The 102,500-nt window shown below is 39.6% G+C and overlaps 1 protein-coding gene across 1 annotated transcript; it reads right to left on the bottom strand.

Annotated features, from left to right (window-relative positions):
- Positions 1–16,767: 16,767 nt before the first annotated feature.
- Positions 16,768–95,644, bottom strand: LOC132386025 (vacuolar protein sorting-associated protein 26B-like). Its single transcript, XM_059958307.1, has 6 exons — positions 95,201–95,644; positions 85,893–86,049; positions 70,750–70,914; positions 58,037–58,212; positions 27,558–27,700; positions 16,768–17,897 (listed from the first exon to the last, which is right to left on the bottom strand). The coding sequence occupies exons 1-6, from the start codon at positions 95,421–95,423 to the stop codon at positions 17,760–17,762; spliced, it is 1,002 nt and encodes a 333-aa protein (XP_059814290.1). The 5' UTR covers positions 95,424–95,644; the 3' UTR covers positions 16,768–17,759.
- Between the last annotated feature and the right edge of the window lie 6,856 nt (positions 95,645–102,500).

Below are 102,500 nucleotides of genomic sequence, written 5' to 3' on the forward strand. Positions count from 1 at the left end.
ACACACACACACAGACACACACACACACACACACACACAAACAAACACACACTCACACATACACGCTTACACACAGCAACACACACACTAGACCGCATCCATGCTCAGGCACACACACACACTCACACACTCAAACACCCACAGTCACCAACAGACACACACACACACTCACACACACAGACACATACAACACACCACATACATGCTCAGGCACACACACACACACACTCGCAAACACAAACACATACACACAGACACTCACAGAAAAACCAAAACATACACACGCACACACACTCACACAAACACAGCACCACATACATGCTCAGACTCACACACACACACGCACACACTGAATTCACTTGTGTTTCATGTGTTCCTGTACATGCTATGTATGTTTGTTTCCCTGAGTGTGTAGGTAACGTTGGCATATGTGCCTGAAAGTGTATGTCTTGTCTATGTGTGCCTCTGTGTGTTCATCTCTGCATGTATATGGTGTGTGTGTGTGTGTGTGTGTGTGTGTGTGTGTGTGTGCGTGTGTGTGTGTGTTTGTACCTGAGTCTGTATGTGGTGGGCATGCATGTGCCTTATTCTGTATATGTGGTGTGTATGTGTATCTGAGTGTGAACGTGTCATGTTTGTGTGCATGCCTGTGTGTCTACATGTTTTGTGTTGGTATGTGTGTGTACGTGTTTGTGTGTGTTACTGTATGTGGTATGCATGCGTGTCACTGAGTGTGTAGATGTGGTGTACATGTGTGCTTCAGTGATTTCATTTCATTTTATCTAATTGTGTACATCATCAGAGTGTATGTGCCTGAGTGTATACATTGTGTACGTGTGTGTCCCCATGTTTGAACGTGGCATCTGTGTGAGTGTGTGTGAGTGTGTTGTGGTGAGTGTGTAGGTGGTGTATGTGTGTGTGTGTGTGTGTGTGTGTGTGTGTGTGTGTGTGTGTGTGTGTGTGTGTGCCTCAATATGTAGATGTTGTGTGTGTTTGTGTGCCTGATGGTGTACGTGGCATCCTGAAAGTGCCTGAGTGTGCACGTTTTATGTCCATGTGTGCCTGAGTGTGTACATGTTATGTGTCTATCTGTGTACATGATGTGTGTGTACCTGCCTGAGTCCATATGTTGTGTACATGCATGTGCCCGTGTTTGGACGTGGTATCTGTATGAGTGTGTGATTATGGGTGTGTTCATGGTGAGTGTATGTTTGAGTATGATTGGGTATGTGGTATGTGTTTGTGTGTCTGAGTGTGGATGTAGTGGGTTCGTGAGTGAGCCTAATTATGTAATTGTTCTGCTCGTTTGTGTGCCTGAGTGTTTAGGTCAGGCATGGGCAAACTACGGCCCGGGGGCCATATGCTTTTTAATCCGGCCCGTAGAACTTGATGAAATTATATTAATAAACCTTGTTAACGTTTTTTCCCCACAATTCTGGCGTTTTCCCAATAGATGACGCACTCTATATACATTCATCTTTGTTGAGGTGCAGCGTATTACTCCACATTTGCACTTTACTCTTTGTTCGGCTCGACCTATTTGTGTGAACAGCGTCATGAACATCAACAAAGCCAGCCACAGATCCAAGTGAACTGACCAACACCTCAGATCCATCCTGAGAATCGCCACAACAAAACTAAATCCAGACTTTGATGCGCTGGCTAAAAAGGGAGACCAACAACACTGTTCCCACTGAAATTAAAAATAAGTTTCTTCATTGTGTTATGTAAAAAATGCATTTGAAAATATTTTTTTCAATAAGCCTTACATGTTACATGTCATTTCTGTTAAGTGATGGACATGAGTAGTGGGCAGGTGCAAGTACGTTCTCAAAATAAAAAAATGCGCTCCAGATCAAATAAGGCGCTCCGCATACTGGCACGCTGTCACTGTTCTGTCATTGTGCTGGTCATTGTTGAGTTTTGGTACAGGGGACAATTGAATAAGAAGGAGCAGGACCTGCATCTCCTACCGTTTTTGAAATAAAGACAGTCAGGAGGAGAGTGATGATGATAATATCTTGAAGGATAACAGAATTTTCAGTGCTTTAAAATAATAACTGTTACTATTAAAAAAAGCTGTATTTTATTCATTTAATTTTCAGTTTTAAAAATCATTTCAATAAATAGCTAAATACCATGGGACTTCAAAGACAGATATTTTGTTGTAATGCATTTGTTCATTTTCAATTGAAATTAAAGCACATGTTTTCTACATATCCCATGATATTTTATTTTCTCTTATGAGGTGTATTACCAAAACACCCCGTCCATCTGCTCCTGGTCCGGCCCCAATGTCAAATTTTAGAACCCTTTGTGGCCCACAAGTCAAAAAGTTTGCCCACCCCTGGTTTAGGTGGTGTGCGTAAATGTGTCTGAGAGTGTATGGCATGTATCTATGTGTACCTCTATGTCTACATCTTGTATCTATGTGTGTCTGAGTGTGTACATGTTGTGTGTGTGTGTGTGTGTGTGTGTGTGTGTGTGTGTGTGTAAGAGTAATTATGTGGTTTGTGTGTATGTGCCTGTGTGTACAAGGAGTGTGTATGATTGATTAGATAGGTAGGTGTGTACAGTGTTATGCATGGGCCAGAGTATGTACATGGTCTGTGTGTGAGCTTGCCTGTGTCTACCTTGTGTGCATAAATATGGCTGAGTGAGTGCCTGAGAGTGCACGTGGTGTGTGTGTGTGTGTGTGTGTGTGTGTGTGTGTGTGTGTGTGTGTGTGTGTGTGTGTGTGTGTGTGTGTGCGTGTGTGTGTGTGAGTGAGTGAGAGAGAGAGAGGGAGACTGTGTATACATGTGTGTGTCGTACGTGCTGTGCATGTGTGTCTTCAGTGTGATTGTGTTGTGTGTCCGTGCGTGTGTATACATGTTGTGTGTGTACCTGAGTATGTATGTTGTGTGCATATGTGTGCCTGAGTGTGTATATGTGGTGTATATGTGTGCACATTGTGTGTGTGTGTGTGTGTGTCTGAGTGTGTACATTGTGTGTGCATGCGTGTGTGCCTGAATATGTATGTGGTGTGCTTCTGTGTGATGAGTGTATAAGTGTTGTGTGTTTGTCTCTAAGTGTGCACGATATTGTGCATGTGAATGTAGGTGTTGTGCATGTGTGTGGCTGACTATCTATGTTGTGTGCATGCGTGTGCCTGTGTGTGGTTACATGGGGGGTCTCTGTGCCAGAGTGTGTCATGGTGTGTGCACGTCTGTGTGACTGTATGCGCTATGCATGCATGTCACTGAGACTGTATATGTGGTGTACGAGTGTGCCACTGATTTTGTGTTATGTGTCTAACTGTGTACACGTTGAGAGTGTATGTGCCTGAGTGTATACGTTGAGTTTGTGTGTGTTCCTGTGTTTGAACGTGGCATCAGTGTGAGTGTGTGTGTGTGCGTGTTGTGGTGAGTGTGAAGGTGGTGTGTGTGTGTGTGCCTGGGTTTGTCTATGTTGTTTGTGTGTGCCTGATTATGTAGATGCTGTGCTTGTTTGTGCCTGATTGTGTACGTGGCATGTGTGAACGTGCCTGAGTGTGCACGTCTTATGTCCATGTGTGCCTGAGTGTGTACATGTTGCATGTCACTGAGTGTGTTTATGTTGTTCATGTGTGTGCCTCAGTGTGTTCATGTTATGTTTCTAGCTTTGTACATGATGTGTACGTGCCTGAGTCTGTACGTTGTGATGTACATGTGCCCATGTTTGGACGTGGTGTCTGTATGAGTGTGTGTGAGTGTGCATTGTTCGTGGTGTGTGTGTGTGTGCGTGAGTATGATTCGGTAAGTGCTGTTTGAGTGTGTGTGTCTGAGTGTGGACGTGGTGAGTTCACGAGTGAGCCAAATTATGTAATTTTTCTGCACGTTTGTGAGCCTGAGTGTGTAGGTGATGTGTGCAAATGTGTCTGAGAGTGTATGGCATGTATCTATGTGTACCTCTAAGTGTATATCTTGTATCTATGTGTGTCTGAGTGTGTATATGTTGTGTGTGTGTGTGTGTATGAGTAAGTATGCGGTTTGTGTGCATGTGCCTGTGTGTGTATATGTTGTATTCTTTGTGTCCGTGTGTACAAGGAGTGTATGTGATTGCCTGGTTAAGTAGGTGTGTACAGTGTTATGCGTGGGCCAGAGTATGTACATGGTCTGTGTGTGTGCTTGCCTGTGTCTACCTGGTGTGAATACATATGGCTGAGTGAGTACATGGTTTGTGTTTGCCTGAGAGTGCATGTGGTGTGTGTGTGTTTGTGTGAGAGAGACTAAGTGTATACATGTTGTGTTTGTTGTACGTGGTGTGCATGTGTGTCTTCACTGTTGTGTGTCTGTGCATGCGTGTATACATGTTGTGTGTTTAACTGAGTATGCATGTTGTCTGCATACGTGTGCCTGAGGGTGTATATGTGGTGTATACGTGTGCACATTGTGTGTGTGTGGGTGTGTGTGTGTGTGTATATGTGTGAGCGTGAGTGTGTGTGTGTGTGTGTGTGTGTGTGTGTGTGTTGTTGAGTGTGTATATGTTTGAGTGTTTGGTTTGTGCGTATGTGCCTAAATGTCTACCTATTACGTTTTTGTCCCTTAGTATGTACATGATATGTGTGTGTGCCTGAGTGTGTACGTGGTGTGTGCGTCTGTGTGTGTGACTGAGTGCATACCTTTTGTGTGTATGGTTCTGCCCCAGTATGATAGTTTGTGTGTTTGTGCCTGAGGGAACACGTATTGTTCATGTACACCTGAGTGTGTTTACATGGTGTATATGTGTCCATGATTATGCACGTTGTGTTTGTCATTGAGTGTGAATATGAGTGTCTGTGTGTGTGTGTGCCTGAGTGTGTTGGTGTTGTGTGCCTGAATGTCTACCTGGTGTACATGATGTTTTTCTGTTTCTCTCTGTGTGTGTGTGTGTGTGTGTGTGTGTGTGTGTGTGTGTGTGTGTATGTGTGTGTGTGTATGTGTGTGTGTGTTGTTGAGTGTGTATATGTTTGAGTGTTTGGTTTGTGTGTATGTGCCTAAATGTCTGCCTATTATGTTTTTGTCCCTTAGTATGTACATGATATGTGTGTGTGCCTGAGTGTGTACGTGGTGTGTGCATCTGTGTGTGTGACTGAGTGCATACCTTTTGTGTGTATGGTTCTGCCTCAGTATGATAGTTTGTGTGTTTGTGCCTGAGGGAACACGTATTGTTCATGTACACCTGAGTGTGTTTACATGGTGTATATGTGTCCATGATTATGCACGTTGTGTTTGTTATTGAGTGTGAATATGAGTGTCTGTGTGTGTGTGTGCCTGAGTGTGTTGGTGTTGTGTGCCTGAATGTCTACCTGGTGTACATGATGTTTTTCTGTTTCTCTGTGTGTGTGTGTGTGTGTGTGTGTGTGTGTGTGTGTGTGTGTGTGTGTGTGTGTGTGTGTGTGTGTGTGTGTGTGTATGTGTGTGTGTGTATGTGTGTGTGTGTTGTTGAGTGTGTATATGTTTGAGTGTTTGGTTTGTGTGTATGTGCCTAAATGTCTGCCTATTACGTTTTTGTCCCTTAGTATGTACATGATATGTGTGTGTGCCTGAGTGTGTACGTGGTGTGTGCATCTGTGTGTGTGACTGAGTGCATACCTTTTGTGTGTATGGTTCTGCCTCAGTATGATAGTTTGTGTGTTTGTGCCTGAGGGAACACGTATTGTTCATGTACACCTGAGTGTGTTTACATGGTGTATATGTGTCCATGATTATGCACGTTGTGTTTGTTATTGAGTGTGAATATGAGTGTCTGTGTGTGTGTGTGCCTGAGTGTGTTGGTGTTGTGTGCCTGAATGTCTACCTGGTGTACATGATGTTTTTCTGTTTCTGTGTGTGTGCATGTGTGTGTGTGTGTGTGTGTGTGTGTGTGTGTGTGTGTGGTCTGTGTGTGTGTGTGTGTGTGTGTGTGTGTGTGTGTGTGTGTGTGTGAGTGTGTGTGTGTGTGGCTGAGTCTGTAAATGTTGAACGTGTTTATGTGCCTGATAGTGTATGTGGCATGTGTGAATGTGTCTGAGAGAGTACGTCTTGTGTCTCTGTGTGCCCAAGTGTGTACATGTTGTGCATGTGTGTGGCTGAGTAAATACGTGGTTTTCTTGCGTATCCCTGAGTGTGCATGTGTGTGTGTGTGTGTGTGTGTGTGTGTGTGTGTGTGTGTGTGTGTGTGTGTGTGTGTGTGTGTGTGTGTGTGTGGGGACGTTGTGTGTGTGCTTGAGCCTGAGTGTATACGTGGTTTACATGTGTGTGGCAAATTGTGTATGCTTTCTGTTTGTGTGCCAGTGTATAAAATTGTTTTGTATGTGAATTCTGAGAGTGTATGTGGCCCATATACTTGGAAATATTATACCTTCTGTTGTATCTGATGATCAGACAGGATTTATTAAAACTCAATATAGTGTGTATGTGTGCCTGATGTGGACGGTGTATTCATGTGTGTGCCTGGATATGTACATGTTGTGCATGTTTGTGTGCCTGAGTGTGTAGGTAACGTGTGTGAATGTGCCTGAGAGTGTACGTCTTGTGTCTATGTGTGCCTCTGTGTGTACATTTGTTTTTTACATGGTGTGTATGTGTGCCTGAGTCTGTATGTGGTGAGTGCGTGTACCTATGTGTATACGTGGTGTGTATGTGTGTGTGTGAGTGACTATGTTCTGTGTGTGTGCATTGTGTGTGTTTGTGTTTGTGTGTGTGTGTGTGTGTGTGTGTGTGTGTGTGCGTGTTTGTGGTGTGTGTGTGTGTGTGTGTGTGTGTGTTTGTATTGTGTGTGCCTGAGTATGTAGGTGGTGTGCATCTGTGTGATGAGTGTATAAGTGTTGTGTGTTTGTCTCTAAGTGTGCATGATATTGTGCATGTGAATACCTCAGTATGTACATATTTTGTGTCTAAGTGTATAGGTGTTCTGTATGTGTGCCTGACTATGCATGTTTTGTGCGTGCGTGTGCCTGTGTGTGGTTATGTGGTGGGTGTTTGTGCCTGAGTGTGTTAATGGTCTGTATGTGTTTGCCAAGTATGTTCATGGTGTGCGTTCATGTGCCTGGGTTTGTACCTGATGTGTTTGTTGGCCTGCACAGGTATGTGGTGTGTGTGTGTGTACCTGTGTACATGGTGTGTGTGTGTCTGAATGCCTGAGTCTGCATGTGGTGAGCACGCATGTGCCTTATTGTGTATATGTGGTGTGTATGTGTATCTGAGTGAGAACGTGTGGTGTCTGTGTGCATGCCTGTGTGATTTTGTGTCTGAGTCTGTAAATTTGTGTTTGTGTCTGAGCATGCTTATGTGTATGTGGCATGCATGAAAGTGTATGTCTTGTGTCTATTTGTGCCTGAGTATTTTTGGGTTGTGCATGTGTGTTCCTGAGTAAATACGTGGTTTTCTTGCATCTCCCTGAGTGTGCATATGTGGTGTGTGTGTGTGTGCCTGTATTTGTACGTGGTATGTGTGTACATTTGTGTGTGTTTGTGAGTGTGTGTGAGTCTGTTTGTGATGTCCATTTGTGCCTGACTGTGTACTTGGTGAGTGTTTCTGCGTCTGAGTGTGTACATGGCATATGTGTGTCTGTGTGTGTGTGTGTATGTGTGCCTGATGTGGACGTGGTGTATTCATGTGTGTGCCTGGATATGTACATACTGTGCATGCTTGTGTGCATGAGTGTGTAGGTAACATGTGGAAATGTGCCTGAGAGTGTACGTCTTGTGTCTATGTGTGCCTCTATGTGTACATGGTGTGTATGTGTGCCTGAATCTGTTCGTGATGTGAATGTGTGTGCCTGTGTGTATATGTGGAGTGTATGTGTGCCTTAGTGAGCATTTTCTGTATGCATGTGTGTGTGTATACGTGGTGTATGTGGCACATGCTTTTGTGTGTCTGTTCTTGGGTGTGTGTGTGTGTATGTGGAGTGCATATGTGTGTTTGTGTGTACATTGTGTATGCATGTGTGTATGCCTGTATGTGGTGTGCATCTGTGTGATGAGTATACAAGTGTGTGTTTGTCTCTAAGTGTGCACAATATTGTGCATGTGAATACCTAAGTATGTGCATGTCTAAGTGTGTAGCTGTTGTGCAAGTGTGTGGCTGACTATCTATGTTGTGTGCATGCATATGCCTGTGTGGTTACATGGTGGATGTCTGTGCCTGAATGTGTAAATGGTTGCATGTGTTTGTCGAGTATGTACATGGTGTGCGTGCATGTGTGTGTGTGTACCTGGTGAGTTCGTTGGCCTGCATAGGCATTGGTGTGCCAGTGTGTGTGTGCCTACCTGTTTGTGTACATGGTGTGCATGTGTGTGTGAGTGCCTGTCTGTATGTAGGTGGTGGGCATACATGTGCCATATTGTGCATACGTGATGTGTATGTGTATCTGTGTGAACGTGTGGTGTATGTGTGCATGCCTGTGTGTCTACATGTGTTGTGTTGGTGTGTGTGTGTACGTGTTTTATGTGTCTGTTCTTGTGTGTGCCTGAGTATGTACGTGGTGTGCATCTGTGCATGAGTGTATACATGTTGTGTTTAACTGAGTATGTATGTTATGTGCATACATGTGCCTGTGTGTATATGTGTACACATTGTGTATGTGCCTAAATGTCCACCTAGTACATTTTTGTGCCTTAGTATGTACATGATACGTGTGTGTGCCTGAGTGTGTACGTGGTGTGTGCATCTTCATGTGTGACTGAGTGTATACCTTTTGTGTAAATGGTTCTGTGCATATGTGTGCCAGTGTGATGGTTTGTGTATTTGTGCGTGAGGGTATACGTGTTGTCCGTGTGCACCTGACTGTGTTTACATGGTGTATAAGTGTCCATGATTATGCACGTTGTGTTTATCATTGAGTTTGAATATGAGTGTCAGTGTTATGTGCCTGAATATCTACCTGGTGTACATGATGTTTTTGTGTTTGTGTGTGTGTGTGCGTGTGTTCGTGGTGAGTGTATGTGTGAGTATGATTGGGTACATAGTGTGTGTGTGTGTATGTGTGTCTGTGTGTGGACATGGTGAGTTCGATAGTGAGACTAATTATGTAATTGTTCTGCACGTTTGTGTGCCTGAGTGTGTAAGTGGTGTTCACAAATGTGCCTGAGAGTGTATGGCATGTATCTATGTGTACCTCTATGTCTACATCTTATATCTATTTGTGTATGAGTGTGTATATGTTGTGCGTGTGTGTATGCGGTTTGTGTGCATGTGCCTGTGTGTGTATATGTTGTATTGTTTGTGCCTGTGTGTACAAGGAGTGTGTGTGATTGCCTGGTTAGGTAGGTGTGTACAGTGTTATGCGTGGGCCAGAGTATGTACATGGTCAGTGTGTGTGCTTGCCTGTGTCTACCTGGTGTGCATGCATATGCCTGAGTAAGTAAATGATTTGTGTGTTTGCGTGAGAGAGAGACTAAGTGTATACATGTTTTTGTTTGTCGTACATGGTGTGCATGTGTGTCTTCACTGTGTTCGTGTTGTGTGTCTGTGCGTGAGTGTATACATGTGTGTCTGTGCATGAGTGTATACATGTTGTGTCTGTGTGACTGAGTGTATACCTTTTGTGTAAATGGTTCTGTGCATATGTGTGTCAGTGTGATGGTTTGTGTACTTGTGCGTGAGGGTATACGTGTTGTCCCTGTGCATCTGAGTGTGTTTACATGGTGTATATGTGTCCATGATTATGCATGTTATGCTTGTTGAGAGTGAATATGAGAGTCTGTGTGTGTGTGTGCCTGAGTGTGTTGGTGTTGTGTGCTTGAATGTCTACCTGGTGTACATGATGTTTTTGTGTTTCTGTGTTTTTTTATGAGTATGTAAATGTTGAGCATGTTTATGTGCCTGATAGTGATTGTGGCATTCATGAATGTGTCCGAGAGTGTACGTTTTGAGTCTATGTGTCCCCGAGTGTTTACTTGTTGTGCATGTGTGTGCCTGAGTAAATATGTGGATTTCTTGCATCTCCCTGAGTGTGCATATGTGGATTGTGTGTATGTGCCTGCGTTTGTATGTGGTATGTGTGTGCATATGTGTGTGTGTATGTGTGTGACATCACAAATGTGATGTCCATTTATGCCTGTGTACTTGGTGTGTGTTTCTGCATCTGAGTGTGTACGTGGCATGTGTGTGAATGTGTGTGTGTGTATGTGTGTGTGAATGTGTGTGTTGCTCTGGATTTCCAGCATCTGCTGAACCTCTTGTGTTTACTCCTCTCCACAGATGCTGCCTGACCTGCTGAGTTTCTCCAGTATTTTGTGTGTGTGTGTGTGTGTGTGTGCCTGAGTGTGGACATTGTGTATGTTCTTGACCCTGTTGATCATAAAGGACTCCTTCCATCCTGCGCACGGACTGTTTGAACTGCTTCCGTCTGGTAGGCGCTTCAGATCCCTCCAGACTAAGACTAATAGGCACTGGAGAAGTTTTTTCCCTACTGCAGTCACTTTGCTGAACAGTTAACTGCCGGTTAACTGTCTGCTAACTATTACTTGGGTTGCACTACCTGTATGTATAATCTATACTTCCATTTATATTTATCATTATTATTGTTATGAGCAGAGAGACAATATCTGCCGGAAGTAAATTCCTTGTATGTGCACAGGTACTTGGTTATTAATGTCTGATTCTGATTGCATACGTGGTTTACATGTGCGGCAAGTTGTGGATATGTTTTCTGTTTCTGTGCTGTTGTATAAACATGGTTTGTATGTGAATGCTTAGTGTGTAGATGGCCCATATACTCAAAAATATTATACCTTCTATAATATCAGATGATCAGACAGGAATTATTAAAATTCAATATAAAGTGTATTTCTGCCTGATGTAGACGTGGTTTATTCGTGTGTGTGCCTGGATATGTACACTATATAGAAACACTCACACACACTACACACACGTTTGTGTGCCTGTGTGTGTAGATAAAGTGTGCACATGAGCCTGAGAGTATTCGTCTTGGGTCTATGTGTGCCTCTGTGTATACATGGTGTGTATGTGTGCTTGAGTCTGTATGTGGTGTGAGTGCGTCTGCATGTGTGTTTACGTGGTGTGTATGTGTTCCTGAGTGAGTACATTCTGTGTATGTGTGTGTGTGTATGTGGTGTGTGTGTGCGCACACTTTTGTATGTCTGTTCTTGAGTGTGTATGTGGTGTGCATGTCTGTGTCTTGAGAGTGTACATTGTGTGTGTGTGTGAGTGTTTCTCTGGATTTCCAGCATCTGCTGAATCTGTTGTGTTTTCTCCTCTCCATAGATGCTGCCTGACCTGCTGAGTTTCTCCAGTATTTTGTGTGTGTGTGTGTATATATGTGTGAGTGTGTGTGTGCCTGAGTGTATACGTGGTTTACGTGTGTGGCGGATTGTGTATGTGTTTTCTGTTCGTGTGCCGTTGTATAAACATGTTTTGTATGTGAATGCTGAGTGTGTAGGTGGCCCATATACTCGAAAATATTATACCTTCAATAATATCTGATGATCAGACAGGAATTATTAAAAATCAATATAGTGTGTATGTGTGCCTGATGTGGATGTAGTGTATTCGTGTGTATGCCTGGGTATGTTCATGCTATGCATGTTTGTGTGCCTGAGAGTGTAGGTGGCATGTGCAAATGTGACTGAGAGTGTATGTCTTCTGTCTATGTGTGCCTCTCTGTGAACATCTCTGTGTATACATGGCATGTATGTGTGCCTGAGTCTGTATGTGGTGTGAGTGCCTGTGCCTGTGTATACGTGGTGTGTATGTGTGCCTGAGTGAATATGTTCTGTGTGTGTGTACGTGGTGTGTGTGTGCACATGCTTTTGTGTGTCTGTTCTTTGGTGTGTATGTGTGTCAGAGTTTATAAGTTTGTCTCTAAGTGTGCACGATGTGTATGTGAGTACCTCAGTATGTACATGTTTTGTGTCTGAGTGTGTAGGTTTTGTGCATGTGAGTGTCTGACTATGCATGTTGTGTGCGTGCATGTTCGTGTCTGGTTACGTGGTGGGTGTCTGTGCCTGTGTGTGTAAATGCTGCGTATGTGTTTGCTGAGTATGTACATGGTGTGCGTGCATGTGCCTGAGTGTGTACCTGGTGTGTTCGTTGGCCTGCATAGGTATGCGGTGTGCAAGTGTGTGTACCTGTCTGTGTATGTGGAGTGTGTGTGTGTGAGAGTGCCTGAGTCTGTATGTGGTGGGCATGCATGTGTCTTATTGTGTATATGTGGTGTGTATTTGTACCTGAGTGTGAACGTGTAGTGTGTGTGTGCATGCCCATGTGTCTACATGTGTTGTGTTGGTGTGTGTGACTCTATGCGTTATGTATGTGTGTCACTGAGTGTGTATATGTGGTGTACGTGTGTGCCTCAGTGATTTCATGCTATGTGTCTAACTGTGTACATGATGAGATGTGCATGAGATGTACATGATGTGCCTGTCTATACGTTGTGTATGTGCGTGTGTCTGTGTTTGAACATGGCATCTGTGTGAGTGTGTGTGTGTGTTCGTGGTGAGTGAGAAGATGATGTGTGTGTGCAGCTGGGTTTGTCTATGTTGTGTGTGTGTGCCTGAATATGTAGATGTTGTGCGTGTTTGTGTGCCTGAGTGTGTACATGGCATGCGGAACTGTGCCTGAGTGTGTACATGGCATGTGGGACTATGCCTGAGTGTGTACGTATTCTGTCCATGTGTGCCTAAGTGCGTACGTGTTGCATGTCACTGAGTGTGTATATGTGGTTCACATGTGTGCCTCGGTGTGTTTGGATTATGTGTCTAGCTGTGTATATGATGAGTGTGTACGTGCTTGAGTCTATATGTTGTGTACATGTGTGTGCCCGTGTTTGGATGTGGCATTTGTGTGTGTGTGTGTTCATGGTGTGTGTCTGAGTAAAATTGGGTACGTGGTGTGTGTGTGTCTGAGTGTGAAGGTGGTGTGTATGTGTGTGTGCTTGAGTGTGGACGTGGTGTGTTTGTGACTGTGCCTAATTATGTAATTGTTCTGAATGTTTGTGTCCCTGAGTGTGTAGGTGGTGTGCGCGAATGTGCCTGAGAATTTATGGCATGTATCTATGTGTACGTCTGTGTGTACATCTTGTATCTATGTGTGTCTGAGTGTGTACATGTTGTGCGTGTGTGTGTATGAGTAAGTATGTGGTTTGTGTGCATGCGTCCGTGTGTGTATATGTTGTATTGTTTGTGCCTGTGTGTACAAGGAGTGTGTGTTATTGCCTGGTTATGTAGGTGTGTACGGTGTTGTGCATGGGCCAGAGTATGTACATGGTCTGTGTGTGAGCTTGCCTGTGTCTACCAGGTGTGCATACATATGCCTGAGTGAGTACATGGTTTGTGTGTTTGCCTGAGAGTGCATGTGGTATGTGTGTGTGAGAGAGAGTGAGAGACTGAGTGTATACGTGTTGTGTGTGTCGTATGTGGTGTGCATGTGTGTCTTCAGTCTGTTCATGTTGTGTATCTGTGCCTGAATGTATACATGTGTGTGTGTGTGTTTGAGTGTGTATGTGTATTGAGTGTTTGGTGTGTGAGTGTATCCACGGTGTGTGTGTGTGTGTGTGTGTGTGTGCCTGAATGTCTACCTAGTAATTTTTTGTGCCTTAGTATGTACATGATACGTGTGTGTGCCTAAGGGTGTATGTGGTGTGTGTGACCGAGTGTATACCTGTCATGTGTATGGTCTTTTGCATATATGTGCCTCACTGTGTTGGTTTGTGTGTTTGTGCCTGAGGGTATACGTGTTGTTCGTGTGCATCTGAGTGTGTTTACCTTATGTATATGTGTCCATGATTATGCACGCTGTGTTTGTGTCTGTGTGTGTTGTGTGCCTGAATGTCTACGTGGTGTACGTGATGTTTTTGTGTTTCTGTGTGTGTGTGTATATGAGGTTTATGTGTGCTTGAGTTTGTATGTGGTGTCCGTTTGTTACTGAGTCTGAACTTGGTGTGTGTTTCTGCATCACAGTGTGTCCGTGATGTGTGTGTGTGTGTGTGTGTGTGTGTGTGTGTGAGAGACTGAGTCTGTAAATGTTGAGCGTGTTTATGTGCCTGATAGTGTATGTGGAATGCGTGAATGTGTCTGACTGTATGTCTTGTGTCTATGTGTGCCCAAGTGTGTATGTGTTGTGCATGTGTGTGCCTGAGTAAATACATGGTTTTCTTGCATCTCCGAGTGCCCATATGTGGTGTGTGTGTATGTGCCTGTGTTAGTATGTGGTATGTGTGCGCATTTGTGTGTGTGTGTGATGTCCATTTGTACCTGACTGTGTACTTGGTCTGCATCTGAGTGTGTACGTGGCATATGTGTGTGAATGTGTGTGTGTTTGTGTGTGAATGTGTGTGTTGCTCTGGATTTCCAACATCTGCTGAATCAGCTGAGAAGATGTTGCTTGACCTGCTGAGTCCCTCCAGTATTTTGTGTATGAGTGTGTCTGTGCCCGAGTGTGGACGTTGTGTGTGTGCTTGAGCCTGAGTGTATACATGGTTTACATGTGTGTGGCAGATTGTATATATGTTTTCTGTTTGTGTGCCAGAATATAAGCATGTTTTGTATGCTGAATGCTGAGTGTGTAGGTGGCCCATATAGTCGAAAAGATTATACCTTCTATAATATCTGATTATCAGACAGGAATTATTAAAAATCAATATTCCCATTTTAATATATGGCAACTGTTAAATGTTCTCCAAGGAAATATCCGAATGTGTGATTTCTCTAGATGTGGAGAATGCTTTTGATCGAGTTGAATGGAATTACCTATTTAAAACCTTAGAAAAATATAGTTTTGGGCCCAGTTTTATTCATGAGATTAAATTACTTTATTTATCTACTTTGCTCATGTTCTTGCTAATTTTCAGATTTAAACCAATTAAACTCCAATGTGGAACCAGACAAGGATGTCTGTTGAGTCCTTTACTTTTTGATTTGGTGTTATCACCTTTAGCAATTGCCTCTCGAGAATCTAAAGATATCACAGGTATCTTAAGGAAAGGTACTATTCATAAAGTTTCACTATATGCTGCAGACCTATGGCTTTTCATATCTAACATTGCTACTTCTTTACCCTCTATGTTTCGTTTACCGACTAATGTTAGTCAGTTTTCAGGATATAAATTGAATTTACATAACAGCGGATTGTTTCCTTTAAACAATTTGATATTAACCTATATTAACCTTTCTTTTGAAATAGTAAGGAAACAATTTACATACTTGTGTGTAACAATCACTAATATCTATTCAAATAATTTTTTTTTACCTTAATGAATAATGTGACAAAGACACTTTCTAATTGGTCATCTCCCTCTTTAAAGAATCATTGATTGGCCCAATTTATTCTATTAAAATGAATATTTTACCTAAACATATTCTTCTTTCAAGCTGTACCTGTTTTTATTAGCAAGTCTTTTTTCGATTCTCTAGATTTGATTCTTTCTTTCTTTATATAGAAGAACAGAAAACCCTGATTAAATAAAGCCCACCTTCAAAAAAGCAAAAAGAATGGTGGCCTTGCTTTACCTAATTTTAGGTTATATGATTGGGCAACTAACATATAAAATCTTATGTTCTGGTTATATTACATTAATCGTGAGGATTGTCCAATATGGGTCATTTTGTTAGCTAATTCTGTTACAAAATTTTCTATTATTTCTCTTTTTGGATCCTCTCTTCCTTTATTTGTAAATAAATTAATTAACTGACAGTTTGGTGGTTAAACACACTTTGAGGATCTGGCTGCAGTTTAGAAAACATTTTAGTTTATTGAGATTCTCTCTTTCCAGTCCTATTTTCCTATTTTTTCTTAATTTTTTTTAAACCATCTATGACTGATCTGTTTTACAGAGACTGGGATACATTAGGCATTAAACAATTTCAGTATCTGTTTGTTGGAGGGATTCTTTCTTCTTCTGAGCAGCTTTCAGTGAAATATAACCTATCAAATGCCCACTTAATCTCTACAGAATAGAGATTTTTAAAAATCTAAACTACATACATTTCCTAGTAGCCCAGATAAGAACATAATAGATGTAATTTTTAATTAGAGACCCTTTGAAAATGGCTCAATATCTTATATTTATGGTCTGTTGTTGGGATTGAGAATGGATCCTTTAGATAAAATTAAAAAAGATTGGGAAAAGGATCTACAGACTTCAGATGAGACCTGGAGGATTATTTCCAAAATGGTTAATTCTTCATCATTATGTGCTCGTCATTCCGTTCTACAATTTAGAGTAGCACTTAGGGCTCATATGTCTAAAGACAAGCTCTCTCATTATATTGCAAATATATCTCCTTACTGTAACAGTTGTATTAATGGAGAGGCTTCATTAATCCATATGTTTTGGTCACGTTCGAGCCTTGAAAAATATTGAATTCCAAACTTTGTCTGTAATTTAAAGTTAATTTTAAGCCCAATACTTTGACTGCCTTATTTGGTATTGTTGAGGAAAGAGCTATAATTTTGGAGCCTTCTCAATCATGGGTATTGGCTTTTATTTCTCTTATAGCTAGGAGGGTGATTCCTCTCCCCCTCACAAATGTCAATGGTTATGTGATATTATGTCATGTTTAAATCCAGAGAGGATTCATTGGTCAATTTCTGATTCTAACCAAGATTTTCAAATGTTATGGGGACCTTTTCTGAACTATTTTAAAAATCTTTGAATTGTTACTATAATATAGATCTAGGCTATTATTATAAAACTATATGATAAAGTAGTCTTTTCTCCCCTCTTTTTTATACCAACCACCTTTGTCTTGATGGGGGGGGGGGGTTTAGATTTTTGAAATAATATAATTAATCATACTATTGTATTTCATCATACAATTTATTTTATTTGATTGATCATCATTATGGGATACCACTGACTGTATCAGTGTGATTTATATACAGTGCATTTTGAGCTATCTTATTTTGATTTACAATAAGTATCTTTATGAATTTTGTATTTGTGTATATGAAACAATAAAAAAATATTGGAAGAAGAATTATATATATATACTCACAAATCAGCAAACCTGGAAAAACAAACATGACTCAATAACACTGGAAGTTGAGAATTCAACCTAATTTTAAGAACAAGTTGATCTCTTCTGATTGCCTGGAAAGTATTTGGGAATTTCTATTAGCTAAACACTAGGATCTTTTAGGAGCAGGCAGCCTTATGCAGCACATATACCAAGACACTAAGAAACTATGTAAAGGTAGACAACGAAGTCTTACAGTTAAGGACCAGATCCTTTGATTCATGCAAATCATCTAGGTATATCAATCCCATATAGGAACAATAATATTTTATATAATGTTAATGGGAATATTCAAATATTTCTCAGATAAAACCAAATAATTTTAGACAAAAGAGTCAATGCCTGAATTTTCTGAGACAAAATACAGGTAAGTAGGGTCAACACTAATAAGCAATCAGTGTAGGATTGATGCAATGCCTAAAATATTATCAAAGGAAATTTACTGATTTTCCACATAGCATAGCTGATAAAGCAAAGCTGCATTCAAGGGTATTCAATAGTAGATGGAAACCAATGTACCTGAGAAAAAAATCAGATTAGTGATAGTGGGACTCAGATTCTAAGCTTTGCTTGCATTTGTATGCTTCAGCAAATATCTTTAAAGCAACACAAAAATTGCTTTAAACTGATATTAAAACACAGAGGTAAATACTTAAATTTCAATCCTATTTTTCCTGTCCAAAAGATGTCTTCTGAAAGGGAATTGAATCAACTTTGAATACTCATTTCTTTCCATCGATAAATTTTTCTGCAGCTTATATTGCTAATCTAGATAACAGCATGGAGGCAGAGACGTGAACTAGTTATCTGCATTTTGATTTGAAATTAAAGGTTTGTCTTCAGCACTTGCTGACCCTTCATAGCGCTGTGATGCAATAACGGCCTGGTGGGACATACTCTTTCGAACTATATCTCCTTTTCGCCACAAAGTAATTTCCTGTAGGAAAAAAGTGTGAAGACACATTAAGACACACAAGTAGACTTACAGCAACATAATTTCATGTTTTTTAAAAAAGAAATTGGAGAATATTGACACCACAATGAAATATGGTTAAAAAATAGAGCAACTTATACTTAGAAGTCAAAGGAATAAACTGTGAGGCAATATGCAGTGGACTGAATGACTTAACTAACTGGATTAATTTTCCTGCCATTTTGAAAGAACCAGATTTTATAAAGTATTCTCCAAAATTTCTGCAACTTCATAAAGCATTGCCTAATAGTAAAATACATTTTTCAATATTACCAATGTTAAATTCACCAGACTTGTTGTTCTATAAATTTCCTTACTGAAAAGAATACCTTTTGGTGGTTTCCTTACAGAATATTTCACAGAATCTAGTTCCAGCACATCATGCCTGGTTCTCAAGGACTGTTCTACATATAATTCAGCGGAGTGGCACACTGATCCTAGAAGGTATGCAAACCTAATTGCTGATATGCTCCTTTAAAGTTTTATTGCAGGTATACTTAAACCCTTAATGGAATAATTGAGAGAAGTTATTCCCTTTGGTTCAAGAACCTGAAGGTTGAGGGGTAATATCTGTTCCTGAGCCTGGTGGTGTGGGGCCTGAGGCTCCTGTATCTTCTTTTAGAAGGTAGCAGAAAGAAGAGAGTGTGTCCTGGATGATGAGGTCCCTGATGAAAGGCTGCTTTCGTAATGATAATCTTTCGTAGAGATGCGCTCAATTGTTGTATTTACTGTATTGTTTAGGTAATAACAAGAAGGAAAAATAGTCTGTACATGCTCAAACAATGAATGCTGGACAGAAAACTTCTGGGTTTTCCCGATCCGTGGTTGGTTGAATCCGCGCATGCAGACTCTGTGGATAAGGAGGGCCGACTGTACTTCACAGTTAAAGATGTCTTGTAGGGCATTGTGTATCCCCGTCCAATAGTTTCTGATAACAGGGCAGTCCCAAAAAATATGATAATCACTTGCATTTTGATTTCCACAATTTCTCCAGTAAACAGGGAGGTTACTATCATAATGGGATTTCTGAGAGGGTGTAATAAAATATCTTATCAAGTTTTTCCATCCAAACTCCATATTATTGTCCATTCTTCCTCAGATATAATTATCCCTCCTTCCTTCTCCCATTTTGTTTTAATGTATGAAGTCAAAAGTGTTTTAAGATTTGACAAACACTTATATATGCTTGAAATGATTCTACTACCATTATCTGAATTAAATGCTTTTCTAAATAGTTCTATCAAGCATGTTATTATTGGCAAATAATGTGAAAGTAAATCCAAAAGGTTTCTACAGTTATATTAAAAGCAAGAGGATAGTGAGGGAGAAAATTGGTCCCTTAGAGAATCAGGGTGGTCAGCTATGTGTGGAGCCGAGGGAGATGGGAGAGATTTTGAACGATTTCTTCTCTTCGGTATTCACTAAGGAGAAGGATATTGAATTGTGTAAGCTGTGGGAAACAAGTAAGGAAGTTATGGAACCTATGACAATTAAAGAAGTGGAAGTACTGGCGCTTTTAAGAAATTTAAAAGTGGATAAATCTCCGGGTCCTGACAGGATATTCCCCAGGACCTTGAGGGAAGCTTGTGTAGAGATAGCAGGAGCTCTGACGGAGATCTTTCAGATGTCATTAGAAACGGGGATTGTGCCAGAGGATTGGCGTATTGCTCATGTGGTTCCATTGTTTAAAAAGGGTTCTAGAAGTAAGCCTAGCAAAGACCTGTCAGTTTGACATCAGTAGTGGGTAAATTAATGTAAAGTATTCTTAGAGATAGTATTTATAATTATCTGGATAGACAGATTAGGAGTAGCCAGCATGGATTTGTGCGTGGAAGGTCATGTTTGACAAACCTTATTGAATTTTTTGAAGAAGTTACGAGGAATGTTGACGAGGGTAAGGCAGTGGAGGTAGTCTATATGGACTTCAGCAAGGCCTTTGACAAAGTTCCACATGGAAGGTTAGTTAAGAAGGTTCAGTCGTTAGGTATTAATGCTGGAGTAATAAAATGGATTCAACAGTGGCTAGATGGGAGATGCCAGAGAGTAGTGGCGGATAATTGTTTATTGGGATGGAGACCGGTGACTAGCAGGGTGCCTCAGGGATCTGTTTTGGGCCCAATGTTGTTTGTAATATACATAAATGATCTGGACGATGGGGTGGTAAATTGGATTAGTAAGTATGCCGATGATACTAAGGTAGGAGGTGTTGTGGATAATGGGTTTTCAAAGCTTGCAGGGAGATTTATGCTGGTTAGAAGAATGGGCTGAACGTTGGCAGATGGAGTTTAATGCTGAGAAGTGTGAGGTTCTACATTTTGGCAGGAATAATCCAAATAGAACATACAGGGTAAATGGTAGGGCATTGAGGAATGCAGTGGAACAGAGAGATCTAGGAATAACAGTGCATAGTTCCCTGAAGGTGGAGTCTCATGTAGATAGTGTGGTGAAGAAGGCTTTTGGAACGCTGGCCTTTATAAATCAGAGCATTGAGTACAGAAGTTTGGATGTCATGTTAAAATTGTACAAGGCAGTGGTAAGGCCAAATTTGGAATATTGTGTACAGTTCTGGTCACCGAATTATAGGAAAGATATCAATAAATTAGAGAGAGTGCAGAGACGATTTACTAGGATGTTACCTGGGTTTCAGCACTTAAATTACAGAGAAAAGTTGAACAAGTTAGGTCTCTATTCATTGGAGCGTAGAAGGTTGAGGGGGGATTTGACCGAGGTATTTAAAATTTTGAGAGGGATAGATAGAGTTGACGTGAATAGGCTGTTTCCATTGAGAGTAGGGGGGATTCAAACGAGAGGACATGATTTGAGAGTTAGGGGGCAAAAAAAGGGAAACACGAGGGGGTACTTCTTTACTCAGAGAGTGATAGCTGTGTGGAATGAGCTTCCTGTAGAAGTAGTAGAGGCTAATTCAGTTGTGTCATTTAAGGTAAAATTGGATAGGTATATGGACAGGAAAGGAGTGGAGGGTTATGGGCTGAGTACGGGTAGGTGGGACTAGGTGAGATTAAGAGTTTGGCATGGACTAAGAGGGCCGAGATGGCCTGTTTCTGTGCTGTGATTGTTATATGGTTATATGTACTTGCCTTGGTTACATTTTTAAGTGCCCTACTAACATATTGTTGCATCTGTAAATACCGATAAAAATCTTGTTTTTCTAATGGTTTCTCTTTAAGCATTTCAAAACTGAACAGTGTTCCTTCTTTCATTATGCTGCAAAGAACTGTTATTCCTTTAGCTGTCCAGTCCTTAAATCTGACATCCAGTTTATTTGGTGTAAAATCCGAGTCATATGTACACCTTTTAAGAATTGCATTATCTGCCTCTAGATTATATTCTTTTATAGCAGTTTTCCATATTTTAAGAGTCAATTTCACCCATGGGTTATCAATAGTATTTATGTACCTTTGCAGGTTGTTATCAGCCAAAATTGCTTGTATGGGGATGGGAAGTACCTGCTCTTCAATGTTTTTCCATTGAGCGTCATATGATGGGTTGCACCAACATATCACAGCTCTCAATCGTGCTGCAAAATAATAATCTCTAAGAGAATGCATCCCCTCTTTTCCTTTGCTAAGTGCAAAGTTTTGAGACCTTTTACCTTGCTAAATATAGAACATATTGAACATATAGAACAAATATAGAGCCCTTTGGCCCACAATGTTGTGCCGACCCTCAAACACTGCCTCACATATAACTCTCAACCTTAAATTCCTCCATATACATGTCCAGTAGTCTTTTAAGCTTCACTAGTGTATCTGCCTCCACCGACTCAGGCAGTGCATTCCATGCACCAACCACTCTCCGAGTAAAAAACCTTCCTCTAATATCCCCCTTGAACTTCCCTTCCCTTACCTTAAAGCCATGTCCTCTTGTACTGAGCAGTGGTGCCCTGGGAAAGAAGTGCTGGCTGTCCACTCTGTCTATTCCTCTTAATATCTTGTACACCTCTATCATGTCTCCTCTCCCTCCTTCTCTCCAAAGCGTAAAGCGCTAGCTCCCTTAATCTCTGATCATAATTCATATTCTCGTAACCAGGCAGCATTCTGGTAAATCTCCTCTGTACCCTTTCCAATGCTTCCACAACCTTCCTATAGTGAGGAGACCAGAACTGGACACAGTAGTCCAAGTGTGGCCTAACCAGAGTTTTATAGAGCTGCATCATTACATCACGTATTTTAAACTCTATCCCTCGACTTATGAAAGCTAACACCCCATAAGCTTTCTTAACTACCCTATCTACCTGTGAGGCAACTTTCAGGGATCTGTGGACATGTATCCCCAGATCCCTCTGCTCCTCCACACTACCAAGTATCCTGCCATTTACTTTGTACTCTGCCTTGCAGTTTGTCCTTCCAAAGTGTACCACCTCACACTTCTCTGGGTTGAACTCCATCTGCCACTTCTCAGCCCACTTCTGCTTTGATAACATCTTGTTCCATTCATTGAATTGATTTTGTTTAATCTCTATTGGTAGGGTCTGAAAGAGATATACAGTCTGGGCAGTATATTCATTTTAATAGATTCAATCCTTGAACTGAGAATCAGGAATCAGGTTCCATCTTGCCATATCTTCCTTAATTTTTTCATATAAAGGCTGATAACTACATTCTGATAATTTTGCCAGATCTTCTGGCATACTAATGCCCAAATATTTGAAAGACTCTGTGTGCCATGCCCAGGAGTATCAACTTTCAAATTCTCTTGGTGGGCTATAGTTATATGGAAGTAATTGGGTTTTATCTATGTTCTTACTATCGCTATTGTTTTGATTTTTTTTGTATATGATCCATAATATGAAGAATCCTTCATATATTATCTTGTGTTATATGTTGTCATATAAAACCTGTCTGATCAATATGTATCAATATGGGTAGAAACTCCTCTAATCGTTTGGCCATGGTGGAAGTAAATAATCTATAATCTACATTAAGAACAGATATTGGTCTAAATGACCCGCAATCCATTTTATCCTTGCCTTCTTTTGGTATAGCTGAGATTATCGCTTCCTTCCAACTGGGTGGCATTTGAGTGTTTTTTAGAGCCCAGTTCAGTGTGGGGATAAAACAGGAATTAACTCATTTTAAGTGCTTTATACCACTCTGCCGTATACCCATCCGATCCTGGTGACTTGCTTAATTTAAGCCTACTAATTGCAGCTTTTAATTCAACTTCAGTTATGTCAGCAGTCATCGTTCTATTTTGTTCTTCGCTTTAAGTGAGTAACTCTAGAGAATTTAAAAAGGTGTCAATTTGGGTTATGCTTCCCCCTGGAACTTTGGAATATAGAGTTTTGTAAAACACCAAAAGCTTCTTGAATTTCACTTAGCTTATTTCTAACATTTTGTTCTTGAATCACTAATTTTATGAATTGTATTTTCTGCTATCTTTTTCTTCAGTTTCCATGCCTATGTTTCATAGGTTTTTCTACTGTAAGAGTCTAACTTTGGTTGTAATTGTAAATTTATGTCTCTCCCAAATTATGAGGAGACCTTCTGGTTTTCATTACCATAATATCAGTAATTTTCTGAAAGAAACCAGCATCACTTCCCGGGGGTGCCTATATATTCAATAAACTAAATTTCCGTCTATATTTCCCGTAACCAGAATATATCTGCCCTCCTTATCTCCCATTTTGAATACTTTTTTCAAAATTTAGCCTCTTAGGTGCTGATTTATATGAGAAGAAAAACAGATCAGTGAAGCCCATTCTCTTTAGTTTTTTATGCTCATTATCACTTAAATGAGTTTCCTGTAAATATACTACATAGGCTTGTTCTTTCTCATTTTGGATACAATTCTATTACAATTGATTGGATTTAATAGCCCATTGACATTAAAAGAAATTAATTTTACCTTGTCATTAGCCATCTGTAATTATCTGTCAACGTATCATTGAAATTAGAATAAAACTTAATCGATCTACTCTCTGAACAAATAAGAACCAAGAAACGCAAATAATAAAAAAAATGGCAACGAATGTATGATTCCAAGGCTGAGGTCTCTAGTAGATGAGCCTGCGTTGAGCTAGAGGAAATGTCTAGCTGTGGGGGATAACCCCTCCTACTTGTGAGTCGAGGGCCCCCATTGCAGTATTCATGAAAGTCAGTGAACAAATCCATTACACAGATTTCCGAGTACTCCTCCTCGATACACATACACACACACACATATATGTATATATATTCTAATTTTGGTGGGGAAAAAGGAATAAGATAGTGAATAAAGAATAACGGAGTAATATAAAATCCACATTATAATAAGTACTTCTCAAGATAGGTATATCACAGTCTACTTTTGCTTCCATTTAGCTTCTTAACATTTTTAAAGTTAGCCAAACCTTATGGCTCTTCTGAAGGGGGTGAGGACTGTCTCTGCAAAACTCCCGGTCTCTTCCTGATATACTTCTCTCGGCCTCCACTCATCTCCTGCCTTCTCGATTCTTGCACTAATTCCCAAGCAGAGCAGGATAATTCATCTGCTAGGCTTTCCCTCGGTTTGATCACGCTGACCGGCAACCCTCTGGCCTTCATGTCTGGAGTCGCCTCTTCCACTGTCTGATACAGTTGGATCCCATCTTGATAAAACACATGAAGTTTAGCAGGGTACCGAGTTTGAAATCTAAAGCTCTCTTGCTTTAGTATTCGCTTTACTTCAGAGTATTCTTTACGTTTCTGCAGGACAGCAGGGGAGTAATCTTGATCGAAATACATTATCGTCTAAAAACACCCTCTTCTTATCCCAGGTCCTTCGTAGAATCTCCGCCTTGGTACTGTATCGAAAGAATTTAATTTCTATTGAGCGTGGCTTATCTTCTCTGCCTCGGGTAGGCCACGGGACGATTGCGCGATGAACCCTCTCAGTTTCCTGCTCCATAGTAGAGGGAAGTTCCAGCATGTCCCGCAGCAACTTTCCTACAAACTCTGTCACAGAGAAACCCTCCGCTCCTTTGGGAACGTTGTATATCCTGACACTTTTCCACCGTGATCTTCCCTCCAGGTCAAACAGTTTACCTTCTTGTTGATTTAATACTTTTATCGTCTTACTTAGCATCTGTTCTCCTTTCCTCCTTTCGTAAAGAGTGGAGCGACGTTTACAATATTTCATTCTTCTGGTACCATGCCAAAGTCCAATGATTATTGAAAGATCATTACTAATTTCTTCACACTTTCTGTTAGCTCTTTCAGAAGGCTAGTGTGCAATTCATCTGGTCCGAGCCATAGCACTTACAGCTTTTTAAGCACCTTCTCCCTTGTAATAGTAACGGCACTCACTTTACCTCCCTCACACCCTTCAACATTTAGCACGGAGTTAGTCTTTCACAATGAAGACTGATCATATTACTCATTTAGTTCTTCTGCCAACTCCTTGTCCCGCATTATTATTTCCATCACCTCATTTTCTAGCAGTTCTATAACCACACTCATCTCTCTTTGATTGTTTACAAACTTAAAAAAGCTTTTGCTATTCACTTTGATATAGCTTACTAGCTTGCTTTCATATTTCAGCTTTTTCCTCCTAATTATTCCTCCTATGTTATGGCTATGATTCCTTCAGTTATTCTCAGTAGAGAATAAAAGCCTCCCAATCCTCTATCTTCTCACTAAATTTTGCCTTCTCCTACGCCCTCTATTTTGCTTTTGCATTAGCTGTAACTTCCTTTGTCAGCCACGGTTGTGCTATTTGAGTACTTCTTTGTTTTCTGTATACATCTATCCAGCACCTTCCTCTTTTTCTCCCCCAGAAACTGAAGCTATTGCTGCTCTGCTGACATCCCTGTGAGCAGCTCCTTCCAGTTTACTTTGGCTAACTCCTCTCTCATACTGTTGTAATTTCCTTTACTCCATTGAAATACTGTTAAATCAGCCTTTACTTTCTCCCTTTAAAATTTCAAGTTGAACAATCATATTGCAATCACTGCCTCCTAAGTGTTCCTTTACCCTAAGCTCCCTGATCACCTCCATTTCATTACATGACACACAATCAAGTATAGCTGATTGCCCTCTTAGAACCAACTCTTCTAAAAAGCCATTTCGTAGGTATTTAACAAAATCACTCTCTTGAAATCCATTTCTAACCTGATTTTCCCAATCGAGCTACATGTTAATATCTCCCATATTCTTTATAACATTGCCCTTTTGACTCACCTTTTCTATTTTCTGTTGTAATCTATGGCCTAAATCTCAACCACTGTTGGAAGATCTAAATATAACTGCCATTAAGGTCCTTTTACCCTTGCAGTTTCTTAACTCAACCCACAAGGATTCAACATCTTTCAATCCAATGTCAGGTATTTCTACTGATTTGATGCCATTCTTTACCAGCAGAGCACCCCTTATGCCTACCTTTCAATCCCTCTGATACAACTTGTAAGGTTGGACACAGCTTCCAGCTATAACCACCCTTCAGCCATGAATCAGTGATGACCGTGATATCAAACCTGACAAGCGGAACAGTGTCACAAGATCATCTACTATTTCTTATACTCCATGAATTCATGAGTACTGTATTTGCTGCCCTTTTTGGTTTCGCATTTCTGCTGGCTGCAATTTTATCCTATTTCATCTGCTGCCTGCCCTTCCTGACAGTCTGACTGCATGCTGTCTTTGCTTTTTTACTATCTGTCCAATCCTGAGGCCCTTCACTCTGGTTTCCATTCCCCTGACAAATCAGTTTAAACCCTCCCCAACAGCTCTAACAAACCAACCCAAACTAATATAGGTTCCCCTCAGATTCAGGTGCAAACTGTACCAAATGACCCAAATAAACTGTACCAATCACCCAAAAGAGATCCCAATGACACAAGAACCTGAAGCCATGCTTCCTCACCAGCTTCTCAGCCACGTATTATTCTTCAGCATCACCCTGGTGTGAGGCACAGGCAACATTGCCGAAAATATCACCGTGGAGGTTCTGCTTCTCAGCTTTCTTCCTAGTACTCTAAATTCTCTTTTTTAATACCTCTTTGCTTTTTCTTCCAATGTCATTAGTACCAATATGACCAAGACATCTGGCTACACTCTCTCCCCTCCAAAATGCTGTGGATGTTGTGGATGTGGATACTTCTTAACCCTGGCACCTGGAAGGCAACATTCCATTCAGGAGTCCTGTTCACATCCACACAATCCCCTGTCTGTTCCCCTATTGAGTTCCCTATCACTACTGCTTCCCTCTTTCCCTTCTGCACCATGGATGCATGATCATGCCAGTAACTCAGTCTCCATGGTATTCTCCTGGGAGGTCATCTCTCACAACCTATATTTATATAGATGTAAATAATCCAGACTACAACAAAAATGAAGTCTGAAATACTCTAGGCTCCAAGCATTTTGAAAAGGGGTTTCTCAGCCAATATCCTAATTTGAAATGGATGCAAGTAAACGGATTGAAACTTTCAGCTAGGAAAAGAAGGATGTACAGCCCTTTCAGCTGCCTTAGGTATTGTCCTTAAAAAAGCCTCCAATTACACAGTAAACCTCTATTCCTGGGACCAATTGTACATAGCAGGAATCTGATACTTTCTCTTTAAAATATTAAATTATGCACTAAATCCTGCTCTGCTTGCCAGTTTCTCACCTGGATCAGGATAGAAATTCTTCATTTAGCACTTACCTGCTGTTTGAAATATCTCCGTTCTTCTTCATCTACGAGTACAAGATTGAGGTAGTACCGTACGGAGAACTTCTTGTTGATGTCCCTCATAGATGGAGTCAATTCATATCCAGCCAGAAAAAGCCTTATAGGAATGGATTCACCTAAAACAAAACTGCAAACTTGGATCAACCAAATTAAAATATTGTTTTTTTTATATAGAGTAAAAACTGGAGGGAGACCAATTTTCTAGCGGGAAAGTTTTCCTGTGCTACATGATGGGATTTAAACTAGAGTTACAGAGGGATGGGATTCAGGATGCCAAAAAAATTTATTGAACAGGTTGTAGAGACAGATCTTAATCAGACGTCAGACAGTTAAGAATCAAAAGGTTGAGTTTGCTGCAACTAGTATCCTGAGCTGCATATAGTTCAATGCAAGAAGTATCATAGAAAAGGCAGATGAGTTTAGGGCACAGATCAACAGCTGGAATTATGACACTGTAGCCATTAATGAGACTTGGTTGCCAGACAGCAGGAGTTACAGCTCCATATACCTGGACACAACAGAGTGATTGGGATTAAGGGAGGAGGAGTGTCATAAACAGTCAGGGAAAATGTCATTGCAGTGTTCAGACAGGACGGACTGGAGAACTCATCTATCTAGTTAGTTGTATGGGTGGAACTGAGGAAAAAGAATGCTATGACCACATTAATGGGCTATATTATGGGCCACCTCAACAGTCTGTGATTTAGAAGAACAAACTTGTAATGAGATTGAAGAGTTTTGCAAGAAATATAATGTTGTTACAGTAGGTGATTTTAATTTTCCACATATTGACTGAGACTCCAATACGGTAAAAGGACTAAATGGGATAGGGTTTGTCAAATATGTTCAGGTAAGTTTCCTTAATCAATATATCCCATCAAAAGAATGTGCGATATCTGATCTGTTAATTAGGGAATGGAACAATGCAGGTGACAAAAATGTGTGGGGGAACACTTTGTATCCAGTGATCACAATGCCTTTAGCTTCAAAGTAAATATGCAAAATAATAGGTCTGGTCCATGGTTTAAGATTCTGAATTGGAGTAAGATCAATTTTGAAGGTATCAAAAAAGGTAAGGCAAGTGTGGATTGGGACAGACTGTTCTCTGGCAAAAGTGTACCTGATAAGGGAGGTCTTCAAAAAATGACATTTTGAGAGTACAAAGCTTGTATGTGCCTGTCAGAATAAAAAGTAAAAATATTAACTGTTGGAAACACAAGGAAATCTGCAGATGCTGGAAATTCAAGCAACACACACAAAATACTGGTGGAACACAGCAGGCCAGGCAGCATCTATAAGAGAAGCACTGTCGACGTTTCAGGCCGAGACCCTTCGTCAGGACTAGGAGTGTTGGGAACCTTGGTTTTCAAGAGATACTAAGACTCTGGTAAAGAGAAAAAAGGAAATGTACTTCAGGTATAAACATATAGGAACAAAGATGCTTGTGGAGTATAAAAAAATGTAATAGAACACTTAAGAAATCAGGAGCCTATATATAAAAAAATTAAGGAAGATATAACAAGGTGGAACCTAATTCCTTTTCTTGGTCTCAGTTCAAGGATTGAATCTATTGAAATGAATATATTGCCCAGACTACTATATCTCTTTCAGACCCTACCAACTGAGATTAACCAAAATCAATTTAATGAATGGAACAAGTTGCTATCTATATATGGCAAGGTAAAAGGCATATAATTCACCCCAAAACTTTGTAATTAGCCAAGGAAAGTGGGTATGGGGCCTACCTTGTCTTAGAGATTATTATTTTGCAGCACAGTTGAGAGCTGTGATATGCCATCATATGACACTCAATGGAAAAACATTAGAGGATACTTTCCAACCCCATACAGGCAATTTGTCTGATTACAACCTACAAAGTTACATAAACACTATTGATAACCTGTGGGTGAAATGAACCCTGAAAATATGGAAAACTATTATAAAAGAATATAAACTAGAGATATTGCAGTTCTTAAATAGTGTGCATATGATTGAGATTTTATGCTTTTGAGATTTTGTTTTTTAGAAATTTACAGTTGCAACAGTATGTTAATAGGATGGTTAAAAATGTAACCGAGGCAAATACATGTCTGATAGAGCTATTCAGAAAAAGATATAATTCAGACAGTGGTAATAGAACCACTTCAAGCTTGTGTAAGGGTTTGTCAAATCTTAAAACACACTCGACTTCATACATTAAAACAAAATGGGAGAAGGAAGGAGGGATAATTATATCTGAGGAAGAATGAACAGTAAGGAGGTATGAATGGAAGTGTACGAGTTCACAGAAATGGAGGGAGTTCAGGTGGAAAAACCCCGATATTTTATTACACCCTCAGAAATCCCATTATGATAGTGACATCCCTGTTTACTGGAGAAATTATGGAAATCAAAATGCAAATCATTATCATATTTTTCTAGGAATGCCCCGTAATCAAAGACTATTGGAGTGGGCAATTTAAAGGTTGTGTCCCTGAAGGTCTGTGGACCTATCTAGATGAGAAAGAGGCAGAAACCTTAGCCGCGACTGCTAAGTTAGCGGATGAATATGCATTAACACACAAAGTTTACCCCGAGAAAGAGCTACCAGAAGGGTAGTAGAGAGGGCGGAGAAAGTTCGCTGGCTGAGCCAGAGAGTAAGCCGGGTCTAGACAGAAGGGTAAGGAGGACAGGAAACAGTCTGGCAGAAGGTCTCCTAGTTTTGTGTGCTTTAATTGCGGGAAAGCCGGTCATATTGCATCTAAGTGCTTTGCTTCGAAGAAGGAGACGGAAAGGAAAGACGAATGCGCCGAGGGGCTGTGTTAAGCCGGTTGAAATGCCGTTAAAAGAGGAGGAGCTAAACTGAGTTCAGGAGGGATGTGAGAAATTCCTTTCAATCGAGTTGGTATCTGTGAGGGAGGGGTCACCCCCAGTGCCAGTAAGAATCTGGAGAGATACTGGGGCTTTTCAGTCCTTAATCCTAAGCAGAGACTTGGAATTCAATAGTGAGAAAGATACTGGTGACATGAACATGATAGAAGGGATTGGAAAAGGGACCCAGGCCGTACCATTACATAAAGTATTTTTGATGTGTGATTTGGTATCCAGACCAGTCACAATAGGGGTACGGTCTGCACTCCCAATACCCGATGTAGATGTCTTGCTCGGAACGACCTGGCAGGTGGGGATGTGTACCCAGCAGTGAAACTGACCTGCCAGGACTGAGGACCTGCCCATAGTTTCTGAAGTTAATCCCACCTGCGCAGTAACTCAAAGCATGGCCAGAAAAACAGTAGAGACAGGCGCCAGTTTTAATGAGTCCACTGTTGATTTAGCTGAGACGTTTTTACCAGCCCTGTACCAAGAGGGGTTAGAGAATGGTAAAACGGAGAATAGTGGGACTAAGGGAAGTAAAAGAAATGAGGCAAATTTAGGGTTGTTAAGGAACGAGATTTTGAGCCTTGCCCACAAGCTACCCCTAGGTGGACATTTTGGAGTGAAGAAGGAATTTATGGAGGCACATGCCAAGATGAGAAACAGATGTGGCAGCTAGAAGGTCCAGGGCTGGACACGGATGATCTATCTAGCTTGACAGAGCTGTTTGCAGTTGAAGAATTTAATGTGTTCCCAATGATGTGAGGGCAGTCCTAGATGGAAAGGATGCCACTACCTTGAGGGAGTCTGCTGGGTTAGCAGACAAGGTTGTCTTAACCCGCAAGGTTGAATTTACTCGGAAGGGAGTTGCCCAGAGAGTACCTGGGAGGATCAGGGGAACTTGGAATTTGAAAGGGGGACTGGTAATGAAAGGCAGATGTCCTGTTGGCCTGTGTGCAGGTTGAGGAAGTACCAGTGGATGCATAGGGTACTGAACCTAGTGTTGAAGCTCAGGAAAGGTCTGAGGGGTCTGACTTAGTTGAAAAGGAGTGCAGTCCCTTTGGGTCAGATGGACTTGGTTCAGTGAAGAAAGGGTTAACCTTGGCACCAGTAGAAAGTGAGGATTCTCAGTCACTTGTGTTAAAAGTTAGTGATGAGATGGAAGCTGGTGAGATGGATATTACGGAAGATATTGAGGGAAAAAGTGTTACTGGACTTTTGAATAAAGTAAATTTAAAGTTGGGTTTGATCAAAGTAAAAGGACCATTAACTAAACAATGGTTTGTTAACAAGGTGCCTGCTAGTCAATTACAGTTTACTTTGAAAAATAAAGATAAACGACCTGGTGATGTAGTTCAAGTATGTGATTTGGAGAGGAAAAACTTGAAGTGTTGTTTTGACCCAGAGAGACCATCTGCTAGTGTCATTAAGGAAACTAATCAAATTAAAGATCCTGAAGATAAAATTAATGACTTGGTTGGAATTAATGAGTTGTTTGGAAGTTCAGCAAATAGGCTTAGTCTGGACAACATTGGTGATAAGCTAACACCTGTGAAGGGGGTCTCTGAAAGCCATACCCAAGCTGATAAGCCAGCTGACCATGCAAGGGTTAAATGTTGTTTCAGAGCAGAAAAAAGGCCAAGGGTGAGCAAACACCATTGTTGAACAACAGAGTCTGATAACAGGAATTTGATATATATAAATAAAACATGTAAAAGGAACTGTAAGTATGATTGCTGATTGTATATTCAGGTGTTAAATTTAAAGTTCTCTGTATTAGCCTAATAGCTGATGACTACCTGTATATTAGAGTGTATTTTGTAATGTGTTCACTCATGTCCTTAATTTTTACCCCCCCCCCCCGGTAAAAAATCTTTTAAGAATGGGGGTGTTATGTGTGAAGCCAAGCAGAGCTGTAGAATGGATGCTGCTAATAAGAGAGAGATAAGGGAGAGCCATTCAAAATGCTAATAAGAGAGAGATAACAAGAGAAAGACACATAATTCAGTATTTTGCCATCTGCACTGATAGTGTCACGGACATCGGGGGGGGGGGGGGAATAAAATAGCGGGTTTTCTAAGACACAGGCAGACACGCCAAGAGACCCTGAAGAGAGCATTAAGGCCCTAGAAGTTGGTGGGAGGACCAATTCGTGGGAATCTGCCAGAGGCTCACGGGGTATAAAGGTACGAATGGTGGGGACCTGTTGCGTGTCCACCCTTGACTGGGTGACGGGTTCACCATGGAAAACCGGTCGCATCTGGAATGGAGGGGTCACAGTTGGTGACCACAATGGGACAAGAAGACAACGGAAGGTTTGCCTGAAATTTCAGCAGTATCTCTCACTCTCTCTCCAACAGTACCACAACAACTACCTCGAACTAATCTAAACTGAACTGAACTCTGCTTCACTTGAAGACTGATCATTTACCCCTAGGCTTCGATACAGCTTGGCTAATTTCTATTCCCTTATTTCTGTGAATATGTATATATTATCATTGTTAACCTGTTACATTTATATCCTTGCATTTAGTGTACTGTATTACTTAATTTACTAATAAACTTTATTAGTTTCTAGTAATTACAGACTCCAACATGTGTTCCATTTCTGCTGGTTTGACAACCCAGTTACGGGGTACGTAACACGAGGCTCTAATTGAGAGATCTAAATTATATTAGGAGGCAAGTGAGGTACCAGAGGACTGGAGGATACCTAATATTTTTCTGCTACTCAAGAAATGCTTTAAAGATAAACCAGGAAACTATAGGCAGGTGAGCCTGATATCAGTTGTGGGGAAATTATTGGAAGGTATTCTGGGAGACTGTGCCTGTCTGTGAATGTGAATGGAGTAACAGCAGTTTCTGTGCTGCTCCTAGTTTTTTTTCCTCCCCCCACAGTTTAAAATTCCAATTTAAAGTTTTTAGTTGCTGATTCTTGAAGGGGAACAATATGTCTTTGAGGAGTGGGAAGAACTTGTCTGAAACTAGTGATAAAGGCAATGGAAAAAGAAAGATGCAAAAGGAAAGATTTGATGAAATACCGTCGTGGGCCGAAGATATGGTTCGAACACTGAATTCAAATAAAGACCAACTGGAAACAAACAGTAATGAAATGATGTCATTTCTGGGAAAACTTAAAGATCTGGAAACTCAAGTAATTATACATGAAAAGGATTTGAAAGAAACTAAGCAAAATTTGCTCGAAACTACAACTTGTTTGGAAAGATATCGAATAAGATTATAGACCTGGATGCTAGGTCTCACCGAAGGAATATATGAATTGCTGGGCTGCAGGAAGGAATTGAAAATGTGGACTTAACTGTTTACTTTGGTAAGCTTTTTTATACCTTATTTCCTACTATACTATCACAGCTGCCTTCTATAGATTGTTTACTCCGAGACAACAAGATAAACCATGCACTATTTTGGTCTGTTTTCATCATTTTAAGATTAAGGATCCAATAATGTGACAGAGAGTTTACAGATTTGTGAAATCTGAGTTCCGTTTCTATGAAGATTATCCGAAGGAGGTAATGGAGCAAAGGTGTGTAAAGTAGAATAAAATTGTAATATGGTATTTAAACAGATAAATGTAATAAGTTGGGGTTATTTTCTTCTTTTATATATACTTAGCGGAGGTTTCAATTATTCGTATAATATTATTAGTTGGTAGTTTTGAAAATTTAGTTAGGTTAAATATGCTATCAATGTTACTTCTTGCTTTATTTTAAACTTTTAAAATATTGCGTTGATTTGTTATTAAATACTATGGTTTCTCTAGGTTTATATTTTAGATCTTAATCACTGTTTATCTTTTTAAATTTTTTAATACGTTAGTATTTTTTTTACGTAACAATATTATAGCGTATTATAACTAAATTTAAAGCTTTTTTTAGGCAATCTAATGTTAAATTTAAGATGGTGCTGGTTTTTTTTAAGAGATAATTTTTTGGTTTTCTCTTGTTTAAAAAAGATTAAATATAAACATGGGATAGTCTGTAGATGCTGGAATGTAAACACTTTTCCCTGTTGAGACCTTCTCATTTTTCTTACAAGGTCAGTGGATTTCATCTTTTTTTAAACTAGGGGGCGGGGTAGAGAACCTTTTAAAATTTACTTTGACAGACCAGAGCAATCTAGACTTCGTTTTCGTTTAGGGTGCTTGTTTTTGTTTCTGTGGGGGAAGGGGGTGGGGTTAGAGTTAGGGGGTTTTTCCCATTGGATAGTTCTGCAGAATACATGTTTCTTATGTGGTTGTATTCTTTATTGCTGTCATTTTTGATCATCCTGTAGTGGTAGTGTTCTGCGCATGTGTAAAGTAGAATAAAATTATAGTATGGTATTTAAACGTATAAATGTAATAAGTTGGAATGTATGTGGTTGGAATCATCCTATCAAATGAAAAAAGACTTTTAAAATCATTAATCAATTCCAGCCTGATATAATTTTTGCCCGAGATGCATATCAGGGCAGAAGGTCAAGATAGATATTTTAGATCGTGGAATGGTTTGCAATTTCACTCTACTGCTCAAAGTAAAACTAAAGGGGTGTCTATTTTTACTAAATCCAATATTTTGTTCCTTCAAGAAGACATTAATTCAGACTTTAATGGTAGATTTTTAATTGCTAAAGGAGAAATTTGTAATAGAAAAGTTGTTTAGGTCAATTTGTACGGTTCTAACTTAGATGATCCTTGTTTATTTAAAAATGTATTTGCTCTATTGCCTAATTTAAATGAATATATGTTGATAATGGGTGGGGATTTTAACTGTTGTTTAAATCCCTTGATTGGTAAGAGCTCAACCAATCAGCAACTTCCAAATCGCTCTTTTTTCTCACATGTTTATAGAAAATATTCAAGGATCGATTATATTATAGTCGACCCTCACCTCTTGCCTAGCATACTTGCACTAACGTACTTACCCTTTTCTATTTTCTAATTATGATTTATAATTTTAATTTTTATTATATTTACTTTGATTTGTACTTCAGGGAGAGCAAAGCGCAGAAACAAATATCACTGTGATGATTGTACACTCTAGTATCAATTGTTTGGTGACAATAAAGTATTTATATTGCTATATCTGATCCTGCGCCTTTGAATCTGTCTTTTGAATTCGATGATGTCATCCTTGCTCACCCACCTTGGCGCTTATCCCAAATATTATTGCAAAATTTTGACTTTGTTAGTTTTATTGAAACCCAGATAAAAGATTTTTTTCTTTTTAATGATATAGGGGGTATGTCTAAATTAATCATATGGGATACTTTTAAAACATTTCTACATGGTCGGATCATTTCTTATTCAACTAAGCTTAAAAAACAGACTAAAATAGAATTAGATAAAATTTCAAAACAAATTAAAGATTTAGATAATATTTATGCGATTTCTAATATTGACATTTAAACAAAGGGTGGAACTTCAATCACATTATAATTTATTATTAAATTATCCTATTGAAGGAGACTTGCTTAAGCTAAAAAGTCAATTTTATATGTTTGGAGATAAAAATAATAAACTGCTTGCATCTCAATTAAAAACGACCAGAGCCAAAAGGCAAATTTTGAAAATCTGTAGGATTTGGAACCATGGCTTGGGAACATGAAGAAATTAATAAGATTTTTCAAGATTTTTATACTCAACTTCATAAATCTCAGGTTCCAGTGGATTCTTCTAAAATTAATGCTTTCTTACCAAAAATTACTTTTCCTCAAATTTCTGTTGAGGATCAAAAAACTCTTGATGCTCAAATTGCTGAAGCTGAAATTTATAAAGCTATTTTTTCAAAGCAATCTGGTAAGGCCCCTGGACTTGATAGCTATTCTGTAGAATTCTATTAAAAAAATTCAGAAAATTCCTTTCTCCATATATTGGAAATGTTTAAGGACTCTTTTGTGAAAGGTGATTTACCCTCTACTTTTTATGAGGCTTCTATTTCTTTAATTCCTAAAAAGGATAAAGATCCTACTCACTGTGCTTCATAGAGATCGATGTCATTATTGAATGTCGATGCTAAAATCTTGTCAGAGATAATGGTCAATCCATTCAATTCAAGTCAAGTGACTTTTATTGTCATTGTGACCATAACTGCTGGTACAGTACAAAGTAAAAATGAAAACATTTTTCAGGACCATGGTGTTACATGACACAGTACAAAACTAGACTGAACTACGTAAAAAACAACACAGAGAAAGCTACACTAGACTATAGACCTACACAGGACAGCATAAAGTGCACAAAACAGTGCAGACATTACAATAAATAATAAACAGGACAATAGGGCAAGGTGTCAGTCCAGGCTCTGGGTATTGTGGAGTCTGATAGCTTGGAGGAAGAAACTGTTACATAGTCTGGTCATGAGAGCCCGAATGCTTCAGAGCCTTTTCCCAGATGGGAGAGGGGAGAAGAGATTGTTTGAGGGGTGCATGGGGTTCTTCATAATGCTGTTTTCTTTGCGGATGCAGCGTGTAGTGTAAATGTCCGTGATGGCGGGAAGAGAGACCCTGATGATCTTCTCAGCTGACCTCACTATCTGCTGCTGATTCTTGCAATCCGAGATAGTGCAATTTCCAAACCAGACAGTGATGCAGCTGCTCAGGATGCTCTCAATACAACCCCTGTAGAATGTGATGAGGATGGGGGGCGGTGGTGGGAGATGGACTTTCCTCAGCCTTCGCAGAAAGTAGAGATGCTGTTGGGCTTTCTTTGCTATGGAGCTGGTGTTGAGGGACCAGGTGAGATTTTCTGCCAGGTGAACACCAAGAAATTTGGTGCTCTTAATGATCTCTACCGAGGGGCTGTTGATTTTGGTGGCTTAATGATCTCTACCGAGGGGCCGTTGATGTTCAGTGGGGAGTGGTCACTCCGTGCTCTCCTGAAGTCAACAGCCATCTCTTTTGTTTTGTTCACATTCAGAGACAGGTTGTTGGCTCTGCACCAGTCTGTTAGCCGCTGCACCTCCTCTCTGTAAGCTGACTTGTCATTCTTGCTGATGAGACCCACCACGGTCGTGTCATCAGCGAACTTGATGATGTGGTTCGAGCTGTGTGTTGCAGCACAGTCGTGGGTCAGCAGCATGAACAGCAGTGGACTGAGCACATAGCCCTGGGGGCCCCCGTGCTCCATTTGATGGTGTTGGAGATGCTGCTCCCAATCCGGACTGACTGAGGTCTCCCAGTCAGGAAGTCTAGGATCCAGTTGCAGAGAGAGGTGTTCAGGCCCAATAGCCAATAGGCTCAGCTTTCTGTTTCTGAGGGATGATTGCATTGAATGCTGAAGTCTATGAACGTATGTGTCTTTCTTGTCCAGGTGGGTTAGGGCTAGGTGGAGGGTGTTGGCAATGGCGTCATCTGTTGAGCGGTTGGGACAGTATGCAAACTGCAGGGGATCCAGTGAGGGGGACAGCAGGGTCTTGATATGCATCATGATGAGCCTCTCAGAACACTTCATGATGATGGATATGAGTGCAACTGGGCAGTAGTCACTTAGGCAGGACACTGAAGACTTCTTCAGCACGGGGACGATGGTTGGAAAATATATTGGGTAAAATTATTTTTAAAGATCAAACAGGATTTATAAAGGGTCGTCATTCCTTGTCAAATGTTCGGAGATTATTTAATATTATATATTCATCTTCTTTTAAAACTCCACAATGTGTCATCTCTTTGGATGTTGAAAAAGCATTTCATTGACTTGAATGGAAATATTTATTTAATGTTTTAGAGAAATTTGGCTTTGGAATTAATTTAAATAATTGGCTTAGAATGCTATATAAAACTCCTATTGCTACTGTTGCTACTAACGATTGTAGATCCCTTTTTTTCAGCTTTCATGGGGAACAAGACAGGGTTGTCCATTGTCCTTTGCTCTTTAATTTAATATTAGAACCCCTTGTTATTGCCCTTCATGAAGCTAAAGATATTCACGGGATTCTTGTGAATGATACCATTCATAAGATTTCTCTTTACGCTGATGATTTACTGGTTTACATACCTAATCCTAAGGAATCTATTCCTGCCTTGCTAAAATTATTCAATGAATTTGGAAATTTTTCAGGATATAAAATTAATTTTAATAAAAGGGAACTATTTTCTTTAAATGAATCTGTTTCTATGTGATAATACTCCTTTCAAAGTTATGGATTCCTTTAGATATCTAGGCATTATAATCACAAAAAAATAAGGATCTTTATAAAGCTAATTTTGTTCCCTTGGTAGATACTATGAAGTAATTATTTAGCAGATTGAACCCACTTACGTTTTCACTTGCTGGCTGCCCCATAGTGTTAAAATGATGATTTTGCCAACATTTTTATATTTATTTCAGAATATCTTTTTTTTTGATCAAATTGATTCTATTATCTCATCTTTTATTTGGAATGATAAAAGACCAAGAATGTGTGGCCTTTTATACTTTGGTGAGACCCGACGCAGACTGGGAGACCGTTTTGCTGAACACCTATGCTCGGTCCACCGGACCAGTGGCCACACATTTTAATTCCACTTCCCATTCCCATTCTGATATGTCTGTCCATGGCCTCCTCTATTGTCAAGATGAAGCCACACTCAGGTTGGAGGAACAACACCTTTTATACCAGCTGGGCAGCCTCCAACCTGATGGCATGAACATTGACTTCTCTAATTTCCGTTAATGCCCCTCCTCCCCTTCTTAACCCATCCCTGACATATTTAGTTGTTTGCCTGTTCTCCATCTCCCTCATGCTCCCCTCCACTCCTTTCTTTCTCCGGAGGCCTCCTTTCCCTTCTCCAGCTCTGTATCACTTTCGCCAATCACCTTTCTAGCTCTTAGCTTCAACCCTTCCCACCCCCTCCGGTCTTCTCCTATCATTTCACATTTTCCCCCTCCCCCCACTACTTTCAAATCTCTTACTATCTTTCCTTTCAGTTAGTCCTGATGAAGGGTCTCAGCCCGAAACATTGACAGAACTTCTCCCTACAGATGCTGCCTGGCCTGCTGTGTTCCACCAGCATTTTGTTTGTTGTTGTAAGAATTGGTAAATGTCACTTACAAAAATTGAAAAAGGACAGAGGTCTTGCTTTGCCTAATTTAAGAACTGCGCTGTTAATGTGCTGTTAATGTGTTAATGTCCTTTTGGTTATACTAAGTTGATAAGAATGAGCGGCCAATTTGGGTCGATTTGGAATTGAAAGCTGTGAAACAGTTTTCTTTAACCTCATTATTGGGAGCTGCTCTACCTAAAGTTGCCAGGTTAAGTTTATACCCTGTGATTAAGTATTCTTTACAAATTTGGCTCCAGTTCAGTAATTTTTTTAATCTTAAAAAATTTAAACTTTGTAGTTTAATTTATTGAAAATATTTTCTTAAGCCTTCTTTGAAAGATCCAATTTTTTTAATTTGGAAAAATAAAGGTACTAATTCTTTTTTGGATCTATTTAAAGAAGATAGACTGATGTCCTTTGAACAATTAGTTGATAAATACTCTTTCATATTCACACAATACCTTCAAGTTAGACATTTCTTACAAAAATATTTAAGTAATTTTCCTTGCATATTAGAGGAAATATTAACCTGTTAGATACTGTTCTGAGTATGAACCCTTTGATGAAGGGTTCCATTGGAAGAATTTATAATTTATTATCACAATGGGATAAGCGCCCTTTCTTTAAGATTAAACAAGATTGAGAAAAGGAATTTAATTTGACTTTTATAGCGGGGGACTGGACGTGGATCTTGAAGTTGATTAACTCTTCATCGATTTGTGCTAGCCATTCATTGATTCAATTTAAAATTGTACATTGTTACTATTTGATGAAGGAGAGATTGTCTAAAATCTTTCCTAATGTTGGTAGTTATTGTGATAGATGTAAAACTGAGACAGCTATTTTTGGTCTTGTTCTATATTGGAACAGTATTGAAAGTCAACTTTTTCTACAATTTCTAAAGCAAAATTAATTTACAACCTTACAAGTTAACTGTGCTCTTTGGAATAATACCTCAAAATATCCGTGGTATTTCTTTGTCTGACCAATATGTTGGAAGTGGAAAGATATGTCGGCTCCCACTCTGTCACAATAGTTCTCTCAAGTGGTGTTTTTTTGTCCTAGTTTGGAGAAAATTAAAAGTCGAACCTTTGAACTTATGTTTGATTTTGAGAAAAGATGGAGTTCATTTGCTCGTTATTACCATTTGAGTTAATTGATAGATTGGTATAATTTTATTTTGCTGGCGGTTTCATGTTTATCCTTAGAAGATTTTTGTATGATGCATGGCTCCGAGGTTGAACCCTTAATGGGTCTTTTTTCTCTCTCACTTTTTTCTTGCTTCGGTAGGGTTTATTTTTTCTTTTCTTCTCTTTTTTTGTGTCACCATATTTTTCAATCCTTAATATTGTGTTTTTTTTCTCTTTTGAGACATTGTAAGTGTTACTCTGATGCACTCTTGTATTTTGGATAATAATAATAATAATAAAAAGATAAAGGAAGGTATTCTGAGGGACCATAAGTTTAAGTATTTGGACAGAAGTGGACTGCTTAAGGATAGTCAGCATGGTGGATCTTCTCTAACCAAACTTAAAGAATTTTTTGAGGAAGAGAATAGGAAAGTTGATGAACGCAGTGTGTGTTTTCTATATGGACAATTAAGACATTTGACAATCTCAAGGTTCAATTGCTCAGAGTTCAAGATGGATTTGAAATTGGATTTGACATTGGCTTTGTGGGAGAAACCAGAGAACAGAAGAATGTAACAAACAAGAGAAAATCTGCAGATATTGAAAATTCAAGCAACACACGCACACAAAATGTTGGGAGAACTTAGCAGGCCAGGCAGTATCTACAGAAAAAAGTAGTCAATGTTTCAGGCCAAGACCCTTTGGCAGGATTGGAGAGAAAAAAATGAACATACTTAAACAGCACAAACTTTATGCAAGAGAACACTTAAGAAAGAAATCAGGAGAGTTAAAAGAAAGCATGAGGTTGCCCTAGGAGATGGAGGGAAGGAGAATCCGAAGGAGTTTCTACAAATATGTTTAGAGTACCTCATCCATCTTTTAAGTCTGCTCCTCATCTTTCTTTTCCAGTTCTACTGAAGGGTCTCAGCTCAAAATGTCTACTATATTTTTCATAGTTTAGGTTATCTCTCTGACTGGTCTCTCTGTGACTAGTGGAATGCACAGGGATAAGTTCTGGGTCTGCTGCTGTTCGTCATCTATAACAAAGATCTGGATGATAACGCAATCATCTGGATCAGTAAATTCCTGGTGACACCAAGGTTTAGGATGTACTTAACAGCAAGGCAGGCTATTTTGGCTTGCAGCTGGAAAAATGGAATGAAAATGGCAGATAGAATGCTGACTAGACTAGGTTAGGTCATATCCACATAACAATTACAGCAAGGAAACAGGCCATCTCGGCCCTCTTAGTCCGTGCCAAACTCTTAATCTCACCTAGTCCCACCTACCCGTACTCAGCCCATAACCCTCCACTCCTTTCCTGTCCATATACCTATCCAATTTTACCTTAAATGACACAACTGAACTAGCCTCTACTACTTCTACAGGAAGCTCATTCCACACAGCTATCACTCTCTGAGTAAAGAAGTACCCCCTCGTGTTTCCCTTTTTTTGCCCCCTCTCAAATCATGTCCTCTCGTTTGAATCCCCCCTACTCTCAATGGAAACAGCCTATTCACGTCAACTCTATCTATCCCTCTCAAAATTTTAAATACCTCGGTCAAATCCCCCCTCAACCTTCTACTCTCCAATGAATAGAGACCTAACTTGTTCAACTTTTCTCTGTAATTTAAGTGCTGAAACCCAGGTAACATCCTAGTAAAGCGTCTCTGCACTCTCTCTAATTTATTGATATCTTTCCTATAATTTGGTGACCAGAACTGTACACAATACTCCAAATTTGGCACCAATGCCTTGTACAATTTTAACATTACTGTGCTGTCTTTACGACAGTTATTTAGTTTATAATATTTTCGCTTAGTAATTCATTCGATAGTGTTTTCTAGTTAGAATTAGAAGTGTTCAAAGTATATTTATTGCATGTAAAATATATCGGCATGCGATGACGTCATATCCGCTTTCGCCGCGTCTTGTGGGAAAATACCGGTTTGGAATTAACGCGAGGGTGGGGGCTCACCACGAGGCACACCTGAGCAGAAGTTGTTTTGCAGGCATGAGAAATCACAGTGAGAGCAACGCTGTGTTAATAGATAATCGATATATTGAACTAAGATGTTAATGCCGATCCTGTTAGAAGTAACGACGGTCGATAATGTTTATGCTTTCGTTAGTTAAAGAGTTGCGGATAGTTTGCATTGAAGTGTATTTAAAGTAGTCAATGGAGCAGGTAAACTCTGCCTGTATACTGCACCTTAGTGTAATGTAGTTATAGTCACCTTTGCAAGTATTTACAATTGAAATGTGATATTAAGGAAGGAACAAATACTGTATCAATCTTGTATTGTTTTATCAACAGTTTTCACCATATGTTAATGTGAAGAGTGAACAGTAAATGGTTATTCTTACTGCGATCTGGTCTCATTGGTTTATCTCGACGTTGAATTCGGCGTTATTAGTACACGCGAAGGAGAACTTTACAATTACATTCCAACTCCTATACTCAATGCTCTGATTTATAAAGGCCAGCATGTCAAAAGCTTTCGTTACCACACTATCCATGTGATTCCACCTTCAGCAAACTATACACCATTATTCCTAGATCACTCTGTTCTACTGCATTCCTCAATGCCCTATCATTTACCATGTATATCCTTTTTTGATTAGTCCTACCAAAATGTAGCACCTCACACTTATCAGCATTAAGCTCCATCTGCCATCGTTCAGCCCACTCTTCTAACTGGCCTAAACCTCTCTTCAAGCTTTGAAACTCTACTTCATTATCCACAACACCACCTATCTTAGTATCATCTGCATATTTACTAATCCAATTTACCACCCCATCATCCAGATCATTAATGTGTAAGACAAACAACACTGGACCCAGTACTGATCCCTGAGGCACACCACTAGTCACAGGGCTTCAACCTGACAAACAGTTTTCCACCACTACTCTCTGGCATCTCCCTTCCAGCCAACGTTGAATCCATTTTACTACTTCAATATTAATACCTAACGACTGAACTTTCCTAACTAACCTTCCATGTGGAACCTTGTCAAAGGCCTTACTGAAGTCCATTTAGACAACATCCACTGCTTTACCCTCATCAACTTTCCTAGTAAATTCTTCAAAAAATTCAGTAAGATTTGTCAAACATGACCTTCCACGCACAAGTCCATGTTGACTGTTCCTAATCAGACCCTGTCTATCCAGATAATTATATATACCATCTCTAAGAATACTTTCCATTAATTTACCCACCACTGATGTCAAACTTACAGGCCAATAATTGCTAGGTTTACTCTTAGAACCTTTTTCAAACAATGGAACCACACCAGCAATACGCCAATCCTCTGGCAACATCCTGGGTTCTAATGGCATTTGAAATATTTCTGTCACAGCCCCTGCTATTTCTACACTAACCTCCTTCAAGGTCCTAGGGATTATCCTGTCAGGACCCGGAGATTTATCCACTTTTATATTCCTTAAAAGCTGCAGTACTGGGGGTGGAGTTTCAAGATGGCGACGTAGACATCTGCCTTTTAGGCGCTCTTCATTTTTTAAGCTATAATCACCCTTTAATCAAATCTTTTCGTACTTAATTACATGGGTTGATATTTACGATTTATTTCTCTTTTTAAAAATAACACTGGATTTAATTTTTTCAAACTTAAAATGTCTGTACCTAAGAGATCGTCTAAAGACCCTATAACTCTTGATGCAATCTCCAGTCTTTTGGATACTAAACTGGATGCTAAACTTGTAAATCTGGAAAACAAACTTACTGCGAAAATGTTGGAGCTTGAAGAAGTCATTAAATCATTTGATATCAAGCTTCAATCGCAGGCAGCAGATATTGAACGCCATGAAGAAAAGTTTGCGGCTCTTGACAAGATAATTTGTGAAAAAATACGTACAATCGAAACTTTGGAGGAGAAGGTACGGTCGACCGCTAAAATAGTGGAGCAGTATAAGTTTAAAATCACCGATCTTGAAAACCGGTCTCGCAGACAGAATTTGCTTATTATTGGATTTCCCGAAAATCTCGAGTCTGGTGACTTAACTGAATATTTCTCTAATTTATTGTGGGAAATTTTTGGCGAGGACACTTTGCGGGTTAAACCTACTATTGATCGTGCCCACAGAGTTTCGAGATTTTCGGCTGCAAAAGACAAGCCTCGAGCTATGATCGTCCATCTACATTATCCTCGGGAGAAAGAGCTTTTAATTCCATTAGCTCGTCAGAAAGGTATGATTTCTCACAGAAGCAACAACTTTTATATTGTGGAGGACTATTCATTCGAGGTAATGAGGGCGAGAATTGCTTTTAAACCGGTGATGGCGGAGGTTCATTCGATTGGACTTAAACAAGCTTTAAGATATCCAGCGAATCTCAAGAATTACGTTGAGCAACAACAGTCAGCGTTTCTTTAATACTCCGGAAGAAGCGAAGAAATTCATTGAAGAATATCGCTCTTCTAGTCCAACTTGAACTATGTGTTATGAAGAAGAACTTTTGGAGAGAAGACGTTATTCCGTTTTAGGCTTTAACTTATGAAGCTGCGGTATAGCTTTTTATTTTGCTCTGCAGACCTGGTTTTTTTTATTATCATGATTTACAGATGTTTTTTTAACTTTACTATAATGTCTTTTTTCTTAATTAATATTTTTCCCCTCTGGATTAGATATACATGTTAAGACTTTGTAATAATGATTTATTTTTTAAGATGTCGTTTCTTCTTCCCATAAGACTTTGCTTTCCGTAAGCGTTTATTTGCCTGTATTTGAGAATGGGACGAATGTTTTGAATTTTTGAACCTTTTTTTATATATGTATGTTGTAGTGGTTATTGAACCCTTTTTTAATTCTATTTTGATAACCTTTTTTTTAAAAAAAACGATTGGTGAATTTACATCTATATTTTGTAATATGGTCCTTTCAAAATGTCGTTTCTTCTTCCCAAAGTCTTTGTTTTTGAAACGTCATTTCCTTGTATTTGAATATGGAATTTTTTTAAAGGCATATTACATTATTTTAAACTTCAATGGTTATCCTTTTTTTTATTAATGATTTTTTGCTTTTTTATATTATTTTTTCATTTTGATTGATATATATTCTTTTTGTTTACAACCCTGTATTTATATCTGGGTGTTATATAGTTTCTCTTTTCTTTCTTTTCATGAAGTCGCCATCTTGAAAATGGGGCTAATATTAGTGTTAGTTTGTGCGCCTGCCGCTTGGCTTTTTTCCGTGGGGTCGGGGGATGGGGTAGGGATCTTCTTTCATGCTTTTGCTTTTTATTTTTTTGCTTTTAGTTTATGGGCCGACTTTAAATTATTAATATTGTTGAGGTGTCATGTTCTCCAGTTGCTCCTGAATCATTTTTCCTTCTTCCTGAATTATAGGTTATGTGTCTTTTTAACCTTTTATGATATACACAACTAATATTGGCATGATGGATAAGTCTATTAACTTTATCTGCTGGAATACTAATGGTTTAAATCATCTGATTAAACATAAAAAAATATTTAAAGTATTCTATAGACTAAATGCTAATATTATTTTTGCACAGGAGACCCATATGAGGAGGGAGGATAATCAACGCTTTTTTAGGTTCTGGAAAGGTCAACAATTTCACTCGAATTGTACCGCCAAAATTAGGGGGGGGGTGTCTATTTTTATAGACCCCTCAATTTGGTTTACACATCATGAAATTATTTCTGATCCACAGGGCAGACTTTTGTTGATAACTGGTTCACTTTTTAATCGAAAAGTGGTTCTAGTTAACATTTATGCTCCAAACTTTGACTGCCCTGAATTTATTTACTTCCCTTCCTAATCTAAATGAATATATGTTGATAATGGGTGGAGATTTCAATTGTTGTTTGAATCCTTCAATGGATAGATCTAAACCTATTCGAATTCTTCCGAATAGATCAGCCTTACTTATTATTTCTTTTATGGTTGATTCAGGAATTATTGAAATAAGGCGGTTTTTGAACCCTAAAGATAAAGAATTTTCATTTTTTTCACATGTATATCACAGTTATTCTAGAATGATTATTTCCTTATTGATCATCATTTATTAACAGATGTTATTGATTGTAAATATGATTCTATTGCTATTTCGGATCATGCACCTTTGAAGTTATCTATCAAGATTTCGGACTTTTCTAATAATACTAGATCTTGGAGACTTAACACTACTTTGCTTCAAGATTCAGAATTCATCACCTACATAAAACAGCAAATTGACTTGTTTTTCTCAACAAACTATACAGAAGAGATTGACAGGGGAATACTTTGGGACTCTTTTAAGGCTTTTATCCATGGACAAATTATCTCATATTCCGTCGGTAAAAGAAAACAAAGTTATTTAGATATCGCTTTATTAGTGGATAAAATTAAAGAAATTGATAAGATTTATTCCGTGACTCCAACCAAAGAACTTTATAAGAAGAGAGTTGAGCTTCAAATGGAGCATAGCTTATTATTATCTTCTTCAATTGAGAATCAATTAATTAGGACCAAGTCTCAATTTTATATCCATAGTGATCGAACTGGCAAATTGTTAGCTAACCAATTAAAAGCTATCTCGACTAAGTGACAAATTATTAAAATTCGTAAACAAGACGGCAATTTGACTACTGATCATAAAGAAATCAATAACACTTTTCAAGATTTTTATAAATCTTTATATCAATCAGAATTTGATGGCGATCTGTCCATGATGGATAACTTTTTTAACAATTTGAATATTCCCAAACTGACAGATGAAGATCGTAGCTTGTTTGATGCTCCTATCTCTTTGGCCGAAATAGGAGAGGCCATCTCATCAATGAATTCAGGGAAAGCTCCTGGTCCTGATGGTTATATTATAGAATTTTTAAAAACTTTTTCTTCTTTGCTTTCCCCTTGGTTATGTGAAATTTTTAATGATGCATTTGTTTAGAAGAGATTACCTCAGTCTTTTTATGAAGCTACTATTTCTCTAATTCTTAAAAAAGATAAGGATCCCACTTTATGTGCATCTTACTGCCCTATATCACTATTAAATGTAGACTCTAAGATTCTTACAAAAATTTTAGCTATTAGGTTAGAAAAGGTACTATCAAAGATTATTTCAGAAGACCAAACTGGTTTTATTAGGAATCGGTATTCCTTTTTTAATATTAGAAAATTGATTAATATAATTTATACTTCATCACCCACAATTCCAGAATGTGTTATTTCACTAGATGCTGAAAAAGCTTTTGATAGAGTTGAATGGGTATACTTATTTAACACTTTGAGATATTTTAATTTTAGTCCTAATTTTATATCATGGATTAAACTAATATATCATAAACCTGTTGCTTCTGTTCTCATAAATAATTACAGATCTTTTTTTCAATTATCTCGTGGTACGAGACAAGGCTGTCCCTTAAGTCCTCTATTGTTTAATATTGCATTAGAACCTTTAGCCATTGCTATTTGTGAATCTTATAATATTTTTGGTATTACCCGCAATGAGAAATTATACAAGTTATCACTTTATGCTGATGACTTGTTGTTATATATTTCTGATCCTGACAGGTCTATCCCTGCCTGCTATTTTATCCTTGTTGGCTCAATTTGGTAGTTTTTCTGGTTATAAACTAAACTTGGATAAGAGTGATTTATTCCCTTTAAACGCGCAAACTTTATTGAATGAAAGGATACCATTTAAAGTTGTTGATGATAACTTTATCTATTTAGGTATAAAAATTACCAAGAAATATAAAGATTTATTTACATTGAATTTTTTACCTATGCTTTATCAAATTCAACAACTTACTACAAGATGGTCTCCCTTATCCTTATCATTAGTTGGTCGGATTAATGCTATTAAAATGATGATTCTACCAAAATTTTTATATTTATTTCAAGCTTTACCAATTTTTATTCCTAAATCTTTTTTTGATAACATTAACTAAAAAACTTCTTAATTTGTGTGGCAAAATAAAAATCCTAGGTTAAGTAAAAGGCAATTACAAAAATCTAAAAAAGATGGTGTTTTAGCTCTACCTAACTTTAGATTTTACTATTGGGCGAATAATATTCGTAACTTAATTTATTGGAAATCAGATTTGGATTCACCATTGTGCCCACAGTGGGTAAATTTAGAATGCAATGAGACACAGGGATATTCTCTATTCTCCGTTCTGGGTTCTTCTCTTTCTGTCGATTTAGTTAAATTCAATAAACAGATATCCAACCCTGTTGTCAAACATACATTACCAATTTGGTTTCAATTTCGTAAATTTTTTACTCTGAAAAACTTTGTTCTTGATAGCCCTATTTTACTTATTTTTTTTTCAAACCTTCTTTGACAGATCAAGCTTTTAGCATATGGAAAAGGAAAGGTATAAAATGCTTTCGTGATCTCTTCTTTGAAGGTAGTTTGATGTCTTTCGACCAACTTTCCAACAAATTTGAGTTACCTAAATCTAACTTTTTTAGATATCTACAAATTAGAAATTTTTTACATAAAATTCTACCATCCTTCCCCAATTCAACTTCAATGGACTTTTTAGGTTTGATTTTTACCTTAAATCCCTATCAGAAGGGATTAGTGGCTTTTATCTATAATATGATTATGAAGATACAACCAGAAATATCAGGTAGAATTAAACAAGAATGGGAAAAAGAATTTCAATATATCAATAGAAAAATGGGAAAAATTTTTACAAATGGTTAATTCCTCTTCTATATGTGCTAAACATGCTTTAATACAATTTAAAATTGTACATAGAGCTCATATGTCTAAATATAAACTTGCTTGATTCTACTCTCATATTAACCCTCAATGTGACAGATGTCATTCAGATGTGGCTTCATTGACCCATATGTTTTGGTCATGTCCCACCTTATATAATTATTGGAAGGACAAATTTGCTACCATTTCCTCAATTTGGAATATCGATCTACAACCTCATTTTATTACTGCAATTTTTGGTATACCAAATGAGGATGGTAATCAGTTTTCCCCTTCAATTAGACAAATGATTGCTTTTGTAACATTAATGGCCAGAAGGTCTACATTGCAAAATTGGAAAGAAGTAAATCCTCCTACCACATTTCAGTGGCTCTCTCAAACTATTTCTTATCTGAGCTTGGAAAAAATTAGAAGCACTATTTTTGACTCATCTGTTAAATTTGAAGAAACTTGGGGATCGTTCATTCGACATTTTCATATGAATTAATTTGACCTCTCCCAGACCTTCTCTCTGTCTATTCTTGTTCTGGTATGGAGTTCCGGAGTTTTTGGCACTATCATATACAAATAAACTTATTATTGCCCATGTTAGTTTAGTTTAGTATTTTTTTTTCTTAATATATACTTTTTGCTTGTATTTTTATAATTTTTTCTTGTTGAAAATTATTCTTATTTTTTCATATAATTATTATAGACTTGATTGATAATGTATTATGTTTTTCTGTTGATATTTTAATAGGATATTGTTATCCTACTATTAATTCAATTTCAAGTCTTATGCATTTATAACCTATTCATTATTATGTTATGTTTTTTTTATATATGAAATTCAATAAAAAGATTGAAAAAGAAAGAAAAGAAAGCACCAGTACTTCCTCCTCTTCAATCATCAGAGTTTCCATAACTTCCCTACTTGTTTCCCTTACCTTACACAATTCAATATCCTTCTCCTTAGTGAATACCAAAGAAAAGAAATTGTTCAAAATCTCCCCCATCTCTTTCGGCTCCACACAAAGCTGTCCACTCTGATTCTCTAAGGGACCAATTTTATCCTTCACTATCCTTTTGCTATTAATATTAATTCTAGAAACCCTTTGGACTTACTTTCACCTTACTTGCCAAAGTAACCTCATATCTTCTTTTAGCTTTTCTAACTTCTTTCTTAAATTCTTTATATTCCTCGAGCATCTCATTTACTCCATGCTGCCTATATTTATCGCAGATACCTCTTTTTCCTAACCAAGTTTCCAACATCCCTTGAAAACCATGGCTCTCTCAAACTTTTAACCTTTCCTTTCAACCTAACATGAACATAAAGATTCTGTGCCCTCAAAATTTCACCTTTAAATGACCTCCATTTCTCTATTACATCCTTCTCATAAAACAAATTTTGCCAATCCACTCCTTCTAAATCCTTTCGCATCTCCTCAAAGTTAGTCTTTCTCCAATCAAAAATCTCAACCCTGGGTCCAGTCCTACCCTTCTCCATATTTTGAAACTAATGACATTGTGATCACTGGACCCAAAGTGCTCCCCAACACATACCTCCATCACCTGACCTATCTCATTCCCTAACAGGAGATCCAACACTACCCCTTCTCTAGTTGGAACCTCTTATGTATTGCTGCAAAAAACTATCCTGCACACATTTTAGAAACTCCAAACCATCCAGCCCTTTTACAGAATGGGCTTCCCAGTCCGTGTGGAAAATTAAAATCTCCCACAATCACAACCCTGTACTTACTACAAATATCTGCTAGCTCCTTACAAATTTGCTCCTCCAGTTCTCACTCCCCATTAAGTGGTCTATAATACACCCCTATAAGTGTAAGTACGCCTTCCCATTCCTCAATTCCACCTAAACAGTCTCCCTAGATGAGCCCTCTAATCTATCCTGCCGAAGTACCATTGTAATATTTTCTCAGACAAGCAATGCAACACCACCCCCTCTTACCCCTCCACTTCTATCACACCTGAAACAACGAAATCTTGGAATATTTAGTTGCCAATCATACCCCTCCTGCAACCATGTTTCACTAATAGCTACAGCATCATATTTCCAGGTATCAATCCAAGCTCTAAGCTCATCCACCTTTCTTACAATGCTCCTAGCATTAAAATAGATGCATTTAAGAAATTCTCCACCTCCTCCTCTTTGTTTATCCCCAACGGTGCAAACAACTTTACTATCCTTTTCTTCCTTCTCCCCTTCATCTTCAGTCTGAGCACTCCCCTTCTATGTCACTTGTCTATCCTCCCTCACACTCTGTCTACTGACTTTCTCTATATATGAACTAATGTCCTCTTTCCTAGTCTCTTCAATTTGATTCCCACCCCCTTACCATTCTAGTTTAAAATCTCCCCAGTAGACTTTGCAAATCTCCCCACCAGGATACTGGGCCCCCTAGGATTCAAGTGCAACCCCTCCATTTTGTACAGGTCACACCTGCCCCAACAGAAGTCCCAATGATCCAGAAACTTGAATCCCTGCCCCCTGCTCCAATCCCTCAGCCATGCATTTATCCCCCACCTCATTCCATTCCTACTCTCACTGTCTCATGGCACATGCAGTAATCCCAAAATTACTACCTTTGCCATCCTTCTTCTCAACTCCCTTCCCAACTCCCTATATTCTCCTTCCAGGACTTCTTGCTTTTTCCTACCAATGTCATTGGTACCTATATGTACCACGACCTCTGGCTCCTCACCCTTCCACTTCAGGATATCTTGGACATGATCAGAAACATCTTGAACCCTGGCATCAGGGAGGCAAACTACCATCTGGGTCTCCTGACTGTCCACAGAATCGCCTATCTGACTCCTAACTAACGAGTCTTACGCAGTGAACACCAGGGACTGAGAAGTGTGGTAGGGAAGGGCATGCAGGTCCATAATTAATTGAAAGTGGCATCACAGGTAATTAGTGTCATTAAGGAATCTTTTGGCACAATGGCTTCATAGATCTATGTATTGAGTACAGGAGGGATATTATATTGAAGTTGTCTAAGACATTGGTGAGGCCTAATTTGGAGTATTCTGAGCAGTTACGATCACCTACCTACAAAAAAGATATAAAGATTGAAAGAGTACAAAGAAAATTTGCAAAGATATTGCCAAGTCTGGAGGACTTGAGTTATAAAGAAAGACTGAATACATTAGGACTTTATTTCTTGGAACACAGAAGATAGAAGGGAGATTTGATAGTGTTATTCAAAATTATGAAGGGTATAGACAGACGTTTTTCACTGAGGTTGGGTGGTACTACAACCAGAGGGAATGCATTAAAGTGAAGGTTAAAAGGGCACTTCTTCATTCTGAGGGTTGTGAGAGTGTGGAATGAACTGCCAACACAAGTGGTGTATACATGCTTGATATCAACATTTAAGAAAAGTTTGGATAGGCACATTGGTGGTAAGGTTATGAAGGGTATGGTTCCAATGCATGTCGATGGGAGTAGGCAGTTTGAATGGTCATCCTCAGTACCAAAAGACCATAAGATGTAGAAGCAGATTTGGGACATTCAGCCCATACTGCTCTGCCATTTCATCATAGTTGAATTATTATCCTTCTCAACCCTATCCTCCTGCCCTCTCCCCTTACTAATCCAGAACCTATAAACCTCTGCACCAGATATAACAAAATTCTTGGCTTCCATAGCTAACGGTGACAATAAAGGCTGCACATTCACTATATGGTGATATAAAGGTGATCTGATAATAAAATTTACTTTGAACTTGATATGATTAAGTTCATCTTCATCTTTCTTCTAAAGGGATAACCTTGTATTCTGAGATTGTGCTCTCTGGTCCTAGACTCCCCCACTTTAGGAAACATCCTATCCAAGTACATTATATCTAGCCCTTTTAATATTTCAGGTATATTAAGACAAATATAATTTTTTTGGTTTGATCTAGTATATTAAGATAAGTAATTTGTTTAGCTGGCAGGAAAGATATAGTTAGATATAAATAGTTCCAAGGTGATCTACGCAAACTGAATGAGCAGGAAAAATATGGCAATGAAGTACAATGTAGAACAGTCTTTCTCAATCTTTTTGCGGTGAAGGAACCTTCAAAGTAATTTTCAGGTCTTTGGGAACACCTATGTAAAAATTATTATATCTACTGCACACAGTATGTTAGCGTAAGTTGTAGATATAATTCAAAAAATATTGTCAATGCTCTTTTAAATAGAGAATAAATTTTTAACTGATCTTTCATAGTAAAAAAAACAATAATTAAGCTTAGCTTACCTTTCTTGAATTTCTCTTTCTGTTTCTATCATAAATTTTAAAAACACATAAGGCAAACAATTTCTCAATTCTGGGTCAAACTTAAGGCAAGCACACATGGATTTCAATGAACTGAAATGAGACGATTTCTATAATTGCTCTTAATGTTTGATGAACAAGAAAAAACTTGTCACACAAGTTGAAAACTGCAGCAAAATATTCTTTGCTTTCCCATGAATATCACAATACTCTTTTTTCACAGGAATTCTCCAGGTGTAGGTCAGTAAATCTCAAATTGAATGCACGACCAGACTGCAGCTCACAAAGTTCTTTCTCTTCTCTCAAAATCAGTGTCCAGGTGGAGAAAGTTTTTATCTGCCATCTGGGAGGGTAGTATTATACAGATATCTCAGCAGGGCCCTGAGGTGGGAAGCCGCCAACTGGGTGCACACACACCAATGACTGACTATATTGAAAGAGAGGAAAACTACAGTTCAATTTTATTCTGCAGTTCTTCCAGGTTCTTTTCACTAAGATTTTCACTAAGAAGATTTTCTGATATCCTTCCTTACTTTCAAGATTTCCTTTTACAACATGATTTTTCCAAAGATTCAGTTTCCTTTTACATCCAAGAATCTTGTCACTTTAAGTCAAATTATTTTCTCCAGGGTCTTGTACAGACTTGATGGGTTGGTTCATATAATGAAAAATATCTGTTCAGTAGGCTAGTTTCTGCAGCCATTCTTCATCTTCAAAACACTATGCAAAATCTGGCCTATTATTTTCTTGAAAGTACAGCTGCAATTCATTTTTCATCTCAAAAATCCTGCTGAGAGCTCTTCCTCTGCCAAGCCACTGGATTTTGGAACATAGTTGGTGTGCTAATTGTCCAGGTTTTCACACAGTTTTTTAAAATATTCTCGTAAGGTGGTCTTAAAGCTACTAAATAACTTGCTTCCTTACCTTTTATACTGACTGCAACTTTATACTCCAAAGCATTACTCTATTTGTTTTGAGATTCCAATAGTCATTTAAATAAAACATCACTTTTACTCGTCACATGGCTGTTATTTGTAGTTAAGTGTCTTTGCACCATGGCTGCACTTGTAAGTTGCTTGCCACAGGCATGTCAGAATGGAATAGGACAACATCGATCACCAGTCCAAGTAAAACCCACTGATAAGTAGCTTTTGTTGTAAAGACATGGTACCAGCTGCTTACTTTGGACCCACCCACTGATTTCTCTTCAGGACCCAGAAGAGGCTGATAGACTTCTTCTGGGGCAACTGAGGCACTCAGCTGAAGTCCTGAGTTTTCCAGTCACAGAGAGTGGTCAGTCATTGGTGTGTGCACACCCAGATGGTGACTCTCCACTTCAGGACCCTGTAGAGGTACCTGTATAGTGACCTCCTCTGAGATGGCACGCGGATTCCAGTGCCCAGCATCAACTGCGTAGCTTTGAGGGAACTGCCTTGCTTTTACTGAGAGTTGTTGAGGGTATGGGGTCTTATCTGATCCAGATACAGTGCTCATGCAATGATGAAGGATGGTGCTTTAGCTGTGAGCCCAGTTAGAGACTAACACAGTAGGTGACAAAGGGACTCAGGAAATTGGAGGGGTTTCAGTTGCACTACTTGATGGGCTGGAATTGCCTGTCAGGCCCAGGACTTGGGATACCACTCAGGAGACAGTCCCATCTAACGTCAGTCATCTCATGGTGATGCCCACTGTGCTCTTCTGTGGCACTCCAAAGCGTTTCTTGTACTGGCTGCTCTAGCATACCTTTCACTTCCTTACCTTTGTCTGCCAACCAGACTCCTCTTGGTGGTCTGTTTTACATCTGGCAACAGAGGAAGTCCCCAGTGGAAATCACTTTATGCAGGGATCTTTCTCCAGTATATTGGAGACCTAGGATGATGGAAGCTGTTGCATTGGGTAGTCCCATGCAACAGGTTTTTACACTTACACAGAGTGTGAGATGTTGCAGCCCTGTTTGTTTATCTGAAGGGACTGTTGCTAAGGTTCTGGTTGCACTTCAGCCCTGCGCTCTTCACATATGGGCACCTAGTACGAAAGGGGGCAGGTCGTGAGGAGGATCTACTGGTAGGCTTGCTCCTGGGCTTGGCCATTCATGGGTCTAGGCGGTGGAAAGTTGTGGGCTCTGCCAAGGCCAACTGCTTGCCCCTCTTCAGAGGATATGTTCTTATCCAACTGTCCTTGCAGAAGGAATATGGATACAAAGGGAGAGTGGTGGGCCTCCCAGGAAATTGACTGTTTTATAGACAGTAGTAATATTATTTTAATTTAAATTTATTCACTGTCTTGTAAATACTTGATGTCTGTACATTTGTTGTGAAAATAAACTTTTATAGCTTTGTAAAAAAGACTGATTTTTTTTCGTGTCCATTGTTGCACTAGTGGTGTGAAATGACCCAGAAGATTGTAATACATCATTAACCATATCAGAATTGTCCACTTTCTATCATGGAACCCCTAGCAACCTCTCACGGAACCCCAGTTGAGAAACCTGATGTAGTTTAGTTAGACTGGCAGGTATTGACATACGAAGAATCTTGGCTGTACTTGTACATTACTTAAAAAAGGAATCAGTGTGTAGGTACAATATGCAGCAAAGGCAGTAAGCGACATGACAAAGCCAACATCAGGAGTGAAGCTGATAAGTGAAGATGCCTTATTACAATTGCACAAGAAATGAAAATCTTAAACCTGCAGATGTTAGAAATCTAAATACCAGAAAATGCTCAAGCTGGTCTTCAAGTAGAAATATCATCTCTTTCTAAATAAGTATGCAGTTTGACCAGGCTATTTCTAGTACTCTGTTTTTATTAATTTCATGTGGTCTTGGTAAAACCATGCCTCAGGAATTGTGCACATATTTTGGGGCAATGAAAGCTCACCAGACTATACTATAGTTGGAGTAGCTGAATTGCTATACAATGAGAGTTTCTGTTGATCAGGCTTACAATAACTAGCATTTAAGCAAATGAGAGAGGAATCTAAATGAAATAAATTTAATGAGGCTAGACTGGTGTGGCAAGAATGCCTTCCCAGGCTGAAGTCCCCACAGCAAGGGCCTGAGTGGAGGGTCACTAGACAAAAGACATAGGTTTCAAACATTTCTTCACTCAAAGAGCTGATGTTGCTATGCAGAGGACAGAAGAAACCAAGTCACTGAATATTTCTTCTCCAACTTTGGGACATTCACTGGTGCAGTTCAGTGTTTAGCCCACTGTTCTACTCTCTCTACATTCATAGCTGTGTGGCTAAGCACAGCTCAAATACCATCTATAAATTGATGATACAACCATTGTTGGAAAAGTCTCAGATGGAAGACAAAAGGGCATCTAAGAAGAAGATATACTAGCTAGTTAGTTCTATAGGAACAACTTTGTCATCAATATCAGTAAGATCAGAGATAATTCAGGACTTCAGGCAGGGTAAGACGAGGGAACATGAACAAATCTTCATTTTGAAGAGAATGAGCAATTTCAAGTCCCTAAGTGTCAAGACAGCAGCTATGACTTGGTTTGTCACTTAAAACACTTGAAAATGTCAAGAAATGTACAGTGGGGAGTATTCTGACAGGCTGTTTCATTGTCTAGTATGGGGGTGGGGAGGACTTCTGCACAGGATCAAAGAAGCTACAGTAAGTTATAAAATTATCTTCTTTGTAGTATCCAAGACATTGTCAAGGAGAGATACTTTAGAAGGGCAGTGTCCATTATTAAGGACTGCCATCACCCACTTCATGCCCTCTTCTCATTGTTACCATCAGGAAGGAGGCACCGAAGCCTGAAGAAAGAGTTATTACTCTACAACATTAGCCTCCTGAACTGGTTTGGATAACTTCACTCACTGCTACTCTAAAATGATTCTCAAGAAATCTCAAAGAAATCTCAAGATAGTATGTAGTTCCATATTTGCACTTCGATAATAAATTTTATCTTGACTTCAAAAATAGAGAAGTGCACCAACCACATTCTCTTGCTGAACTCCTTATTAAATATAACATTGAAGAGCCAGGAAATCAATGCTTCAGCTAGAAGAACCAACTGCTGAAATCTCTCTACAAGTTGCAACTTAAAATTTTATTCAAGTATATCCCCAACACATAGGTACTCTCAACATTAATGATGTTTTGGGGCTTTCTGAAAACAGGCAAATGAAGCTTACCAAAATTATTTCACATTATATCATGTCGTCCCAACATAATATGCTTCACATACCTGGCTAACTAATTATACAGTTGTAATCCAATTGTTCTGCCCACAATCTTCTGAAAAATCTATTCATGTTTACAAAAAATAATTTTGCACTCTGCAGTTGTGTATTGGTATCAAGTAGAAAGATATTTTAAAAATGCAGCAAAAAATATCTGGCCTTAACTCCATGCTGAAGGCCAAATTTCATTGTGGTCTATAACAAGACTACACAAGTGACAAAGCCATGAAGACAAGTTTTACCACTCTGCTTTATAAATCAAGATTTTCACATACACACCTCTGACTGGAGCTCCATCCATTATTTCATACTTTGCTATTGTATCATTCTCATGAAATACATTTGGTCCAGTTCCTGTAGATTCCCTTTTTATGATGTCAATCTCCATGTGCTTGATTTTGATGCGAACCAGTAAGAAATATATCTTTCCTACAATTACATCCTTCAAATGGTACCTGGAATTACAATAGACAAAAAAATTGAACACTCATACACGACTGCATTTGTGTAAGTATTTAAAGTACTGCATTTCTACTGCTGCTTCAAAAATTCTTACTTTGCATTTGACTGTAAAAAGATAGAAAGAATATTTTGTAAATCAATGACATTAGCAAACCAATATCAAAATGCTGCTGTAATTCTAAGCTATAAATTAAATGTGCAAGTTTCCTCAATTTTTAAAAACACTTTTTTCTTTATATTCCCTAAATTTGCATATTGATAAAATACTTACTAAAAGATCCTTAAAACATCTGTTTCATCTTTAAGAGTTGTCAAATTTCATTACATTTACTTTTTCATAAATCCATTTGTAATGCCCTAGTTCACATTTTTACTGTTATGCTATAGGTATTCCATTTAGCAGCTCTGTACAAGCACTGTTCTGCCTTTAGATGTTTTGGGTTATTGTTGAAGATAAGGGATGATGTGGAATATGTGCCATCCAATTAGCCGGCGGTTTTCCTGGTGAGGGACAATTAAGGCTGATCTTGGACTTTTGTCCAAGAGGAGATCAAGAGAGAAGATGGTGGGGAGAATGGTCGTACCACACGATCTGGTGGGATATCCATTTATTCTACATGAATTACGAGCAACATTCAGAAGGTGGTGTGTGACTGAGGACCAGCACGTTAGTGACACAGAAGTTCAAAATGAACTCAAACTTGTCCACATTTGATGTTGTCTTCCCTAGACTTATGCAGCTAAGTGTTTCATTGTGGGTATAGGTATACTCCGGGATCAATTTCATTAGATGCTGTGGGACTGCCTTGAACATTGAACCAGTGGGTTATGTGTTTAAGTCTGGGTTAAACTATTAATCAGTAAGTGATTACTATACGTGGTTATGGATGCTGCAAAGGTATAGTAGAGATTTCATAAAATGGCAGGCAAAGACTTTCTTCTAGTTCAGACTAACATGGAAGTAACAACAGTAGAACTGCCTGGTACTATTGGAAATGGGAACCATAAGCTGCCCGTACTTTCCAAGAGGAGGGAATTGAAGGTGAGTGTGCTGAATCGGAAGCCGAGTTTCCCACAGGGGGCAGAGACTTAAAAAGACAAGTTGCTCTCGTTTCTGTTGAGTGAGGGGAAAGAGTGGTCTGATGCAGAAGGTCTAATGAGTCCTCCAGCGAGGGCTGAGTATTCTGAGTTGGTAGTGACCCTTAGCTGGTGAACAAATGGCAAAATGCCCAGTTTCAAAATCCCAGCTATTGCGAACTCAGCCTATTCTCAAGAACAAAGTCCACCTCTAAAGGGGAAGAGTATGAGACTTCTCAGTGGCTAGATGAGTGGCAGATGATGAAAAAAGACAACAATTTCAAAAGTTTGAAGGGAATGATTGTTGATGCAGTGAGATCCATAAAGACACAGGACCCTTTTGCTACACCTCTGTGGTCTACATGCAACTGCTAGAAAAGGTGTTTGATGAGACAGGACCTTATGATGGGATTACAGAACATGTTTCAGGGGAACGGGGAGAAGTCTGTATTTTCTGACTATTTTCCATCCTTAGGGTACAGTCCTCAGTAGTGGTCCCGCTGGCTGAGGTGACCACTAACAATCCACCCTGGGGAGTGGTGAAGGAGCTCATGGTATGTGAGCTCATGGCAGAGTTTAGGACTGAAATGTTAACAGCTGGTGTAGCCACCCCATACGTTAGAGCTGTTAGGGAGGTGGATCTAAGAGGATGGACTATGCAGAAGGCTGCTAATGCCCAGGATCTCATGAGAAGGGTAGTGGCTGGTATTGTCTGTTATAACTGTGGTGGAGGGACACTTCAGGAGGGAGTGTGAATGATGGGAAACCCCTCAGAGAGCGAGCCCCGGGTACCTAAGCGGAGAGACCCAGTAAGGGAATGGTCTGATGTCTTAGGGGGAACATCGCAATCATTTTAGAAATAGCCCCATAAAGTGTTTCAGAGATACAATAAAACTCTTTCGAATATGCTACTAATAAAATGTCACTGAGCAGAAATGATTCTAAGAAATGTTACCATTGTGGGAACATGCTGAACAGAAATGAAGGAAAGAAATATTTTTCACCCTGAGGACAGTTGGTTTAAAGACAAAGAATGCAGAAACTGTGGCAAACAGGGCCACATTGTCAGAGTATGCCAAAATAGTAAACAGCAGAAAAGGGACAGAATACAGAGTGTTACAGACTGTAACATTTTAGAAACAAACCAACAGCAATAGATTACATCTGGAGTCTGTTCTTTTTATGTTAAAACCACTATCTTAATTAGTAACTGCTTACAATATTGTAATTTAAACAAGATAAACAAAAGTTAACAGTGTTATCTGTATCAATATGTGTAAATATAGCTCTCAAACTATTGAGCCTGGGGAACAAGGCTTAGACTCGAGATGGTAAAGTAGGAAAGTTCAGTAATCCAAGGAATAAATGATGGGACAGAGATATTTGTAATCCAAGGTAAAATGTACAGAGAAGGCAAATATGTTGAATTCTACATGTACCATGATGGTAATTAGTATCAGCAGTTGAAGATCCTGTTGAGCCATTCCAAATCCACATACAAATTACCGCAAGAGTGATCTGTCACAGGGTTGTCGTCTTCAAGGGGTTACCACATAACATATCCATGCAAGGATTAACGTCGATTGGTCCTAAAGGACATTCCTTAATCCACTTCTATGGATTATATGAAGTGACGGCCACACATTCAATGTGCACTGGATCAATAACCAACCCACCCTATATAGCAGAGTTCCAAATGCTCAGCTTTGACAAGCTGGAGGGGCTACTTTTTCCAGGTTCGCTCCTCTCTCTTCTTCTGACTTCTGAGTGTGACTGTCTGTGTCCTTGTTTTAAAGGTAAACAAGCTCTGAGTCAGTCAGTGAACAACATCATAGTCTCGCCTCACTGAAGAGCTCTTTTAAAGTAATAGTCCACAGAAAAAAAAATGAAATCTGTGGGGTTTGTTGTGGGAACATGCTGAACAGAAATGAAGGAAAGAAATATCATTGTGGGAACAGGTCACATGACCCTGAGGCCACTGGTTTAAAGACAAAGAATGCATAAACTGTGGCAAACAGAGCCACATTGGCAGAGTATGCAAAGCTAGTAAACAACAAAGGGACAGAATACAGAGGAACACTGAAACCCCAGAAAGGAAAATACAGCAATGTAGATAAATTGAAAGAAGGCAGTTCTAATGAAAACGATTCAGACAAAAGTGAACTGTCTTGTCTGTGACTTCACAGCATGAAAGTTACAGATGATCGAAGAGTAATATGGATCACTCCAGAAGTGGCAGGCGTGAGACTGAAAATGGAGTTGGATACAGTCTCAGCTTTAACGGTGATCTCAGTACACGACTACAAATGACTGTTTTCTCACATACCTCTGAAATGAAAGACTTATACAAGACAGAGAGTGTGTCCCAAAGGTAAAATTAAAGTGACAGTGACTCACCAAGGTAAAACACAGCAACTGATCTTCCATGTACCGAGAAATGGAGGACCACCATTGTTGGGAATGAATGGCTCGGGAAAATTCAGATGGATTAGCACACCATCAAAGCACATCTTCAACACTTTACACATTCAGACTGATGTCCCCACATGCTTCAAGGCAGCCACCATCATCCCTGTACCAATGCACTCTACACCTTCAGAACTAAATGACTACCCACCCAGTAACACTGACAGCAATCATCATGAAGTGCTTAATGACACTTTCCAAAAATTCCATTCCTGCCACATTGGATAAGAACATAGAACAATAAAGCACGGTACAGGCCCTTTGGCCCACAATGCTGCGCTGACCCTTAAACCCTGCCTCCCATATAACCCCACCTTAAATACCTCCATATACCTCTCTAGTAGTCTGTTAAATTTCACTAGTGAATCTGCCTCCACCACTGACTCAGGCAAGCCAATTCTGAATCCACCTGGCCAAACTTCCCTGGATCCCATGCCTTCTGACTTTCTGAATAAGCCTACAGTGTGGAACCTTGTCAAATGCCTTACTAAAATCCATGTAGATCACATCCACTGCACTACCCTCATCTACATGCCTGGTCACCTCCTCAAAGAACTCTATCAGGCTTGTTGGACATGATCTGCCCTTCACAAAGCCAAGCTGACTGTCCCTGACCAAACCATGATTCTCTAAATGCCTACAGATTCTATCTCTAAGAATCTTTTCCAACAGCTTTCTCACCACAGACATAAGGCTCACTGGTCTATAATTACCCAGACTATCCCTACTACCTGTTTAGAGCAAGAGGACAACATTTGCCTCCCTCCAATCCTCTGGTACCATTCCTGTGGACAATGATGACTTAATGATCCTAGCTAGAGGCTAAGCAATCTCTTCCCTTGCCTCGTAGAGCAATCTGGGGAATATTCAGTGAGGCCCCGGGAACTTATCCATCCTAATATATTTTAACAATTCCAACATCTTCTCTCCCTTAATATCAACATGCTCCAGAACATCAACCTCACTCATATTGTCCTCATCGTCATCAAGTTCCCTCTCAGTGGTGAATACTGAAGGACCTCACTCACTTCCACAGCCTCCACGTACATCTTCCCACTTTTATCTCTAATCGGTCCTATCTTCACTACTGTTATCCTTTTGTTCTTCACATAACTGAAGAATGCCTTGGGGTTTTCCTTTACCCTACTCGCCAAGGCCTTCACATGCCCCTTCTTGCTCTCCTCAGCCCCTTCTTAAGCTCCTTTCTTTCTTAAGGGGACCAAGCAACACGGTAACATAGATGGTTTGTCACTGCTGACTTCAGAGATAACTACACAAATGTATTCAGCAGAGGTCTTTCACAAAACGGTAGCTGAACAATTACCAGTGACAAACAGCCTCATTGAAAGCGAAATACGCAATAACCCTACGTTGCCAAAAGTGTATGACATCACAGTAAAGGGATGACCAACACGTGGCAAAACTCAGTGAGGAAGGAGTGGTTGTCAGTGCGTCGGTGAACACTGATGTGTGGTTCACGAGTTGTGATTCCTCTCAAGCTACGCACCAGAGTGCTCAGGAACTGCACAAGGGGCCCCTGGGTACCGTGAAGATGAGAAGCCTTGCCCGTGCCTGTGTATGGTGGCCAGGAATCAATGAACAGATTGAGGACGTGATCAAGAACTGCTCTGGATGTCAAAAGATCCAGAACACCCCACCACAAGACCCTTTCCATCCGTGGGAGGCCCTCATCACCATGGCAACAAGTGCACATCGACATTGCTAGACCATTCATGGTCTATCTCTTTCATCGCCGTTGATGCACATTCCAAATGGCCAGAGGTCATCAAAATGAAGACAACCACATCAGAAAAGACCATTACAGCGCTGAGGGCCATGTTCACCAGGAATGGCATATCAGAGTGAATCTGCACAATAATTTGTCTCTGAAGAATTCCAAAGTCTTGTGAAGAACAATGGAATCAAGCACTTTACATCGGCCCCTTACCGTCCGTCCACAAATGGCTTGGCAGAAAGATTTGTACAGACTTTCAAGGAAGGCAAGGTACAGTGAAAATCGACCACCACAACACAAGACAGACAACTTCCTCCTTGCCTATCGTAATTCAGTACATGCAACCACTAACCAGACTCCAGCGATGATGTTTCTAAACAGGAACCTGAGGTCCTGCGTGGATCTTCTCAAACCAGATGTACAACGTGATGTGGAAAACAGACAGTTCAAACACTTGAATGCTGAGTCCACACAGAGATTCAATGTGGAACAATCAGTTCTTGCTTGTGATTACTGGACTGTAAAGTGGCAGCTGGGTATAATTTCCGCCATAGACGGGCCACTGATGTATAGAGTACAGACGGAAGAGAATGTATGGAGACGGCATGTGGACCAAATCTTGGATGCTCAGGTGAAAAACTTAACAACACCTGGCATGGACTCCCCAGACATAGAAGCAAACACCTGCTGTGACCACATCAGCCTCCCCTACAGATAAGCCTGTCATCAGTGCTGAGAACCCACCTGATGTACCTGTGAAGACTTATTCCCCAGAGTAAATGTTTCAAGTCAGATGTTACCCAGAGAGGCAGAGAAGACCTCCACAGAGTCTTGCATTATAAATGGGTCTTAAACTGAAAGTAAAAAAAAGGCTTGTCATAATTTGATATTATTTTGTTACTTTGTTATAATAAAGTTACTAAGTAAACAATTGGTAGGCATTTGTATGTTAAGGGTATACATATTTGTTAGCATATACACTTTTAAAATAAAATGGGAGGAGTATACTGTATAGCCCACATTATAATAAGGGACTACTTTATGTTGTTGGATGCGCTATTAGGCGCATAGTAATCTGTACGTGTGTGTTCAGAGTTCAGTTGCTGTCAGTAAAGAACCATGAAACTTAGCTCCTGTCTCCAGCATTTTTATTAGTAGTATTGATGTGTGACCAGGCCACATGCACAACAGATGTTATCCACATATTCCATTCTGTGATGACCAGAGACAATTACTAAAGTCTAATAGTAGACTTTAGTCATTGTCTTCTACTTTACACAAGTGAAACTAGGAAATTTGTGTAATTAACAAAACAAAGTAATCATAGCACACAAGTAGAAAACGGGTATATACTTCAGCTATGCATCAAATTTGATTAATATACAATATTCATGCACAATATATTTGTTTCTCCCAAGACAGCTATGGTTATCAGATTCAAAAGCATAAACCTTATGATTAGGCTGTGCATCAATTATCACAGAAAATATCAAAGAAATGGACTACAGTTGTAGTAATTGTAATAGCAGGCACATGATGTCAGCCAAAAGAACGGTAAAAGTTTAAAAAGGCAAAGAATTCTTCAGCTGTTTTAGATTGGAAGTAAGAAGGCTGCCACTGGAATGGCGAAGAATTTTCAGATCTAAGGCATTTTACTACTCGGGGTAAAGAGAGGCAAGACTGCACAGGCGCATGACATCAGCCAGTAGAACAGAAAAACATTAAAAAGACCACCATATCCAGTGCGCAGCAAAGTGAGAGGGTTTTGGGTCAACAGGCTTAGGCGGTATCAGGACAAGACGAGGTAGGTTTAACCGTGTTAACTGCGGAAAGCAAGTATATGTGTGAGGCTGATGTTCTGAGCTCAGTGTCAGACGTGCAGCTTGATAACCTTTGTCTGATCAGGGAGAACGAGGAGGTGATAGAAAGGAGTTACAGGCAGGTGGTCACACCAGGGACTCAGGAGACAGACAAGTGGGTCACAGTCAGGAGAGGGGAAGGGGAAGAGTCAGGTACAAGGGAGTACCCCTGTGGCTGTACCCCTGAACAATAGGTGCTCCAGTTTGAGAACTGTTGGGGAGGACAGCCTACCTGGGAGGAGCAATAGTTCTGTGTCTCTGGAACAGAGTCCAGCCCTGTGGTTCAGAAGGATAGGGAAAGGAACAGAAAGTCAGTAGTGATAAGGGACTCTATAGTTTGGGGTCAGACAGGCAATTCTGTGCACACAGGAAAGAAACTCAGATGGTAGTTTGCCTCCAAGGTGCCAGGGTCCACAATGTTTCAGATTGCTTCCACTATATCCTGCAGTGGGAGAGAGAACATCCAGAGGTCATGGTACATATTGGTACGATGACATTGATAGGAAAAGGGAAGAGGTCCTGTAAATAGACTACAGGGAGTTGGAAAGGAAGTTGTGAAGCAGGGCTGCAAAAGTAGTTACCTCAGGTTTACTGCCTGTGCCATGTGACAGTGAGTATAAGAATAGAATAAGGTGGAGGATAAATGCATAGCTGAGGGATTGAAGCAAGGGGCAGGGATTCAGATTTCTGGATTATTGGGACTTACGCTTTTGTAGGAAGTGAGGGAGGAGACTGCTGAGCCTCTGGCGATGATCTTTGCATCATCAATGGGGACGGGAGAGGTTCCAAAGGATTGGTGGGTTGCGGATATTGTTCCTTTATTCAAGAAAGGGAGTAAAGATAGCCCAGGAAATTATAGACTAGTGCATCTTACTTCAGTGGTTGGTAAGTTGATGGCGAGGATCCTGGGAGGCAGTATTTATGAACATTTGCAGAGGTATAATATGTTTAGGAGTAGTCAGCATGGCTTTATCAAAGGCAGGTCGTGCCTTACGAGCCTGTTTGAATTTTTGAGTATGTGATTAAACACATTGATAAATGAAGAGCAGTAGATGTAGTGTACATGGATTTCAGCAAGGCATTTGATGTTACCCCATGCAAGGCAAATTGAGAAAGTAAGGGGGCATGGGATCCAAGGGGACATTGCTTTGTGGATCTAGAACTGGCTTGCCCACAGAAGGCAAAGAGTGGTTGTAGACGGGTCATATTCTGCATGGAGGTTGGTCACAGTGGTGTGCCTCAGGGATCTGTTCTGGGACCCCTTCTCTTTGCGAGTTTTATAAATGACGTAGATGAAGAAGAGGAGGGATTGGTTAGTAAGTGTGCTGATGACACAAAGGTTGACGATGTTGTTAATAGAATGGAGGGCCGTCAGAGGTTTCAGCAGGACATTGATAGGATGCAAAACAGGGCTGAGAAGTGGCAGATGGAGTTCAACCCAGTTAAGTGTGGAATTGTTCATTCTGAAAGGTCAAATATGACGGCAGAATATAGTGTTAATGGTAAGACTTGGCAGTGTGGAGGATCAGAGGCATTTTGGGGTTGGAATCCTTAGGACACTCAAAGCATCCGCGCAGGTTGACTCTGTGGTTAAGAAGGCCTGTGTATAGGCCTTCGTCAATAGTGGAATTCAATTTAGGAGCCAAGAGGTAATGTTGCAGCTATATAGGACCCTGCTCAGACCCCACTTGGAGTACTGTGCTCAGTTCTGGTTGCCTCACTAGAGGAAGGACGTGGAAGCCATAGAAAGGATGCAGTGGGCATTTACAAGGGTGTTGCCTGGATTGGGGAGCATGCCTTATGTGAATAGATTGAGTAAACTCAGCCCTTTCTCCTTGGAGCAACGGAGGATGAGAGGTGACCTGATAGAGGTATATATGATGATGAGAGGCATTGATCATGTGGATAGTCAGAGGCTTTTTCCCAGGGCTGAAATGGTTGCCACAAGAGGACACAGGTTTAAGGTGCTGGAGAATAGGTACAGAGGAGACATCAGAGGTAAGTTTTGTACCAGAGAGTGGTGAGCATGTGGAATGGGCTACTGGCATTGGCGTTGGAGGAGGATACGATAGTGTCTTTTAAGAGACTTTTGGACAGGTACATGGAACTTAGAAAAACAGAGGGCTATGGGTAAGCCCAGAAATTTCTAAGGTAGGGACATGTTCGGCACAACAGCCTGTATTGGCTTTAGGTTTTCTATGTTTCTATGTTTAATATTTATAACCAAGCTGGCAGTTACTGATAGAACTATAACTTTACAACTTTACAACAAAAGTAAACAACAGTTCCTCAAATATACAGCACAAGATTTGTCACTTTCAACCTGTACACTCTGCTGATAAAACAGTAGATCTGATTTTAGGAAGTTAGGCAAAGTAAGAACACTGAACATTTCTCCATGAGTATCACGAATGAGGGAACTGCCAGTATTGATTACCAAATTAAATGCAAGTCATTTTCAGTTCCTGCAGCACTTGTTCCGACAGTAGTCCACAAAAGGAGTTAGGCGTGGAATTGCAGGACTCAGTCAATGGTAACAATAGAACAGTTCTGGACAAAATATATATTTGGATGGTGTGGAACTTATGATTTGTGACATCATTATTTTACTGGGTTTTCATTCTTGTTGGCAGTATCTACGTGGGGAGGACTAAGTACCAAGCAGCTTAAATTGTAATACCCTGGTTAAGATTTCTACTGCTATGCTGTGACGTAGTTTATGTTCTGTTCTCTGTAAAAGCAGTGTGCCATGCTGGAAAGTTTGTTCTGGCTTCGGCTAGTAAAAGAATCTAAGGTATCCAGCTTAGAAATGCGAGTAAGCCAATCACGACTGTGGGATGAAAGAGAAGGTTATATAGAGCTATAGGGAAGAGTTCTCTGAAGAACAGTAGTCTGGTTTTGTGTCTATGGAGCAGGACAGAACGTAAGATGCCTTAGAATTCCTTTGGAACGAGAATCCCTGTGACAAGAAGTGCTTTGTGCATATGAAAAACTCTTAAGGAGGAAGGACCATACTGCTGAAAGAGAGTCAGTTTGTTCGAGATGGACTTTGAAGGAAGTTCAGACAGTTTTCACGCAGACTATGGGTCCAGTGCATGAGTAAGACATACACTTCCAAATACTCCAGTATGAGCTCTAAAGTTTATGTGCATATTTAGACTGGTATTACTGTAATAGGCCTTCCTTTTCTTTTCTATTCTTTTTTTCCTATTAATTGTTTTATAAAGCTGAAATCGGTAAATAAATTTTCTTTACAGTTTTATCATGTGTAAGACCTGTTATTTCTTTCTGACCGATAATCATATATGGGTAATATTTATGCAGCATTTGCTCAAATTGAGGCTTCTTTAATTGGAACAACACAATGTTGATAATTGGTTGAACCCTAAATCATACCAACCCTACTCATATATTGGTTCTCACAGCTGAGTCATGTGGTTCTTTTTGGTAGAGTTAGCTTTAATGAGCCTGGTGAGACAGTTATAAGAAATAATGAATTTACAGCATGCCAATGGTAGAGGTTTGTATGAAGTCCAACAAAAAGGTGCTCTTTCAGAAATTAGCTTCATCACAATGGTTTTGAGCTTCTTTCTGAATTTTTTTCCTTCTTTTCTGAAAGGCATTTCAAAGATACAGAAATGAGGCCTTCAGATATCCAACCAAGAACTTACACTAGAGAAAAGATAGTTCCTATGGGAATGACATTCATAACAGTGAGATTTCACAACCAACAAGCCAGATGGGTCTATAGGTGGTAAAAGCAGGAGGATCAGCAGTGGGGCTCTGACTGATGGAGACAACTACAACTCGATAAGAGATTGATCCACCATTTGCATGTTATATTCCCTGTCAACTCCTGAAAGCAAACTAAGAAAGGTACTGGATGATGCTACAACTGTCTCCATGCTGAACACCATGAACTGCAGCCCAAAAGTGGACAAGCAGGTGTCGGTGCCAACCTCTTTGCATATTGAACTAAGGAAGGACAATGCTGTTCAGAGGTATTGTAAAAGTGACAAACTCAACATATCTGGGAAATGGAAGAGGATAAATAATCAAATTCAAAGATAGTCACAGAAACTAGAAGAAAAGGGAAGATGTTAGAGAGACAAAAAATTCAGAGAGACAAAAAAGAGAAAAAATGTCAGTGATAAGGGAAAAGTATTAAAGAGATGGAATGTGAGAAAGAAAAATATCAAGGTAAAGAGAGACACAGAAGCCAGGACCAGGAGAGAATCAAGGATCAAAGCAGATCTAGACAGAAAAACATGGTTTATTCTTGCAATTAGTTTTTATGCTTTGGAGTTACAAAGCACAACAACATTCACCAAAGTCAAACTTGACTTGTACACTGGAATTAAGTCCCTTCCTTTCCTCCAAAATATTATGACAGGATTTTTTCAACTACCAGTTTTATTATTTTGAATAAAAATGTACATATCTCCTTCTATTTTGCTAGGTGTGTCAGTCTAGCAACATGTCGGTAAAAGTGGAGGCAGTTGTTGCATTGAAGAGAGCTGGAAGACACAGCAGTGCAACAAATAACGCTGCTCTCTTTGCTCCTATATCCTGAATTTGGATACTGCCTGGCCTGTACAATTTATGAATATGAACTTCTCCCAGGTGCTCAGGTTTTCTCCCACATCTTCAAGATATATTGGTTGGCAGATTAATTGGTTACTGTAAATGAGTCCAAGTATTAGAAGAATTAGATGGAGCTGCTGGCCATACAAGATAATATAGTTGCCAAGAAACACCTGCAGGATTGGTATTGATCACAGTGTCAGCACTGATGCAATTGGCCAAACAGTCTCCATGTCATAAGAAAATATAAAAGCATTATGGGCAATAAGGAGAACACAACAATGAGACTGTCCGATTCCCTTGGAACAGATTTAAAAGTAACATAAAAAAATTATGGAGGATCTCAACAAGTCAGAAAGCATCTATAGAAAGGAATAAAGACCTTTCATCACTTCATAAAATTGTCAGAAAAGATTTAATACATTAGATTATCTCCTTCCTTGCCATTGCCAATTTCAAAAGGAGGAAAATGAGCATTTAAATAATGCAAGAATGCTAAGCCTAGGATAACATATGTAGTGAAGAAATTACATATGCAACTAAAAATCTATATCCATTACAACACTCTGGCAAGATTCAGACTGAAACATCGTCTAAACTCTTTCTCATAGGTGCTGCTTGGCCTGCTGAACACATAGTTTGTATGTGTTACTTGGATTTCCAGCAATTACAAACTTTCTCTTAACTGTATGCATTAATTAAGTTAATCTTGTTCCAGTTTCCATCACTCTTAACATTCATGTGCAATTATGTGCAGCTTTTGCTGCCTTTCCTATCTGTTAAATATAACAGGATTTCACTGTACGTACTTTGACTTGTTGTATTCAAATTCAATGTGTAGGCAATCTTCAATCCCAACTTCCATTTTGATAGACGAATTCATCTCAGGATAGGTACTTAGGGTATGAACAACGACATCCATTTCCTTTGAAACATCATTTAACCTGCGGCTGATAGTTGCTTTCAGAAAATACCTGAATTTGGGACAGTGGGAGAAAGACAATGAGCTTTTCATAAATATGTCCAGCACATGAGACTATTCAACCCACCACAATCATGCCAGCCAATAACAGCTATTTAAACATATCTCACTTTTCAACATGTAAATGTTACTGCAATTCAATTCTCGCATACAAGAAGGGCATCCATCTCTACCAACCTTTAAAAACAACCATCTACAGAGTCTACAATAGTCTGATAAAAAGATGTTTCCCTCTTCAACACACTAGACTACATTTGTGATATGAGAAACACATACAAAATGCTAGAGGATCCTAACAGATCGGGCAGCATCTATGAAAAGAAATAAAGGGTCCCAATCAAGTTTTGACCTGAAACTAAGACAACTTCTTTCAATAGATGCTGCTAAGTTCCTTCTGAATTTTTGTGCCATTTTCTGCATTTCTAGCAAATGCAGAAGCCCATGTGTTTATGATTTGTAAAAAGAAAAATAATTTAACATTTTAGGCTGTAAACCAAGGAATTTTAACTTTCAAAGGTGGGGCAAGAGTAGGGAAACTCTTCCAGGACTTACTAACACAACATTTTGATATCTCCAACAACAACAACCTACCTCAGTGAGTCTGGCCTCACACAATCAAGCAGGTTCCTTTTGTCCTATCAAGCTCACAGCAACTAAAAACTATCAGTGCACAGGTGAGGGAAGCATCAGAGGTATTAGCAGCAGTGAAAGGCAGGCGGAGCACCACCAAACACAGAGAGTTATTTTTCCTTGTGTGCTTTTTTTCTTAAAAGAAGTAGCCAGTGCATAGCCAGTGAAGGTCTCCCTGATGACTACACCTACAGGAAATGCAGCCAACTCCAGCTCCTGAAAGGCCACCTTATCGAGCTGGAGCAGGATGAACTAAGGGTCATCCGGGACACAGAGTAATTGGTAGATATGATTTTTGAACAGGTGGTTACACCCAATGTTCAGAACTCAAGAGTAGATGAGTGAACACTGAAAGAGGTAAAGGGAGAAGTAAGTCACTTACAAGGATAAGTGCCAAGAGGGAGATCGGTGTTGGAAGGGATGGAGGGGGGCCGGTTGGCAAGGGAGTCGCGTAGGGAGCGATCCCTACGAAAAGCAGAAAGTGGGGGGGGGGGGGGGAGGGAAAAATGTGTTTGGTAGTGGGACCCTGTTGCAGGTGGCAGAAGTTACAGAGAATTATATGTTGGACCTGGAGGCTGGTGGGGTGGTAGGTGAGGACAAGGGGAACCCTATCCCGAGTGGGGTAGTAGGTGGATCGAGTGAGGGCAGATGTGCGGGAATTGGGAGAGATGCGTCTGAGAGCAGAGTTGATGGTGGACAAAGGGAAAAAGACAAAGGGAAGCCCCTTTGTTTAAAAAAAGACATCTTCTTCGTCCTGGAATGAAAAGCCTCATCCTGAGAGCAGATGCAGTGGAGACGGAGGAATTCTGAGAAGGGGATAGCCTTTTTGCAAGAGACAAGGTGGGAAGAGGAATAGTCCAGGCAGCTGTGAGAGTCTGTAAGCTTATAATAGGTATCAGTAGAAAGGTCGTCTCCATAGATGGAGACAGAAAGATCAGGGAGGGAGGTGTCAGAAATGGACCAGGTAAATTTGAGGGCAGAGTGAAAGTTGGTGGCAAAGTTAATGAAGTTGACAAGCTCAGCATGCATGCAAGAGGCAGCGCCAATGCAGTTGTCGATGTAGCAAAGGAAAAGAGGGGGACGGATACCCGTACAGGCTCGGAACATGGACTGTTCCACAAAGCCAACAAAAAGGCAGGCATAACTGGGATCCATACGGGTGCCCATGGCTACACCCTTGGTTTGGAGGAAGTGGGAGGAGCCAAAGGAGAAATTATTGAGGGTAAGAACTATTTCCACTAGACGGAGGAGAGTGGCGGTAGAGGGAAATTGGTTAGGTCTGGAATCCAAAAAAAAAGCGAAGAGCTTTGAGACCACCTTGGTGGGGGATGGAGGTATATAGGGACTGGACGTCCAAAGCATGAGAAGTGTCACGAACATAGGTGGGAAGAGATTGAACAAGGGGGGAGAAGACAGTGTCAAGGTATGCAGAAATGAGTTCAGTGGGGCAGGAGCAAGCTGAGACAATAGGTCTATCTGGACAGGCAGGTTTGTGGATCTTGGTTAGGAGGTAGAAACAGGAAGTGCGGGGTGTGGGAACTATGAGGTTGGTGGCAGTGAATGGAAGATCCCCAGAGCTGATAAGGTGTTGTCATGTGTTGTCTCCCAGGTGCTTGGGTCCAGGATGTCCTTGAATATTGCAGAATATTCTTGAAGGGGACAGTGAGCAGCCAGAGGTCGTGGTACGTTAGTACTAATGGCATAGGCAAGAGAGGGGTAGAGGTCTTGCACAGTAAGTTTAGGGAGTTAGGAAGGAGGCTGAAGAGCAGGATTACTCCCAGTGCCATTAGCTAGTGAAGGTTAGAACAAGAAAATAGCAGAGATGAATGAATGGCCAAGGAAATGGTTCTTGGATCATTGGAACCTTTTCTGGGGAAGGGGTGAACTGTACAAGTGGGACAGGTGGCACCTGAACTGGAAGGGAACCAATATCCTGGGAAGGAAGTTTACTAAAGCTATGAGGAGGATTTCAACTAGATTTACATGGGAGGTGGGACCAAACAGAAGAGACAGAGGATGGGGGGTGGGGTGACACACAAGTAGGGAGTTTGTGAGGAAGGATAGGCAGATGATAGAGCGAAGATGCATACAGAAGTTTGAGATGTGTCTATTTAGTTGTAATAAGTATCATAAACAGGGCAGATGAACAGAACATGGATCAATATGTTGAACTATGATGTTATGGCCATTACAGTGACTTGGATGTTTCAGGAGCAGGAATGGCTGATGAGTGTGTCATGCTTTAGATGTTTCAGAAAGGACTGAGCAGGAGGCAAAAGAGGTGGGGGCATGACTGATAGTATCATGGCTGTAGAAAAGGAAACATCATGGATGAATTGTCTACTGAGTCTTTATGGGTGAAAGTTAGAAATGGGGGGAAAGATGACGCTACTAGGTGTTTTTGATAGACCCTGTAACAGAGGCATTGAGGAGCAGATAGGGATGCAGATTCTGGAATGGTGCAATAATAGGGTTGATGTGATGCAGGATTTTAACTTTACTAATATTGATTGTCATCTCCTTAGACCAAGGGGTTTAGATGGGGTGGAGCTTGTTGGGTGTTAGGTCAAACCTTGCTTGAAGGTTTCTCGATGCAATTCATAGATGTCAACTATAGGAGAGGATATACTTGATCTATTATTAGAAAATGAACCTAGTCAGGTGTCAGATCTCTTGGTGGGAGAGCATTTTGGAGATAGTATTCACAACTCTATCTCCCTTACCATAGCACTGGAGAGGGATGGGAGCAGACAATTTGGAAAACATTTAATTGGGGTGAGGGAAATATGATGCTATAAGGCAGGAACTTGGGAACATAAATTGGGAGCAGATGTTTTGAGCGAAATGCACAGCAGAAATTTACATGGAATTCTGCACAGGTATGTTCCACTGAGGCAGAGAAAGGATGGTAGGGTTAAAGAACCATGGTGTACAAAGGATGCAGAAAATCTAGCTAAGAAGAAAAGAAAATCTTATGAAAGGGTTAAGATACTGTTAGAGCTCCAGAAAATTACAAGGTTTCCAGGCAGGTGCTTAAGAGTAGAGATGACCCAGGAAATTAGACCAGTGAGTCTTGCTTCAGAAGTGGGCAAGTTGCTAGACAAGATCTTGAGAGACAGGATTTATGAGAATTTAGAGAGACATAATATGATTATGGATAGTCAACATGGCTTTGTCAAGAGTAGGTTGTGCCTTACAAGCCTGATTGAATTCTTTCAGGATGTAACATAACAAACTTACGAAGGTAGAGTAGTGGATATAGATTTCAGTAAGTCATTTGATAAGGTACACCGTGCAAGAGTCCTTCAGAAAGTAAGGAGGCATGAGATCCAAGGAGACTTTACTTTCTGGATCCAGAACTGGCTTGCCAACAGATGGTGTTGCAGATGGTTCATATTCTATGTGGAGGTTGGTGACCAGTGGTGTCCCACAGGGATCTGTTCTAGGAACCCTCCACTTAGTGATTTTTATAAATGACTTGGATGAAGAATTAGAAGGGGGGGGTTAGTAATTTGCTGATGACACAAAGGTTGGAGGGTTGTCAGAGCTTACAAAGGGACATTGATAGGAGGCAAAACTGATCTAAGAAGTGGCAGATGAAGATCAATCCAGGCAAGTGTGAAGTGGAATATTTTGGTAGGTCAATTTTGAAGACAGAATATAATATTAATGATAAGTCTCTTGGCAGTGTGGAGAATCAGCAGGGTCTTGGGGTACATAGGTCACTCAAAGCTGCTGCACAAGTTGACAGTGCTATTAAGAAGATGTATGGTGTGTTGGTCTTCAACAACCGTAGCACTGTGTTCAGGAACTGTGTGGCAATGTGACAGCTATATAAGACCTTAGTTAAATCCCATTTGGAATACAGTGTTCAGTTTTAGTCACCTCATTACAGGAAGAATGTGGATACTGTAGAGAGAATGCAGAGGAGATTTACAAGAATGTTACCCGGACTGGAAAGCATGCCTTATGAGAAAAGGTGGAGTGAACTTAGCCTTTTCCCCTTGGAGCAATAGAATACGAGAGGTGATCTACCAGTTATATAACATGATGAGAGACATTGACTGTGTGGATAGCCAGAGGCTTTTTTCCAGAGCTGAAATGGCTAAGAACTTGGGTGCTTGGAAGAATGTGCAAGGGGATGTCAGAGGTAAGTTTTCACATAGAAAGTAGTGGGTACATGGAATGCACTGCCAGCAACAGTGGTAGAGTTGGATACAACAGGATCTTTACAGAGACTCTTAGATAGGTACATTCTCTAATGTAGCAGAGAAACAGTTAATGTTGAGTATATTCATCAAAATGAAGAAAGTGAAAAACAAGGTACATACAATGGTTCCACTAGAAAACAAAAAGGTAGTGAGGTTGTGTTCATTGTTGGTTCAGAAATCTATGTTTATGTACCTTGCTACTTGACTCAACTGTTTCTGGTATCTTCTGTTTTAACTTTCCCTCAAATGAATGGAGAAAAAAATGTTCCACTCCCCTCCCACTATGTATTTTATCCATCCCACCACCTTAACTTTGGCAACAGTAGAACTAAGCAGCAATGGATACAGTTATCAAATAGGAAGAATAGTGATGGTCTGATAAATGAAGAAGCAAGCTTAATGATTGTATGGACAACTTCAGATTTTATTTTATCTCATCTTTCTCAAGATATAAAAGAATAAATTATTGCTGACACAATCCCATTTCTTGTTCCTTGTAAATTATTCTCCAATGTTCATTGATAACCCCTTAATTGTTTAAACTTTCTTCTTATGCAAAGGAAAATTTACAGAGGCCAGTTAAGCTAACCAACACCATATCTTTGAAATATGGGAAGGAAGTGGATTAGCTAGGAGAAATACCACTGGATCATAAGATAAATTACATATCAAAGAATCAATATAGTTGTGATAAAAAGGTCGTGAACCCTCTGTAATTACCTGGTTTTCAGCACTAATTACTCATAAAATGTGGTCTCATCATCTAAGTCACAATAGCAGACAAGCTCAATTTGACTAAACTAACATGCAAACAATTGCACTTCTTGTCAATACTGAGTACACCATTTAAATAATCACAGTCTAGGTTCAAAGAGATTTTCCAATCAATGAGATGAGAGTAGGTTATTGAGGTGCCCTGCCCTGTAAAAATCATACAAAAATCAGGTTACTGATAGACCCTGTTCTTCTCAGGAAAAATCTGTTTTTGTGCACTTTACCTCAATCAAAACAACTTTTGAGGGTCCTTAGAACTGTAGATACATGAAGTTGGTAAAGAATACAGAAGCATTTCTAAAGATTGAGTGTTCTTCAGTCCACAGTAAAAGAAAATGGCTTTTACTACTCTTCCATTTGCTACTCTTCCTTGTAAGCATCTCGTAAACATCACATGAAGAACACAATATTCAATGTCAAAGGAAGTGAAGAAGCAGCCAAGGGTAACAGCAAAGGACCAGCAGAAATCTCTAAAAATCTCTAGAACTTGTTAGTCTCTGTTCATGTGTCCACTATAAGAAAACCACTGAACAAAAATGGCATTCATGGAAGGACACCATTGCTCTCCAGAGAAAACACTGCTGCAAGTTTGCAAAAGAGTTGGGCCTCAATACCTCCTTGTACAATTGGATCCTGGATTTCCACACTTGTAGAACCCAATCTGTTTGGATTGGCAAAAACATCTCTTTCATAATTTTCATCAGCACAGAAACACCGCAGGAACGTGCACTTGGCCCCCTGCTTTACACCTATGACTGTATGGCTAAGTACACATCCAGCACCGTATACAAGTTTGCTGCTGAAACCACTTTGGTGGGCTGTATCAAAGCATACAGGAGGGAGATTGAGAATTTTGCTGACTGGTGTAATAACAACATTTCACTCAATGTCAGTAAGACACAAGAACTGATTGTAGACTTCAGGAGAGGGATACCAGAGGTCTTTGAGCCAATACTCTTGGAGGATCAGAGGTGGAGGGAATGAGTAACTTTACATTCCTGGGAGTCACTATCAGAGTCCTGTCCTGACCCATTGTATAAATAATATTGTAAAGAAAGCATGACAATGTCTCTGTTTACTCAGGAGTGTGTGGATGTATAGTTGTGTGGTGGAAAGATTGCTGAATGGCTGCATTACAACCTTATGAACACCATTGCCCTTGAGTTGAAAATCCTACAGATGTTGTAGATTTAGCCCAGTACATTATGGGTCAAAGTTCCCAAACAATGAGCACATCTACATGAGCTCATCCATCATCAAAAATCCTCACCATCCAGGTCATGCTCTTTTCTCACCATTAGGTAGATGGTACAGGTCTCTCAGGACTTGCACCACCAGGTTCAAGAACAGTTACTACCCCTCAACTAACAGGTTCTTGAACAAGTAGGAACAGCTGCACTCATTTAAGGACTCTATTATATTATTTCATGCTCATTATTTATTGTTATTTACTTATATCTGCATTTGCACAGTTTGTTTACAGTTTCTGATGTTGTCAGTTTACAGTTACTATTCTATAGATTTGCTAGGGAAGTCGCAGAAGAAGAACCTCAGGGTTGGATGTGATGACATGTATGTACACCAATGATAAACATTACTTTGAACTTTGGATGTTCCACAATACTTCTGGGACAATGTTCTATGGACAGATGAGACTAAAGTTATACATTTTGAATGAAATGCACAGCCCTATGTTTGGAGAAAAAAGGGCACTGTACACACACCAGAACCTCATTTTATCTGTGAAACATGGTAGGAGTATCATAGTTTGGGACTGCTTTGTGGCCTCAGGGCCTTGACAACTTACAATTATTGAGGAAGCAAAGAATTCAAAATTGTATCAAGAAATTTTACAAGAGAATGTCAGGGCAGCAGTCCATCACGAGGAGCTTAATAAAAGTTGGATCAAGACAATGATCCGAAACACAAGAGTAAATCAACAACAGATTGGTTTAAAAAGAAGAAAATTTTTTTTTGGAATGGCAGAGTCAAAGTCCTGACCTTAACCTATTTGAGATCCTGTGACATGATCTGAACAAAGCTGCTCATACAATGTATTAAAGAAAATATTAATGAACATTAATATTAATATATGAATACATTAAAATATAAATATTAATATCAACCTCAATTGATATTAACATATTGAAATATTGATTAAGTATTACTATTAACTCCTCCATTTTGGATGGAGGAATGGTCTAAAATTCCTCCTCGCCATCGTGCAAGTCTGATCAGCAGCTACAGCAAACATTTGGCAGAGGTTATTGCTATTAAAGGAGGTTCACCCAGTTATTAAATACAAAGGTTCACATACTTCATCCACCCTGGACTCAGAATGATTAAACAATGTGTTGAATAAGACATGAAAAAAATATAATTGTTTGTAAGTTAGTGGTTTGTGTAGATTTGTGTTTTGTTTGTCTATCATTAGGTCTTAAAGTTCAGACCATATTTTATGAATAATTAATACAGAAAATCAGGTAATTACAAAGGGTTCACGAACTTTTCCTTTCTAAAGTATAACAACATATTTACTTCTTTAAGCCTAAACAGCTTTCACACCAGTTTTTCAAAGCATTTTGATAGGATTTCAATTTGCATATCAAATACTTAAATAAAGATGTTCTCTTACTTTCAACTTTAATCTGCACTATTTCAGATCAAGGTGAAGTGATGGCAGTTACTGTCTTATCACTGAAGATAAGTGTTTTTGAGCTTAACCACATGACTTTATTAATAATTTTCCAGTACCAACTTGTTGACATTACTAGTACAATCCTACAGTTTTAATTCAGACAAAATAAATCAGTAAGGGATTAAAAACTTCCCGACATTAACTTACAGTAGTAAGAATAGCATCAATCTACAAATTAATATCATCTAAAATCATGATCAACTGTCCCAGTAGATCCAAAAAAAAGAAAAATAAATACACAAATACTGTTGTAATGTGAGCATTACAAGTAATAAGTTAAAATAAGTAATACTATTAGGATAATAGTAATATAGCAATAGTAATATAGCAATACTCCCACTACAGAAAGCAGTTTGTAAAGAGAGGTTGTTTCCGGGGTTGCGGGTTTTACTTCTGTTCTTTCTGCCCGGTGCACCTGAGATTAAGACTTTTTTGTCAACAAGAAATGAGGAACAGGAGGATCTGTCAGATGTTGTGTAGCTATAGCATTTAGGGTTTCAGACAGACCTAATGGCTAAATTAAACGCACTTAACAACGAACTGATGGGAAAAGACCAACACCCGCCCCACATGATAAGCGCAGTAAATGCATTTAAGGCCAAGCTCAGTGTTTGGATTTCAAATTTAAAGAACGGGAGGCTGACACACTTTCCCAACTTGAAGAAAACGTTACAGGCCATTAAGGGAAAAAATGATTTTCGCCCTGAGCAGTACTGTGCTTACCTAGACAAACTAGCAATAGAGTTCGATCAGCGTATTGGGGAGTTAAACGTCATGAAAAATATTGCTGCATTTATTTCAAACCCATTTGTCGATCAATATAGAACAGATAGCAGCCAAATTCCAGCAAGTATTTGGTGTGCCAAGTGATATTGAAATAGAAGTAATTGATTTGCAAAATGACATCGAGCTTAAAGCAAGATGAAGGGACGGTGACTTTTGGGGGCTTCAGCAGGGAGAAGTCTCCTCATCTCACCACAGGTGCAGTAAAAGTCAGTGCCTACTTCGGCTCAACTTAACTGTGTGAAATTGCATTTTCACAGGTGAAAATTATTAAATCTAAGTAAAGGCGCTGTCTTACTGACAGACACCTCACAGAAAGTATTCAGCCCTAGTCATCACACTGAGTGCAACAGTCAATTTTTATTTATTTATTTCTCATGTTGAAATGAAATTAAATAATGAAACTTAGAATTAAAGGCGTTAAGAATTGTAATATTCTTAAAGAAAGACAGCTATGGCCTGTTTGATATGCTAGTTACAGTGTTTTCCTGTTTGAATTAATTTCAAAGTTTGACAAAAGCATTTTATATAATTCAAATACAAATTAGCCCAAATAAAAGGCCACAAGTTGGAAGTACAACCTGAGCTGTTTATTCTCTAAGCAATTTAGTAGGTAAATCTAGCCTTTCACTAAGGTCAGAGTAGGAGATAATGAGCTTAAAAAGGTTGGTGACCACTAATCTAAAAGGATGACATACTCTATATTCTGCAGGCCTGGCAGCATCATGGAAAAGAATAAGCAGTCCACATTATGGGCTTTTCATCAGGATTGGAAAACAAAACAAGTCAGTGTAAGGTGAGTGGAAGGGAGGAAGAAATACAACAATGCAGGAGATTGGTGAAACCAGGAGAGGTGGAGGACAAAGTACAGATTTGAGAAGTCATTTGGTGGAAGAGATACAAGGTTATAGGAGGAGGATACGAAAGGACAGAGGACATGGAAGAAAGGAAAGGGGGAGGAGCAACAGAGGGAAGTGATGGGCAGTCAAGAAGAAAAGGTGACACAGGAAATTGGGAATGGGGACTGATGAGGAAAGGAGGGGAGGCGCAGTCCAGAAGTTCGGGAAATTGATGATCATGCCATCAAGTCAGTGGTTACACAGAAAGAATACAAAATGTTGTTCCTCCAACCTGAATGCGGCCTCGGCATGACAGTACACTGTGGAATGTGACATGTCGAAATGGGAGTAGGAAATAGAATTGAAATGGGTGGCCACTGAGAGATCCTGCTTTTCTGTGGATGGAGCATAAGTGCTCAGCAAAGCAGTCTCCATCTATGCCAGGTCTCACTGATATACAAGAGGCTACACCAGGAACGCTAGACACACATGATCCAAAAGACTCACAAGTGTCGTCTCACCTGGAAGGACTATCAGGGATCCTGAATGGTAGTGAGGGAGGAGGTACAGGAGCAGGTGTAGCACTTGGTCTGCTTTCAAGGATAAGTGCCAGGGATCTTCTAGTGGCCACCTATTTCAATTGAACTTCCCATTCTCATTCCAACATTTGAGTTTACGGCCTCCTCTACTGTCACAAACAGGCCACACTCAGGGTTGGAGGAACACCTTATATTGTCTTTGGGTAGCATCCAACCTGATGGCATAAACATTGCTTTCTCAAAATTCTTATAATGCCCCCTCCTCCTTCATGATTCCCCATCCCCGTTTCCCTCTCTCATTTTATCTCCTTTCATGCCCTTTGACACTCTCTGGTACCCCTCTCCATTCTCCTCTGTCTATGGCCTTCTCTCCTATCAGATTTCCCCTTCTCAAGTCCTATATCTCTTTCACGAATCAACTTCATCTTCTAACTGAGTCCTCATCTTTTTTCCTCCAGTCCTAAGGAAAGGTCGCAGCCCAAAATATCCACAGTACTCTTTTCCATAGATGTTGCCTGGCCTAAGATCCTCCAGCATCTGCATACTTTCTCTTGTTTCTAACAAGAATATGCTGGTTTGAAATCAAGTGCAAACCAAACTAAGTAAAAAAGCAAGTTTCCTCCCTTGAGGGTTACTACTGAACAAAATAAGGCTTTTTGATTTTACAGTTATAGTTACCAAAACTATCTTAATTCCAGCTTTAGATATCTTAATTACCAATGTAATTTAGTAACTTTTTCTATTTAATTAGATCATTCTTTAATATTATATCATCGGGGAGACTCTGGCTACTGTCTAATGGAGTGACACACAGATTTGTGTGGTAGCAATCAATCCTTCATTTTCCCCAGTTTTAACTGTTTGAATTTTTTACTTTTATTTGTCAGATCTTAGAGGGGAATAGTTGTTACTACGTCACAATCTTTAAGAAGTGGAAAGCAGCTTTCTGAATCCAGCAACGGAAAGGGGAAAAAAAATCAGAGGAAACACCAGCCTGGGTCAAGTGTCTAGAACATTCGTTGATGGGTCTCAACATGAAAACAGACTGCAACATGGTAAAACTTGATGCTACCTCTTCTGAGATTAAGTCGTTATGAGAGAGTTTTCAATTCGTGCAGGAAAATATTATTTTCTTGAATTCTGAACTTGAAGAGGCAAAGCGTCAAATAGCAGATATTTCAGCTCGCTTCGAAAATTCTCAAAATAAGATTATCGATTTGGAAGCAAGATCTTGTCGGAATAATATTCGAATTGTTGGATTGAAGGAAGGATCTGAGAGTGGAGATTTATTAGACTATTTTGCTAACTTGTTTCAATCTCCATTTCCGGATACTTTACCTCAAGTTCCCAACATCTAAAGAGCGCAAAAAATTTTCACTTCGAAATCTCGGGACCCGAATAAGCTAAGGTCAGCTTTAGTCTACAACAACACACACAAAATGCTGGTGGAACATAGCAGGCCAGTCAGCATCTATAGGGAGAAGTGCTGTCGACGTTTCGGACCGAGACCCTTCGTCAGGACTAACCGAAAGGAAAGATAGTAAGAGATTTGAAAGTAGAGGGGGTAGGGGGAAATGCGAAATGACAGGAGAAGACCGGAGGGGGTGGGGGGAACACCAGAGGGAGATGGAGAACAGGCAAACAACGCTTGCGCTTCTCCCTATAGATGCTGCCTGGCCTACTGTGTTCCACCAGCATTTTGTGTGTTGTTGTTTGAATTTCCAGCATCTGCAGATTTCTTTGTGTCCGTTTTGGTCTGCTTCCTTCAGTTTAAAGTTAAAGACAAAATCATAAAATATGCAAGGGAACACAGAGTTTTTAAATTTAAAGGTTCCAAGATTCGGTTTTATGAAGATTACCCACGGAAAGTTATGGACCTGTGGTCTCAATTTGTTCCAACCATGATGATAAGGGATTTTATTCCCATCACTTCAATATTCAGCCCAATTAAAATTATTTCCCAAAGATTCAACTCCACGTGTTGTTCTGGACCCCAAAGAGGCATTGAACTATGTTGACTCTATTCCGGTTGTAGCCAAGGTTTGAATGGTTTTAGGTCTGCTTAATAATTGTTACTTCGGAAAGAAGATAAGCTTTGAAAATTTCTGATTTGCTTAAGACGTCCTTTGATCGGTCGACCATTTAAGGAAGTTGTGAACTTTTTGATGTGAATGATGAATGACTTTTTTGAAATCTGTTTGGTCTACTGAGTGAATTAACACAATGGACAGATTGTTTGACTATTTGCTTTTATCTTCTTTCCATTAATTAAGTGATAGTTTTCATACTTCATTAGCACTTTTTCTTATATATGCATGGATGGGAGTGCTTAGTAGAGAGATAATTAGATTTTTCTAAAAACAGTTTTTCATTTTTCATTTTCATTGCTTTTTCATTTAAATGGAAAATGGTGCTGATTTTTCTACACTTGAGATAACACAGGCATTTTTCTCTTTGTTTAATTTTATTGTTTTGGCACTTTTGGAGGTTGTTTCTGCATTCCCCATCTTTTTTTAAGGATTAAATATAAACGTTTTTTCTCTGAACTTTTTTATGCTGGATGTAGGAAGCCAGATGTACAGAAATACTGCACAGTACAGGCCCTTTGGCCCATGATGTTCTGGTCACCCTTCAGTCTATTTCATGATTAATTCCGTCCTGTAGAGAATTCCATTTGTCTTTCACTAAGAGCCTATCTAGGAGTCTCTCAAATGTCCTTACTGTGTCTGCCACTATGACTACCCATGGCAGATCTTTCCACACACCTACTGGTCTATGAAAAAAAATCTGAGATCCCTACACTTTCCTCTGAACACCGTAAAATTGCGCCCTCTTCTATTAGCCATTTCAGCTGTGAATCTGTTAAATGGTTTAATGATTACACAGTGTCCACTGTTCCAGCACAATAATACTCTGTAAAGTAATGGAAGGCACCAGAGTAAATTGATATTCAAATTGCATATATATCAGTTAGAAGCAAGGGCTGTAAATGGGCAGAAGAACCAGTTAACATGACTTGATATGGTGGTGTGTTGCTTTGTAGTGTTAGGCTTTTTATATTTAGCAAAATATTTTTTTCTTCTGCAGGGCTTTTCTATTTTAGGGCCATATGCTTTTTTTTTGTAACTGGAGGAGGAATTAAGGAAAGCTTTTTAAAACCAATGTTATAAAATGGGCAGCTCACAAAGTCTCTCTTTTTACTCTATTGGGATGCACTTTGGTTTATTTTGCTGAATTTTAAGGTATTTTGGGATGTTGGGAGGGATTGGGGTTAATTTTGATTTATAGAATTAACTGTAAGATTAATTTTAGTTTTCTTTTTTGTATTTCTTTCCCATTACTGAGTTCCGGAGCATACATGTTTTGTATATAGGTATACGTATTACTGCCAGTTTTGATTAGCCCGCGCTGATATGCGTGTATTTATGTGTTAAATAAAATAATTTTTTTAATGGTAACTAAACAGATAAACGTTATCAGTGGGAATGTACGTGGTTGGAATCATCCTATTAAGCGAAGGAAGACTTCTAAAATCATTAATCGATTCTAACCCGATATAACTTTTGCTCAAGAAATGCATATCAAAATGTACGACCAACATGTAATTGTGTTTGTTACATTATTGGCCAGAAGGGCTATTTTGTTGAAATGGAAAGATGATTCTGCACCTACTTTGATACAATGGTTTTCTCAGGTGATGCTATGTCTTAGTTTGGAGAAAATTAGTTGAACTTTTGATCCTCGATTTGATTTTGAAAAAAGGTTGGGTTCATTGGCCCTCTACTATCAAAAGATTTGAGTTAATTAATATGGTTTCCTTCTGATTTTTCTTTGTGGATTTGAGTTGGCGGATTGATGTTTTTCTTTTATGGAAGCTTGTATGATGTATAGCTCCGGGGTTTTATTTTTGGTTTTTTTCCAGTTAGTAGGGGATTTTTTATAGTTAGTAGTTCTTTTTTCCCTTCTTTTCTTTCATAATAAATATTCTTAACACTTTCTTTTTTCTTATTATTATTGATATATTGCTTATCTTTGTTATTCAGTTATTCGCTAATTTAATTCTTTATTGTATATAATGACATGTTGTCTTAATGTACCTATTTTTGTTGATCTTTAATAATAATTAATAAAAAAGATTTTTAAATGAATTATATCATCTAGAGAGAAAAATAGCCAACTTCACAATGAAATATTTCAGCTCTGGGCAGTTCTAAATTTGCATGTGGGAAGAAATGCACTTCAGAGTCTTAAAATAATAGAAGATAGCTATTTAATCTGGAAACAAATTTTTCTTTTAAAACTGAAAAAACTTCACATACAAATTAGTAACATTAAAATCGTTTTAAGTTTATTTTGAACTCTATTCTGATCATTAAAAAGTGTCTTGATGTACAAATAGTATCCACTTTAACATCTAGGTGACCTATACAATCTTTTTACATTAGGAAAAGTTTCAGACTGCATTCATTAGAATAAGTACAAAAAACACAACTCACCGCAACTTCACATTCTGACCAGTGTACGATTCATATGGTTTTTCTACATGTGTAAACTCAAAGTCAAAGGTTTGGGATTGTGTCATCTCACCAGGCCGAGCCAAATCTTTAACCAGAGACACAAACTCATGATGATTTCCTCGGTCATAGTACAGTTCTATTAAGAGAAAGGAACGTGTTAAATCTGTACAATATTCAAATAACTCCACAACTGTGACATGTTCTTCTTTCAAGGACCAATGATACATTTTGAAAATCTGCTAAAAAGAAATTAGCTCAAATTCTCACCTTCATTTTCCTCTACTATATGGCACATTCAACTAGGTACAGCTTTTCAACTTAGTTGGGTACACTTCCTCCTTCTACATATGAACTGGCAATTAAATTTAATTGGCAAGTTTTCAGTTTTTTATAATACAATTATTTTCTCTCTTCATAATTCTCTGAAATTTCTCATTAGTACTGTCCAACTTTGCAAATCTGCACAACACTTAATTTAAGACTGCCAATGTACAGAGTATTGCAAATCTTCCACTTCCATCAAGATCTGTGCCATGGATTTGATTGTAATTCTTTCTGATATCAGGCCATCAATCTGAAATGAACATTTTCTCACAGCTGCCATCTAGATTGCTTTAGAAGTCTTTAGAATTATTGCTGTTTTCCCTTTTAATATATAGCCAGTTTATTAGTGTATATGTATTTAACAGAATTGAAGAATCTTTCCATTATACTTTGTCTTCTATTTTCACAGATTTTGCAGGTACTTGAAAATGTCAGTGTGTCACAACAGACATCTTCTTCCTTAAGTATGCCTGCAGTAATGAGACTTCCATAACATTTAATCATTTTCTTTCTTACATTGTGTGTAGCTTTTTAAAACCATATAACAATTACAGCATGGAAACAGGCCATCTTGGCCCTTCTAGTCCATGCTGAACACTTACTCTCACCTAGTCCCACTGATCTGCACTCAGCCCATAACCCTCCATTCCTTTCCTGTTCAAATACCTATCCTATTTTACTTTAAATGACAATATTGAACCTGCCTCTACCACTTCTACTGGAAGCTCATTCCACACAGCTACCACTCTCTGAGTAAAGAAGTTCTCCCTTGTGTTACCCCTAAACTTTTGCCCCCTAACTCCAACTCATGTCCTCTTATTTGAATCTCCCCTACTCTCAATGGAAAAAGCCTATTCACGTCAACTCTATCCCCCTCATAATTTTAAATACCTCTATCAAGTCCCCCTCAACCTTCTATGCAACGAATAAAGACCTATCTTGTTCAACCTTTCCCTGTAACTTAGGTGCTGAAACCCAGGTAACATTCTAGTAAATCTTCTCTGTACTCTCTCTATTTTACTGACAGTTTTCCTATAATTTGGTGATCAGAACTGTACACAATACTCCAAATTTGACCTTACCAATGCCTTGTACAATTTTAACATTGCATCCCAACGCCTATACCCAATGCTCTGATTTGTAAAGATCAACATACCAAAAGCTTTCTTCACCACCCTATCCACATGAGATTCCACCTTCAGGGAACTATGCACCATTATTCCTAGATCACTCTGTTCTACCGCATTCTTCAATGCCCTACCATTTACCATGTATGTTATATTCCTACCAAAATGTAGCACCTCACACTTATCAGCATTAAACTCCATCTGCCATCGTTCAGCCCACTCTTCTAACTGGCCTAAATCTCTCTGCAAACTTTGAAAACCTACTTCATTATCCACAACACCACCTACCTTAGTATCAACTGCATACTTGCACTAATCCAATTTACCACCTCATCATCCAGATCATTAATGTATATCACAAACAATATTGGACCCAGTACAGATCCCTGAGGCACACCACTAGTCACTGGCCTCCAACCTGACAAACAGTTATCCACCACTACTCTCTAGCATCTCCCATCCAGCCACTGTTGAATCCATTTTACTACTTCAATATTAATACCTAACAATTGAACCTTCCTAACTAAACTTTCATGCGGAACCTCATCAAAGGCCTTACTGAAGTCCATATAGACAACATCCACTGCTTTACCCTCGTCAACTTTCCTCATAATCTCTTCAAAAAATTCAATAAGATTTGTCAAACATGACGCACAAATCCATGTTGACTGTTCCTAATCAGACCCTGTCTATCCAAATAATTATATATACCATCTCTAAGAATACTTTCCATTAATTTACCCACCACTGACGTCAAACTGACAGGCCTGTAATTGCTATGTTTACTCTTAGAACCCTTTTTAAACAATGGAACCACATGAGCAATATGCCAATCCTCTGGCACCATCTTGGTTTCAAATGACATTTGAAATAATTCTGTCAGAGTCCCTGCTATTTCCACACTAACCTCCCTCAAGCTCCTAGGGAATATCCTGTCAGGACCCGAAGATTTATCCACTTTTATATTCCTTAAAAGCATACTTCCTCCTCTTTGTCATAGTTTCCGTAACTTCCCTACTTGCTTCCCTTACCTTACACAATTCAATATCCTTCTCCTTAGTGAATACCAAAGAAAAGCAATTGTTCAAAATCTCCTCCACCTCTTTTGGCTCAACACATAGCTGTCCACTCTGATTCTCTAAGGAACCAATTTTATCCCTCACTATCCTTTTGCTATTAAAATAACTCTTTGGATTTATTTTCACCTTACTTGCCAAAGCAACATTGTATCTTCTTAGCAAAAACGAGGAACTCTGCAGATGCTGTAAATTCAAACAACACACACAAAATGCTGGTGGAACACAGCAGGCCAGGCAGCATGTATAGGGGGAAGCACTGTCGACATTTCAAGCCTAGACCCTTCATCCTGACGAAGATACGAGCAACACACAAAATGCTGGTGGAACACATTGGAGTATAAAAGTTGAAATTGTTTGTTGTGTAACCAAAACTATGTAGTCAGCTTTGAAACTTGCTATTTGCTATGCATGTACCCAATTTAGTAGAAATCTTAAGAATGTAGAAGACAATGGTGTGTTAATGAGAGGTAGCTAAAAGATGTAGATTAGAACATGATTAAGTCAATGGGTAGAAACAGTAGGGGCGGATGTACGTGTGACATGCAACTACAGACCCATTGCATCTGCTAATGCAACTAAACCAGGAGATTGCTATAAAAAATGCTGTGACCGGGGATCGGTGGGCAATCAGCGACTAGCTCAATGACTGTCTCAGCTTTGATTTGCAAATTAAAGTTTAACCCTTCTTGAAGAACCTTCTGCGTCATTTGTGGGGCACAAGACCCACGACAAAATTGGCAACCGCGGCAGGACCGGAAAGGAAACGGCAGATCAGGGATGCTTCCCAGTCCTCTAGGGACCCCCACAAGGCTGACAGAATTAAGGGTGCACCCAAACAAAAGGTAAGCGCTTTTTGCGACTATTTGGACTAAGAATTCTGTTGGCTTTGGGGAGGTCTTGGAGTCTCAGAAATGTGGAACCACTGCCAATGGGTCTCTCCAGTCCAAAGAATCTGGCAGAATTGGGGGTTAACAGGAGGCTCACAGGATTGATCAAGAACACTGCAGTGAGGGTAAGTACAAATAAGTTAAGAAAAATTCCATGTGATGATGGTAAATCCCTGTGGATACAGCTTCGTATGAGACGAAGGTCTGAACGGGCAGGGAAAGGGAAAATAGAGAAAATCCTCGTGGATACCGCCTTAAAAGATAAGGGTCTGAATAGACGAGGTGCATAGAGAAAGTTCTGTGGGTACCGCTCTGAATAGAGGTCAGTACGGGCAGAACAGAATAGGAAACAAGGACAGTCTAATATATAGTTTAAAGCGCTGGTTGATAGACGATAGACTAGGCATAGAATTAGAGAAACTATTATCCAGTAAGCGAACTGTGAACCTCTGAAATACCTTAAAAAGAGAGAATAACATGACAGGTAAAGGAACGGCAGTAGAGATTCCGAGCAAAAAATTCCCGATAAATAAATATGAGATCACAAAATCTTCAGAAAAATGGGAAAAGAGAACCAAAAACCTGGTCACAAAATGGTCAAGAGAAGGAACGTTGTGCGAAGAAATGGAGGGACTAATTAAAAATTACAAACCAAAAGATATATCTAACAAAAGAGGGCAAAAGAGAACGAGCAATGCAAGTGCTAAAACTCTTCAGAACAGAGGGAGAAAGGCTGAGGAGGACAGGTAGAATATTGATTACAAGCGAGGAAGACACTAAGGTGCTGGAGAAACAGCCTGTTAGAGAGAGAGAGGAAGGTACAGTGAGAAACTGGCTTCAGCTTCGTACCCAGATGCGAAACAGAAAAACCCCCTCCCTATAATGAGGAAGGTACCCCTAAGCAGTGCCCCCTGCTGACGGGGACAGTAAACATGCAGGGAGAAATACAAGTTTGGGATAATGAGGAGGAAAAAAAACAATACGAAAAGGAAAAAGCGGCGATATGGAAGGAGATACAGTCAAAAAGGATAAAGGTGGAACAGGCACAGAGAGAAATGGAAGAAGGGATTAAACAGATGAAATACTTGAGAGAGGAAAAGGAGTATGAGGAGTATCGGTTATGCTATAGAAATAGACTAGAAAAGAAGGTGACTCATTGGAGGAGCAAGAGTTAAGTGGAGAGAGAGAGAGAGGATGTGAGAATTTGTGGGGAAGAGGTAGGAGGCAGAAGCCCAGAAGAGCAGAAGGAGGCAGTAGGGGAGCAACTTGCTGAAGTAGAGAGAGAGCCAGATAAGTTACTGAGAGGGGATTGCCAGAAGAAATGCGAAAAATACTCCAGGGGCAAACCAAGTATTGAACCAAGACAGAAAGGAAGGACTCCACAAGGAGACTGAGGGAAGAAGAGGACCCCGGAGACATTTGTGTGGGAAGCAGTAAAGACATACCCTGAGACAGATGGGGGAGTCAGGTGAGGAGGAGAGCCAGGTCAGGTGGGAAGAAGGAGGTAGAATGATGCCGTTGTTAGTTAAAGGATCAGGACAAGTGCAGTATATTCCTTGGGGATCACAGGACCTAGAAGGGCTGATAAACACTGCCCAATCTACATGAAGGAGCAGGGAAATGGATTAGAGCCTTTGAAGAAGAAACGGCAGGACGATTATTGGCTATGGGAGATTTGAAGGTACTATTGATAAGGTTGATAGGAACCTCCAAATTTAACAAACTAATGGAAATGGCTGGCATAGTAAACTCGAACGACCCAAGAACTGATGGAGACGGGTTTGACAGAGTGAGGCAGAGGGTATGTCAGGAGCTCAGAAAGCTTTATCCACCCAAAGTGGACCCCAAAGCCTTAAAAGGGGATCCACTGGGAGACACTGAAAACCCAGCAGCCTATGTAGAAAACCAGTTGAAAAGGTGGAGACTGGAGACTGAGCAAGAGGTGGAGAATAGCTTATTTATGACCTCACTGATCCGACATAGCATTTTGGATGCAATGACTCCACAAGTAAAACCCAAACTGGAGGAAGTGGTTGGGCTAACGTCAATGACCCCATAAGAATTTAGAGACCACGTAGTCCATGTGGTTGAGAAATACCGGAAAGACAAACGAAGGTTGGCTGAGCAGCAGGAAGAGGTGCAAAGAAAGTTAATACAAATGCAGCTTGAAGAACTCAAAAAGAAGGAAAAAGAGAAAAACAAAAAGATGCTGCCAGCAACCACTGGTCCGAGCACAGCCATCAAACTGGACAAAGCACTGCTATATGGAAGAACCGATCATACTGTAAGACAAGGGCTGGAAAAACCCATGCCAATAATCGTCTTTGGAGGAGCATTCCCACAAATGCCCTATCAGGAACAGACTAAATTCAAACAGCCCAGACAGGACTGGAAGTCCCAAGGAGGGGGACAGAGGAGCTATGGGCAGAGGGGACCAGTGAGGAGACAGGGGGAAAGAGAGGTAGAGAGATTGTGCTGGGGATGTAATCAGCCAGGTCATTAGAAGAGATTGTCTGTTTACATCATGGCCTGTCACACACCAGCAGGAACTGATAAGAAGGGAACTAAAGTTTAGCCAAGGACCAGCCCCCCACAGGCCCAAGCGGACCTGTGAACCCCTATGCGAGGTATTAGGGGTGCCCCGAGAACTTGAGTGGGAAGGGATAACAAGGGACCCAATGATAGCAAGGGAGGCAAACGAGCAACCCATTGTTCAGGTTATGTTAGAAGGGCAACTGACACCAATGATAGATACTGGAGCCACGTACACTTGTGTACAGCCACAGTATGCCCTTCACCTTCCCATGTCAGGAAAGTTTATTAAGACGGTAAGGTTCTCGGGGAAAACACAGTTGACACAGTGCACGGCTCCAGTGCGGTTGAGAATGGGAAATAAAGGAATTGTTTTGCCGGTGCTAGTATTTAAAGGAACTCTGATTAATTTGTTAGGCAGAGATGCCTTACTGAAACTGGAATTAAAATTAGAATGCACCAGAAATGGGCTGAGTGTGGAAGGAGCAGGGGCTCAATTGATAGTGCGAGAAGACAAGGCAGCTAATGTCTTTTGGATAGGAGGCATCGCAGATCAGATTCAGGAAACCTGGGAAAAATGGAAAAAGGGTGTGCAGGCTATGTTACCCAGGGCTGTAATGCCCAAATCTGAGCTACATTGTACAGTGATTTTTGACGAGACTCAGAACAGGGAGAAATGGCACCTAGAGGCATGTACCCAGCAGCACCTGGAAGGGGAGGCTGTGATAATTGGAAAGCAAGGGGCAGCTTTACAAGTTAAGTGGAACACCTTTTTAGAAAAATGGTACAGGATACCGGAGGCTGCGCTCCACGTAACGTTGTTGGTAAACAAGGGATATCAGTCTAAAGACTTAGGACCCTTAGTTAAGAGTGCTGAAACCGTAACAGTGTGGAGGAAAATCACGCCAGAGGTGCAGTTATCAGAAGACCACATTGCATTAAAATAATGGTAAGTCTAGATATGGTAGGGACAGTGAGAGAGGTCGAAATAACTCCCCAACCACACATGCCCTTGGTGGGAAAGAAAAGAGGCCAGCAGAAAGATAAAAGGTTAGATGAGTTGCCGTCTATTCTGTGGTCACACCATGACACGGACGTAGGGAAAATGAAAGCAGCTAGAACGGTGGAAATAAGGCTGAAAAGGGGAGCAATTCCACCCAGGAGACCAAGTTCACGTGCGAGTTTTTCGGAGGAAGTGGAACGAGCCAAGAAGGGAAGGACCAAGGCATCACCCACCGCAGTTCAGGTAGAAGGACGCTCCACCTGGTACCATCTGAACCATTGCACGAGGGCAGTCCTGCAAGGGCAATCAGTTGAAGTGTCTGAGGTAAGTGATGCGGAAGAGCAGTTAGCAGGAAACAGACAGGAGGAACAAGAAGCTGACACTGCACCGCAGGAGTTTGATCAATTAGTAAGGGAAATTTTTGATCCTGAGGACGGGCCTGAAGACCCTCAGGATATGGTGGTGGATAGAAGGGCTTCTTCAGATAATGGGGATGAGCTGGGAACGACGAGTCGTGCCCCTGGGGACAAAGCACCCACATACTCCAGTGCAGACTTGGAAACCACTAGTGTGGCAGATATGGAATGGGACTGGTAACCTACAGAAAAGAAGTAAGAGGAGCACAACACTTACCTCCTCACCATGGTTACAGACACGTACTAATCAGTGGTATCAATGGGCAACTTACACGGCAGGAATGATGAAGAGACAGAATTGTTACCTGTGCTCAAGGGAAAGCCCCACTCAGCATGTAGTTCCCATGCTTATAACTCCTCCACATGCACGCGGTGGCGAAGAGAGCACAGGGAACAATGCGAACGACAGTGTCCAGGTCCGGTTAGGGCTTGTTTCATGAGGATTTGCATTAAAGCAGATCCCTGATTTCAAAACTGTATGAACAATCAGGTTTCCTCGCAGTTTGATCAAAGCAAGATTGCCTCTGAATGCAATTACAGCAGACCATGGGCTATAAATAAAAGAAGCCAGACACCTACACCACAAAAGCTTATAATGTAGGACCATCTGAATTATGAATGTTTCATGTGGGTGGGCACTATTGGAGTATAAAAATATTATGGAGTATAAAAGTTGTATTATTTGCTGTGTATTTCCCGAGATTTGGGAATAAGTGCTTGAGTTTGAGTGCAGACAGTCTTTTCTCTGTGTGAAACCCTCTGGGTCTCAGAGTGGGGATATATTGGAGTACAAAAGTTGCAACTTGCTACTTGCTAGAGAATGAAATCTTAGGAATGTAGAAGACAATTTTGTGTTAATGAGAGGAAGTTAAGAGATGTAAATTATGTAGTCTGAGTTTGCTATTTGCTATGCATGTACCCAATTTAGTAGGAGAATGAAATATTAACAATGTAGAAGACAATGGTGTGTTAATGAGAGGTAGCTAAGAGATGTAGATTAGAACACGATTAAATCAATGGGTAGAAACAGTAGTGGCCGATGTACGTGTGATACACAACTATAGACCGATTACATATGCTAATGCAACTAAACCAGGAGATTGCTATAAAAAATGCTGTGTCCAAAGGATCGGTGGGCAATCAGCGACTAGCTCAATGACTGTCTCAGCTTTGATTTGCAAATTAAAGTTTAATACTTCTTGAAGAATCTTCTGCGTCTCCTAATCATTTGTGGGGCACAAGAAACCACGAAAATAGTCAATCATTTTAATTTCACTTCCCATTCCCATTCCGATATGTCCATCCACAACCACCTCCACTGTCGTGATGAGGGTACGCTTAGGTTGGAGGAGAAAACTTTATCTGGGTAGTTTCTAACCTGATGGTACAAACATCGACAAAAAAGAGAAAGTCTACAGACGGTGGAAATCTGAGTAGCATGCTCAAAATGCTTAAGAAACAAAGTACTGTCGGTGTTCAGGCCAAGACCCTTATTCACCTTCCCAGCTCTTTACTTCATCACTCCCCCTCCAGGTTTCATCTACCAACTAGTGTTTTCTCCCACCCCCACATCACTTTTTAAATCCACTCCTCAGCTTTTGTTTTCTCCAGCTCTGCCGAAGGGTTTCGGCCTAAAACATCGACTATACTTTTTTCCATAGATGCTGCCTGGCTTGCTGAGTTCCTCCAGCATTTTGTGTGTGTTGACTCTTTCTCATTTGAAGGTCTTGGCCTAAAGGCATTCTACTGTACCAGGTAGATGATAATAGTAAAACTATTATTCCAAAACTGTTCTGCTTGGCCCGGTAGCTTGTTCTAGCACCGTCCTCAAAAATGTATTAAACAGTTCAAAACTTCCCGACAGAGTTGTATTGTGTTCACGTTTAATATTCTGCCGCCAGAAATCAATGTTTTCCTACCGATCTGCCCGATGAACTCCACTTTAATTCCTTGATGTTCGAACTTTTTGCCAGGATTTCTCAGGGTGACGTTCACCTTTCCGGACACAGTTTCTCCATCGTAGAACAACAAGTATTTATCATTCTTTCCGTCTTCAGTTTTATGTTCTACTTTTTTGCGGGTCTCGGCATCGTTTAACACCACGTCAATTTCCGCGCTCTGCCCAAAACTAAAGAAGCTCATGATGTTCGAACAGGTCGGGAAAACCTGACAACGGGGAAGGCCTTCAGCCGAAATAAGTGAGGGGTGTGGGAGACAGCTCACAACCTGGACTGCTCTGTGAACAGCCGTTCAGGGCTGAGACGGGAGAAAATGAAGTACGCTGCTACGCAGTTCGAAACCGACCTGTTCTTTACGCTCTCCCAAAAACCGGTCAACCCTTTCTCAGCAACAGCCGCTGCTCCCCTCACTGCGCATGCGCTCAATCCTCTGAAATTTGCGCATGCGCTCTTTTCACGTCCCGTTCAGCTGGCATGTGTCCCTGTCCGGCCCAGAGCACAGGCTTTATCCTGCATCCAACCTCGGTACGTAGGTACTGGCCAACCTTCGCGACTTTATAGAGGGATTACCCCAGTTATTCCTCCCGAAAACAATGATCGTCCTCTTGAGAACAAGTACAGCAGACTATCAAGAACGCAAACGGAAATGTTGGTCTTCATTGCCGGAGGGATTGAGTTGAACAGCAAGGAGGCAGACATCCCATCTCTCCTGGAATCTCCCGCGTATTTATAGCGGCTCCCTGACGCCCGTAAATTATATATCCCGGAAATCGATTTTTTGAGAGGGAGAGAGAAAGAGTGCGAGCGGGAGCGCACCATGGTAGAGTGTTTAAAAAACATACAAAACGTACTTCACCCCAGACTACACTAAAGAGTAGCCCTGCCTAAAAGGGGTCATCCAGCTTTTTTACGTATTGATTTGACCACAGCACTGCAGTTTACTTTGTGTTTATAATAACAGTGTTGCTTGTTGCATTGTTTGTAACAGTGACTTTTCTAAGGCCCGTGGTGGGTTAAAAAGTAAAAGACATTTAACGGTGAGTTTAACAGGTGTCAATAGCTAACATTATTTAAACTAACTGCTAAGGAGCTACTCTAATACAAACATCCCACCTCTCCTGGGAGTCTCCCACAAATTGATGGTGCTACCTCCCTGAAATGAGTTTTTTCAGGTTGGGATGTCTGTTACCGTTATAGATGCAACCAGGGTACTGAAGTTAACGAACGTGATTTCCAACTGATAGTTGCAGGCAAAGAAATGAATTTTGCAAATGTGAGTTCACAGTTGCACACGGAGTAGTGTAGGTCATAAAGCAAGTTCACGCTATGATAGTTCCAGGCCAAGATATGAGGATCACAAAAGTGAGTTCACACTATTACAGTTTTAGGCCAAATACTGAAGGTCAGAAAACTGAGTTCACACTAATAGTTGCAGGTCAAAAACCGAAGTTTACAAACGATTCACACTAATAGTTCCAGTCCAAGATCTGAAGGTTACAAAAGTGAGTTCACACTGTCACAGTTGCAGGGCAAGAACTGAAGTTTACAAATGTGAGTTCACACTGATAGCTGCAGGCCAAGAGCTGAAGGTCAAAAAAGTGAGTTCACACTTTTTGTAGCAGGCCTGGTTCTGAAGTTTACAAACATGAATTCACACTGATAGCTGCAGGTCAAGAACAGAAGGTCACAAAAGTGAGATTACGCTGTGATACTTGCAGGCCAATAACGGAAGTTTACAAACATAAGTTCAGACTGATAGTTGTAGACCAGGATCTAAAGTTCACAAAAGTGAGCTCACACTTCGATAGTTGCAGGCCAAGAACTGTTTTAAAAAGAGTGTTCACAGAGATAATTACAGTCCTAAAAATGGTTTACAAACGTGTGTTCACACTGGTAGTTACAGGCTGAGAACTGAAGTATGTCTGTATGTGCATATGTGGCTCTGTGTGATTGTGTGTGTATCTACGGTCATATGTGTCTGCGTATGTGGGTCAATGTGTGTATGCATGTGTGTTTGTCTGCGTGTGCATGTGTGTTTACATATATTCGTGCGTGTGTTTGTGTGTATCTGAATGCATTAGTGTGTGCGTTTTAGTGTTTGAGTTTGTGTGGGAGTGTGTGTTTGACTGGCTGAGAGTGAGTCTGTGCATGAGTGTGTGTGCGTGTGTTTTCATGTATGTGAGTGCATTGTATGCGTTTTGGTGTCTGTCAGTTCTGTGTGAGCATTTTGCTTTCTTTGTTCTTCTGGGTGTATGTTTGTAACTCTGTATCTAGCTGTGTGTGTGTGTTCCTCTGGATTTCCAACATCAGTAGAATTTTTTGTGTTTATTCCTCTGCATAGATGCTGCCAGACCTGCTGTGTTCCTCCAGTAATGTGTGTGTATGTTTGTGTGTGTGTGTGCTTACATTTTTTGTGCATGTGTGTGTATCTATGAGTGCATTAGTGTGTGTGTTTTAGTGTTTGTGTGGGAGTGTATGTTTGAGTGTGTGACTGAATGTGGTTGTGAGTGAGCCTGTGTGTGTGTATGTGATACATGCGTGCATATGTGAGAGTGTGTATGTGCATAGTCTGTTTTTGTAAATAGGTGTATATGCATTCGTGTGTCAGATTCAGCATGTGTGTATTTGCATGCATGAGTGTGTATCTGCGTGCATGTGATAATCTGTGTAAATCTTTTGATTATTATTATTACCTACTGACAAGGTAATGGAAAAAGAAAGATGCCAAAGGAAAGATCTGATGAAATGCCAGCATGGGCTGAAGATATCATTCGGACACTGAATTCAATTCAAGTTCAGTATAGGGTGATTAAAGATCAACTGGAAAAGAATAATAATTAAATGAAGTTATTTCTGGAAAAACTTAAAGATGTGGAAACTCAAGTTACTAAACCTGAAGTGGAATTGAACTAAGCAAAAAACTACAACCCATTTGGAAAAGTATCAAAATAAAATTATAGACCTGGAAACTAGATCTCGCCGAAAGAATCGTTGGAGCTGAAAATGGAGACTTAACGGTTTACTTTGGTAAACTTTTTCATTCTCTATTTCCGACTAGTTTGAAATTTCAAGATTCAAGCAGACCCAAATTTATTTTGGTTTGTTTTCATCACTTTAAAATTAAAGATCAAATATTGCAACAGGCAAGAAAACAGAGTGTTTTCAGATTCAACAAGTCTGTTTTTATGAAGATTACCCAAAACAAGTAATGGAACAAAGATCAAGATTTGCTTTGATAATGAAGCAAGCATTTGATAAGAAATTCTTTCCCTCTTTGAGTTACCCGACATGAATGAAAGTTTTTCCTCCTAATTCTTCTCCACACATTTTCTTCGACCCAAAGGCCGCACTAGATTTTGTCCAGGATATACCAGTCACCATCACTGATGTTACTACCGAATGAACTATCTGAAAAACTGTTTGGTTATCTGTATATTATTCACATTTCAAAATGAAGATATATAAAGGTTATTTGGATATTTCATTGAGAGATTAATAAAAGAAGAAAAGAAAACCTGCATCATTATTGGATTTTTTTTTTGCAAAGAAGATCTACGGTTCAAGTTTGACTGTTTAAATGGCTATTCAGATATTTTACTGAGAGAAGAGGATAAAAGGATTTGTTCTTTTTATCTAATATTTGGTGTAGTGTTCTCGCACAGGTGTTAAAACTCTGAACTAAACACCAAGAATAAACCGGAGTCGATGAGGCGCAATCCTAGTAAGATTAACCGTTTACTGTTCACTCTTCCACATTAACGTATGGTGAAAACTGTTGATAAAACAATACAAAATATATACAGTATTTGTTTCCTTCTTGGTATCACATTTACATCATAAATACTTGGAAAAATAAAGCTGCAACAAACTATATTACATAAAAGTACAACATACAGTCAGAATCTACCTGCGCCATCAACTGCTTTAAATACACTTCAACACAAACTATCCGCAACTCTTTAAATAACAAAGAACATAAACTTTATCAACCGTCATTACTTTTAACAGAATCAGCGCTAATCAGTTCAACATATTGATTATCTTAGCCGTTGCTTCTATGATATTTCTAGTGCATAGAAAGAAAACTTTTCTCACGCTGATCCTTCCTGTTTCTCCAAACCGGTATTTTCCCACAGGATGCGGCAAAACCAGGTGTGACGTCATTGCATGCCGCGATACATCACAGACAACGAATTTACTTTCAACAACCTTAACTTTAACTAGAAAACGATTACAAACAAATTACTAAAGTGAAAATATAATAAATTAAATGAATGCCTTAAGGGCAACACATTTTGTTTTGATGTTTCTTTTTGTTGTTTCTTAATTTACTAATTGGTGGGTTTTTCCTACTAATAGGGTTTCTTTATATATATATATGTGGTTAAATATACTATTAGCCTCTTTTTTTATCTGCTTTATTATAGCATCCTACAACCAAATTTAAAGTTCTCAGAGATTTAAAGCTAAACTTAAGATGTCGCTGTTTTTTCTCTCTAAGAGATTATATTATTTTGGTTCTCTTTTTGTTTAATATATGATGGAATGTAAACACTCTCTTTTGTTGAGACGTTACTGTCTTGTAAGGTCACTTTATTTTTTGTGCGCTGGCTGGGGGAGGGAGAGAGGAGACCGACAGAATGGCCCATGGCTTCGCATCTATCTTAATTTGTTTGCCTATTTTTTGGGCTTTTGGGAAGGTGGGTGGGTTTAGAGTTAGGAGTTTTTTCCCATTGGTTCCAGAGCATGCATGTTTTTTTATATGGCTGTATTCCTCATCACTGCCATCTTTGATAATGCCATATTGGTATGTGTTCTACACATGTGTAAAGTAAATTAGAATAAAATTATAGTATGGCAGTTAAACGGATTAATGTAATAAGTTGGAATGTACATGGTTGGAATCATCCTATTAAACGAAAAAACTTGTAAAATTATTAATCGATTTCAACCTGATACAACTTTTGCTCAGGAGACGCATATCAGGGTGAGAGATCAAAGTAGGTTTTTTGGGTGGTGGGATGGCTTACAGTCTCATGCTACTTCTCAGAGTAAAACTAAAGCGTACCTATCTTTATTAAACCTAATATATTTACTCAAGAGGATATTGAATCAGATTCTAATGGTAGATGTTTAATTGTTAAAGGAGTGATTTGTAATAGAAAGGTTGTTTTGGTTAATTTGAATGTCCTAATTTAGACAATCCTTTTTTTAAAAAAGTATTTGCCTTATTGCTGGATTTAAATGAATATATGTTGACAATGGGTGGGGATTTTAACTGTTAATTGTTTAATTGTTCTGCGTCAGTTATTAACTCCTTTTTGACTGATTTTGAGTTGATCGAATTATGGAGGCATTTACACCCTGATAACAGAGAATATTCCTTTTTTTCACGTGTCTACAAAAAACATTTGAGGATTGATTATATTATAATTGATCCCTGCTTTTTGCCTAATGTTAAAAACTGTGAATATGATGCTATTGCTATAACTGATCATACGCCTTTGAGTTTGTCCTTTGAATTTGATGATGTCATTTTTGTCCGTCCACCATTGCGCATGTCTCAGACTTTATTGCAAAAGTCTGACTTTATCAGTTTTATTGAAAGCCAGATAAAAGAATTTTTTTTCTTTTTAATGATATAGGACGTATATCCAAATTAATTATATGGGATACATTTAAAGCATTTTTATGTGGTCAGATTATTTCTTATTCAGCTAAATTTTAAAAAACAGACTAAAGCAGAATTAGATAGATTTCAAAACAAATTAAAGATTTAAATAATATTTATGTAATCTCCCCTAATACTGACATTTTTAAAAAGGATGGAACTTCAATCACTATATAGCATATTATTAACATCCAATTGAAGGTTATCTCCTTGTTAGAGAGCCAATTTTATATGTTAGGAGATAAAAATAATAAACCACTAGGAATCTCTCTGTTTATTCCTCTCCATAGATGCTGCCTGACCTGCTGAGTTCCTCCTGCAATGTGTGTCTGTGTGCATGTGTATATTTACGTGTGTGTGTGTGTGTGTGTGTGTGTGTGTGCGCGCGCGCGCGTCTGTGTGTGTGCTTGTGTGTACACATGCGTGTGTGAGTTTGTATGCGTGACTGTGTGTATATACATATGTGTTTGCATGTCTGTGTCTCTGAGTACGTGTGTGCATCTGCTCTGTCTGTGCCTCTGTGTGTCCATGAGTGCATGTGTATCTATATGTTCATGCATGCATCTGTGTGAGAATGTGTGTACATGTGTGTGTATCTGCATACATTTGTATCTCTGCATGTCAATGTGTCCATGCATGTGTATGTGTGTGTGCACCAGTGAGATTGTGTGTACGTACGTGCATGAGTGTCTTTGTCTACGTTCATGTGTGTCACTGTGTGTGAGTGTGTCCATGTGTCTTTGTGTGTATGTGTGTGCATCTGTGTGTGTGTATGTGTATGTGTGGCGTTAGCATGTGTGTGTATTGGTGTCTGTCAGTTCTGACAGAGCATTTTGCTTTCTCTATCCTGTGTATTTGTCTGTAACTGTTTGTGTCGAGCTGTGTGTGTATGTGTTGCTCTGGATTTCCAGGATCAGCAGAATCTCTTGTGTTTATTCCTCTCCATAGATGCCGCCTGACCTGCTGAGTGCCTCCAGCAATGTGTGTGTATCTGTGCGTGTGTATGTGCATGTGTTTGTGTACAAATATACATGCATTTGTTTGTATATGTGTGCATGTTATTCTGTGATTGAGCATGTTTGTGTATATGTGCATGCATGTCTGTGTGAGAGTGTCTATGTGAATATATATGTCTGTATCTGCATACATGTGTTTCTCTGCATGTGAACATGTCAATGTGTGTTTATGTGTTTGTGTGTATCTTTGTGCATATGTCTGAATCAGCCTGTGTGTGTGCAAGAGTGTGTGTATCTTCAAGCATGTGACGCTCTGTGTATGAGCTTGTTCATGTGTGTTTGTGTGAGTGTTTCTCTGAATTTCCATACTCTGCAGCATTGCAAGTCTGTGTGAGTGTGTGTGTGTGTGTGTGTGTGTGTGTGTGTATACGTTGATCTGGAATACCTTCATCACAACAATCTCTTGTTTTTATTCCTCTCCAAAGATTCTGCCTGATCTGCTGAGTTGCTTCAGCATTTTGTGTGTGTGTGTTTGAGTGCGTGAGTTAGTGTGAGCATGTGAGCATATGTAGAGTATGTTTATATATGTACATGCGTGCATCTGTGTGAGAGTGGGTGTATGTATGTGCGTGTG

The sequence above is a fragment of the Hypanus sabinus genome, assembly GCF_030144855.1.
Source record: "Hypanus sabinus isolate sHypSab1 chromosome Y unlocalized genomic scaffold, sHypSab1.hap1 SUPER_Y_unloc_3, whole genome shotgun sequence".
NCBI classification, from domain to species: Eukaryota; Metazoa; Chordata; class Chondrichthyes; order Myliobatiformes; family Dasyatidae; genus Hypanus; species Hypanus sabinus.

Coding starts and splice junctions, on each gene's coding strand:
- LOC132386025 (XM_059958307.1), bottom strand. CDS start 95,423: ATGAGCTTCTTTAGTTTTGGGCAGAGCGCGGAAATTGACGTGGTGTTA. Junction 86,050..95,200: donor GGAGTTCATCGGGCAGATCG/GTAGGAAAACAT, acceptor TTCTCTTAATAG/AACTGTACTATGACCGAGGA. Junction 17,898..27,557: donor GGAGATATTTCAAACAGCAG/GTAAGTGCTAAA, acceptor TTTTTCCTACAG/GAAATTACTTTGTGGCGAAA.